The sequence below is a fragment of the Crinia signifera genome, chromosome 5, assembly GCF_055691185.1.
Source record: "Crinia signifera chromosome 5, ASM5569118v1, whole genome shotgun sequence".
NCBI classification, from domain to species: domain Eukaryota; kingdom Metazoa; phylum Chordata; class Amphibia; order Anura; family Myobatrachidae; genus Crinia; species Crinia signifera.
In genome coordinates, this window is record NC_139221.1 from 56,812,413 (window position 1) to 56,956,591 (window position 144,179).

Genomic DNA, 144,179 nt, shown 5'->3' on the forward strand with positions numbered 1-144,179 from the left:
TGGTCTACAGAACCCGACCTAATCACACATTGGGCCTGATTCAGAGCGGTTCGCTAGGTAAACACCACCCGGCCAAACGCACACTGGGAGTGGGAGACAGGTGGCAAAAAGTGCAAGCGAGGTGGCCTGATGGTAGGACGTAAGGAGAGCGGCCTCCAGACTACGTTATACGAATGGTTACGCTTTGGTTAACAGGTGGGGTTTCAGTTCCTCTTTGAAGCTTTGCAAAATTGTGCAGAGTCTAATAGAAGGAAGGAGCGCGATCCACTGAAGGGCGGCAGCAAGACACCACAATTGGATTGCTGCGGCACACATTAGAACAGGGCTGGGCAATTGCGGCCCTCCAGATGTTGATGAACTACACATCCCAGCATGCCTTGCATCAGTTTCAGCATGGCCACATAGCAAAACGAATGCAAAGCATCCTGGGATGTGTAGTTCATCAACATCTGGAGGGCCGCAATTGCCCAGCCCTGCATTAGAACAATACAGGGTACACAGAACTTAACATCACAGTAACTGAAAACTAACACAGAGCACAGGTAACGATTAGCAGCACATTTCTCAGTACACAATACAGCTGAGATGTATGGAAGCAAAGGAGTTGTCCACATACTAATAAGGGCGGGCATTGAAAGAAATGAACAAGTGGAAAGAGATCCGGGTGTAGATGGTGGCTGATTAGGAAAAAGCTGTAACTGAAGTTCCAAAGAAGAGGGCCCTTCTCCAAAGAGCTTACAATCTAAAGGGGAAAGCGACCAGTGACATAAGGTTCCTTACATACAGTATACCCAATCACAGGTTCAAACAATGGCATACAGGGGTGTCCTCATATATCTAGCCTCAATACGCCATGCAGCGTGAGAAGACTGGTGTGAGGGAGCCACTAGGTCCTGTTCAACTCTCCTAAAGTCGGGCATATTTATTTGTTTTTGACTGAAAATACAGCTACGGTGCAACGTGGCCTGAAACATGGCACTGAGGAGCAGATTGGGTGGTAGTATGTATAGGAAGGGGTGGGGCCACGTGTGTAACGTGGCCTGTAACATAGCACTGAGGAGCAGATTGGGTGGTAGTATGTATAGGAAGGGGTGGGGCCACGTGTGCAACGTGGCCTGTAACATGGCACTGAGGAGCAGATTGGGTGGTAGTATGTATAGGAAGGGGTGGGGCCACATGTGTAACGTGGCCTGTAACAGGGCACTGAGGAGCAGATTGGGTGGTAGTATGTATAGGAAGGGGTGGGGCCACATGTGTAACATGGCCTGTAACATGGCACCGAGGAGCAGATTGGGTAGGTAGTATGTATAGGAAGGGGTGGGGCCACATGCGTACAATACAGCTGTGCTGTGGGTGCTGTGTAACTATAATTACCTGCACGCTACCTCACTATTTCAATTCAAAGCTCTCAACACAAGTTCCCTTCAGATTTACAAATGGTGCGCATTTGCCACCTTCAAACCTAATGGAGACGGCTCAGAATCAAAGTGCTGCTGCTTTCTCCATTGGAAGTAAAACATTAAAGTGCCTGTGCAAACCCCCCAAGTCCACCTATGTATTTAGTATACAGTACATGAATAGGTAAATATGTGACCAAGGGCAGGATGTGTTGAGGCCTTGGTTCAGCCGCCGGGTGGGATGCCAGCTGAACCCCGGCGTTTTGGTCGGGGCAGTCATTTAGAAGGCATGGTTTTGCACTATAGATAATCCCCCCTTTAAAAAACTGTTTTGTTTGGTTGGAATCCTGCACGATGGCCGAACTTGGACGTAAATACATCCCACCCTAAATTGGTGTTTTATGGAAGAATATTAAGGCTAGTGGTTGGGGGAGGAATAATTATTTGAAGCTTTAACATAAAGCTGGTGTTACCATTACTATGCTAATATCTAAGTTGCGATAATAGCAAGTACGTAAATAAGTGGCTGCTTTAAATGAAACCACATCCAAGTTGAGAAGTATAGCTTTCATGACACATGGGAGACTGTAATCAGGTGACTAGTGTGCAAATAAGGCTTAGGGGTGGCAATTGTTGCCATTGCAATGCAACCGAGCCACCCATCCATGGCAATCGATGGGTGGCTAGGTTGCATTGCTTTGCCTAGAGCCTAAAATTCTGTTAAGGCGGCCCTGCTGACCAGTGACATAACTTGAAATATTGCGCCCCCCCCGCCAAAAGTTTCTGGTGCCCCCCCCCCGCCACATATATACTTACATACTCGCAGGAGCTGGGCTGTCAGCACTGCGGGCGGGAACCAGGATGTCTGTGCTGCGGGTAGGAGCCAGGCAGGATGTCAGTGCTGCGGGCGGGAGCCGGGATGTCATCGATGCGGGTGGGATGTCAGTGCTGCGGGGTGGGTGCTGGGCTGCCTGTCAGCAATGCGGGTGGGAGCCACACGGGATGTCAGTGCTGCAGGCGGGAGCTGGGATGTCATCGCTGTGGGTGGGAGCCGGGCAGGATGTCAGTGCTGCGGGCGGGAGCTGGGATGCCTGTCAGCTCTGCGGGGGGAAGCCTCTGCCTCCCCTTTGACTGAGCTGCTCATCACTATATGGCAGCTTGTGTATTTTACACTGCGCCCTGCAGACCCTGCTCCTCCAAGCCACGGCAGGGTCTGCGACACCATTGTTATGCCACTGCTGCTGACAAAGATATCTATGCAATGCATTATATTTATGTAGCTAGCTTTAAGAATTGATGAGTTCTCCCTCCTCATACACAGGTGATGATTACAGCTGATAAACTAGTTTGACATTAAAGGAGTCCATTAATCTATTAATATGGTACCGTATAAATGGTACATACTGTAGATCAACTTAATTTGCTCTGGACTATTGAAAAAAGAAAGTCACTTTCTTAGTATATTGATCTCTTGGCAAAGTATTATTATTATTACTATTATTATTATAATTTTATTTATAAGGCGCCACAAGTGTTTCGCAGCGCCGTACAAAGGAACAGTACAGGGAGTCAAAACTTGGCATAACATAGAATAAATAACAAAAATAGAGCGCCACAGATCAATACACATTACAGCTTGGATATAAGTAGTGAGGACTCAATCAACATACAACTAGAGGCTAGATGCCAATGAAGGAGAGAAGTATGTGGACAAAGATGGTCACTGAGTGTTGGAGTATAGGAGAGCTGTGAGTGACATGTGAAGAGAAGAGGGCTTTGACAACAGGAGGGAAGAGGGCCCTGCTCGGAGGAGCTTACAATCTAGTAGGAAGGGGAGACAGACAGATTACAGGAGGTGCAAGCGAGTGGGTGGTGGTTAGATAGCAGGATGTAAACAGGCACGGGGTCGGAGAACCAGCTGGTTTATGCAGTGGAATGGTACGCTTTGATGAAAAGTATATGTTTAAGTTTAATTTGGGTTTGTAAAGGCTTAGTTGGACACCCGATTGAACAGAGCACAATTCCCAAATAAAATTTTCCTTTGAAATTATGTCTAGCTACTGTGTGGATCAGTTGGTCACCAGCAAGTTGTTAGACAGTCATTAGGTCGACACCATTAGGTTGACATGCATTTAGGTCGACATATGTCTAGGTCAACATGGGTTAGGTTGACCAGTTCATAAAGTCAACAGGGTCATTAGTTTGAAATGGGTTAGGTTGACAGTCAAAAGGTCGACATGGGTTTTTTCACCGGAATGGGGACCCAGTCGACATGGACACAGGTTAAAGTGCACCATGTCCCCTTGCATGGCTCGATGCTCTCACCATGCTTCGGGCTCGGTGCCACGCTGCGTCGGGTACACTATTTTATTCTCCCACCACACCATAGTGGATGGTAGGGCATGAAATACCACTTGTTGGCACATGTCGGCTCAAAAACAGTGAAAAACCCCATGTCGACCTTTTGACTGTCGACCTAGCCCTTGTCGACCTAATGACCCTTTTGACCTAACCCATGTCGATCTAGATTCATGTCAACCTTCCTGCATGTCGACCTACACACATGTTGACCTAAATGCATGTCGACCTAATGGTGTTGACCTAATGACTGTCTAACCCTGGGGTAGCCAACCCGAGTCCTTGAGAGCTACCAACAGTGCATGTTTTGCAGGTGTCCTCACAGAATCACAAGTGAGCTAATTAGCTCCATCTGTGTATCTTTTAAAATGTTGAAATGTAAAGGAAAGGGGAAGTGGAAGGTGGATCAGAGCACAGGTAATGATTGGTAAATACAGTAGGTATGGGTGTGTATCGATGAATCCACAATTCAAAATGATATAGGAGGCCTGTTTAGAGGGATCTCACTTCAGGTAGATAGCGTGGAGGTGCACCCTAGAGAGTAATTATATATGCAAAGGAAGGAAGAGAAAGACTCTCTCTTTGTTGGGGCACTCTTTAACAATGATTACAATTCAGTAATCAGAAACTTGTAGAAATATATCATAAGATATTGTCAGTGAGTCATGAGTAGCAACACAGGTTTGAGTGGGATGATATAGGTAGATATATCACGGAGCCAGTGTCACTGGGGTAGAGTAGACTAGTTAAGGATGCTAGTAACACTTAAAGGAGTGGGTTAGATTGGTCCAACCCCGAATATGGTGTAGGCTAAAAATTAACTTTTATTTGATTATGTTAAAATAAACACTAGACAAGAACGTTTTTTAGGCGCTCACACACAAACATATAACATATAAATATATATCTACAAAAATTGAGTGATTCACACTAACTTGTGTGTGCCCTGTGGGCATAACATCCCCTGGTTCTGCAACACCATGTGACTCGGCTCAAAAAGATACGTATGAGTCTAAAAATATAAGGACTCTTTGAAAAAAGTCTCAAAGATGAGCCTATGAGGTTGGACTAAATTAATGTAGCCCAGCCCCCGGTCCAGGTGGTAATGTTCCCCAACACAGGTAGTGGGTTAGAGGGGGTCACCTGCGTGTTGCTAAAAGCGGGATGTTATCTATTAACACTTACTAGGATTCACTTAGTCAGAACCATAAACTATCAATTAGAGAGTGGAGGTATAATGGATAGGTCAATACATGAAATTTCACCACAGTAAATAAAATGTTTCAAGTTTCAATGTTTCTTTTAAAATGTGTCAGTGATTAATGAGTGCAGGTGTGCAGCAGCTAGGTTGTCTGGAAAATGTGAACTTGATAGCTCTCGAGGGCTAGGGTTGGCTACCACTGGTCTAACCCACTTGCTGATGACCCAATGACCGTATCCCCTAGCTACAATGTGATTATGCTTATTAGGATCGATATATTGTTAGTGGGAATAGTCATTTATAATTTTCGGTACTTGTGTACTAGCACGGCGCCCCGATAATTACTGGTTCAAAGGTGGATGCTTAGTGAATGGCAGTAATTGCATTGACAAATATATATATATATATATATATATATATATATATATATATATATACACAAGGGCTCGACAAACAGGGACAGTGCACTTGCTGAAGGATCGCACCAAAAATTGACACCGTAATGCCTATTACACGTCACACACCCATTACATATTATTCCACATGCCATAATGTCCGTTACACGTTATGTCACACACTGTATTGCCCAGTACACATTGTGCCATACACCATAATACCTATTACATAAGTTTGCGCTGCATTGGGAGGTAGTGCCGGAGCTAGGGTAGATGCTCCCTCTGCACTAGCACGAACGCTCACTCCTGAGGCAGCATAAGCTGTTGGGTCCGCTACGTGCACTGCGTACCTGCTCCCCCCGTGATCTTATCTCAGACAGGCAGCTAGTAATAAACAATAACATACCTCCCAACAGTCCCGATTTTATCGGGACAGTCCCGATTTTATCGGGACAGTCCCGATTGTCAGGGCCTGTCCCGATGTCCCACCCGCGGGCGGCAGTGTCCCGCGGTGTGGGGGGGCTGTTGTCCCGCGGTGTGGGGGGGCTGTCAGCTGCTAAGCAGCGGGGAATAAACGCTGTGCGCATGCGCACAGCGTCTATTCCCGCAGCCTGGGGGCTGGGGGCATGGCTAGAGGCTCACAGAGCCTCTGGGTCATGCCCCCATAGCGGCAAAATGGGGGCGTGGCCTCGTGGAAGAGCCGAGAGTATAGGCCACGCCCCCAAATTAGGCCACGCCCCCGACAATTTCGACCCGCCTGCAGAGCTTCAAAAGTTGGGAGGTATGCAATAATAATAATAATAATAAAGTTGATCCTAGACAGGCGGCCGCTGTCAGTGCAGCTCGCACACCTGAGCTGACCTTAGGCTGCATCAGTATGGATCGTGGAACTGTCTCTAAACTGCAGGGCCGTAACTAGGGGGGGGCTAGGGGGTCACGCGCAACAGTGCGCTGGAGGGGGGGGGGGCGCAATACTGTCACTGTTAAAAATTGTGTAGAGACTTGGCTGCCCTGCCCCTACAGTATATATGCATTGTGGGCCAGCTCACAGCAACAAATATGGCAGCGGCAGGGGACGGACAGACTGCTGAGCATGCCCTCATGCAGCAGCATGTCCTCCCATGAACCTTTTGGAAGTCCAACTCTGCCAGACACCATTCTCTTTCTTCCCCTAATTCAGGGGTGGGGAACCTCAGGCCCTGGGGCCGTATGCGGCCCCCGTAGCTGATGTGAGTGGCCCTCCCACCCTTTGCCAGGAGTCAAGTACAGGGGAATTCTCGCAAGAAGTTGGTAGTTCTTGCGAGATTCCTTTTAATTAACAGCAGCCAGAGACTGTCAGTCCTATTCAGTGGCAGCCGCCAGAGCGTGAAACGGCTGCAGCAGGACAATTTGTAAGAGAAATTTTTACATATGGCCCCCGAAGGATTTTTTCCCCATACAGACGGCCCTTGGCACAAAAAAGGTTCCTCACCCCTGCCCTAATTCAAAGCAATTCAAAGCAGCAAATACATGGGCGGACTGACAGAGTCCAGAATAGACGTGGAAGTGTATATAACATAGGCAGCACTCTGAGGTCTTATAATGCATTTAAAAAGAAATCATGCAGGTCGGTTGTTAAACGTATTATAAGACCTGAGTGCTGCCTGTGTTATATACACTTCAACCTGCATACCTGTATGAGGAGGGCACCGGAGGAGTTGTGACATATACCAGGAGTGCTGGACACAGCTACCGTTTGTTTTTTGTGTGTGTGTGACCTTTATCTGCCCCCCAGAAGCCGGTTACCTGGTGGTAGGAGAACATAGAGAAGGCTGTCAGCAGAAGCCAGAGGCAGGTGCTGGGTGAATACGAAAGGCAGAGGGACCTGGGATAGAAAAGGGAGGAGCTGGGCACAGGAGAGGAGAGGAAGGGCCAGCCTGGAGTGGATCCCAACTGATTGGCAGCTGGTCCCAGAGGCGGGGCCAGCTACTGTACACAGTAATAAAGAATGGGGCTGTGTTGCTGTGCTGGAGCTCAGTACAGCTCAGTAGTGTGATTACTATAACACTGTGAGTGTCAGCAGCACTGAGGAGGGAGAGGCTACAGGATTCCGCAGCCCATACTAGCCGCAGCTGCCTAGCCAACAGCAGCAGTGGCATAACCCATAAGAGATTTAACAGTGACCCGTGTAGCTCCGCCCCCTCCCGAAGCCCCGTCCCCATGCACGCTGCCTGCCCTGCTGTGCTGTGTCAGTGTGGACAGTGTCTCGTCATCAGGGTTGGAGAGCAGAGCAGCCGCCAGCCGGGCATGTGGCAGTGCACCTAGGCACCCTGCCCCATGGCTCAGCCCGCCACTGCAGTGAGCTCAGGCTCCCTGACCCTGCACAGCACGCCACTATCCTCTCTCGTGTGCAGGCTGCAGCATCCGGTCCGGCTGCTGCTGCAGACTACAGAGAGTCACACAGTCCCCGCAGCGGTGGAAGCCTCTGTCACTGCCTGCACACAGTGACAGGCTGACGCTGCACTACTAACCCGGTCTCCAGTCCCTAATTTCCCTGCGCCCCCGCCCGCGCTCCGTCCCGCTGCACAGGTGACCAGGGCGGCACACCCGCTGCCTTTTTTAAAAAGTGTGTGTGTCCTCAGACTCGGGCCCCCATGACAGGCCCGGGCCCAGGTAAAATGTTCCCGACCCCCTGCCTCTTGGCGGCCCTGCCCACGCCACCTTCCCCCCAGTATAAACGTGAACCCGAAGCCTGGCGAGCGCCGCAAGCCCGCGAGGGGCGGCGGTACGCGTCCTACGACCTTTTCATACCCCCACTATCCATGTCGGCGTGGAGTTGATTTTATAAAGTGTGGCGAACGCAGCGAGCCCCGCGAGGGATGGCGGATACCTGTGAAGCCCGCGAGGGGACGCGCACCACGCTTTGCCACGCTCGCCACGCTTCGGGCTCGGTTGCTCGCTGCGCTCGCCACACTTTATAAAATCAACTCCACGCCGACGTGGATAGTGGGGGTATGAAAAGGTCGTAGGACGCGTACCGCCGCCGCTCGCCACGCTTCGGGTTCACGTTTATACTGGGGGGGGGGGTGGTGTGGGGGTGCATTTAAGCATACAATACAATTTATAATCGCATCCCATCGCATTGTATGCCATTGTACAACATCGGCCGATTCATTCATGCGATATGGTCTGCGATGCGATGGGCGCCGTGATAGTACACAAGTACCTAATTTGGCTCTTTCCAAAGGTAGAGGAATTGGTCTGATCAGCTTTGCTATTTGTGTTAAGCTGTGTACATTCAGGGGCTGAAATCGCTGGAAATATGGTTGCTGGCGACCATATTGCCAGTGATGGGAGTGTGCCCTGGCGATAGATCGCCGGGTGCGCGCTCCCGTTTTTAGCCCCATTCTAATCGCTGGTCGCAGGAGCTTGCTCCTATGACCAGCTGATTACCCCTGCGGCACCGCTGGCAGAGGTTCCCTTTCATCAGCGACCATCTCTGGTCGCTGATGAAAAGGAGACACTGAGCAATATATCTCCCCGTGTGTACGGGGCTTTACACTTGCCTTTATTTCAGAAACTGAGTCCCCGGTGGCAAATTTAGAGTAAAATCTATAGCGCGTTTTTTTTTTGCAAACTCTGCCTTAAGGGTGCTATCATAAGGGTCCATGCTATTTCTGTTGTTTTCATGAATTGTTATATGTCGTTGGTAAGCTTATGTCTTTCTGAATAGAACACACTAAATAGACTCCCTTAAATGAAAGACATTTTTACTTTATAAAACCTTTGACAAATTTAAAATTAAATTTAGTGGTCTGTGAATCAAACACTGATCTCTTTATTGTTTTCTTATTCATTGAGGGTGTTTGGGATCTTCTGTACCTGCTGCAGCAGCTTCTGTCCTGCTGTGGTTGGCAAGGATAGGTGAAAGGTTAGAGACTTGCTCTGGCTGCTGCAGCAACTTCTGCTCTGCTGTGGCTGGCAAGGATAGGTGGATAGACTTGCTCTGGCTGTTTCTTTTTTTAAATATTCCATGAAATGTTCATAGGATCTGTTCTGCAGTTTAATAAATATGTGATTTTACTAATCCAACACTAATTTTTGCATTGACAATTTTTTTTCTGGCACAACGTTAGCAACGCTATAATCATGATCAAGAATTGCATAAACTAATATTTGGAGGGGCCTAAGTGTACTAGTCCCCAATATTTCTATAAGCATTCTGTTATATAATTTTAATGATCATTGTGTGACTGCCCTATGTAGGAATTCTATTTCTTCATTGACTGATAATCAGGGAAAGTCAGAGTAGAGAAGGAAAATAAACCGGATTCATGAGAATTCTCATACAGACATTTATCACCTAACACTACACAGGAAATATAAGTTCAGTAATGACATGTTTGATTTAGGTTACACATTCGACACCATCCCAATGGTTCTCATCCTACGGCACCCAGTGTTAAGGACAGTGGTATAGGGTCTATTAATATTTATATTTTATTAAACTTTGTTATATTACCATACCTCCCAACATGACCCATTCCAGGAGGGACAAAATGCTCTATTTCTGGACTTGCATGTCAGTGGCAGTTGCAGAGTTCAGATAGGGGAGCCCCACCAACTGCCACCCTAAACAGCACAGTCCAGACTCACTGGCAGGTGTAGCTCCCCTACTTGAATTTGCCACAGTGGTGCAGTCCCACCTCTGCAACTGACAAGGATTCCCTCCTGGAATGGGTCATGTTGGGAGGTATGTATTACATAGACTCTAAGTAACAGGCAGTGATGATGTCACAAAGGTCCCTTGTGATGTCATAATCTGTCTGCTGGCTCAAGGGGGCACACCAGCATAATTGTCATTGAGCATCTTCAACTGATCCAGTGTGGAGGTGTTTTTCTGTGTGCTTTGCGAATTTGTGTTATTGTTTTTAATAACATGAAAGGTAAAAAGAAAAAGCGACCAAAGAACAACAGGTGCGCTAAAAAGGAGGTAGAGGCTACTAGCAACAAGAAGGAAGGTTTACCTGAGGGGAAAAGCAATATTCCCAACATCACAAAGGTAGAAGACATTTATGTGAGCAAGGGCAACCAAACATCTGAGAAGATTTCAAAGGCTCTTTCAAAGAAGAGAATTAGGGAGCCATCAGATGAGGTCCCAAATAAGAGGAGAAAGGTAGAAAACAGCTGCAGACAAACTGAAGATGGAGCATGCGGAATGTGGCTTAAACAACAAATCTCCAATTTATGGGGTGGTTTAACTGAGGCTTTCAGATCTGTTGCCTCACTGGGCTTAAATATCTTTGCCAAACCCCCATCAGCCAATAATAGGCTTAAGAGAGCGGCCACCAAGAGACCAACAAGCATGCCCATTGATACCATGATTGAGGTGTCACATCAGAGGGGCATAAAGAGATGTTGCACAAGTGAGGAAACACCCTGCAATAAGAAGAGATCTGCAGCTGTAAGTGAGATCCCACCAGCCAGCCCCCTGGAGACATCTGCTGACTCTCACCTGGCAATATTGACCTTCCACAGAAACATCGGTGAGGGCAGCTACGGGAAGGTGTTGCTAGCTTCCCATTCAATCACCAGGCGGCAACTGGCTGTAAAAATAGTGGAAAAGAGGAAATTATTGGACGAATGTGAGGACTGTGAGGAAATGTTTGTAGAAAAAGAGATCCTGAAAATAACTAGGGAGAATGCGTTCCTCACTCACGGATATGCAGCATTCCAGACACCGAGCCATCTATGTCTGGTTATGGAATACCTAAGAGGGGGAGATCTGTCCGAATTAATACACAGCAGAGCCCCATTTGATATCACTACTACCAGATTTATAGCAGCAGAAATACTGTGTGGGCTGCAGTTTCTGCATGCGAGAGGTATTATCCACAGGGACATCAAGCCAGACAATATTCTTCTGGATGCAGCTGGCCATGTGAAGATCGCCGATTTTGGCCTCTCAGTGATGAATGTCCATGGCAATGAGACAGTATCAGAGTATGGTATCGGAACTAATGGTTATATGGCCCCAGAAATTCTGAGCAACATCCCATACAACGCTGCGGTAGACATGTTTGCACTTGGGGTAGTAATTTATAAAATGGCTACCGGATCACGCCCCTTTTATGCTGGCAAGGATTCCAACAAGGTGTATCGTTCCGCGGTCTATGGCAAACCTAGGTATCCACGCAAACTCCATCCAGATATCAGGGACATCCTTGAAAGACTATTATGCAAGAACCCAATGGAGAGACAGGAACACTGTAGGCAGATAAGAGATCACCCGTTCTTCTCGTCTATCAACTGGGAGGAACTAGAGGCCGGCAGTGCAACGCCACCATTCAACATGGAGCCCACTCCAGATACAGTGGATGAATTTATGTCTGTGGATGACCTGCTTTCACCTCCAGAATCCACATTATCTGCAGAGGAGGAACGCCTGTTCCTTGGGTACTCATTTACCAGTGACAAGTGGTAGAGGGGCCCATACACGTTACAATTATTGTATACAATATTGTACACAATATCGCAACTCATCGCATCTCAGTTTTGCGATGAGATTAGATGAGATGAGATCTAGTACAAAAAGTATGTGCTGCACAGGAAGATTGAATGTGCTGCACATAATTTTTGTACTAGATCTTATCTCATCTCATCTCATCGCAAAACTGAGATGCGATAAGATGCGATATTGTGTACAATATTTTATACGATAATTGTATGGGCACCTTAACAGCCTACTGCACATCATCACGTCAGTACTATCATCTACGGCGTCCTCCTCATGTCATTATTAATGTTATACAAAATAAAATTATTTTGCCATCATTTTTTGTGTACTACTGTTACTTTTCTCTCTGTTGTTATATGGTTGTGTGTAACGTAAGAAATAGTGTATCATTTGCAACATCAATGAGCAGTATGGAATGGGACAAATTGAATCTGCTTTTGTGATAGACTGCAGAATCCAGTTATACCTGAGCGGTCCAATGGTGGAGACCCGTCTCAAGCATCTGATCTATAAATACATCAATATAAAGGTTATGGGTTTTATATACAGAATATATATATATATATATATATATATATATATATATATATATATATACACATCCATTCGCAGGGTAGCGTAGAGGGCCGAAATCATTCGATGGTCGCAGAGCATTGATTGATTTTTTTTCTGACCCTGCTCGCAAATTTACGTCATTCTTGACTGACTTATATATGCGCCGTCCAGGTATGAGAACGAGGCAGGTGGCTGACATCCTGTGACGTCAGCCGCCCACCCCCAGCAGGCAGCTGCCAGCCTGCATTTGCATGGGGATATTGTGCATTTTCTTTTCTTGTATGCTTAGATCTAAAATTTGCTCCCATTTGTCCGAACATGGACTAAACTGGTTTTTACATGATTCTTATATAAGACAAATCGAACCAGTTTGAATGAGCAGTTTGTTCATTTTCCAGTGTCTGATAGCAAGTGGTCACGTGCTCCCATACATTGTCAGGTGATTGGTAAAGAGATGCTTCACAGGTGGAAGGTGAAAGTCGATTGGATACTGCTCTGATGACGGGTGGAATGCACATGTGCACAACGGGTCCTGTTGCAGACGTTCAGTGGTAGGTAGGGGCTGCAACTGGGACTGGTCTACAGAACCCGATCTAATCACACATTGGGCCTGATTCAGAGCGGTTCGCTAGGTAAACACCACCCGGCCAAATGCACACTGGGAGTGGGAGACAGGTGGCAAAAAGTGCAAGCGAGGTGGCCTGATGGTAGGACGTAAGGAGAGCGGCCTCCAGACTACGTTATACGAATGGTTACGCTTTGGTTAACAGGTGGGGTTTCAGTTCCTCTTTGAAGCTTTGCAAGCTTGTGCAGAGTCTAATAGAAGGAAGGAGCACGATCCACTGAAGGGGGGCAGCAAGACACCACAGTTGGATTGCTGCGGCACACATTAGAACAGGGCTGGGCAATTGCAGGCCTCCAGATGTTGATGAACTACACATCCCAGCATGCCTTGCATCAGTTTCAGCATGGCCACATAGCAAAACTAATGCAAAGCATCCTGGGATGTGTAGTTCATCAACATCTGGAGGGCCACAATTGCCCAGCCCTGCATTAGAACAATACAGGGTACACAGAACTTAACATCACAGTAACTGAAAACTAACACAGAGCACAGGTAACGATTAGCAGCACATTTCTCAGTACACAATACAGCTGAGATGGTGGGAAGCAAAGGAGTTGTCCACATACTAATAAGGGCGGGCGCTGAAATAAATGAACAAGTGGAAAGAGATGCGGGTGTAGATGGTGGCTTTGTAGGAGAAAGCTGTAACTGAAGTTCCAGAGAAGAGGGCCCTTCTCCAAAGAGCTTAAAATTTAAAAAGGGAAACCGACCAGTGACATAAGGTTCCTTACATATACCCAATCACAGGTACAAATAATGGTATACAGGGATGTCCTCATATATCTAGCCTCAATACGCCATGCAGCATGAGAAGACTGGTGTGAGGGAGCCGCTAGGTCCTGTTCAACTCTCCTAAAGTCGGGCGTATTTATTTGTTTTGACTGAAAATACAGCTACGGTGCAACGTGGCCTGTAACATGCCACTGAGGAGCAGATTGGGTGGTAGTATGTATAGGAAGGGGTGGGGCCACGTGTGTAACGTGGCCTGTAACATGGCACTGAGGAGCAGATTGGGTGGTAGTATGTATAGGAAGGGGTGGGGTCACATGTGTAACGGGGCCTGTAACATGGCACTGAGGAGCAGATTGGGTGGTAATATGTATAGGAAGGGGTGGGGCCACATGTGTAACGTGGCCTGTAACATGGCACTGAGGAGGAGATTGGGTGGTAGTATGTATAGGAAGGGGTGGGGCCACATGTGTAACGTGGCCAGCAACATGGCACTGAGGAGCAGATTGGGTGGTAGTATGTATAGGAAGGGGTGGGGCCACATGTGTAACGTGGCCTGTAACATGGCACTGAGGAGCAGATTGGTTGGTAGTATGTATAGGAAGGAGTGGGGCCACATGTGTAACGTGGCCTGTAACATGGCACTGAGGAGCAGATTGGGTGGTAGTATGTATAGGAAGGGGTGGGGCCACATGTGTAACGAGGCCTGTAACATGGCACTGAGGAGCAGGTTGGGTGGTAGTATGTATAGAAAAGGGTGGGGTCACATGTGTAACGTGGCCTGTAACAGGGCACTGAGGAGCAGATTGGGTGGTAGTATGTATAGGAAGGGGTGGGGCCACATGTGTAACGTGGCCTGTAACATGGCACTGAGGAGCAGATTGGGTGGTAGTATATATATAGGAAAGGGTGGGGCCAAATGTGTAACGTGGGCTGTAACATGGCACTGAGGAGCAGATTGGGTGGTAGTATGTATAGGAAGGGATGGGGTCACATGTGTAACGTGGCCTGTAACATGGCACTGAGGAGCAGATTGGGTGGTAGTATGTATAGGAAGGGGTGGGGCCACATGTGTAACGTGGCCTGTAACATGGCACTGAGGAGCAGATTGGGTGGTAGTATATATATAGGAAAGGGTGGGGCCAAATGTGTAACGTGGGCTGTAACATGGCACTGAGGAGCAGATTGGGTGGTAGTATGTATAGGAAGGGGTGGGGCCACATGTGTAACGTGGCCTGTAACATGGCACTGAGGAGCAGATTGGTTGGTAGTATGTATAGGAAGGAGTGGGGCCACATGTGTAACGTGGCCTGTAACATGGCACTGAGGAGCAGATTGGGTGGTAGTATGTATAGGAAGGGGTGGGGCCACATGTGTAACGAGGCCTGTAACATGGCACTGAGGAGCAGGTTGGGTGGTAGTATGTATAGAAAAGGGTGGGGTCACATGTGTAACGTGGCCTGTAACAGGGCACTGAGGAGCAGATTGGGTGGTAGTATGTATAGGAAGGGGTGGGGCCACATGTGTAACGTGGCCTGTAACATGGCACTGAGGAGCAGATTGGGTGGTAGTATATATATAGGAAAGGGTGGGGCCAAATGTGTAACGTGGGCTGTAACATGGCACTGAGGAGCAGATTGGGTGGTAGTATGTATAGGAAGGGGTGGGGCCACATGCGTACAATACAGCTGTTCTGTGGGTGCTGTGTAACTATAATTACCTGCACGCTACCTCACTATTTCAATTCAAAGCTCTCAACACAAGTTTCCTTCAGATTCACAAATGGCGAGCATTTGGCACCTTCAAACCTAATGGAGACGGCTCAGAATCAAAGTGCTGCTGCTTTCTCCATTGGAAGTAAAACATTAAAGTGCCTGTGCAACCCCCTAAGTCCACCTATGTATTTAGTATGCAGTACATGAATAGGTAAATATGTGACTAAAATTAAACTACAGAAAAGGGTTTTTAAAACCAAGGGCAGGATGTGTTGAGGTCTCGGTTCAGCCGCTGGGTGGGATGCCGGCTGAACTCCGGCGTTTTGGTCGGGGCAATCATTTAGAAGGCATGGTTTTGCACTGTAAATGATCACCACTTTAAAAAACCGGTTTAGTTTGGTTGGAATCCCGCACGATGGCCGAACTTGGACGTAAATACATCCTACCCTAAATTTAACATAAAGCTGGGGTTACCATTACTATGCTAATATCTAAGTTGCGATAATAGCAACTACGTAAATAAGTGGCTGCTTTAAATGAAACCACATCCAAGTTGAGAAGTACAGCTTTCATGACACATGGGAGACTGTAATCAGGTGAATAAAATGTATTAATTAGAAAAAAAACAAAAACAAAATTGATACTTGCAATATTGCAAAAATATTTTTTATATAGTGTATAAATAAACAATAAAGGAATATATTCTTTATAAAAAAATAAATAAATCAGGTGACTAGTGTGAAAATAATCCGTTCTGTGCTTAAACAGCACACATCTTATCGGATCGCATCCCTTGTGTCCGATACAATGTTTACCTAGTACAAAAAGTATGTGCCGCACATGTACAGACATGGGGTTTTTCACTGTTTTTTTTACCCGAATGTCGACCCAGTCAACATGGACACAGGTTAAAGTGCACCGTGTCCCCTTGCATGGCTCGATGCTCTCACCATGCTTCGGCCTCGGTGCCACGTTGCGTTCGGCACACTATTTTATTCTCCCACCACACCATAGTGGATGGTAGGGCATGAAATATCACTTATTGGCACATGTCGGCTCAAAAAACACTGAAAAACCCCATGTCGACCTAACCCACGTCGACCTAATGACCCTGTCAACCTAACCCATGTTGACCTAGACTCATGTCAACCTTCCTGCATGTCGACCTACACACATGTTGACCTAAATGCATGTCGACTTAATGGTGTTGACCTAATGACTGTCTAACAACTTGCTGGTGACCCAATGACCGTATCCCCTAGCTACAATGTGATTATGCTTATTAGGATCAATATATTGTTAGTGGGAATAGTCATTTATAATTTTCTATGTATGTAATAATCTATCAAATAAATGATTATTTTTTACACACTGGCTGAATAATTTCAGGTTCATCAGTACAGTTAATTTGGCTCTTTCCAAAGGTAGAGGAATTGTTCTGATCAGCTTTGCTATTTGTGTTACACTTGCCTTTATTTTTCTGGTTTCAGTCTATGGGGGGTATTCAATCCCACCAGTAACAGTCCGAATTGTCGAGCATTTGTTTTTCTCGTTTTGCTTGACATGAAAATTTAGCTCGACAAGTCGAGTTCTCCCCTACTCGACAAGTCGAGTTCTCCCCTACTATACAAGCGTTCTCCCCTACTCGACAAGTTAAGTTCTCCCCTAGAGAAGAAAGTGGCAGTTGTGTCAGAGATAGGTTCCATTTTTGTTGTCAATGATATGAAAGTAGATATTTGTTAAAAACGCAAATGCTCCTATAAAAAACATTTCCAAATCAGCAGACTGCACAATGCTGGTATCTCCCTGAAGTCTCAGTACAGGAGTGAGAGCGCTGAGGTAAACAGAGTGCATTGTGGGAGAAGTAAACAAAAGTATGGCAACAATAAACATTGAATCCTGGGTAATTCTACCTCAGCATGGACACAAGGGACCTAAACATAGGTGTTTGGTCAAACCAGAAGTAGACATAACATTTAATAGAGTCTAATTTTGTGTTTTTGGCGATAATTAGGAAACAAAATGGCGTTATCGCATTTTTTCCTCAAATCGTCCATTTAATAGGGTGCGCAGAGTCCCGTAAATCGCATTTTTTTTCCGAAAACTCACACTTTCTCAATGTGCGGGAAAAATTCCCATTTTTATCGCATCCAGATGTTTTTGCACAGAAAAGAATACAAAACACATATTTAATGGAATGCGCAAACGGAAATCGCACTTTTGAGGTGTCTATAAATCGCACTTTTTTCAGACCAGGTTCTGATGTGCGAATTGGTCAGAGACATGCACAGATCATTGTGATCTGTGCATATTTCTGGTGTAAAAATAGAGTTAAATAAAAAATTGGAAAAAAGAACGGCGTGGGGTCCCCCCTCCTGAGCATAACCAGCCCCGGGCTCAAAGAGCCGGTCCTTGTTTCATAAAATCATGGGGCAAACCAAATAGATGAAAAACTATTTTCTTTTACAGTCGAACTATGAGTCCCAGCAAGCCTCCCCCGCATGCTGGGACTTGGAGAACCACAAGAATTAAAGGGCCCGCTGGCACTTGTAGTTCCACAGTAAAAGAAATAGTTAAATAAACAAACTGACACCCATTAAAAATAAAACTTTAATACATCCAAAGCCCACACATACTGATACTTACCTATCTTGAGCCCGTAGGTAGGTCCCTGGGTCCGAGGTCCGGTGCTCCGGGGTCCGGGGCTGTAGAGTCCGGGGTCCGGGGCTGGTCCGGGGCTCCAGGGCTGAAGAGTCCGTGGTCCAGGATCCGAAGAAATCCATAGGGGTCCTGTGGAAGAAAATCCTACTCACCAAGGTCCTCAGGCAAAGATCTGTCCTCTTGATCCGACATAGCCCAGGTCTTCTTTAAAAAAAAAATACGTCTACTCCCGCTGCTACCCGTCTGACGAACTAGCCGGAGAGACTCTGATGCTCCGTCTTCAGCGTCTCTCCTCCGAATGATTCTATTGGCCGCCTAGCAGCCAATCAGGAGCCGAGTTTGGTGGCCAATAGAATCATTCGGAGGAGAGACGCTGAAGATGGAGCATCAGCGTCTCTCCGGCTAGTTCGTCAGACAGGTAGCAGCGGGAGTAAACGCATTTTATTTTTTTAAAGAAGACCTGGACTACGTCGTATCAAGACGTATAAAAGTCTCCCCTTGGCTGTGGCATTACCCTGCTGGCTGGTTGGACCCGGTGCTGGTTCTTGAAATACAGGGGACCCCTACTCATTTTGTCCCCCGCATTTTGGGAAAAATCCAGGGGACCCCTATTTGGTTTGCCATGTGATTTTATGAAACCAGAACTGGCTCTTTGAGCCCGGGGCTGGTTATGCTCAGGAGGGGGGACCCTACGCTGTTTTTTTTAAACCAAAAATCGCATGTTTTGAAATGTGCACATTTTCATGACTGAAAATCGCCACAAATCGCACCATATCGCAATTTTTCCCCGCAAATTCGCATTTCATTAAATATGCGGATTTACAAGGGAAAAATGCGAGTTCTAAAAGTGCGATTTGTGGCGATATGGTGCGATTTCTAAAAATGCAATAAAATCGCATTCTATTAAATGTCACCCAAATAGAGATGTATACAGAAGACTTTCAATGGGCAAAATCTAGCACAGTGAACATAAGTGAGCAGAAAAAAGTGAATCAGGTACTCTTTACTTAGAAGGGCGCCCACGATTTTGATCGTGGGCATCGTTAGTAAAAAATCTCGGGCATCTCGGGGATTGAATGCACTAAAAAATCGTGTGCGATCAACCGACGAGATGCCCGAGATTTCCCATAGGGAACAATGTTAAATGTCTCAATTGACCCAATTTTCCTGTTCAATGCCTCAATTGACCCGATTTTTCCATAGGAAACAATGTTAAATGGGCCACAGAGGCCAAATAGGCACCCTGAAGTGTATAATGGCCACCCGAATTGTTAACGCCACCCCACGATCAACGTCAACCCGATGCGTGGCGAGCGCAGCGAGCCCGCGAGGGGCGGCGGTACGCGTCCTACGACCTTTTCATACCCCCACTATCCACGTCGGCGTGGAGTTGAGAATAGAAAGTGTGGCGAGCGCAGCGAGCCACCGAGCCCGAAGCGTGGCGAGCGCAGCGAGCCCCGCGAGGGTACGCGGACAGCTGTGAAGCCCGCGAGGGGACGCGGATACCTGTGAAGGTATCCGCGTCCCCTCGCGGGGCTCGCTGCGCTCGCCACGCTTCGGGCTCGGTGGCTCGCTGCGCTCGCTACACTTTCTATTCTCAACTCCACGCCGACGTGGATAGTGGGGGTATGAAAAGGTCGTAGGACGCGTACCGCCGCCCCTCGCGGGCTCGCTGCGCTCGCCACGCTTCGGGTTGACGTTGATCGTGGGGTGGCGTTAACAATTCGGGTGGCCATTATTCACTTCAGGGTGCCTATTTGGCCTCTGTGGCCCATTTAACATTGTTTCCTATGGAAAAATTGGGTCAATTGAGGCATTGAACAGGAAAATCGGGTCAATTGAGACATTTAACATTGTTCCCTATGGGAAATCTCGGGCATCTCGTCGGTTGATCGCACCCGATTTTTTAGTGCATTCAATCCCCGAGATGCCCGAGATGGGCGCCCTTCTAAGTAAAGAGTACCGTGAATCATTTTTATATGGCAAATGGAATAATTTAAGCAAATGCATAATAATACAAGCTAAAAACTGATGCTGACAATGGAATAATGGAATAAAGCATATCATATAAACATGCAGCAAATGGAAAATGAAACAAAAGAGGAATACAGGTATTTAGCAAAATATCACAAAGACGCCAAGATAAGCACTACAAACATTTGGGAATCCTGCATATAGAAAGAGAAACTCCCTTGTCACGACAGAAATAATTGTCGGGTAAATGTTGAGGGAAGAGTGATTTCAAACAGTCGAGGTCAGGTGTACTCTTTGACATTGAATAGGATGCAGGAATTATCTCGACAGATTTTACCCTGCTGGGGCAGGTATAAAGTTCACTTATTGCCACGCTTCGGGCTCCTATTCCGCGTCCCCTCACGGGGTTCGCTGCGCTCACCACGCTTCGGGCTCGGTAGCTCGCTGCGCTCGCCACACTATCTGAAATCAACTCCACGCCGGCGTGGATAGTGGTGGTATAAAAAGGTCGGAGGACGCATACCGCTTCGGGTTGGCGTTGATAGTGGGGGTGGCATTGACAATGGGGGTGCATTTAACATTGTAAGCACCCATCAGGGTGCTTGTACAATTTAAAATCGCATTGCATGCCATTTGCTGGCATGCAATGCTATGCGATATTTCATTGTACAAGCACTCCTGTTAATTTAATGGGAATATCGCACCACTAAGTACGGTATGTGATGGGCGCCGTGCTAGGAAACAAGTACCTGCAACTGCTATGGGGCTTGGCCGTTTGAGGGGCCAGAGGTCCCAGCAGGCTATCCCCTGCACCCTCTTTAATTCATTTTTTATTTTAATACACGTTGCAGCGCAATCATGGTGGCGCTGTTGTCCTGTAGCCGCCTCCCTTCAGTGACTGCCAGCAACATGTAAGAGAGTGCACAGCAGAAGCAGGACACACAGGAGCCACTGCAGAGCCTCCACTGCTAGAGGCGCCGCACAGCACAATCCCCCGATGCCGGGGCACAGCCAGGAGACCCTCCACTGACAGAGCCGACGCACAGCACTACACGACAATGCCGTGGCACAGGAGACCCTCCACTGGCAGAGCCGGCGCACAGCACAACCCAGCGCCGATGAGACCTGCTGACCTCTGCAGAGGAAGAGGAGAAGGCAGATGAGAACGAAACCTGCACAGCGCGTATTGTGGGGTGGTGTGGGGTGGGGGGGAATATGCACTGCAAAACCACAAAACTCACATGGCCTTCCTCACAACAAACTTGTGATCTCCCTCCCTCCTCTCCTCTCCCCTCTACCCCCTCAGACACCTCCTCTATCCCCTTGCATCTTTATCACTACTCCCTTGGCTCCACCCACCCCCCCCCCTGCCTTTCTTTCTTTCTTTCTTTCTTTTTCACTCCCACCCCTTTTGCCTCCCCTCTCGCCCCACACTCGCTCTCACACCACCCATACCACCACCCATGGTGGATATAGGGAACTGGGAGGAGAGAGAGAGAGTCTAATGCCCGGCATTAAACTGCGCATGGCCGGCATTTTGGGGGCCAAATCCCAGTATCCAGCCAATCCCGACATTGGCCACTCTACTTGGGATTATATGGTGCCCTCTGGAGAGGGCCACGATGGACTCTGCCATTACGAAGAATACAGATGTATCAACCTTGGAGACGGATACAATGGTGAGAGATAAAGTAGCAACCAATCAGCTCCTGCCATTTTTCTAACATAGCCTGCAAATGGCAGTTAGGAGCTCATTGGCTGGTTATTTCTTTCTATCCACTTTAGCTCTCTCTCCAAGCTTTGATTAATAGCCAGCACAGTCTTACCAAAGTATTCATAGTCCAATTCTGATCCCTCATGCCTGAATAATATGAACTGTTAACCCAACCATCAAAACCACAAACCATTCAGGTAGTAACAGCCTTGTTCTTACTCGCAGCTTCACACTCTGTGGTTGTAGGGCAAGTGCCAGAGCCAGGTACGGGAACAGAAGTTTACAGGACCTGTGTAGTACTAGGATTTACAATCTACACTAGTGACATTGTAATCTGAGAGGTGGAATGATTAATTGTTTTATTATGTACTCAGCTATATCTGAACCTTGCAAGTGTATATATAGCTATGAATAATTTTCCTATATTTGTATTATTCCGATGAACTTTGAGACTTTATTAAAAATAACTAATGATACAAAAAAGGAAACATTAAGTGTTCGGAACAATGTTCCTTCCACACAGTAGATGACTACCTGTCCATTCAGCTGCTTTGAATAATCCTATGTGTTCCACGCTCGTCTGTACAGAGGAAATTATCAACAAGTAGAGGATATCCTGTACTAGTATTGAATGGCCTTTAGCTGAAAGGTTCTCCTCTTCGTGTGGGAATTTTATGTAATCAGGATCAAACTACACGGCGCAAGAATGATTTCATCGAGTTAGACTTGGAGACTTTATAAACATGTCTGCTCCATTGTACCCAAGTGAAAGCCCATTGTTACTATAGAAAACACTTCCTTTTTTTAACCTCAGAACTTTGAGGGAAACGTTGAACTCGATTCTCACAAAATACTTCTATTTTATTCAAATCCGTTCGGGATTTCCCACCACTGCTGGGTGCAGGGCAACATGGGGATAGAGGCTGATTTAGATCAAGCACCTAATTCCTGGGGATTCGGGGGCTTAGTGGGAAATGGATCCGTCAACAATTGTTTTCGTCAACAAGGATATTGCTGCAATGTATTTAAAAGCAATGGGGCAGATGTATTAAGCTTTAAAGAGATAAATGCAAGGGTGATAAGGAGAGATAAACGTCCAGTCAATCACCTGCTAACTGACTTGTTACAGGCTGTGTTTGAAAAAAGTCAGTAAGGAGCTGATTGGCTGGATGTTTATCTCTCCTTATCACCCTTGCATTTATCTCTTGTTAAGGCTTAATACATCTGCCCCATTATTCCTAGATGAGCTGAATGATACTCACCTGCCCAAGTGTAAACTTGCCTAGTGCTGTAAGGGTTAACTTACCGAATTGCCCCCTTCAAACGATATCTGCACAATCATGAATTAGGGCAAGAGGCCTGGAAATATCTCATCCATACACACAGTACTACAGGCCACATCTATTCCCACAGTGTCAGGAAAACATTGGGGGTTATTCTGGTTCACTCGCAAAGGCACATTCCTTCTCAAATGGACAAAACCATGTGCACTGCAGGGGAGGGGGGGGGGGGCAGATGTAACATGTGCAGAGAGATTAAGGTGGCCATACATCAGAAAGATATTGTACCCAATCATACAATCTCAATTGATTGTAAAATGGATTGTATGCAGATTGTGCGCACATCTTGTGTACACAAATCATACAATCAATCATCAGATGGATTGTATGACTGATTGTATGATCGATTGTATGCAGATTGTGTGCACATCTTGTATACACAATCATACAGCAGATGGATTGTATGACTGATTGTAAGATGGATTGTGTGTAGATTGTGTGTCCAAAAACCACCAAGGACTGCCGGGGATTTCAAGGGAAATTGTACACAATCATGAGCGCAATCGATCTTAAGATCGATCTTTCTGATGTATGGCCAGCTTTAGATTCGGGTGAATTCTGTTGACTGCTTTATTTTTACATTGCAATATAGATCTCACTTTGAAGTAAAATCCCACCCAAATCTAACTATCTGCACAAGTTACATCTGCCCCAACTGCAGTGCTCATGGTTTTGTCCATTTGAGAAGGAACTTGCTTTTGCGAGTGAACCAGAATAAGGGCCCTAATACTGTCAGTAATGTTGCCCACACATGGTGCGTTTTGGCATTATGATGCGATGCGCTCTCATGCATACATCACATCGTAATGTACAAAACTAATGTGCAGCATGTACTTTTTGGACTAGTTCGCATTGCATCTAGTTCACAATGCACACTACTTTAGCATATTGCATGCATTGTGAACTAGATGCGACCTCAACTGTATTGATTATATGCTTTTTAGTGGACTTTGCGCCATCCACTAGAATTAGCTATGCTGAGTTCCAGCAACATCCAGGGCAACAACAAAGCCCCCAATGGGTGAACTTTATACAGTCCAAGAGCCCACAAAACAGATCAGTGCAAAACTGTGAAAGAGTCAGATCTTCATTATGTAGGTGGTGGCCTCAAGCAAGCAGTGATAGGTCCACGTGATGGGAACACTTCTCCATGCATCAGAATGGAAATAACAACATTATTAGCCTAAAGGGAGAGGCAGGAGGCCAGTTCTGCTGCAGCAGACGCATATACAGCATGCTCCCAGGGAGGTGATAAAGGCTAATAAAAAGATCATGTACTGAGAATTTCTGAATACATAATAATGGAAACAAGTCCAGCTGCTGAATTGTAAGGAGAAGAAAAGAGGGGAGGGAGGAGGAGAGGGTTAGTGAGAAGACACAATGATATGGGTTACAGCCAAGGGTGCGACTATACAGAACAATTAGTCAGGGGGACAAAGCTACTTTCCGTTCCCATATTGCTCATAACATATTAACCTCTTCATATCTAGTGGAAGTGCAACTTCCTCCGCCTCTGGCGACTGCCCATTCAGACACTCGTGCAGGCTCAAATGACATCATTACATTAATAGGTATTATGCTACATAACTGGTGTTTGCAGAGCCTGAATTATACTGGTCACAATGGCTGATAAGACACACTGAGCGTACTCACTGCCAGACTGAGATGTTCACATCCGTGAAGCCACTATAGATTGTAAGCGTGTGAGCAGGGCCCTCATACCTTTGCCTGTAAATACCCAATTTGTTTTATCATTGTCTCCTATTGTAAAGCGCAATGGAATATGCTGGGATTTCACTCACTCTGGTCAGAGGAATAATGTCCTAGCATTTCCAGCACCTGTCCTAGCTTTTCCACTGTACCCCTATTTGCTCTCTCCTTCCCAAATGTGCAGTGTGGCCCTGTGAGGATCATGTTAATATATGTAGTTGTCTTTATTCAGGCTCTCCCAGTAACTGGTGAGCACACATTACTACCATATCTGCTCACAAATATAAATTGAGACTCCTGGCTCTCAGGCAACTCTCAAACGCTTAAAATATTTTTTTTTTTAAATACATGCCAACCACAGGGGGCCCCTAGCTAGAGGGGGGCCCAGGGGTACTGACCCCTTTTGCTTTAATCCGGCCCTGCACTGGTCGCCACCACTTCTTAGATGAAGTGACTGGGCAAAGGACCATGGGGCTAAATGCACTTAGCTTTAAAAAGTGATAAAATGGAGAGTGATAAACAACCAACCAATCAGCTGCTGCTTGACAGTTTTCAAACACAGTCTGTGACATGGCAGATAGGAGCTGATTGGCTGGCTGTTTATCACTCTCCATATTATCACTTTTGAAGCTTAGTGCATCTGACCCCAAGATGATGTAATAACAGCATCTTTCCACCCTCCCTAGGTGTAAAGAGCGAGGAGTAGACATCATGGAGGTGGCTCAGGATGACTCAGGTTTGATTAGTTCTCAAGCCATTGACGTGGTACCCAGACCATTATTTGGTGCCTGAGCATTATGGGGCCTACACACAGGGTGATATCAGGGCATTTTCTAAGCGATCTGACTTAATTTGACTAGATCACTTAGAAAATGACCCTACATCACTCTGTGTGTAGGGAGAGGACATAGCAATAGCAACATCCTGGGATTAAGATCCAGCATACTGGATAAATCTAGTTAATGGCCCCATACATCAGCAATTAATTGTGACATTTTTCAGATATGGAGATAATTGCCACAATTAATTTTAGATGTGTGGGCTCCCCCTTTTGGCAATCCCAATCAAAATCGCCAATCGATTGCTTAAACAGGTTTTTAAACATGTTTAATAATCTGGTATTATCTGCAGATCTTTTTTATATGTGTGGGCATTCCCAATTCGTCTTCTTCATCTATTTACATTATGAACAGCTGAAATGACAATCGATTGGGGCAAGTTCCAGATATGAAGATGCAATCTTTAGATGGAAAAATCTGCCGATCACTGAAATAAATCTGTAATGTGTGGGCAAAGTCAGATAGATTGTAAAATCCATTTATCTGGCCAAAAAATCCCTGTATCTGGAAATCCATAAATTGTGATTGCTGATGTATGGGGCCCATTATTAGATCGCCAGTCAGGGCCAGGGTTCTCTCCGGCTCTGACAGATTGCTCAGGACTCATCTCTGTGCAATGCTATATGCTGAGTGAGCTTGCTGAGTGATCTGAGCAATCTAGCATCGCTCAGCAAATCTCCCCATGTGTAGGCCCCATTAGATTGCATTGCATTTCTTCTATGTAACCATGACTGTCTGACCTACTGATACTACTCATATTTTCTTCTCAATCTTCTTATATAATAATTATATAGAACAATCCCAATCAATGACCCAGGTTTTTCAGTTGTGAAGTCTAAAAAGAGAGCTGGGGGAAAAGAAAATGGGGGAAAGAAATTTGGCGAGAGGAAGAGAGTGGTCAGAAAATAAAAAAATTAACCAGAGCAATGAAAAGATTAAGGGCTGTATTCAATGTGAGGGGGTTAAATAGCGTGAATCGCCGAAAACAAGCGACCCTCACCATTTAACCCCTGCATCGGCCGCTGACCCTATTCTACGTTCCGGGGGAATCCTCGATGTCAAAGGACGGCGAGGATTCCCCCAAATAGCAAGGCTTGCGACTAATGCAGGGAGCCTGCTGCATTTAGCCAGGAACCTTGCTGTTTTAGCGGCCACACACACAGTTTCCCAGCCTCACTGCCACAGCGAGTTTCCCTGCCTCGCTGCCACAGCGAGTTTCCCTGCCTCGCTGCCACAGCGAGTTTCCCTGCCTCAGCTTGCAAAAGTCACTGAATACACCCCGAAGGGCGTGATGTCCTAAGCCTTGAAAAGTGATAAAATGGAGAATGATAAACCACCAGCCAATCAGCTCCTACCTGATATTTTTCAAACACAGCCTGTGACATGGCAGGTAAGAGCTGATTGGCTGAATGTTTATCACTCTCCATTTTATCACTTTTCAATCTTAGTACATCTGACCCTAAGAAGAAAACAGCAGGTGAACGCCATTGCATGCAGCCCATGGCCTCCAGGTTTTAGAAAATGATTTTCCTGAGTTATTTAATATGGTCATCATATATTCCATGCAGTTGGGCTTGGATATTTCAGCGCTAGACAGGTGGCAGCTAATGAAATATGGTGTGTTTGTATAGAATGGCCTTTAGTTACATCTGGGGGTTTTAGTGGAGCAATATACTGTATATACAATATACTGGACTATATATGTGTTTTTTTAAGTACTATGCAGGAAATGTGGCAAATCTGTCATGGGGTCTGAGATGGGGAGGCAATCAGTGCAGCAGCCTCCCAGGACAATCTGCAGCCCAGCACACAGCAGTGTGATACGCAACTAACCAGGACCCCTTCAAGCCCAGGCCGGGTTCATTTTTCTTCCTTTCCTCACAAATGCCACTGTAGGCAGGACAGAATGAAGCCTCTGGAAGCCTGGGAAATTAAAACAATGGGGCCTCCCCACCTTCCTCTGGCACTCCACATCTTGTCAGCACAGCTCCCACTTGCAGCAGTGCGATATGGGAGACTAGGTATTATATTACATTTAAACTAATAATAGTTTTGTACCTCAGTACTACTGTTTATGGTTCCACATAATTGACAGATAACTATTTTATAAGTTTCTTTCAGTAGAACAAAGACAACTTAAACAACCTAAAAATGCACATAGAAAAATAAATGTTGGCCCTTATTCAGGTTGATTCACTCCCCGGCGCAAGGAAGCGATGTTTTGCGACTGCCATAGTCAGATATGTGCATGTGCAGCTAGGGCCGCCAAGAGAAATCCTGGACCCCGGTACAACAACTTCCTGGGGCCCCCACAGACGGAGCTCCCCGCACACTCTGTTGACCCTTGTTACGCCACTGCTTCCAAGGTGGATACAGGGACAAAAATGTACACCTTAATGCCTATTACACATGTCACACACCCATTACATATTATACCACATGCCATAATGCTCATTACACGTTATGCCACACCGTAGTGGCTAGTGCACATTATACCATACACTGTATTACCTATTACATATTTTACCACATGCCATAATGCCCATTACACATTATTCCACACACCGTAATTCTCATTGCCGATTATGCCACACACTGTAATGTCTATTACATATAATACCACACATATGATGCCACATACTGTAAATTCCACTTACCTAAATGCTCATTGCTATGGTCTTCATGCTTGATTCCTTGGGTTAACATTCTCTACCAGGGGTTAACATGTTCTTTGCCATGGGATTAACCTGTTCTGCCAGGGGTTACATGCTCTGCCCAGAGTTACATGCTCTGCCAGGGGTTAACATGCTCTGCCAGGAGTAAACTCCCTAATCACGTGGTGGGCTCTCAGCAGGCCCTGGATTCAGAGAGCGGAAGGACCTCTGTGATGCTGCTGCCCCCATGCCGGCCCACGTCCGCCCACATCCGCACTCCCAATACCGCCGCTGAAAAGTTGACTGCGGCGCACTCAGACCCAGCGCAAACTCTACTCTACCTGCTCCTCCCCCCTCTTGGCAACCCTGTGTGCAGCTGCTGTGTGCGAGCGGCCAGGGCGGATAGATTATTAGCGGGAGCTCACACACATCAGGGGCTGTGGTTGACTTCCAACAGTGTCCATGTTGACTGTGTCGACATTCGGGTAAAAAAACTGTGAAAAAACCCATGTCGACCTCGCGACCTGTCGATCGAACACATTTGTCGACCTAAACCCATGTTGACCTTGTCCCATGTCGACCTAGACACCTGTCAACCTTCACCCATGTCGACCTAGAACCCTGTCGACCTAGTTGCCTGTCGACCCAACAGTGTCGACCTAATGACTGTCAACCTAAGTTGGGTCGACAATACGATCCACACCCGTTTAAAATGGGGAGTTTTGATTGGAAACATGATGTGGGTGTGTTTTGTGATCTAAGCCCTATACAGGCCAGGATTCACCTCCATATTCAAGGCCTACAGTATGTGTCTTTATCTGCATATAGGCCTTATACCTTCTACGCAATGCACATATTCTGTTGCATGTTAATAGCCTTCATAACACCCATGGCAGCCATTGAGACCCCCAATGGTAGAATACTACTCTGGTAGCAATGAGGCCCTGGTTGGGAGGTAAAATGTCAGCCTAGTGTCTACATGACTGTTGGTCAGTTAGGCTGAAGCTCAACTGAGACCAAAGGTCAGGCCTTCTGGGGGACTCCCTGGTGGGCTAATGGTTGCCGAGGAAACCTGCTCAGGGAGAGAGAGGGCAGGCTACCACTGCAGCTGCCTCTCTACCCCACTCAGCACATGCTGCGTCCTGGGCTAGGGAGAGAGGCTGTGCTGCAGCAGTAGCCTGACCTCTCTACTACACTGCCCAGCTAGCTGTAGTGGGACCCGGTATCCTCCATCTGACTCAGGCCGAGTAAAAAGTACCCGCTCCCCCCTTTTGGCTCCACTGCCTATCCAAGAGAATGAAAGCTGATGTTCTTTGCAACCTTACTATTACAGTCTCCAATGCCGGCTGCTTCCTAACTGCAAGGTCTCTCAGTTTTTACCTCGCCTCCTGGCCTCCTCCCCCTGAGCATAGCTTTACAAATACTCATACATATACTTCCTAATTTCCCAAGCACCTCATTAACAAACTTCCAAACCCGACAGCCAAACATCCATTGTCATGTGCAGTCTCTGATGCTGCGGCAATAGAGATGAGGACAGCGCACCCTCACACACTGCCGCAGTCACCGCATATAGGGCTTAATTCAACATGACAAAGAATGACAATTCCAAGCGGCAGGCTGCAGAAGGTTGCCCTGCAACCCCTGCCCTACAATGTGCTAGCCAAATTTACCGGGCACATTGCTATTGTGTGATCTCGCAAATTACGGACTGCCCCCTGGCTGCACAACCCAGCTCCGTAGCCAGACACAGGCCAGACATATTTGGGGTCACAACAGCACGTGATAACATAGGCGAATCTAGGGGTGGTCCGGGGGTGCACAGGACCACTTATTAGCACATTTTGTAGCTGAGGGACAGGGCTTTCCAACGAGCCAAGCCCCGTGTCTCTAGCCCCCTGGGAACGGGAGATACTGCCAGGCAAAGCTGGAACGTTTTCCCTATAGGATAACATGGGACCCGCTAATTCCGACCCCCACCCAGTTCAACGGCTGCCAGTTCCCCCTTCGGCATCACTGAAGCTCGGGGTTGATTTCAGTCGAACACAAATCGCTGGACCTTCAATCTGATACCAGGCTGGATCCATATGGGTTAATTAGTTCCAGGGATATTGAGGTTAAACCATTTTTTTTTTATTTCTTAAATGTAATTTCATGACTGTTTATGTTCTTTGAGGGCAGATTTATCTGGAACCAAATAGCCCAGTTTCACGGGACCAAAATCATTCGAAGCCAACTCAAAAGTTCTTCAATATGATACTGGTCTCATGTAAATGGGTCAGTTGTTTCCAAATATATAGCTGGTTGGTTAAAGGGGGGTAGGGAGAGGGGAGTGGTTGTCTCTCCCCCTCACACCAGAAAATGCAGGGACTAGGCTGGTGTATAAGGGGTCAGCCTGGGAATGTCCCTGCATGATCCTGGGACCATATTCCCAGGTAAATCCCTGCATTTTCTGTTGTGAAAGGGGTATTATTTCAAACAGCCGTGACCTGCAGTGCTCTGAATACAGCCGGGCAGCCCCCTGCTCTCTGCCCAGCTGTCAATGACTGTCACCCCTGTAGCTTCCGCTCCAATTCTTCTCCCCGCTTTCACCTCAGCCCGCCCCCCCCTTTAATCATGTGGTGCCGGCGCCCGGCGTGCTCCCCCGACGTCACGCACAACAACAGTGCGCACAATATTTCAAATGTCCACTCGGCTAGAGGGGACACCAGGAAGGGAGTGGGAGCATGTTCTGCGCTGCGCTCTGCTCCTCTCCCCATAGAAGCAGCTGCACCGCTCTCCATCTCTCCCTGCAGTAGCAGCGAAGGCTCATATAAAAATTTACAGTAAGTGACACTTTTGGGGGCATTGCTTAAGGGACGCTACAAGTGGCAGTATGTGGGGGCATTACGCATAATGTGTGGCTTAATGTGTAAGGGGCATTAAGGTGTGCAGCATCATGTGTAAGCGGCATTATGTGTGCAGCATCATGTGTAATGGGTACTATGGTGCGCGGCATCATGTGTAATGGATACTATGGTGCGCAGCATCATGTGTAATGGGTACTATGGTGCGCGGCATCATGTGTAATGGGTACTATGGTGCGCGGCATCATGTGTAATGGGTACTATGGTGTGCGGCATCATGTGTAATGGGTACTATGGTGTGCAACATCATATGTAATGGGTACTATGGTGCCATCAAGCAAGAACCCCCTAGCAATGAGCACGTAGGTAAGCAGCACTTATGTGGCAATTATGTAATGGGCATTACGGTTTGTTATATAGTATGTAATGGGCATCATGATGTTTGGCACAATGTGTAATGGGCATTATGGTGTGTGGCCTTATGTGTATTTGGCATTACAGCGTGTGGCTTTATGTGTAATGGGTATTACGGAGTTTGCTAAAATGTGCAATGGGCATTACTGTGTATGGTCTAAAGTGTAATACCACACCCCTTTTTGTGATGCCACGCCTCCTTCCCATGAGGCCACGCCCCCTTTTGCCACGTGGCTGCGCCACACAAAGGTCCCCCTACTATCGTGTCTAGATCTGGGACCACCCATTACCATAATTCTAGATTCGCCTATGCGTGATAACTGTGTTTTTGGGCCATGCCATGAAAACGCCTGCGTACTTGTGACCCTGCAACGGTCCGTCCCCACCCCCATTGAGTCATTGCTGCCTCCATCGATACTTAAACTGCGCTCCCAAGTGCTCGCGCATGTGTAGTTTCCTGAGAATCGCGATCGGGAAACTGCAGGAATTACTGATTTAGGGGTACATTTATTAAGCTCAGTGAAGTGATAAAGTGTCTAGTATTTTATCACCGGCCAATCAGCTCCTACCTGTCATATTTCAAACCAAGCCTGTAACTTCACAGTTAGGAGCTGATCGGCCTGGGATAAAAACCAGACACTTTATCACTTCACCAAGCTTAATAAATCTACCCCTTAGTCCCATAGGCAAGAGCTGCACTTTAATCTTCTATTATCAATATAAAATCTAGCCAGCTGTAATTACTTAAGAAACACTTTTATTTATGATTCAATTAAAAGGAATGGCGGTACTTGTTTCCTAGAACGGCCACAACGATTTAGATCGTTGTGGTCGTAAGATAAAAAATCGGATCGATCGCATCGCATGCGATTTGGTCGCATACGATGCGACCGATCCGATCGACCGATTTTTCACCCGATTTATTTTTTTTTTTCACCAGATTTGTTTAAATTGCCCCCCCAAATGTTAATAAGTGTGCTAGACCCCACGATAGACGTGAACCCGAAGCGTGGCGAGCGCAGCGAGCCCGCGAGGGGCGGCGGTGCGCGTCCTCCGACCTTTTCATTCCCCTACTATCCACTAGGGCGTGGAGTGAGAATATAATAGTGTGGCGAGCGCAGCGAGCCACCGAGCCCGAAGCGTGGCGAGCGCAGCGAGCCCCGCGAGGGGACGCGTCTAACTTCACAAGTATACGCGTCCCCTCGTGGGGCTCGCTGCGCTCGCCACGCTTCGGGCTCGGTGGCTCGCTGCGCTCGCCACACTATTATATTCTCACTCCACGCCCTAGTGGATAGTAGGGGAATGAAAAGGTCGGAGGACGCGCACCGCCGCCCCTCGCGGGCTCGCTGCGCTCGCCACGCTTCGGGTTCACGTCTATCGTGGGGTCATGGCGGGCACATAAAAAATGTGAAATGGGTCATATTGGCCCATTTCACCTTTTTTATCATTTTTCCCTATGTGAGATGGACTTAATCAAGTCCATCTCATCTTGTGCCATTATAATGGCACAAGACCGACCGATTTCAATGTTAAAAGATTTTTTAACATTGAAGTCTATGGAAAAATCGGGTCAATCGGTCGGTCGCATCGCGGCCGATTTTAATTGGTCGCGACCGACCGATTGACCCGATTTCTGTCAATCAAAGTGAAAAAATTGTAAAAAATCGGCCACATCGTGAGGATCGTGTCCCTTAATTAAGAGCCACGATCACTCACGATTGTGGCCGTTCTAGGAAACAAGTACCGGAATGGCTAAAAAATATCTGTCATACAGCACAGAGTACATGTTTCACAGAAGCCATCAGCTATTTTTTTTCCATCCATTGCGCTATTCTTAACTCTCCTTTTTCTGTATCGGTTCTCAAAATCCAAGTTGTTTTTCTGATGATGAAAAGGAGAAAGAGAAGGCAGAGGATATTACTGGTTAGAGAGCAAACATTGCTTTGCATTTGCCAGCTGAGCAAGATCACAGCACAGTGATGGATGGTTATGCCCGAGGGAAGTTGTAATCACAGCTAGCCATTGATGGCTAATATGGCTGTGATTTATTGTACCAGAACCCCTGAGCCAAAGGGATGCATTCTTGAACTTGCCACTTGCCAATATGAGAAATGCCATATCTGTACAGAGTGCGTAGCAGAATATTGTTGTAGCCCAGGTGCTGCCTGCAATAGAGTTACATACAGTATACAAGAATACAATACAGGACATAAGGGTCAAATAACAATGCAAGGGTCAATGCAACCCATACAAAACAATTTGTTTACTAATTGTGTCTGCCACAATGCTGTTTCTATAAAGGAAATATAAACCTCTAAAGGGAAACAAGAGTGGAGACCCGTTATACGGGGTGTTAGGAAATACTGAAGTAGTTCTTCCTTTGAAAGTTGATAATATTAGTCTTGTAACTTGAGAAAAATAAATCTATATAATAAAATCAAGTGCTGATAAAAGGTCATAATTATGTATGCATGTCCAATCTGAGGTGTCGGAAGACTCGGAGTGGTCTGAAACGCGGTAAATGCGGCTCACCATTGTTACTCCCCTGGGCCTCTTTGGATTTGGGTGGACATTCTGTGTGGCGGGATCAGAGATCATATTTTGGAGGAGAATACGTCTGTTACAGGATGCAAGAAGATTACAGCTTCCACACTGTTTTCACAGATCTGAGCTTAGTACAAATTTGGGTACTTGTTTCCTAGCACGGCGCCAGCAATTTTAATTGCATGCGTCGGGACCTAAAAAATCGCAATAGATCGCAATTTTTACATTGGAAGCAATGTATTTATATTATAATGGTATGCAATGGACGAGATCAACGCGATTTTGTCATTGATGGCTAATTTAACATTGCTCCCTATGTAAAATCACGTTGATCGCGTCGGTCGCATTGCATGCCATTATAATGGCATGCGATGGACGCGATCAACACAATTTTTTCATTGACGGGAAAAAAAGGCTAAAAATAGCCAAATATCGGGTCGGTCGCGTCAATCACATACCTTAAGTTACCTTAAGGTATGCGATTACCCACGACGGGCGCCATGCTAGGAAACAAGTACCCAAATTTTTTGGGAAAATGGGCAAAACCATGTGCACTTCAGGCGGGGCAGATGTAACCTGTATAGAGTTAAATTTGGGTGGGGTGTGCTGAAACTGAAATCTAAATGGCAGTGTAAAAATAATGCAGCCAGTATTTACCCTGCACGGAAACAAAATAACTCACACAAATCTAACTCTCTCTATACATGTTACATCTGCCCCACCTGCAGTGCACATGGTTTTGCCAACTTTCCAAACAAATTTGTACTGAGCTCAGATCTGAATACGGCCCATTGTGAGGAAATTGCAAGTAAGAAGTTGAATTATTGCACTGCCTAAAATGTAAGGGTGATTATCCGATAATTGTGTTGGAGAATTCATCTTCACTTTTGTGCTAATTGGTGTGCAAGTGTACGAACAGGGGAACGCTGTAATGTCTGTATATAGGACCTTATTCAGGTTTGTTTGCTCGCTTGCGTGCTCAATGTTTCGTGCATGCGCAGCCGCATTTCTGTGCATGTGCATACACCGGGTGCTTGAGACTGTTTTCCGTGTGCACGCACCAAACATTGCGGGCGGTGGGTGGGGGGCGTGGGGCCCATGGTACTCGCCAATGGGAACGCCCAGCATGGTAATCGCCTGGTGACGTGGGCGCCAAAAGTGCACGCATATATTAGTGAGCTGAGAGTTACTTTACATATGCGTTCATGCACCACATCTTTCGATGGTCGGCGACCATCGAAAGATGTGTGTTTTTCCCTGCAGCCTTGGAATGGATGTTTATGTTAAGCATCCATTCGCAGCCATTGCGTGCGAACACACACTCCGAGGGGGGGTGGGCGTCCCGGCGGGGTTTGGTGGACTCAAAAGGCTGTGAATTTGTAGCCTTGCGAATCAACCAGAATAACTTCCAGGGGCCGATTCTGACCTGTACACAGAGATCCGAATTTGGCGCTGCCCCTGGGGTCTGCGCATGTCAACCTCGTTTATGTCAACCATAAGCTTATGTTGACCTTTTGTCAATGTCGACTTGTTAGTGATTGTCTATCTAGACATTGTCTACCCAGTGACCGCATTCCGGTTTTAAAGACTTTTCCCTGAATTGTGGTGCAGTCTATCCAGTTGTAATATCATTTTTTTTTACTGAGATCTACTGTATATTCTACTGTATATTCATCTAGTATGCCAGAAGAATTAAAGAGTTATATTGACTTTTGATGTTACGGCAGGGTGGGCAACCCTCCCGGATTCAGGGGGGACCCCAGCTGTCCCCTGGATCGCGGCATTAAAATGCCGCAATCCTCGGGTCTCAGAGGAGGGGGCGGAGCTAAAACGGCACAATCGCGTCATTTTAGCCCCGCCCCCTCCACGGAGATCCGTGAATCCCCGGCTTTACTAGTATGGGGGCGGGGCTTAGTGATGTCACTCGTAAGCCACGCCCCCTGAGCGTCTGCTGAAACTCTCCTCTCCGGGCTTCTCCCGGAGAGGAGAATCTTAAAGTCGGCAACCCTGTGTTACGGATAACACATATAAATGCAGGCTAAAATACCGCACGCGTCATCATTTGGACTTCCCAGGTGTTACCTTCCATGGCTGTTGTGTATAATGAATGTGATTTAGATACTCTCCTAAACTGAAAAACATTAAATCTGGACTATCTTCTATTGAATTATCTGCGAGTAATCTACAAATTGCTTAACATAGGATAGGAAGTGTCCCAGGCGGCTCGCGGGTGCCGGACGTGGTCCCGACAGTCGGGATCCCGACAGTCATTTACCCGACGTCGGGATCCCGACTGTCAAAACGCCGACAGACAGGTGCCCGACGGCCACCTGCTATTTTCCCTCGTGAAGGTCCACGACCCCCGTAGAGGGAGAATAGAATAGGTGGCGAGCGCAGCGAGCCACCGTGCCCGCAGCGTGGCGAGCGCAGCGAGCCCTCAAGGGGCCTTGTTGCGTTCACCATGCTGTCTGAGTCCGGGCAGCCAGGCTCCCGACGTCGGGCTAATGACTGTCGGAACCCTATACCACACCCGCGGCTCGCAGTGTATCGGGTGTCCGTACACTGCTGAGAGACATTGCAGCAGTGTATGGGCACCTTTACACTATATACTTACATTTGGTCTCATACTGCAGCGTTAAGGTGCAACATTGGCGCAGCGCTGTTTCTACCTGAATTACAGGCTAATTGAAAGTGCGCATCAGGAAAATATCCAGTTAGATTGTGCGTTACATGCATGGCCTTACTGTTTGGTGCTCGCAGCTAACTTAATCCAAGGGTGCGAAAGGAAGGGCTGCAATGATATTACAGCAATTTCTTACATGCAGACACAGGGCAGGAATCTGGGAAATGAAGGGGCCAGTTTATTATAGCATTTAGGGCCAGATGTACTAAGCTTAAGAAGTGATAAAATGGAGAGTGAAAAACCACCAGCTAATCAGCTTTTAACTGCCATGTCACAGGTTGTGTTTAAAAAATACTGGCAGGAGCTGATTGGTTGGTGGTTTATCACTCTCCATTTTTTCACTTTTCAAGGTTTAGTACATCTCACCCTATAAGAGAGAAATCCAGAGAAAAAAGATAATTTCTCAGCAGAATGCCTGTCACTGCATTTTGTGCAATTTATACGAGGGAGATTCATCTAGCTATGATTTCAGTATACACTCAGCACTTCTTCCTTTTGCTGTCAGCGAATAGGAAATAATCCTCGCTGGGGAATAAGGGTAGTACTCCCAGCTATGATATGCGAAGGGTGCCGGACGGGGTCCCGACAGTCGGACCCCTGTACCACACCCATATACGACAACACATGATAGCGGCTGCTGATAAGACAGACCCTGTAGTGTAACCTTTTGTCTAAAAGAAAACAGAAAACAGCTACAACTTGTTTTTAATCATTCTTATAAGGTTTAATGACCGTGATTTATATCATATTTATCTGGATATTATAAGGTTGTTTACACAATATTGTGACTACATTTTGTGTGACATGTTTGCAAGAAATGATATTCAGTATACACATAATACAGACACTAGCATGAAGTTTCATGCACTCCACTATTGTATTGTACTGGATGGAATTAGATTACTTTCATTACGCTGCAATATATATATATTTCTAGTTATTGGACGCCACCTAGTGGACCAGACTTTGAACTGAAGTATAATAAACTGATTTCTAATGGATGGTATTTGTGTTTGAGGAAGAATCTGTTGCTAAGGATTCAGATAACATACCTCCCAACTGTCCCGCTTTTTGTGGGAAGGGGGGGGGGAGGGGGGGGGAGCAGTTGGGAGTCCACCTTGCCACCCCCTGTCACTATCTCCCCAGCTCCTCAGGGACACAGCGTCTATTCTGCAGCCTGAGTCCCTTTTCATGTTGGGTGGTATGAGATAATGTAAAAGATAAACTAAATAAAATACATTTTAGAGAGAGAGGGAGGGCAAGAGGGGGCAAGAGAGAGGAAACAGAGAGGGTAGGGAGAGATAAAAGGGGTATATTCAATACGGGTGGTAAGGGGGGTTTTTATGGCGAGGATGGCTTGTTTTCGGTACGGATTGCCTAAAACAAGCTATTCTCGCCATTTAACCCCCTCACTAGCCGCTCTCCCTATTTTATGTTCCCCCGAATGGTGAGGTTCACCACTAATGCAGTGAGTTTGCTGCATGTAGCCATGAGCCTTTTAGTTTTGATGGCCGCACTCACCGTTTCCACCTCGCTTTGTAGAAAAGAGCAAGGTGGAAACACTGAGTGCAGGGGGTGGGTTGCATACTGAGGGCGGGCTATGATGGCGAGCAATAGGCACTGCTCGCCGGCTTAGCTCGCCAAAATGGCATTGAATATACCCCATAGGGAGGGGGGGGTCATTAACTCCAACAGTGGCAGTCAGGATGATAGTAGTTTAACCATTCAATGGTGGCATTTCGATGTTTGCCGCCATCAAATGGTAAACATTAGATTGTGTTCCGATGGTTCCACTCACCAGCCAGCCACGGTGCAGCACTCCTTATAATGTGACTGAAATTGAACAACAAAGTTGGTATACAGGTGCAATTACCAGTACATGGGATCCCTATGCCACATCTATAGAAAAGATTTTTTTTTAAACTAAATTGAGGATTTATTGTAGAGCATTAGGATTTGTGCTTGGGGAGGAATAATTATTTTAAGCTTTAACATAAAGCTAGGGTTAAAGTGCCTATGATAATGTAGTATAGTGCCCCGGTGCTGGGACAGCTTCCCTGCTCCTAGCACCGAAGCAGCAGTGGCAGGGGGAGATGGAGCTGTGTCCCCAGCGGGACACAGCTCCAGATAGCGCTGGGATCAAAGAACCGATTCCAGCGCTGACAGTGCGATGGGGATCGGTGCGGCTGTGGCAGCTGTTTAAAATTGCCGCCATTGTGGCCGCCAATGGAAAACTCCGCCCACGGCATTTAAACACTGGCACCATTTGGGAGCGGCTCCTGAATCGGCAGCCAATAGGAAATGTACAGGCAAGCCAATGAGCACTCACCATGCCGTACTCTGTCCCGTCCCTGGCGCCTGATGTCAGACGCCGCCGGGGAGAGGCTGAAGAGATTTGGACAGCAGAGAGGGAGCACAGGAGTCTGAGGCGACGGAGACAAGATCTCCGGCGCCCTCTGCAGGAGGAGTGGAAGCGGCGCTGCCACTGCCCAGGACGGGCCAGCGGCAGAAGAAAGAAAATGGCGGCTCCTGGAGAGGCCAGCGGGGGTGGAAAGCAACAGGGTTAATGAGGCTCCCCCCCCACGGCCTCTTCCAACATCAGGTAGGCCGGCCCCCGGGCCACCTAACCCCTCTCTAGACCAGCGGGTGATCGGGCACTAGGCCCGTGGGCCTAGTAGGGCCCTCTCAGCCTGTGGGCACCTCAGTCAGGCCCTCTCGGCCCGTGCAGTGGCAAACGCAGGATTCCTAGAGGGGTGGTTTCCACATGGCATATACAATCTCCCACTCTGCAGAACATTAGAGGAAGTACAGGAGTCGTAGAGTCGTATTCAATATAGTATCATTATCTAAAACTATAAATGGTCTATGGCTGTAGCAAACATATTTAATATACATAAGTGGTCATGAAAAGGTTAAACATACTAAATACTGTACACAAACATAATACAGTATAACAAGTACTGCACTCAACAGACATTCTCCCAGCTCATAGAAAGGCTCCTGTCTCTTCTTCCTGGCTGCTGCTCTTTGGTCCTGTGCACTGACTGAGGACTCAGAACCACGCACAAAGCAAACTTGATAGAAGAAACTGCTACCACATGTGCCACAAGTCTGACATTTTACTTAAAATGCATGATGTGGCGGCATCTCTAGTATTATATAGAATTGTTATTTTTGTCATAATTTGAACCACTTGCTAAGAGAAGGGGGGTTTCCAGAAAATCAAAAAACCCCTTTGCGTTTGCCTATGCTGTGGGCATAATTATCGGGCCCCTTATCGGGCATGGTTAGTCGGGCCCTCCGGGCCGTGGTCCCCTCCCCCTGAGCCCCCCTGATAGGTCAGCATTAAGCCTGGGGTAATTTAGGTGGGCTCTCCTGGCCCAAGGCCCCTGTAGGTCAGACACTATGACTGTGGGCTTAATAAACCAGACATTAAGCCTGAGACCCCAGTAGTCAGGCTCAGTGCCTGTGGGCTATATTATCAAGCACTAGGCCTGTGCGCTTTGGAAGGCATTAGGCCTTGGAGCAGATAGGAGGATTGTAAGTGACTCTGGCACTAGGCCAGTCACTGGTGTAATTTATCAGCAGGCACTCTAGGCCTGAGGTCGTAGAACAAGCATTAGGCCTGTGAAGTGTTTCGGGCCTGCAATTGTTTTAGGCCCACATAGGCCTGCGTCTCCTCCTTGGTAAGGGCTTATTTTCACCCTGAAGGGTACTGTCTCTGGGAACAGTGGGCTTTGCGGCAGCTTTTCCTGGGGCCAGGATTGAGTAGGGAAAAGGGAACAGTTGTTCCCTTCACATCGCCGCAAATGGCTGTTTGTGAGCAGGACCGGTTCTAGGTAAGGGGAAGGTTGGTAAGCAAACTCAAACTGAGCGTGTTCTGTCACCAAATGTTAATGTTGGTATGTTTTGACATGTTTAGTGCTTTGGCAGAGTAGTCAAAAAATGTTTGAGATAATAGTTGCATAGGTAACTAGGTAGTCTTAGGTAGGTGTGTGCAGGTTAGTTAGCACTGTGTTAGGAACTGTTGTAGGATAGGGAAGTTGTGTTTTCCCTATAGGTGCAGTGGAGCACCCTGTCAAGGTGACAAGAGTTCTGGTGTAAGTACTCTTTGTGTTGTCTGTCTTTTTTACCCCCCTTGAGCACCGGCTTGGGGACTGCACACGGACGTGTGAGCCCCTTGACTAAACACCTAGATGCGCGAGTGACAATAGGGGAAACTGGTGAAGGTCGTGGCCACGCGTAATCCCCCCACACTCAACCCTCTGTGCGTTGAACTGTGGAGCCGCCTTAATCCCATTTGTTTCTGACAGCACAGGCAAAGAATACCTGGAGAGGAATCCATCGGGAGGGAAGTTCATCGTGTCTGGGTGCCGGAGTTTACCAGGACCGTGGTTCATCGTGGCCTGATGGTGGGAGGGTGTGGAGCAGGTAAGTGGTCCGGAGACACTCGCATGGCAGCAGGCACCACACTGCACCGCCACAACACTGGTCTCACAATAATATCTATGTTGCAATTATAGCACCTATATGCAAATAACTGGCTGCTTTAAATAAAAACCATCTCTGAGATTGAAATATAACACATAAGAGAATGTATAGAAGAAAATAACCCTTTCACTGCGCTAGTAATATATATATATATATATATATATATAAAGACAAAGGAACAGAGTGCGCTTATAAGTGAAGGTACAAAGCTTATTCCTCACATTTGTTTAAAACATTTATTCAATAAAAGCCTTAACAATTCGGCTCATATAAAATACACAAATACATATAGTCTTTTTGAAGATGACATAGTGTACAATTTTTCCAATATATCAACTGGCCCAACGCGTTTCGTCACCTGCGTGACTTCCTCAGGGGCACTTGGCAACTTGGTTGAAAAAGGTACAATTGCACTGTAAATAGTAATAAAATATGTCAAGGAAAATATGTATCACATTTCACAGGATGATGAAAAGTAGAAAAAGAATGGAGAGGACAAGAGAGAGATGGGATCCAATAATCATTAAAACAAACATCGGTATTATCCATAAATCGATGAGCATAAAATAATCATGATAAAAATTCAAACCTCACTATGATATAGCGGGTTCCTCACTATGATATAGCGGGTTACCAGTATGACAGAGATAAGGAAAACCCTTATTTTTTCTAAAGCATCATTAAGAAAAACAAACAAAGAACCTCAATGTACTTAAATACAATTTTTTACAAGGTATACAGAGTGATTATCATTAAAGTATTTTACATACTGTCCTCTCAAATAGCATTTAATACCATATACATATACCTTTACAATAAAAAGAAAAAAGGGGAAAATGATAATAAAGAGGGTACCTTTATGCAGTATCTCAAAAATGAGTGGGTACAGAAAAATGGTTTTTTTTGCTGGAATATATCTAGATGGAAAAATTCATAAGGTCTGGGGGTTAGAATCCAAAATTCCCCTTTCAATCCTACATACCACCACCGACACCAAATATGAGTGGGTTGTAAAAAAATGGTACATTTAGGACTTACATTTTACCAGTTAACAGCGCTCTTGTTAAGACTGGCCCATACAAATAAACAAAGTTTCTTTGTCCCAGTTTCACTGAGTACACCCTCTCAGTGGCAGATATCCACATCCAAATCAACTTCAAATACAAACATAAAAGTCTAATTAGTTAAATTACATAGTGGGGGAACCTATATAGGACAGTGATTACAAGCAGGAACACAATTGGCCCAAAAAAAAAAAAAAAAAAAAAACAACAATACTTACACAATGCTGTGTGACCAGGAAGTAACCTCCAGTGTATTCAATGGCAGAATGAAAGCCCATACCTAGATGGGGCTATATATAGGTCAAGACCAAAAACGTCACTTCCTGTGTGACATTAATAGAGGGCTAATCCCTTTAGAATTTAATAAAATCCTACAGCAAAATATAATGTGCCCAGCTACTCATAGCTAATCTCTAGTGTGCCGCTTACTATGGGGGAATATTATAATACCTATAACCCCAGCTATAGTCACTAAACAGCCGAGCGACGGACGCGCTGTGCGTTCCAAATCGCCGCCATCTTGGCTGCAATGGAACGCACAGTCGCGCCCGACTTCCGCTCAGCGGGGTCTCCTGTGTTCAATCTGAACACTCTCATAGCGAGGCGTGGAGCGCAAGCTGTTACCAGCGCTCCCGCCTCTCCTAAGCAGGGGGAATCTCCGCTTTTACACTCTATTGAGCAGCATTAGCTGCGTTCCAAACGGGCGCCATTTAAACTTTTAAAAGTGCCCGCCTCCCCTCTTATTTAAGTAGATAATCAAACCTATAAACCCCAATGATGATCTACCCTACAGCACCTTACTAAGACCATAAATGCATACATATACTGTTATAAACTACATAAACTATAATGGCTTCTTATTAGTAAAAAAACTATACTATAAAATTGCATGAGTGCTACCTTAAAGAGATATGCCACCTGTATATAAATTGGCATAAGTGCTACCTTAAATAGATGTCACATGTATCTAGGTGTACTACATGTACATCCTGACATAATATATATTAATCAATTTAATTTTATAAGTGAAAATAGATGAACTTAATATTTATTTTATGTTTAAGTGAGTGTATACCAATATTTATATATTAATCTACAAATTTTTGCCTTTTATGATGAGTGAATATACTAAATAATTAATTAGAGTGCTCTTAATTCATATATTATTTAAACTACAATATGTGAGTGTGTGAATATTTATAATATACTGCGGGATTTTACCCTCAATTCTCAAAAAATCCATAATGGGACGCCCCGAACTTGTATCCAAATTACACAAAAATTCATTTATCAAGCCATTGATACCATATCCTGGTTGACCTTGAAGGTCATTACAGCCATAAAGTGCCATTCTTGTCAAGGCGACCACTAATATTTCAAAAATATCTAAATTGGGCATAATAATAAAATATGCTCCTGCTAGCATATCACCGGCCTATTTCCATCAAGATAGTATCTACAGAAAAAATAATATAATAAACAAATACAAGTAATTGATAAAAAAAAAAAAAAAAAAGGAAAAAGAGAGAAACAAACAGAATGAGGAGGGAAAAAGGCTACAGGAATGCCACTATATCCACGCCTTCATTTAATCCACTTGGTGTTAAGGAATTTAGGGAGTAGATCCAGAAGCTCTCCTTCTTAATAAGTTCTTGGCCCCTATTCCCTCCTCTAGGGTTTGCTGGTACTCGCTCTAAAATAGTAAACTTAAAATTCTCTCTCGTGACAGAGGAATTATGCTTCTCCAAATAGTGTCTAGGGAGGCTATGTACCTTGACTTTATTTCTAATATTGCGCATATGCTCCTGTATCCTCAACTTAATCTGTCGGATAGTCTTCCCGACATAAATTAAGTTACAACTGCAAGTAATCTTGTAGACCACATAATCGGAGTTGCAGGTCACTGCGTCTTTAATTTTGTACTCCCTACCATTCTCCATCATGTGGTGAAAGGGAGCCTTCTCCAAAAAGGGGCAACAAATGCACTTGTTGCATGGTAGAGTGCCCGGTTTTTTAGTCAAAAAATGGACTCCCTTTGAGGTGGACAAAGGTTGAGGCTTCATTCTACTTGGTGCCAGGATCGATTTTAAGTTCTTGGCCCGGCGAAAGACCAGATTTGGCCTCGGTGGTAGATGTTGACCGAGAATAGGGTCTCGTAAAAGAATAGACCAGTGCTTTTCAAGCACTTTTCTGATTTGGTAATTTTCACAATTAAATTGTGTTACAAACGGTCTGCTTTTGAATTCTTTTGGAGTCTTCTCGGATTTAGAAAGTAGCTCATCCCTTCCATGTGAGAAGGCTTTCAATTTGGCTTCTTCTATAAACTCCACTTTGTAGCCCCTTTCTACAAAACGGTCAAACAAGAGTTGTGATTGAGATTGAAGTTCACTGTCATCACTGCAATTACGCCTTATTCTCAAAAATTGTGCGTATGGCACACTGTTCTTCCAAGCTGGAAAATGACAGCTCGTTGCTGGAATGAAGCTGTTAGCGTCCACAGACTTAAAATGCGTGCGGGTAGTTATTTCCTTACCGGGTGTCCCCTCTAACTCCAAATCCAAAAATTCGATCTTGGTTGGATTGGACTTGAAAGTAAATTTAAGATTGAGGTCGTTGTTATGGATGTGTGACATGAAGTCAGCAATGCTGGACTCATCTCCATGCCAAATCAGGAGCAGGTCGTCTATGTATCTCCTATATAGAATTATATTGGCTTCAAACCGAGAACCATAGACGAACTGCTCCTCCCAGGCCCGCATGTGGAGATTCGCATATGCTGGGGCGAACTTCGTCCCCATAGCTGTGCCTTGTTGTTGAATGTAGAATTCATCATTAAATTCAAACAGGTTATGGGACAGGATGAATTTCATGCTATTAACAAGAAAAGCAATCTCTGAATCCGACTTCTCTGGATCATTTCGGAGAATTCTCTCCACTGACTCAACCCCCTTATTATGAGGGATTGAGGAGTAGAGGCCCTGCACGTCGACAGTTAGCCAACAGTAGTCCACGGACCAGATTTTTCCTTTAAGTAACTGTAGGACCGAGGAGCTGTCCTTCAGGTGAGAGATATTTTGTATGACATATGGTTGCAGCTTTAAATCAAGGAAATGGGAGAGGTTAGCGGTCAATGAATTCACCCCTGCAATAATGGGGCGCCCTGGCGGTAGGTCCTTGTCCTTATGGACCTTAGGAATGTGATAAAAGATGGGGAGGACCGGAAACCTTACATTGATATAATCATATTCCTCCTTGCAGATCACTCCATCTTTTAGGCCTGAAAGCAAGAGTAACTCCAACTCGCCTTGAAACACCAAGGTCGGATCTTCTGGGATCTTCTTATAAGTGGACTCGTCGCTCAAGATTTTATTCGCCTCCATGAGGTAATAGGATTTATCCTGAAGAACGACGGCCCCTCCTTTATCCGCACACTTTATGATCGTATTCTCATCTTTCTTTAGTGTTTTCAGTGCTCTACTTTCCTGTGGGTTTAAATTCCTAACCTGATGTTGTTTGGGTTTGATAGTCCTAAAATCTTCACGAACCGTTTCGTAAAAAATATTAAGATGACTACCCCTAGACTCTACCGGATAGAAATGGGAGACTGGGGCTACCAAGGGTTTATCCTTGATGGTCTTATTTTCATTAGTCTGATTTTTCAAAAAATGACGTTGGACTGTGAGGTTCCTGATATATTTATTCAGGTCAATAAACAGATTGAAGTGATTTACATGGCTGTCTGGCGCAAATTTAAGGCCTTTATCTAATAACGTGTTCTCTTCAGTAGATAGTTCTTTCGCTGAGTTGTTGATGATTGCGGTCCCTGAAGAGGTAGTGATGGTAGGCCTTTCTTCTTTTTTGGGGAACCGCTTACCCCCTCTGCACCCTCTGGATCTCCATTTAATCTGCGCTTGAGGCCATGTGGGGAATCGAGACGGGTGTGAAGTTCTTCCCTTACGGTACGGTGAGGGGGACCTGAATCCTGTTCTACATCTAAAAAATGTATTTGGTTACGATGAGGGGAAGGTGATCTGTATCTTTCATTCCGATGTTGTGGGTAATTCTCTTGATAGGATGGTATTCTATCTCTGAATCTTCTTCTTTGATGGTAATCATCCCTCTGTTCTCTATAATCGTGCCTTCTAGGTCTATCAAAAGGTCTCTCAGTTTGTCTATAACCGTAATTATTGGTGTACTGATGATTAGAAGATCTATACACATTCTCATCATGATCTCGAAAGGGACCACGTCTCTGTCTTTCCCAATTTGGATTGGTATTTGTAGGGCGGAATCTTCTAGAGGAGATATCCGGGTTACGATTTTCATTTGGCCAAATATGTATATGGCCATTAATGTAATCCCTCTTATCTCTGATGAATTTCTTTTGCTTCCGCTGGATGATTTCTTTCTCCAATGTATCCAATTTTGACTGCAAATCTGCTATATCTCTTTTAAATTCCTCACTTGAGTCAAATCTTGCTAAAAGACCTTCAATTCTACCCATTTCTGTTTCTAGAGTAATTAATTCAGCTTTTCTCTCATTTACCAAGGCCGTCATGAGTTTCGCTGAACACTCATCCAGGATTGTATTCCAGGTTTTCAGAAAAGCTGGGTTATCACTGCCGTATGTCGGCGTCTTTTGAAGGCGTAGGCCCCTTGGGATTCGATTTACCTCAAGGTATTTTTCAAGTGTGGCAATATCATACCACCTTGTTTTAAACAAATGTGAGGAATAAGCTTTGTACCTTCACTTATAAGCGCACTCTGTTCTGGGACTTTCAGAGTTGCTGCTAGCCATCTTTAAGGCGCGGACGGTTAGGTATTCCCCATTTTTTTATTTTTTTTTTTATTTTTTATATATATATATATATATATATATATATATATATATATATATATGTGGCTGCAACTCTATAAGTCCCCCCTGTTAGTGGAGGAGAAGAAACAAAATGCGCAAAGAAAGTATACAGAGTGCGCCCTATAATGTATCACCACCACCACCTCAAATTTTCAATGGTACATAATGGTCATATAATCAATTATTGTAAAATTGTACAGACATTTTATTAAAATCTCTTTAAGAGTGAATAGTCAGCAGCATAAAATGATCCAGTATTATGGCGAGTCATAAAGTATTCAACATAATAAAATCCTGTATGAGTGGTTTATATACTCACCACTACATCATTAACCCCTATATACCCTAGACTACACTACTGACCCCTCTAGACCTGCCACTACACTACTGATCCCACTACATCCTACGCTACATTACCAACCCCTCTACACACGGCATTATATTACTTACCCCACTACATCAATGGAAAAAAATAAAACAAACTTTAAAGTAGGTAACAGACACGATGCACAATGCATAGGATAGTCTTGACAACAGTAACAGTAAGCACTCACTCACACACTGATAAAATGACATACAGCTCTCCCTTATCAAACATCTGGACAAATGTAAAAGCCTCGGAGTTCAGAGGCTGTGCGGGATTTCGGATGAACTTGCAGGGTTTTGTAAAGGGGGAATCACAAACAAGGCATGGTTTCGCCTTGTAAGAAATTGCACCTTTTAATTAAAAGTTCAGCCGACATCCTGCAAGGTCGCCGAACTCAGAGATTTTTACATTTGGCTGCTAATCTTTAAAGCAATATGTTGGGAAACACTTTTGGGCCCTACACACGGAGCAATATTCTGGCATTTTCTGAGCAATTTTACATTATTTCACTAATTCGCCCAGAAAATGCCTGAAAAATCGATGTGTGCATAAACCACGCCCACAGTGATTTTAATACGTGGCCCCGTGGGTCTCCTATTAATAACCCGCATGCAGGTTATTAATCGGTCGGGGTCAGTGTTCTCAACGGATAACACTGCCCCGGACACCTTGCTCAGCACTTTTCCTGGAGGCCCCCCTTTGCCATCCACAAGAGGAAGCCTCAAAGGAGAGTATGGAGGTGAGGTCTTAGAAGTTCCACAGCCGCCACCTGCATTAAGTACAACAAAGATCCTCATAGGCATCCTTGATTTTTTGATAGGTAGACTTGGTGTTGCCTCCCCAGATCCTGGCACCCTAGACAGCTGCCTAAAGCTGCCTAATGGTAGAGCCGGCCCTTAGTAGAGTTACGCTAAGCCTAGGGATTTATATATAGATCTGAGAGCCATGAAAGGCTGGGGTAGCCCCGCATCTCCCTGCCAAGGGAAGCCGGTCACCGTAGCTGCAGCACATGAAGGGAAGTGCGCAGACATCGCTGATGTGCTGCTGCCCACAGGGCAGCATGCTGCTATACAGGGATGAGGGGGCCACAGGGTGTCCTCTTACCTCTGTGACTTCTGGCGCACAGGCATCTGCTCCACCTTGGGCGCTCCCTCCCACCGCAAGTTTAACTGTGGGGCTCTGCTCTGCCTGTGAGCAGTTGGCAGCTCATGCAACTGCCTGCAGCATCCTGGACCTGACCCTCCCCGCAGACCCCACCGGCTCTGGCTCCCCCAAGCCGGTCTGTGGATGCATTGTTACGCATACACAACTCCCCTACTTCACACTTAAAACTGGCCTCACCATGGTCTCAGTTGACAGCAAACGGTCCATGGCACAAGCCGCACAAGTATTTACACATACTATTTTACCTAAAAATGAGATTTCTGATGCCAATTCTTAGCTAAACAATCATGTATGGAACCCTTGCTGAAAAATCCCTTTTCTGGAATTGGTGAAGCCAGTGGCTGCATATTTGGGCGCTGATTTTCTGTCCTCTGCAGCATGAACAGCCTGCTTACACTGCATAACTGGAAGGTTACTTAGATGACTGATGTTCATGCAAGTAATCCTATGCTGCGCCGTCACACAGGTAGCAGCGGATCACGCATGCAGCCAGGAGGCGTTTATTTGTGCGGAATCACTCTGGATAGTCGCCTAGCATAATATTTATGTGATTTTGCTGTACCGATACCAGCTATCCCTGATTGTCAGGGAGACATCCCAAAATAGTTGCAATATCCCTGAAGAGTCTAGCACTCTCAATGATTGCACCTGGGTAAGGTGCAATCATTGAGAGTGCTAGACTCTTCAGGGAGATTGCAACTATTTTGGGGTGTCTCCCTGACAATCAGGAATAGCTGGTATCAGTTATGTAGTTATATTCTTGGGGGAAAAAAAGGAATACATTGAAATGGGATCATCAGTGCCTTTTACTTACATTGGTTATAAGGCACAATGTATTTTTAAACAAAGTTTACTATGACCACCACTTACAGTATATGGAACCTCATATAAAACACATTACACAAGCAAGCCCTGAAAAGAATCAGTGTCTACATCAACACATACTGTAGATCTTACGTTCTGCTTTGGGGACCATTTACATTTGGATGCAGAGGCGGAACTACCATTGGTGCAGCAGATGCATTGTATCAGGCCCCTAAGGACTAAGGGGCCCACTTCTGCCCAGGCCAGCAATAAGTTATCCCCTGGGTCCCCCGCAGGCCATTGTAGGCAATATCAGATAATTGGCCCAGTGCAGAAGGCAAGGTGGACCCCATTGCCCGAGAAACCTGCCCCTTACCTTATGGCTGCAAGGCTGACGTTTTTCTGTGCCAGCTGATGGAAGAATCCTGCCACCTATAAGCACTATTAATCACAGCTGTATACTGCCTCAGTTAACCCCTTCCTGACAGAGCCAGTTTTTGCGTTCCTGACAGAGCCCTTTTTTTCAAATCTGACATGTCTCACTTAAGTGGGGATAACTTTTTTTTGCTTTTACTTATCCCAGTGATTTTGAGATTGTTTTTTCGTGACACATTGTACTTCAAATTAGTGGTAAATTTGGGTCGATACAGTCTGTGTTTTTTTGTGAAAAATACCAAAATATCGTGAAAAAATGGAAAATTTAGCGATTTGCAAAATGTTAAATTTTCTGCTTGTGAGACAAATAATCTTACCACTCAAAATAGTGAATAACTAACATAGACCATATGTCTACTTTATGTTGACATCATTATTTCAACTTCCTTTTAATTTTTTGGGACACTAGGAGGCTTACAATATGAATAGCAAATTCTCAAATTTTCAAGAAAATTTCAAACACTGATTTTTTTAGGGACCAGTTCAGTTCTGATGTGACTTTGAGGGACTTGTATGTGAGACACCCCCATAAATGATGCCATTTCAAAAACTGCACCCCTCACAGTATTCAAAACAGCATTTTGGAAGTTTGTTAACCCTTTAGGTGTTTCACAGGAATTAAAACAAAGTGTAGGTGAAATTTCAAAATTTCTTTTTTTTTGCAGATTTGCAATTTTAATACATTTTTCTAAGGAACACAGTACATTTTACTAGAGAAATGTGACTGAAAATTGATTCCCCCAATTCTTTTGTTTTCATAAATATCCTATATGTGGCCCTAGTGTGCACGGTGACCAAACCACAGGCTTCATAATAGAAGGAGCACCTACTTGATTTTGGAGCCTCCTTTTTATGAGATTATTTTTTAGGCACCATGTAGGTTTCTAGGCACCATAAGATGCTAAAAGTTAGGAACCCCCCCACAAGTGACCCCATTTTGCAAACTACACCCCTCAGGGAATTCATCTAGGGGTATAGTGTACATTTCAAACCCCCAGGGGTTTCACCAATTGTGGTACAACTGGGCAGTGAAAATGAAAAATTATTTTTTTTACACAAAAATACAGTTCTGGCTCCTAATTTGTCATTTTCAGAAGGTATGAAGGAGACAAAGCACCCCAAAATCTGTGCCCCAATTTCTCCCGAGTACGGCAATGCCTCACATGTGACCAAAAAATACCAGTTGGGTGCATGGCAGGACTCAGAAGGGAAGGAGTGATTTTTGGATTTTGCAGCTCAGATTCTGGTGGAATTTTGGTGGGTGCTATGTCGCATTAGCAAGACCCCCAAAGCACCAATACAGTGGAACCCCCCCACAAGTGACCCCATTTTGCAAAGTACACCCCTCAGGGAATTCATCTAGGGGTATAGTGTACATTTCAAACCCCCAGGGGTTTCACCAATTTTGATACAAGTGGGCAGTGAAAATGAAAAATTACATTTTTTTACACAAAAATGCAGTTCTGGCTCAAAATTTTTCATTTTCAGAAGGTATGAAGGAGAAAAAGCACCCCAAAATCTGTGCCCCAATTTCTCCCGAGTACGGCAATGCCTCACATGTGACCAAAAAATACCAGTTGGGTGCATGGCAGGACTCAGAAGGGAAGGAGTGATTTTTGGATTTTGCAGCACAGATTCTGGTGGAATGAATGGTGGGTGCTATGTTGCACCAATACAGTGGAACCCCCCCACAAGTCACCCCATTTTGCAAAGTACACCCCTCAGGGAATTCATCTAGGGGTATAGTGTACATTTCAAACCCCCAGGGGTTTCACCAATTTTGATACAAGTGGGCAGTGAAAATGAAAAATTACATTTTTTTACACAAAAATGCAGTTCTGGCTCAAAATTTTTCATTTTCAGAAGGTATGAAGGAGAAAAAGCACCCCAAAATATGTGCCCCAATTTCTCCCGAGTACGGAAATGCCTCACATGTGACCAAAAAATACCAGTTGGGTGCATGGCAGGACTCAGAACGGAAGGAGTGATTTTTGGATTTTGCGGCTCAGATTCTGGTGGAATTTTGGTGGGTGCTATGTCGCATTAGCAAGACCCCCCAAGCACCAATACAGTGGAACCCCCCCACAAGTCACCCCATTTTGCAAACTACACCCCTCAGGGAATTCATCTATGGGTATAGTGTACATTTCAAACCCCCAGGGGTTTCACCAATTTTGATACAAGTGGGCAGTGAAAATGAAAAATTACATTTTTTACACAAAAATGCAGTTCTGGCTCGAAATTTTTCATTTTCAGAAGGTATGAAGGAGAAAAAGCACCCCAAAATCTGTGCCCCAATTTCTCCCGAGTACGGCAATGCCTCACATGTGACCAAAAAATACCAGTTGGGTGCATGGCAGGACTCAGAACGGAAGGAGTGATTTTTGGATTTTGCAGCTCAGATTCTGGTGGAATTTTGGTGGGTGCTATGTCGCATTAGCAAGACCCCCCAAGCACCAATACAGTGGAACCCCCCCACAAGTCACCCCATTTTGAAAACTACACCCCTCAGGGAATTCATCTAGGGGTATAGTGTACATTTCAAACCCCCAGGGGTTTCACCAATTTTGATACAAGTGGGCAGTGAAAATGAAAAATTACATTTTTTTACACAAAAATGCAGTTCTGGCTCAAAATTTTTCATTTTCAGAAGGTATGAAGGAGAAAAAGCACCCCAAAATCTGTGCCCCAATTTCTCCCGAGTACGGAAATGCCTCACATGTGACCAAAAAATACCAGTTGGGTGCATGGCAGGACTCAGAACGGAAGGAGTGATTTTTGGATTTTGCAGCACAGATTTTGGTGGAATGAATGGTGGGTGCTATGTTGCACCAATACAGTGGAACCCCCCCACAAGTCACCCCATTTTGCAAAGTACACCCCTCAGGGAATTCATCTAGGGGTATAGTGTACATTTCAAACCCCCAGGGGTTTCACCAATTTTGATACAAGTGGGCAGTGAAAATGAAAAATTACATTTTTTTACACAAAAATGCAGTTCTGGCTCAAAATTTTTCATTTTCAGAAGGTATGAAGGAGAAAAAGCACCCCAAAATCTGTGCCCCAATTTCTCCCGAGTACGGCAATGCCTCACATGTGACCAAAAAATACCAGTTGGGTGCATGGCAGGACTCAGAAGGGAAGGAGTGATTTTTGGATTTTGCAGCTCAGATTCTGGTGGAATTTTGGTGGGTGCTATGTCGCATTAGCAAGACCCCCCAAGCACCAATACAGTGGAACCCCCCCACAAGTGACCCCATTTTGCAAACTACACCCCTCAGGGAATTCATCTAGGGGTATAGTGTACATTTCAAACCCCCAGGGGTTTCACCAATTTTGATACAAGTGGGCAGTGAACATGAAAAATTACATTTTTTACACAAAAATGCAGTTCTGGCTCAAAATTTTTCATTTTCAGAAGGTATGAAGGAGAAAAAGCACCCCAAAATCTGTGCCCCAATTTCTCCCGAGTACGGCAATGCCTCACATGTGACCAAAAAATACCAGTTGGGTGCATGGCAGGACTCAAAAGGGAAGGAGTGATTTTTGGATTTTGCAGCTCAGATTCTGGTGGAATTTTGGTGGGTGCTATGTCGCATTAGCAAGACCCCCCAAGCACCAATACAGTGGAACCCCCCCACAAGTGACCCCATTTTGCAAACTACACCCCTCAGGGAATTCATCTAGGGGTATAGTGTACATTTAAAACCCCCAGGGGTTTCACCAATTTTGATACAAGTGGGCAGTGAAAATGAAAAATTACATTTTTTACACAAAAATGCAGTTCTGGCTCAAAATTTTTCATTTTCAGAAGGTATGAAGGAGAAAAAGCACCCCAAAATCTGTGCCCCAATTTCTCCCGAGTACGGCAATGCCTCACATGTGACCAAAAAATACCAGTTGGGTGCATGGCAGGACTCAGAAGGGAAGGAGTGATTTTTGGATTTTGCAGCTCAGATTCTGGTGGAATGAATGGTGGGTGCTATGTTGCACCAATACAGTGGAACCCCCCCACAAGTCACCCCATTTTGCAAACTACACCCCTCAGGGAATTCATCTAGGGGTATAGTGTACATTTCAAACCCCCAGGGGTTTCACCAATTTTGATACAAGTGGGCAGTGAAAATGAAAAATTACATTTTTTTACACAAAAATGCAGTTCTGGCTCAAAATTTTTCATTTTCAGAAGGAATGAAGGAGACAAAGCACCCCAAAATCTGTGCCCCAATTTCTCCCGAGTACGGCAATGCCTCATGTGTGACCAAAAAGTGGCAGGACTCAGAAGGGAAGGAGTGATATTTGGATTTTGCAGCACAAATTCTGGTGGAATGATGGTGGGTGCTATGTCGCATTAGCAAGACCCCCAAAGCACCAATACAGTGGAACCCCCCCACAAGTGACCCCATTTTGCAAACTACACCCCTCAGGGAATTCATCTAGGGGTATAGTGTACATTTCAAACCCCCAGGGGTTTCACCAATTTTGATAAAACTGGGCAGTGAACATGAAAAATTACATTTTTTTACACAAAAATGCAGTTCTGGCTCAAAATTTTTCATTTTCACAAGGGATGAAGGAGACAAAGCACCCCAAAATCTGTGCCCCAATTTCTCCCGAGTATGGCAATGCCTCACATGTGACCAAAAAATACCAGTTGGGTGCATGGCAGGACTCAGAAGGGAAGGAGTGATTTTTGGATTTTGCGGCTCAGATTCTGGTGGAATGAATGGTGGGTGCTATGTGGCATTAGCAAGACCCCCGAAGCACGGTGAAATTATGAACCTAATATTCCATAGATGTGTGGTATATTTTAAAACACTCCTTTATACATAGGCCGGGTTTGTCGGGGCAAGTGTCACACTGGAAAATAGTTTGCTTTCTTATTCCCTTTTTATAGCAAACTTTGCACCTTTTTTGTGTCCTGCCCTTTTTTCCAGTGGAGGGGATTTCATCAGGAAAATGCTGCCCTGGTACAATACGGGGGCCAGTACTAGAAGTACTGGGGCCCTCTGCCTGCTGGTTCCCAAATATTAGGCCCTTTATGACTTCCTCTTGAAAGTGCATAAATGTCCCCCTCTGGCCGGTAGAACGGAATAGCACGTAAGCGTTATACAGTGCCATCTGGATGATATACACGGCCACCTTCTTGTACCAGATTTTTGTTTTCCGCAGGGCACTGTACGGCTTCAGTACCTGATCTGAAAGATCCACTCCGCCCATGTACCTATTGTAATCCAGGATACAATTAGGTTTTGAGGTGTGGGTACTGGTACCTCGTACAGGGACGGAGGTGGTACTGTCTCCGTGAATTGTTGTCAGTATAAGGACATCCCTCTTGTCCTTATATTTGACCAACAACATATTTTCGTTGCATATTCCCCTGCTTTCACCCCTTCTCATTACTTGGGCAATGTGCGTTTTTGGGAGGCCTCTTTGGTTCTTGCGCACAGTACCGCAAGCTGCTGTACCTCTTGAACCAAGGGCCTTAAACAGGGGGATGCTAGTGTAAAAGTTATCCACATAGAGGTGATAACCTTTATCCAGGAAGGGGTGCACTAAATCCCAGACAATTTTCCCACTAACACCTACGAGGGAGGGGGGGCATTCTGGCGGTTGAATTCTTGAATCCTTCCCTTCATAAACCCTAAACCTGTGGGTGTACCCTGAGGTGCTTTCACACAGTTTATACATTTTTATGCCATACCTTGCCCTCTTACTGGGAAGGTACTGGCGGAATTTAACCCTTCCTTTAAAATGTATAAGGGACTCGTCGATACAAATAAATTTTTCAGGGATGTACACCTCTTCAAATTTGGCACTGAAATGATCAATGACCGGCCTGACTTTGAATAGCCGGTCAAAGGTGGGATCATCTCTGGGTGGGCACTGTGCATTATCGGTGTAATGTATAAATTTAAGAATTGTCTCAAATCGAGTCCGGGGCATGGCCATACGGTAAAATGGAGTACTGTACAGAACATCTGTACTCCAATATTGCCTAATTTCTGGCTTTTTTACTATGCCCATATGAAACACCAGACCCCAAAACGTCATCATCTCTACTGCATCTACAGGGGTCCACCTAGCAAATGATGACGTGGGGTTTTGAGCAATAAACTGCTGGGCATATAAATTAGTTTGGTCCACCATTAAATTTATAAAATCATCAGAGAAAAATAATTTGAAAAAGTCAATTTCTCTGAGACCTGTGGAATCAAATTGGATTCCTGGCATGGCCAAAAACTCAGGAACCTGGGGCTCAAAATTGTCTGGTGGTGGGGTCCATACTAGATCAATTATTGGGGGGGGAATCTCAGCTGATCTACGGGGGCGTCTTTGAGGGGGTCCCTCATCACCAGAGGAGGAAGAGGAGCTTAAGACAAATCCTTCAAATTCCCCGCTTGCATCACTGCCTGTGTCAGAGTCAGAGGCAAGCATGGCATATGCCTCCTCCACTGAATACATTCTCCTGGATGACTGGGAGGACATTTGGGAGGACATTTGGGAGGACATTTGGGATGCCATTTTTATTTTTGTGTTACTGGTAGTGAAATGTTTCAACACGTGTATAGTGTAGGGGGGGGTACAAACTTTATTTCAATCCGGGGGGTATGTAGTGTGTAGTGTGTATGTGGTGCAGAAAAAAAAAATACTTTATACCAATAAAAAAAAAAAAAAATGAAGGGGTTAAAAATAAAAAATTGAAGGGGTTAAAAAAAAAAAAAAAGGTCCTGCGCCAAAAATTGAGCACAGATGTTGGTCAGTAACGTCTGTCACTGAACAGCGCTCAAAGGCAACAGGAATCTGATCAAAAAAAAATAAAAAATAGATCAACCCTGTGCCGAAAAAGCTGATCAGTGATGTACGTCACTGATCGGCGCACAGTGGCCACAGGACACCCACAAAATCAGTGTGTGTAAAAAAAAAATTAAAAAAAGACCCCACAGCACTCACAAAAAAAAAAAAAGGTGATCAGTGATGCGACACTGATTACCAGTGAGGGACAGCAGGTGCACAACCTTTGGTGCAACTGACAGTGCAACTGGCAGCAACTGACAGGTATATATATAAAAAAAAAACCTCTGCGCCCCCAAAAAGTTGCTGATCAGCACAGATATACTGATCAGCACAAAAGGGGGGGTAGCAGACACAAAATATACACTCTCTATCACTCTCTGTCACTATCTCTCTCTATCTCTCTATCTCTCACTATCTCTCACTATCTATCACTCTAGGACACTGCAGCAGCAGCACTGACAGTTATATGTATAAAAAAAAACTGCACCCCCAAAAAGGGGGGGTAGCAGACACAAAATATACACTCTCTATCACTCTCTGTCACTATCTCTCTCTATCTCTCTATCTCTCACTATCTATCACTATCTATCACTCTATGACACTGCAGCAGCAGCACTGACAGTTATATATATAAAATAAAACCCCTGCACCCCCAAAAAGGGGGGGTAGCAGACACAAATCTCTCTATCTCTCTACCTCTCTCTATCTATCACTATCTATCACTATCTATCACTGTATGACACTGCAGCAGCAGCACTGACAGTTATTTATATATAGAAAACCCCTGCACCCCCAAAAAGGGGGGGTAGCAGACACAAAATATAGCTCTCTCTGTCACTATCTCTCTATCTCTCTCTATCTCTCTCTCTATCTCTCTATCTCTCTATCACACTGCAGCAGCAGCAGGAAGTCTCAGGAAGTCAGATCCAGGAAGCGTCCAGCACGCTACAAGCAGTGATAAGGTGATCAGGTAAGGTATTTGCAAGGATCAGGTAAGTATTAGCAAGGATCAGGTCGGTATTCACGGCAGGCAGGCACGGTGACCGTTCTGCACGCTATTCCAGACCGGAATGGCGTCTGCAGCGCAGTCACCGTCAGTTTAAATGTCGCGCCTTGGCTGTGATTGGTCCGTGGGTCCCACGGACCAATCACAGCCTTGGGGGCAGGTGGGGTGAGGGTGGGGTGAGGTGTCATCGTCACCGATGACCCCCTCATGCCCCCTGACGCCCGGCGGTGATTGACACCTGTGTTACCGAGCGTCCGATTCGCTGGTAACACAGGAAAACGCTGTGAATGGCTGTTCACACTGAACAGCCAATCACAGCGATCGCCGACGGGGGGGCGGCATCGCAGCCCCCCCTGGGCATGCAGGGACATGTCTGCTGTCAGGGACAGCAGACATCGTCCCTCTGTCACTGCGTCTCGAGACGCAGTGACAGTTTAAACTCATGACGTACATTTATGCCATGTGTCGGGAAGTACCTCCCGGCCATGACGTAAATGTACGTCAAATGTCGGGAAGGGGTTAATAGACCACTCTATATGTTTTCCCATTCACTACTGTCAGTGAATTATAGGCAGCTCACACCTGGAAAGCACAAAGGGCAGGGGCACGTGTCACAGACAGAGTAGAGACCACTGAGTTCCTGCCTCCATCAAGGTACATGCCCCTGTTCTCTGCTCCATGCAGTACATTGTGCTTGTACCTCTGCCACCCATTGCCTCCCCCTGTCATCCTTTCCCTGTCACCCACTGCTCCCCATCACCGTCTGCCTGCCACTGTTACCCTCTGCCTTCCTTTGCCTTTGGTTGTCACTGACTTCCTCTATATGTCAAAATTTCCATGCAATGTACTGTCACCCTCTGCCTCTACCTGTTACCCCCTGCTGTGTAGCATATTGTGAACTAAGGTTGGAGTTGAGTCAAAATTTTATTTTTGCCCCTAGGCCGACCACTCACAAGTTCTGCCACTGTTTGGATGTAAGCTATTTTTACGACACACCTCAGATGTAGCGGTATACAACCGCACTTATAGGTGTTACTTCACAGTTTTTAAAAAATGATTTTTCAAAAGTAGATGAGTACAACTGATACTCTATGGGGCACATTTACTAGAGCTTCGAAAAATAAAAAGCAGTGATGTAGCCCATAGCCACCAAACAGATCTGATCATTTTCTAGGCTGCAATAGAGAAATGGCAGACAGAATGTGATATGTTGCTAATGGCAACGTGACCTTTTTTCATGTTTAGAAGCTTTAGTATATTTTAACCCTTTGGGGCGCATTTATCATTAGAGAGCGATGCCGGCGCGGTGACATCGCCGGACATCGCATTGCGGTATCGTGCAATACTGCCGGTATTTATCAATGTTAGGGCTCAGGGACAGAGCTCCGAAAGGAGCCCGTCCCTGCGAAGCCCTGACCCGGAAGCCGTAGGGTCTGCGCATGTGCAGTAATGCGTCACCCCCCCCGCGCGCGCGCGCGTGCGACCCCGCTGACAGCACTGCTGCTCGGGCAGTGCGATGTGTAGCCATAGGCTACAATGGGCTATCGCCATATCAGAATGGCGATAGCCCAGGGGTGCGGAGCCGGGCTGCCCGATGTTGATACATCGGGCAGCTTTGCATCCCCCATAGAAACCTATGGGGGATGCGGATGGCGGCGCTGCAGTGGAGATCGCAGCAGGGATCGGAGATTCCTGCTGCAGTCCCCCTCTAATACATTTAGGTGATACTTAATATTTGCGGTTAACCCCTGAAAACGAGTGTTTTCGGGGATTTAGCCGCAAATATTACTTGATAAATGTGCCCCTTAGTGTGTTCAGTCTGGAAGTGATACTGACCACTCATTATTAAACCTATTTAGACAACAATAGAAAGGATCTGAGCTTTATGACAATTAAATAACACTTAATAAAGAAGACATTTAAGCATAAATTGAAAAACAAAAATAAGAAACAGCCAGAGCATGTATAAGTTCTCAGAACTCCAGTTGTTTATTAACCACAGCTTGCTCACAATGACATACAGGAAATAGCACTAATGAAGAGTAGAATACGCAGGAAGCAACTTCCTTAGGGTAGGAACAATTTCAAAATCGCAACTATGTTTGACACTTGGTGGCATTTAGGCAATTCCACACTTGGCACGTGCACCCTGTCTATTGATCCCTGTAGTTGTACCAACAACCCATTCAGGTTTGTATTTTTTGCTAATAAAAGGTAAACCTCACAACTGTTGAACAAATGTCAAAGTTCTACCAGTTCAGTAATAATCTTAAATACTTGATCTTTTGCGGTGGCGTACAGTATATGCATACAAAATAATCCTTAATGGCAAAATTCCTAATTCATTTTTGCAATACAGCAGAGATAGCGGACAGGGAGCTATTGCTAGAGATAGAGCCATGTTTATTTGTTGTCGGGCCCTTGTGCAATGGCGTTGCTTAATTGTCTTGTACTATTTCTACTAGTGTTTGCAATAGATACGGTATTATACACCAGATCCTATGTGCCTCTTTCTTGTATTTTATTCACTGACCAAAGAACAGAGACATCTATTCCCCAGATATTACAGACTATCAAACTAATGGAATAGCAGTTTAGCCTACACCGGAAATCACTGCAATTGTCTTACCATGACACCCAAGGACAGAGTTTTTGTTTTTCTGACAATACGTAAGAACCTCTCTGGACACTGACATGTAATAACATCATTGTACTTGGGATATAAAGACTGAATTAACAAAGTTGAAAGCTTACAAAATATATGGTGTAGTGACGGCTGTTCTCACCACCACCGACCTTGTGATTACTTGTAAGTTATGTACCAAAGAAAGACAGCAGGGAATGAGATTAGACATGGGTAACTGGAAAGTTTCAGCAAATTCAATTTAGAAGAAACAGACAACACCTAAAGCCTGTTACAGGACATGTAAGATTATGAAATAACTTGCATAATGCAATACTTGTAATTTTTTAACAAAAATGTAAATATTTACAAAATAAGACCCAAATTTTTTTTTTTTCGTTTTCTTTTTTAAACATGAAGCAAATCATTCTGCAAAGAGACCACATTTTTTTAGGTTTTTTTTTTTTTTTTAAGTTTTTGTTATTTTTTTTTTTGTTTGGAATGAGTTCTTGTCGTTTTTTTTTTCTTTGATTTGTTATTGTGATGTCATACATTTTCCATATTGTTATCGCATGATCCGTAAATATAGGCAAATAAGGGACTAATGGTGGTATATTCTCAGCCTGACAGTTCCTCCTGAAGCTCCTTGTTCCTGCGGACCTCTGCAGCATGTCTCTCCTGAAACACAACAGAAAGCTACTTTAGTATGGAAAGTATTTTGGACACTCTGCTCGGGATTGATATCAGACTTATATCCCTTTAACATCACACCTCAAACCCAGGTTATTGCCCGGTTTGAGTTGTGGTGTGAAAACACAAAACCTTATATCCCATGTTGATCAACCCGGCAATTCGACTCGGGATAAAAGAAGGGTTAAACCCGGTCACTCTGTGTGCAATGGATGACCTGGATTTAATGTGAAAGTGCTGGACCCGGGAGATCCCGACTCCCTCCCGGGATGGAGATCCCAGCTCCGATCCGGCAATGCGATCTGAAAACAATATTAGGTATCTCATGGCTCTCCATATGTTGTAGTCATTGGATCATAGCAGTACTCAAAGTAACACAGTAGCTGTTGAGCTCTAGGTTGCCAGATTTGAATGAATATAAATTTAGTTTTTCTCTCTTTGGGTCAGATGCACTAAGCTTCAAAAGTGATAAAATGGAGAGTGATAAACCACCAGCCAATCAGCTCCTACCTGCAATGTCACAGACTGTGTTTAAAAAATGTCAGGAAGGAGCTGATTGGCTGCTTGTTCATCATCTCCATTTTATCACTTTTGAAGCCTAGTGCATCTTGACCTTTGTCTTTAGTTCTGTGGAAATACACATAACAACCAGAGGAGATAAAAGAGAGTAAGGGGCACGTGCGTAGACTCCCTCCGCTCTTGCTGTGCAGTAGGCTATGACATTGTGCCAGAGTCTACTGCACTTTCACAGGTCTCTGGGAACATGGCGCATCTGCCATATTCTCAGTGACTTCTCTACTGTGCAAATCTCTGGGAAAATGGGCGCTACAACATTTTCCTGGACAGATTTTATGTCACCTCTCCCCAGCCTCTGCCATCGGCAGTAGCAGAGCGGAGGCTGGAAATTGCCTGCTGCCCTAGAGGAGGGGACTGAGGTCCTGCACAGTGACATGAGTGACAGCCTACCCCCCCCCCCATCCCAATGGCTGGGAGTCTTCTCTCTGATGAGTGGGGCCCTCCCCCTGATGGTTTCCAATGCAGGCTGGGCTGTTGCTGCTTGCTGCTTTGTGTGTGGTGAGTGCAACAGTGCCAGGGGTGATTGGGGGGGGGGGGGGTTGCAAAGGGCTTAATCTGGGTCTGCCAATAGGGTATGCCCTAAACATGATACATAGCATCGCACAGATAAAGGAACATTTATATTTTGTAAAGTAAAATTTTGCTTAGACAAGGATAACAACATTACAATTTTATGTAAGTGGATTCTGGGTAATATATGTTGCTGCGCTCTTACCTTTTCCTGAAGACGTTCCAAAAGGGAAGCTAAATAGGCTTCACGGTTTTCTTTAATCTGTTCCATTTTAAGGATCAGTTTCTCCTCTGCCATTTTGCTAAAATTATTATTTTCCTCCAGAGCCTTTTGGAGAACCTCCCTCTCGTGCTCTCGCTTCTCTGCCAGCTGCCTCAGGATCTGGGCTTCCTGAGACTGTGGAGCACAGTGGGAAGTAGCAATCAGTATTTATTCATTACAAGAATTCTAGGTCTGGTAAATTGTTATAAAAACAAACACCCAAAAACCATATATTAAAGCTTAGGATAAATTAAGTTATCAAATGTGATTATACATTTTATTATTAGGGTGGACATACTAGAACATATCTCATCCACGCCAAAGAATAATACATAAAGGGGGAAATTTACTAAGATGTGTATTATACTTCACATGTGGTGTTGCTATGGGCAACCAATCTTCTAGAGGGTGCTAAATAAAAAGGAAGTAGATTCTGATTGGTGGCCCATAGCAACATCACATGTGAAGCAGAATACACATCTTAGTAAATTCCCCCCACAATGTTTTCTAGTTTATAATATACTGTGTTTAATAATCACTCACAGCTTCTCTGCTCATCACTCACAGCTTCTCTGCTTCATTTACCTTTCTTTACCTCAGCCAGACATTTACCTCACCCAGACATTACACTGGTCCCACCAGACCCAGCATAACACCTGCACCTGACTCCCCAGGTACCGTCATGTAGAAGTCTAGAACAGGATCATAATGGTGTGATAGTAACACAGTTTCCTTTCTCTTATTATAATAATTACACATAGGCATAGGCGAATCTAGGGGGTGGTCCGGGGGTGCACCACCCATTAGCCATTTTGTAGCTGAGGGATGGGACTTTCCAACGAGCCCAGCCCCGTGTCTCTAGCCCCCTGGGAACCAGAGATACTGCCAGGCAAAGCTGGAAAGTTTTCCCTATAGGATAACATGGGACCCGCTAATTCCGACCCCCACCCAAATCAACTGCTGCCAGTTCCCCCTTCGGCATCACTGAAGCTTGAGGTTGATCTCAGTCGAACCCAAATCGCTGGGCCTTCAATCTGATACCAGGCTGGATCCATATGGGTTAATTGGTTCCAGGGATATTGAGGTTAAACCATTTTTTGAATTTCTTAAATATAATTTCATTACTGTTTATGTTCTTTGAGGGCAAATTTCTCTGGAACCAAACAGCCCAGTTTCACGGGACAAAAATCATTCGAAGCCAACTCAAAAGTTCTTCAATATGATACTGGTCTCATGTAAATGGGTCAGTTGGTTCCGAAAATATAGCTGGTTGGTTAAAGGGGGGTAGGGAGAGGCGAGTGGTTGTCTCTCCCCCTCACACCAGAAAATGCAGGGACTAGGCTGGTGTATAAGGGGTCAGCCTGGGAATGTCCCTGCATGATCCTGGGACCATATTCCCGGGTAAATCCCTGCATTTTCTGTTGTGAAAGGGGTATTATTTCAAACAGCCGTGACTTGCAGTGCTCTGAATACAGCCAGGCAGCCCCCTGCTCTCTGCCCAGCTGTCAATGACTGTCACCCCTGCAGCTTCCGCTCCAATTCTTCTCACGGCTTTCACCTCAGCCCGCCCCCCCCTTTAATCATGTGGTGCCGGCGCCCGGCGTGCTCCCCCGACGTCACGCACAACAACAGCGCGCACAATATTTCAAATGTCCACTCGGCTAGAGGGGACACCAGGAGGGGTGTGGGAGCGTGCTCTGCTCCTTTCCCCATAGAGGCAGCTGCACCACTCTCCATCTCTCCCTGCAGCAGCAGCGAAGGCTCATATAAATATTACAGTAAGTGGCACTTTTGGGGGCATTGCTTAAGGGACGCTACAAGTGGCGGTATGTGGGGGCATTACGCATAATGTGTGGCTTAATGTGTAAGGGGCATTACGGTGTGCAGCATCATGTGTAAGTGGCATTATGTGTGCAGCATCATGTGTAATGGGTACTATGGTGTGCGGCATCATGTGTAATGGGTACTATGGTGTGCGGCATCATGTGTAATGGGTACTATGGTGTGCGGCATCATGTGTAATGGGTACTATGGTGCCATCAAGCAAGAACCCCCTAGCAATGAGCACGTAGGTAAGCAGCACTTATGTGGCAAATATGTAATGGGCATTACGGTTTGTTATATTGTATGTAATGGGCATCATGATGTGTGGCACAATGTGTAATGGGCATTATGGTGTGTGGCCTTATGTGTAATTGGCATTACGGTGTGTGTCTTTATGTGTAATGGGTATTACGGAGTTTGCTAAAATGTGTAATGGGCATTACTGTGTATGGTCTAAAGTGTAATACCACACCCCTTTTGTGATGCCACACCTCCTTCCCATGAGGCCATGCCCCCTTTTTGCCGCGCGGCTGCGCCGCACAAAGGTCCCCTTGCTTTTATGTCTAGATCTGGGACCACCCATTACCATAATTCTACATTCGCCTATGCACATTGGGGATTATTCTGATTCACTCAGAAAGGCACAATTACTCTCTAATGGACAAAACCATGTGCACTGCAGGGGGCCGCAGATGTAACATGTGCAGAGAAAGTTAGATTTGGTTGATTTATTGTTTCTGTGCAGGGTAAATACTGGCTCCTTTATTTTTACACTGCAATATAGATATCAGTTTAAAGTACACCCCCACCCAAATCTAACTCTCTCTGCACAAGTTACATCAACCCCACCTGCAGTGCACATGGTTTTGTCCATTATAGAGTGACTGTGCCTTTCCGAGTGAATCAGAATAACCCCCTAAATGTAAAAAAAGTACATTGACGCGTAATTAAAATGTATACTATAATTAGTTTTTTGCAACATAGCGAACTTATCAATATGGTTATTTTCAAATGCACCAAAATGAGCTGAGCAGTGTTTAGTCCGAGTTCTTTACTGCTCTTGTTAATAACTACAAAACCCAGACAACGGGACATAAACTGTTCCTGATACACCATCAAAAGGTGCCCATACATGGTGTGATGATTGCACCCGTTATGGGCTGGATCGCATTGCATGCGTTTTGCATGCGATTTGCGTGCGATGCGATGGGATCAGAAGGCATGTATGGGGACCTTAACATAGACCCATTATCAACTGATATAAAAACTGATGTTAAGATCTGATTATATTTCAAATAAACTGATAGAAAAGTTTTTGGCGTCAGTTGTCTGTCAGAGCCTCTCTCTGCCGGTCAAATACCAGCACACCTTGTTCTTTGTGAAGGGGCGGGGCTAAAATGATGCAAATTGCATCATCTAGTACCACCCTCTCCCCAAACAGCCACGAATTGCAGCATTTACAGGAATGGGGGCTTCTCACAGAGAGGAGAAACTTAAGGTAGGCAAGTATGGAGTGGTTTGCAGACCACCCATACACTTGCTGCAGAGGCCATCAGTGACTGGCTTCACAACTGGGTGGGCGCATGTAAATGCCTGCCCAGATCAGGCACAACACATCGTGTTGATCATAGCTAATGTGCATGCACTTACCGAGCGGCATATTTGTCGGCAGATGGGTTGAAAGATTGGCCGGGCAACAGTTTATTAGTCTAGTATGTACCCAGCACCTGATAAGAAATGTATATATTTTAGCGAGTTACCTTTCTTCTCTCCTCTGCAGCTTCCAGTTTGGCCTGAATCTCTTCTAGGGAGAGATCCTTCTTCTTTGGAGAGGCCAAAGTCCTTGGAGCCTCAGAGACTGGAGATGGAGGCTTTAGTATCAGCTCAAAAGCCTGACCAGATGCACGCTTGTTAAGTTGTACCACTTCCATATCTAAAATGCATGGATTGAAAACAGAATTAGGACAATGCGAATATTCTGTCCTTTCTACATGATCACGAACACAGGTGACATTACGCTTTAACACATTTTAATATCAGAACCAAGTTACACACATACATAATAAATGCATCCAAATAAAAATATCCTCCAACTGAGCAGGTCATGGGGATAAACGTAAGACACAACGCGTTTTGTCTCAGCAAAAAATGGTCATGTGACTTCATCAGGGATGTGTTACACCACATTTATTCTGTTATTTCTCATTTATAACGTATACTGGAGAATATGTGGTTTGAAGAGTTTCTCAAGTAATAGCATATAACCCCAATAAATATGGTTGTGGTACTGGTTGTATTCACTCATGTTAGCTGCTACTTCACTGGGTGTCTTATTATTGTTCTAGAGGTGCCTTTATCTCTTTTGTATATATATATATATATATATATATATATATATATATATATATATATATATATATATATATATATATATATATATATATATATATATATATATATATATATATATATATATATATATATATATATATATATATATATTGTGCAGCGAGGTACCGTGCCGGAAGTATGGCGAGTGCAGCGAGCCATGTGATGGGACACGGTACACTTTGATGGAGTCCATACCGACTGTGTCGACTTTTGGGACAAACCAAAAAAAAAAAATCTTTACCTTCCCATTGTCATCTTAATGCTTGTATCAACCTGCCAACCCTGCCGACCTTAGCCTTGTCGACCTATTTCAACCTACGCCCTGTCGACCTTCAGAGGTCAACCCAATGCAGGTCGACCTAAATTTGGTCGACCCAATGACCCATGTCCACTGCCAATCCCAGATATACTGTACTGCCAGTACATATATTACATACATCTTCAAATGTATATTTGTACATACGCTTAGAACTGATTCTCACTGTCTATGTACCTATGTATCTATCTGTGTACCATATACCATAATCCCACCCTATAGTGAGAAGCATGGGCATATACATACTGTACGTATTGTTTATTGCATGTAAACTATGATAAATTGCTATCTGCCAGCTCCAGAACAACCTAGTTACTGAATATCCTGACTCCCAGGTTCATAGACCGCTGTGATGCTGGAAAACAGATTCTGGAGCATTATTCTCTGTGTGTAGCTGTTGTTGGTTTGAGACTTAACCCTTGGGAAGAAATGATTCAGAACAGCAGGATAAGTTACACCATATTCAGAGATGCTCCCAATTATTTTGCCACTTTGAAATTTGAATGAATTATATAATATATAATGAATTGTTATCGATTTCACCAACAGAAATGAAAATCGTGTTATAACAAGTGACTGGTTTCTGCTAACTACATATACAGGTCCACGTTAGTAGGATTTATTTAATTGATACAGTTTTTGATTAATATTAAATTTGTTGAACTCTTTTATAAATGTCTAGTTTTTAGGGTTAATTCATATACATTTATATTTTGTTTTCATTTCTAAAGTTTTTTATTTTGCGTGCTGCTGTATTTTAATAGCTAGATGGATACATACAGGCTGAGTTTCAGTTTTAAAACCTTGTTTCATGCACAAATAAAATATATTTGTGTGTATTTCATGTGTGTGATGTGCTTATACAACATAACTGCAAGATACCTCACTAAAAATATAAAAATATTCCAAAATACGGAATAATCTATTATTCAAATACTTCTGGTGATACCTTTGGGTGGCGATACCCTAGAGAAGCCTATGGGCTTCTTTTCGCTGCCCGCCGCCACCGCCGCAACCCCGCCGCCTCGCTGACCCCCTTCTCCCGATCTCTTCAGCTTACCTTCTTGCAGGTCCTCCTGGACCCCGGAAGGTAAACCCCTCCTCCCCCTAGCAAGGCAGCCGGACATCCTTCCGGCTGCAGCCTGCTTAGCTGTCCCCGTCGTGAGGGGAGCAGTAGAGGGCTGGGAGGTGAAGGAGACCCCCCGCACACCACAGTACAGGTATTGCGGGGGCCTCCGTCACCGCACCGCGATGCCAGCCGCATATGTTAGTACATATGCGCTGGCATCGCAGTGGGTAATATAACTAAATGGTTATATTATGTTGTTAGTGCGATTTCTGGTGGAAATCAGTTCCTGAAGAGCAAATTGCACTCTTCACATTTAATATGATTGACCCCTATATTCAAATTTGATCTAGTATAATAACTAGAAAACTGAATAACAGGGGTCTCTAGGCATCAAGGACATCTTCCTACCATAACCCATGTAATCAACTTTTCCATGAGCAAGAACTAAAGCTAGAGTACGTACCATCATACGTATATGCAGTGATGTTTCGGGGCTCCGGATGGAAACAGGAACAGATCAGAGACAGCATAGACAGCTCCTTCATTTTTTCCTTGTAGGCTGAAAACAAACAAACAAAAATCATGAAAAATAAGCTTTGAAAACAGAGACACTTTCTTCTACACTGTGCTGTTGTCAGCAAATCTAACTAAACCATTTGTGGGAAACAAAAAAACAGATATATATATATATATATATATAAATATATAAATACACACACACACACACACACACACACACACACACACACACACACACACACACACACACACACACACACACACACACACACACACACACACACACACATATATGTCTCTTATGAAATATATATCTATTTATATATGGAGAGAGAAAGAACACATATATTTCAGAACTCAGCCACAGATTCTATTTCAATGGCTTTAAATTAATGGATTTAAAATTGCAGGGGAGGAGAGGTGCCCCCTTGAGAGCAGGAGCCCAGCTGCAGATGACTCCATTGCCTCCCAGAGTTCTGACACTGCATGAAAGAGATGCAAAGGAATGACATAGTTATGAGTTTATAAAACATTACTGATTGGTTCTTATTTGTACTGTTTAATTAGAAATCCCATGGGTGGGCATTCTGCATAGAACCTCATGCTTGTACATATTATCAGTAATTGTTTTGTGATTCAAACTTTACCAGACTGTTCTATCTGTTCACCAGGAACCAGTGACACAGAGGAGGAGCTTAAAGGCTTGTCTACATCATTAGGTCAATTATAGCACATTTTACAAATGTCAACCAATTTCAGTTGTCAACCTAAGGCCTGTCGACCTTTAATGGTCAACCTAAATGCATGTGGGTTGACCCAATGACAGCACATTGCATTGGACCTGCTCTTAATCATATTCAGTTGGGCGCTTTTCATACTGTTTGCCGCAATTGCATGAAATGATCCCAAAATGCATGTAAATCGCCCTAGTGTATGGGGGCCGTAAGACACCAGCTTTTAGAACCACTCGGCATGGCTCTGTCATTTTATTATGACTAACGACACTATAACTGTGTCTTCATTTTCTTTGTCGACATTATGATTTGTCTAGATTTTAAATGTCTACCTTTCAACTTGCCTATATATTAACTGCCTAAAATTTGAGCTTGTCTACATATTGGAGGTTATTCTGGTTGGTGTGCTCCCATGTTAATTTGCATGGGAGCGCAATGTGTGCGAGAAGCAACAGCGAACAGAGTGTTCGCTGGGCGCACGCACACAGCAGTGCGGGTGAGATGCATGGGGCGGTGGGCCGGGGGATGCACCCATGGGAACAACCATCGTTTCACGGGCATTCCCAATAGATTATTCAGTCAATAAAGCCACTGAATACCCTGGAGGTGGTCTTAAAATATTGTTTGCAACTAAAGGGGTGATTCAGGTTGGTTTGCAATAGCAAACTCTTTCTTTAATGGACAACACCATGTGCAGTGCAGGTGGGGCCGATGTAACATGTGCATAGAGTTACATATGGGTGGGGTGTGTTCAAACAAATCTAAATTGCAGTGTAAAAATAAAACAGCCAGCATTTACTCTGCACAGAAACAAAATAATTCACACAAATCTAACTCTCTCTATACATGCTACATCTGCCCCACCTGCAGTGCACATGGTTTTGTCCATTACAGAAGAAGTTTGCTTTTGCATATCAACATGAATCCCCCCTATATTTGGTACAATTGGCATCTGTAATACAAATAAATATTAGCAAGTTCTAAAACAATAATGTAGCTAGTTTCCTATAGCAGCTGTGTTAGAACTAGGGTGGCCAATCCCGGGATCGGGATCCCGGGATTTGGCCTCAAAAAGTCCAGGATTTCAATCCCGGGATTGGAGTATCCAATCCCGGGCAGCATCTAAGCACTCGCTGCTCCCGAATCCCGACCCCGGCGTGCGGCCTGCATAACGTGACAGTAGAGGTCACGCTGCGCACACCGTCACCATTCTCCGCCCACTCTTCTACTCCGCCCGCCCACCTGCCTCTTCTCCTCCTCTCCTCCATCCGCCCACCTGCCTGCCTCCGTCTGCTGAGGAGGTGCACTTGCCGGGAGGCACCGTGCACCTCCAAACCCACTCCGGTGTGGGGATGTCCATGGGATCTATAGGGATGCTAATCCCGGGATTCCCGGGATTGAGCATTTGAAAAAATGCCCCGGGATTGGCATCCCTAGTTAGAACACATTGCACTTTCAGTCACAGAGATTTGTTCTATTTAAATTGTTAAAAGGAATGTTGAGTCTGTATTCTCATTCAATAGCCTGCCATTGGCAGTAGGGAGCAACTGCAAGTATTAGGAAGGAGAGATAGGATACATATTAAATAATGGAAAAAAATCCCTAAAACAAATTGCACTATATAGTTTTCAATTTGCTATTGAGTCAGTAAATGACATTCTGGCAGGAGCGTATTGTCAGAATGACATCCTTACAGTATTTTCTAGAAACATGGGTAAAGTAATGAAATTAGAAAACTTGGGATCTCTGTAGTTAGAAATATGCAGCAGAAAAAGATATTATTCCCATAATATTAAACTAAAATTAGCCAGGCGAGAAGACAGGAATAGCGGCATATTCATGACTATATGGATTAGTGTACTTGCTGTTATGATTCTAAGCCTTCAGCAGTAGACAGATGGAACACACACTGGTGCACAGTTTGGCATAGAACATCTTTTTTTTAAATATATATAATTACAGATCCAAAACTACATTACGTGGGCTGAGGGCTCCATGTGTATGACTATGCCTGCTTACATGTTATATACTGACAGATTGTTTCATCACTAATTAATCATTTCCCATCAGTCTTCTTCTCTTCTGTACGTTCAGTTAAAAATAGGATATTATAAACAAGATTTTAAAGATGTGAAATTAATTTCAACGTTAGGCATAAAGTTCAGGGGTGTAAAAAATCCAGCATGGTTAGCAGGGCCGCCACTAGAAATGTTGGGGCCCAGGACTGACCTACAGTCAGCGCCCACGGTGGCAAAGCTATATACCTCCGGCCGCCCCCCCCCCCCCACGCTTGCCCGCTCACCCCCGCATGACAGCACCCTGCCTCCCCCTACCCCGTCCCCATTACTTACCATCACCCGTGTCGCGCATCATCCTCCGGCACGCACACTGCACAGTGCAGCCTGCAGAGCGCTGAGCCCCTCTGTTTCCTAGGCTCGGCGTTCTGCAGGCTGCACTGCATGGCTGCCGGCGATGGGTAGGGGAGGCTGGGTGCGGGGGGGGGGGGGGGGGGGGGGGGGGGTTAGGGGGCTGTGGGAAGCTTCCCGGCCCCTCCAGAGCCGGGACAGCTGTACCCAGGGCACCCCCCTGTCGGCAGCCCTGATGGTTAGTGCCACTAGGATTTTCAGGGCTCTGGTGCATAATGGTCCTGACTCAGTCAGACACATCTGTGCCCATTTTGCGCCCTGCTATGGAAGCCTTATGCTAAAGAATCTAACTTGTCTATTCTAAGTGTCCACCCGCCTTCATTGAAATGGCCGGCCCGCCCACTGTTATTCTGTCTGCAAGTACCGATATGTACACAAACTCCATGCTGGGTGTAAAAGATCAGTCAAAAACCCATCTGCATCTGCACACTCTGAAAGTTCATGGAAGTCTGGCTACATGTCCACGGCACTCTCGCATCGTGGATCAGTTCCAGGTGATTTTACAGGCACCACCCAGCTGCTGCCCAGAAAGTATGGTGCGCCAATAGATAGATCAATCATCGGTTCACACTTTCAATTACATGCATCTGTGTATAAGCAAGGTTCAGCACATGCATTGTCTGCCAAAGCTTATGAAACACGCATAGTGTATTCTGCAGATAACCATGGGCTGCATCTTCATTTGGACTGGCTTAGTATTAGGCCTACTGTACTTACAGGTGTCTCATTTAAAAAAAAAATAATAATAATAATTATAATAAAAAAATGTGATTGACCATGGGTGAAGAACTGGTATCACCCAAAAAGCAGTCTATAATGGTATCACTGCCTACGGTATCCTGCAGCTATGATGGTCAATGCACTTGTAATATACGCACGCTATGTTTAGCAGTATTACCAATTCTTTCAGCCTGGGCTGGTTTGTAGCATCTGAACTTATCCTGCTGTAAAGAGGTAAATGCTCACGAAAGTCCATATTTTATTCTACAATTCATGAACTTAGATAGCACATTTATTTTACTCTCCATTTCAATATCTGACCTTACAGAAAACATAGGGCCTTATTCTGGTTCACTTGCAAAAGCAAATTCATCTCTCTAATGGACAAAACCATGTGCACTGCAGGTGGGGCAGATGTAACATGTGCAGAGAGTTAGATGTGGGTGGGGTTTGTACTTCAAACTGATATCTATATTGCAGTGTAAAAATAAAGCAGTCAGTATTTACCCTGCACAGAAACAAAATAATCAATAATAACAAAATAATCATTTGTCCATTGGAGAGAGAATTTGCTATTGCAAGTGAACCAGAATCAGGCCCATTGTTACACTTCAGCAGGTATATACAACAATGAGATTATGATGGTGCTCCTTGTTATGCACAAGAAGAGATATTGTGCAAAAATGGGAAGACCTACACATTCACAGGAACCTTTACTGTCCATGGCTTTGCGAGAGAATATATCCTAACTTATACCCCTTTCACACCGCACTTGTTAAATGGTATATTACGTTTAGGGCTGCAGTGGGAAAGCCAAAAGATAAATATAGATATACTATATTAAAAAGGCGCTTGGTATGAGTGTGTTTGGCCAGAAGCAGCAATCCAATAAAAGGAGGAGTCACCTCCAATACAGTATACACACAAGAAAAAGAGGGGGTAGGATGCGCTAGCAGGTATTTATACCATTAATTATGTAAGAACGGAAAATTATGGTCAGGTGTAAAAGGAATGTACAATTTATTAAACAACACAATAAAACAGTGTAATACACAATATTAAATTTTAAAAGAAATTCATTTAGGACCGAGGTTAATAGTCACCCATTTAGATGTCCTTGTGCCAGTCCCTGCGAAGAACCAAACCCACGGGGGTATCTCTTGTATATTTGTCCAAGGGACATATGATTTGTAATCCAAGTGGTAAACACTCTTAGGAGCGATGGAGATGGTTGGAAAATTCACACAAAAATGCCGGGCCTTTTAGGAGGTGGCGTGCCTCCAGGAAACTTTTGTGTGCCACGGATGGTATTAGTATGGAAAGTGGAGATATTCTGGTATTTTTCAACAGCGGAGTGCCGGGCTTTTAGGAGGTGGCGTACCTCCAAGATATTTGATATGCCACGGATAAGGATGGTACAACCAGTCCACTATGGTATTCCAATAAGGTTTAGATGATAAGCCACTTACAAGTGAGGTTCCTTGGATTTTAGTGGATGTAGACACTGGCAAGGATAGTTGCTGGTGGGGGTGAGATTGGCCTGGGTCCTATAGAGGTAGTCACCAACGCGTTTCGCTGGCTACAGCAGCTTTTTCAAGGTGGTTTATTCTAGTAAATAATGGGGTTTAAATACCCTCCTTAATTAATCATGTTATACACCTGACCAGGATAATTGACATGAAATAGATAAAATTACAATGAAAAATACATATCAAATTAAATACAAAGAATCGTGGGAGACAGACTTACTTCCATACATAATTGGCAATCAGAAATTATAAACAAAAACACCCGTTTTTGACCAAAATAGGATGCCGGGTATGTACGAGTATACCGGAAGTGTACGAATTCCGTCACTTCCGGGCGGTGGAACGCACGTTATGGGGCGTTGGTTTCCCGCTATTACTATCGATAGAAAGCGCTGATTAAAATGTTAGGCGCTGTAAGGTGACGTCTGCCAGCGTGTTCTGTCGGGCAAGACGTCACAGAGAGACGTAGGCTCTCACGGAGATCTCGCGTGGCTTAGATTATGTTAAGCCGCCGGATATCCTGCTTGTGAATGGAACGCAAGCGGCGCTATCTGGAGCGCATATCTTAGAATGCCAACACTCGGCATCCCATTGGTCAAACAACAGGTTTACAATATTTTGTCCACAGTATATATATTTAGTCACTGTGTACATATATATAAATAGATAAATACGGAGATATTTCTTATTTTTTGTTTTCTATTTTTTCCTCATTCCATGAATATGTTTTATGAGCAGTGAGTATTTTACATGGAACTAGTAATTTGGTAAGGGATTTAGACAATGGAGCAATCATTAAAAATAAAAAAATAGTCAATAAAATACATGATAAAACAAAAAGTGAGAAATAACACTAATTAATAATGAAATTACTAATGATAAATATATAAAGGAAAAAGAGGAAAATTGCATAATGAAATTAAAATCTAGGGGGTTGTTATAAAAATTTTTTTTCCTTATATATATTATTTAATTGTCCATTTGGATAAATGCATAGGATGGTATTGACAAAAACATCGGCAAAAGGAATATTTTCTGATCTTCCAACTGGTTTTGACCCTTGTCAAAATGTATTAATTGTATGGGTCAGAAAGAATACACGGAATCTTAGCGAGAAAGGGGGAGGGGGGGGAAGGGGGAGGGGGGGGAAGGAGGGTGGAGGGGCGGGGGACAGTACATCTCATTCATTTCAGAGGTGACAGAAAAAATCTTTTATTTTTGCTTATTCATTACTGTTCGTTTTCCTATAGACTCCCATATATATCCATTTAGTTTTTAACAATACATATTCATAAGGAGTAAAGATGTAGTGTATATTCAAGATAGCAGATGATATGTATATAAATATCTTGTACGGACGTTAAGGGATTCTAAAGAGCGCAGGATGAAGATGCAAAGAATTTTTATAAGATTGAATTTAGTTCAATGGCTTCGTTTAAACCGTCTGGATGGATAGATTGCATTCTAAACATCCAGTAAACTTCTTGTTTACATAATTTTTTGTAACGATCTCCTCCTCTTATAGTTTGAGGAATATGTTCAATACCAATTATAGTTAAACCCTTAGAGCTGCCCTGGTGTCTCTCTAGAAAGTGTCGAGAGACACTATGGTTGAGTATTGTTTTTTCCACATTCCGTCTATGTTCACAAAAGCGGATTTTTAATTTTCTGGTGGTACGTCCGATGTTTTCGGACGTACCACCAGAAAATTAAAAATCCGCTTTTGTGAACATAGACGGAATGTGGAAAAAACAATACTCAACCATAGTGTCTCTCGACACTTTCTAGAGAGACACCAGGGCAGCTCTAAGGGTTTAACTATAATTGGTATTGAACATATTCCACAAACTATAAGAGGAGGAGATCGTTACAAAAAATTATGTAAACAAGAAGTTTACTGGATGTTTAGAATGCAATCTATCCATCCAGACGGTTTAAACGAAGCCATTGAACTAAATTCAATCTTATAAAAATTCTTTGCATCTTCATCCTGCGCTCTTTAGAATCCCTTAACGTCCGTACAAGATATTTATATACATATCATCTGCTATCTTGAATATACACTACATCTTTACTCCTTATGAATATGTATTGTTAAAAACTAAATGGATATATATGGGAGTCTATAGGAAAACGAACAGTAATGAATAAGCAAAAATAAAAGATTTTTTCTGTCACCTCTGAAATGAATGAGATGTACTGTCCCCCGCCCCTCCACCCTCCTTCCCCCCCCTCCCCCTTTCTCGCTAAGATTCCGTGTATTCTTTCTGACCCATACAATTAATACATTTTGACAAGGGTCAAAACCAGTTGGAAGATCAGAAAATATTCCTTTTGCCGATGTTTTTGTCAATACCATCCTATGCATTTATCCAAATGGACAATTAAATAATATATATAAGGAAAAAAATTTTTTATAACAACCCCCTAGATTTTAATTTCATTATGCAATTTTCCTCTTTTTCCTTTATATATTTATCATTAGTAATTTCATTATTAATTAGTGTTATTTCTCACTTTTTGTTTTATCATGTATTTTATTGACTATTTTTTTATTTTTAATGATTGCTCCATTGTCTAAATCCCTTACCAAATTACTAGTTCCATGTAAAATACTCACTGCTCATAAAACATATTCATGGAATGAGGAAAAAATAGAAAACAAAAAATAAGAAATATCTCCGTATTTATCTATTTATATATATGTACACAGTGACTAAATATATATACTGTGGACAAAATATTGTAAACCTGTTGTTTGACCAATGGGATGCCGAGTGTTGGCATTCTAAGATATGCGCTCCAGATAGCGCCGCTTGCGTTCCATTCACAAGCAGGATATCCGGCGGCTTAACATAATCTAAGCCACGCGAGATCTCCGTGAGAGCCTACGTCTCTCTGTGACGTCTTGCCCGACAGAACACGCTGGCAGACGTCACCTTACAGCGCCTAACATTTTAATCAGCGCTTTCTATCGATAGTAATAGCGGGAAACCAACGCCCCATAACGTGCGTTCCACCGCCCGGAAGTGACGGAATTCGTACACTTCCGGTATACTCGTACATACCCGGCATCCTATTTTGGTCAAAAACGGGTGTTTTTGTTTATAATTTCTGATTGCCAATTATGTATGGAAGTAAGTCTGTCTCCCACGATTCTTTGTATTTAATTTGATATGTATTTTTCATTGTAATTTTATCTATTTCATGTCAATTATCCTGGTCAGGTGTATAACATGATTAATTAAGGAGGGTATTTAAACCCCATTATTTACTAGAATAAACCACCTTGAAAAAGCTGCTGTAGCCAGCGAAACGCGTTGGTGACTACCTCTATAGGACCCAGGCCAATCTCACCCCCACCAGCAACTATCCTTGCCAGTGTCTACATCCACTAAAATCCAAGGAACCTCACTTGTAAGTGGCTTATCATCTAAACCTTATTGGAATACCATAGTGGACTGGTTGTACCATCCTTATCCGTGGCATATCAAATATCTTGGAGGTACGCCACCTCCTAAAAGCCCGGCACTCCGCTGTTGAAAAATACCAGAATATCTCCACTTTCCATACTAATACCATCCGTGGCACACAAAAGTTTCCTGGAGGCACGCCACCTCCTAAAAGGCCCGGCATTTTTGTGTGAATTTTCCAACCATCTCCATCGCTCCTAAGAGTGTTTACCACTTGGATTACAAATCATATGTCCCTTGGACAAATATACAAGAGATACCCCCGTGGGTTTGGTTCTTCGCAGGGACTGGCACAAGGACATCTAAATGGGTGACTATTAACCTCGGTCCTAAATGAATTTCTTTTAAAATTTAATATTGTGTATTACACTGTTTTATTGTGTTGTTTAATAAATTGTACATTCCTTTTACACCTGACCATAATTTTCCGTTCTTACATAATTAATGGTATAAATACCTGCTAGCGCATCCTACCCCCTCTTTTTCTTGTGTGCAGTGGGAAAGCGCCAGAGTTCATTTACCAGTTAAGGATAACGGTATTTCAAAATATTTAAAAAGCAGAGTCCTACACGTTTCAGAGCCGTTTTTTATGGAGTGAGAATGGCTCTGAAACGGTATTTAGTAAAAACATCAGACTACAGACCTGTGATAGGCTGGCCCCTGCGTTCTGCCTTGAAACGTGTTCAGGGGATTAAACGAGTTGACTGATGTGAATGGTACTTAAACGGTATTTAAACCGGTAATCTACTGCGATGTGAAGGCTCAGACCTGTTTTAAATACTGTTTAAAAATACCGGTTTTTCAAACGTTTTGGCAGTGTGAAAGCGGTATGAGTGATTATTATTAGTAATCAACATAAATAAAGAATTAATTGGATCAAATGGTGCTTGATCAAAGGTGGTCGTTACTTGGTTCTTCGACCACTCCCCCAGACTACCGCATTGCTCCAATGTTGCACATGAGTGCGAGATTGTGGAGTGGATTTGGAAACCCCCCTCTAGAAATCCTGCGTTTGCCACTGCTGCCAGTTTCTTCTCAGAAGAAGACATGTTCCTCAGATGGGGTTGGGCATGGGAGATCAAATGTGGACACTCACAATGTTGACAGATGTATTAAGCCTTAAAAAGAATTAAGCACAAGGATGATAAATGTCCAACCAATCAGGTCATAACTCTCACGTTACAGGCTGTGTTTGAAAATGGCAGTCAGAAGCTGATTGGTTGGACATTTATCGCTCTTTATCACCTTCACATTTAACTCTTTTTAAGGCTTAATATATCTACCCCAGTGTGATTTGCAGCATTTATATCAGTGTCAGTTTTGCAACTTCAAACACAAAGCTTCTGATTACCACACTATCCATGATGTTGCAGCAATATTCATTAGAGAGAAAACATCAATGTTCTATTATTATTTGTTCTCCATTTTTAAGCATAAAATAGCTGCCCACTACAAGGGCATGATTTCATCTTCTGAGTTTACACAATTATCCAAATGGAGTAATAGTGGTTCTTGTAGTTTAGGAATGCATTCTTCCAATGGGACACCGTTTCCCTTATACATATTTGATTTATCCTAAGATCTACACATTTATACTTGTTTCCACTTTTCTATGTTCTTCTGTGCTCTTGCCCTGGATACTAATTTACAAAGATGGGAGTTCCCTTTCAGATGGGATTTTGCTATGGGCAACCCGATACTATCTATTATCTTCTAATACGGCCCCCGTAGCCGGTCTGAGTGGCCCTCCCACCCGCCTGGCAGCTTTGCCGGGAGTCAAGTACAGGGGAATTCTCGCGAGATTCCTCTTAAATCAACAGCAGCCGGACACTGTCAGTCCTAGTCAGCGGCAAGACGGCAGAGCGTGGGACGGCTGCAGCAGGATAATTTGTAAGATACATTTTAAATATGATTTTTTCCCCATACAAAGGGCCCTCAGCACAAAAAAGGTTCCCGACCCCTGTTCTAGAAGGTGGTAAATAAATAAAAAGTAGATTCTAATTGGTTGCCCATAGCAATATCTCATGTGCAATGGAACGCCCATTATAGTAAATTCCCCCATTATTTTACAGTGCATGTCTGCACGGTTCTCTTTATTAGTTGCATTGAGCATCTGTAACAGGGTAGTATCACATTGTGGTTCCACTTCTACAGATGGAGCCATTCTCAGATGGAGCCATCCTCATCTAGCCATCTCTGGATAGCCATGGCTCACCAATGCCTATTGTTCTCAGCTGCAATACAATACATAGAACACTACAGTAGGGGATTAGCAGAGTAATCCTATTACTCACTTAATTCTATTAAAGGGCTAGATGAGGATGGCTCCATCTGTACTTCATTGTCTGCAGAAAATGGCTATCCTTATCTATCTGATAATTATGACAGCATCAGGTATCACTGGTCTGACCTGCTACCAACCTGTGAATGAAGAGTCATCCTTTTTTTGCCATAAATCATATAGGAAGAAATGTATCAAACCTTCTGGCAAGAATAGTCTATGGGCTGGATGCACTAAAGTGAAAATGCGGTCATACAGTAAGCCCATTTTTGGGGTTTTGACCACGTTTCCGAAAGCACCAAAGCCCCTCGGCCGGTGCTCCAATGTGGAGGGTAATGCCAGCCAAAGCCTGCAGGCCCAGAAGTCCAGCGACAGAGCCGCATCGTAACGGGCAGCTTCTATCAGTAAAGCTGTCCTTTGCATTAATAATCACATATGTTAGTGCATATGTGATTATTAAATGTCGGGATGCACAGGCGAACTTTGGTGCATCCTGCCCTTTAAAATGATAGGTAGAAGTCAGCTGATTGTTATGGGGAGTCTATCCACTATTAGGAGGTTTAATACATCTCTACCATGGTCACCTATATTGTACTCTGAAGTCTCTTTTGGGGGCTGAGATCATTGATAGAGAAACAGGGTCCTAATGTGATACAGAAAGAGAGAGAGAGAGAGAGGTAGAGAGAGAGAGAGTGAGAGAGAGAGGGAGAGAGAGAAGAGAGAGTGACTAGTGGTACACTAAGACCCTGTGTACATTGGCTGGGGGAGGTTCCTGTCTCTCTGCCGTAGTGTGGAGGATCTGAAGAGATGGTAAGATCCACAATGACACACAGCAGCACCACCAGTGGTGTTACACTTATAGTACCTCTTTGGTACTGTATAAGTAGTGCATTGAATGTAGAGAGAACTTTTTTCTAATCATTGTGTGGCTTTCTCTGGGTAGTTGATGAAGGATTTTTAGAGATAATTTGATCTCTTTGCACATAACATAAAGAAATTACTGTAGCTCAGTGACACTCATTCTTTCTGATGTACTACTTAGTATAGAGGCAGAAACGGACACATTTGTCGTTCCATTATGACCGCACAGCAGGATTATGAAAGGTACAATATACAGGCACTGAACGCTGTGTCTCTCTGGTTTGTTTGGTTCAGTGTCTATAACAAGTGTAATTGTGTGATAACAAGAAGCGTGAATGTTTTTCATTTAGGCAGATAGGGTTAGTTGTGTAAACTTGTGAACATATGTAAAGGCTCCTATCCAATAGTGTGATATGGCCACTTTCCATCCTATTTTGAGCTTTCAGAACAAGGAATCGGATGAAAAGTGGCCATATTGCATGCATTTTCCTCCGATTCTGATCTGGGTGCGTTCCCTTGCTCCTCGATTCACAGATTATGGATTCAGAGATCTTCATGGCTGCCACAAGGATTTGCAGGACTGGGATCATGTGATGTCAGCTGCCCGTCCCCAGCAGACATCAGTCCATCTGTGTTCCCATGGGAACACCCAGCATTTTCATGGGGGGGGATAATAAAACACTGGGCGTTCCCCTGCTCTATCATCACAGTAGCTGCTTAAATTCCCTTATCACATCACAAATCTGCCATGTCATATATGTGCTCTGTCCTGACGTAGGTGCCTCTCAAGATCAACAGTTTTATTGATATAAATATGCTGTGCTCTGGTAGTATTGTTATAATATCCCTTTAATCAGAGACACACATGAATTACATAGGTTCTTAGGCTGATTCAGACAGGTAAAATACAGCCCTGAAATTTGCCTCAAAACCTGTGTCATTCAGATATGTCCCTGATTAAAGGGGAATTCTAACACCTCTAGCTGTTGGGAACAGTATATTAATCTGGCTACATCTTGTCCTGACATGTGGATGGACAGGAGGTAAGAAATAACAACAAAAAGGGACCTAGATCTTAGGGTACTTGTTTCCTAGCACGACGCCCATGATATTCAGTCGCATGGCATTTTTTCCATCGCATTGCATGCCATATGCCTGTATGCAACGCGATGCAATTTTAAATTGTATAAGCCCCCTAATGGGTTTATTCAGTGTTAAATGTCCCCCAAATATGATTTTAAATGGTATAAGCACCCTAATGGGTGCTTACAATGTTAAATGCACCCCCACGCCACACCCACTACGAACGCCAACCCAAAGCGTGGCGAGCGTAGCGAGCCCGTGAGGGGCGGTGGTACGCGTCCTCCGACCTTTTCATACCCCCACTATCCACGTCGGCGTGGAGTTGATATTATATAGTGTGGGACGCGTATTACTTTGCATGTATTCCGCGTCCCCTCGCAGTGCTCGCTGCGCTCACCGCACTTTCTAAAATCAACTCCACGCCGACGTGGATGGTGGGGGTATGAAAAGGTCGGAGGACACGTACCGCCGCCCCTCGCGGGCTCAACGCTTCGGGTTGTCGTGGGGGTGCTTTTGTAAGCACCCATTACGGTGATTATACAATTAATAATCTTATAGGGGGGCATTTAACATTGTAAGCACCCATTAGGGTGCTTATACAATTTAAAATCGCATCGCATCGCATTGTATGGCATTGTATGCCATATACAATGGTATACAATTTCAAATTGCCCATAGCGTCTCATCGCATACCATTGTATGGCTTATGGTATGCAATGCGATGGGCGCTGTGCTAGGAAACAAGTACCGATCTTAGATAAACTCACCTAAAACAATTTGAAAACAAAACAAAAATGGAATTGCTAAATAAAATGTTTACCACCTCCTTAATAATGGAAGGAGGTACAAAAAAGTCTTCACTTTCCAGCTAAAATACACAATGGGGAGCACTGAGTGACAGAAGGTACATACTAATCCATCGAAGTACTTATCACAGTGGGACTGAACACCTAGAGACATCCATATGCCGCATGCCAATTACAATATACATCACATCCCGGTAAAACTAATTATACAGTACCATGCAATACAGTTCAGCTAGTGACAATAAATTAACGAGTGAAATATTTTTACCACACCAACATCTTTGCTACACAGAAGCATAGTGTGACGTCCAATCAGGATAGATTTCCATGAACCACCCCAGCCCCACAGCAGCATGCAGCCTACTACATACAAAATAATTACAAAAACTACTATTTTCTTGGTGATTTACAGTAGAGCGTTTCCTGGGAACATGGTGCAGTGTCCAATTTCCTGGAGACCAATGCATGAGCAGTTGACTTTGGCAATGCCAGAGAAGAGATGGCCAACTCAGTTTCCGGATATGGGCCCTCTCTTCCCTTAAGCCACCCTACTTGGGGCACAGTGACCCCAACAAAAGTACTAGTTAGAGTGAATGCAAATGATTTAGATTGATCTAAAAATATTTTAAAAAAGAGACAAATAACCTTCATAAAAGTGTAAATTATCGGTATTGGTGATAACTTTATTAAATGTAAATAGTTTTATTTTATGTATAGATATAGATTATAGATTTTGTATAGTGATGCTAGAACATATGTACATTTCTAAACACAAATAGGTTTCAGGATTAATCAATGCTGCCATGATATAGATTATAATTATATGGTCATTTAGAGGTAGTCCGGCTGGAATATATACAGGTTGAGTATCCCTTATCCAAATATCTGTTATCCAAATTATTCCAAAAACTATACATTCCAGAAAGTGAATTTTTGTTGTTGTTGTTGCTAAAAGCACTAGTGGGGACATCTGTAACAGCCCTACTGAGGACATGATATGTAACTGGCACTACTGAGGACATGATATGTAACTGGCACTACTGGGGATATGATATGTAACTGGCACTACTGGGGACATGATATGTACCTGGCACTACTGAGGACATGATATGTAACTGGCACTACTGGGGACATGATATGTAACTGGCACTACTGAGGACATGATATGTAACTGGCACTACTGGGGACATGATATGTAACTGGCACTACTGAGGACATGATATGTAACTGGCACTACTGAGGACATGATATGTAACTGGTACTACTGGGGACATGATATGTAACTGGCACTACTCAGGACATGATATGTAACTGGCACTACTGGGGACATGATATGTAACTGGCACTACTGAGGACATGATATGTAACTGGCACTACTGAGGACATGATATGTAACTGGCACTACTGGGGACATGATATGTAACTGGCACTACTGGGGACATGATATGTAACTGGCACTACTGGGGGCATGATATGTAACTGGCACTACTGGGGACATGATATGTAACTGGCACTACTAGGGACATGATACTGTATGTAACTGGCACTACTCGGGACATCTGTAACAGCACTACTGAGGACATGATATGTAACTGGCACTACTGAGGACATGATATGTAACTGGCACTACTGAGGACATGATATGTAACTGGCACTACTGAGGACATGATATTTAACTGGCACTACTGAGGACATGATATGTAACTGCCACTACTGGGGACATGATATGTAACTGGCACTAAATATGTGCAAGAAAATTATTGCTTGGCATTTACATTCAGTATCTGAGATAGGACACAAACTTTGTTTCATATTTTTAAACCTTGTTGTATGCACAAATAAAATATATTTGTGTGTATTTCATGTGTTTGATGAGTTTATACTACATAAATGCAAGATAACTCCAGATACATCACTGAAATATAAAAATATTCTGAAATACAGAATAATCCGTTATCAAAAATTCTTCCGGTCCCGAGCATTTTGGATAAGGGATACTCAACCTGTACAATATTTACATAAATAATGTTACAGCTGGATGTTTCTTATCCATCCTGTACTGGATCCATTAGTTCAGTGGTTCTCAACCTCTGTCCTCAAGTACCCCCAACAGTTCACGGTTTCTCGGTCACCCAGCAGGTGCACAGGTGCACTCATTACTCACTGACACATTTTAAAAGATCCAAAGGTGGAGCTAATTATTTCACTTGTGATTCTGTGTGGAGACATGGAAAACGTGAACTGTTGGGGGTACTTAAGGACCGAGGTTGAGAACCACTGCATTAGATGGTCTGCAATTATAAGTCTCCCTACTAATACATACATACTGCGCTAATATAAATGTAGTCTGATTTAGAACACATTTGCCCTTCACTTGCATGCCCCTTTATTGCAGTTCTCAACTCAGAATTACCCAGGGAATCTATTGCAGGGCACAAACACTGAGTAGAAGCTTTTGCAAGCAATCCCTCAGGTTAACCTAGATATGTCACTGACAAAGCCTCATGTTTTATAAAATCTTAAGAAAAAAGTGTAGATGGAATTGCAGAATCTCATTATTTTCTCAAAGTGCTCTTGGTGATACAACATAAATCTGATTATTAAACCATTACCAGCCTGAATGAGACAGACATCGTTTACCAGTGAGATCTCTGCTCCAGGTTTTACTAAATAATGAACTTGCTGCCAGAGAAATAGATTAAGTTCAGAACAGCCTATCAGCAAATGGAATTAAACCTGCAACTGAATGATGCATTTTGTGTATTCACAATCATGTTCAGAAACATCTACAGTATAATAATATGGATATTCGGAGAACTTTAATAGGATTAAAGATCACTTTATAGGTTTTAGGAGGACTGAGTATCCAAATAATATTTCCAATTTCCAGTTACAGTATATTGATGACATATCATGTACAAAACCCGCAAAAATCAATATTCTGTCAGAAAAACAATCAAAGTACTTTATATATATGTTTAACAAGATAGGTGGGTGCTCAGCATTACATCAATATGTCAGTGACTGGATTTAAATGACAAATCCAAAGATTAGTGTTCATATAAGAAGTATGAAAGCAAAAAAAAAATTAGTATTACCCAAACTTTGTTCTGAAGTTAAAAACCTATTAAGACTTATTAGCTTATTATAAGTGAGAATACTATACTCAGACCTGCTTGTTGGGCAGGTAGCCTCCGCCCCACCGAACGTCCGACCCCACCCCCGCCCGATCCGCATGCAAAATCATTCACCAGCTTGCGGCGCTGAGTGAGCCGTGACTCACTCAGGGGCAGATTTATTAAGCTTGGAGAAGAGATAAACTGGAGATAAAGTGGAGAAAAGGTAAAAGGAGATAAAGCACCAGCCAACAACAGTCTTTTTCAAACACAGCTGATTGGCTGTGCTTTATCTCCTTTTACCTTTTCTCCACTTTATCTCCAGTTTATCTCTTCTCCAAGCTTAATAAATCTGCCCCTCAGTGCTGCGAAGACCGTGGGGAGAAGGAGGCCCGCCCCCAAAAGGCTGCTTGCTGTCAATCAAACAGGAGGTGGTGTGTGAGAATATGCGTTCAGAGCCTGTGCTTGCAACAGAGGGCTTGGGTATGTACCCTGGGAAGGGTGTCTGAATTGGCCCCAGTAAATCAACAGACAAAAAGAGAACATTTACAGCCATGTCACTGAATTACACAACAGGATATATAGCAGTGAAAAATGTCAATTGCAAAATGTGGTGAGCAAATATTAATTCATTGGAAAAGAAAAGCAAAAAAATGTGAGCCTTGTTTGTTTTAAATAGAAATTAAATACAATTAAATAGTAGATTAGGATAACAGGAAAGTAGGGGAAAAAAAGAGGAAGATGGGACCTTCTGGTAATGTGTTCCACAAGAAATTGGGAATAAAGCAGATCAATAATAATAATAATAAACCACATTGATAACCGGAACACTGATTAGAACAGAAGGGGCAAAATAACAAAAGGGAGCAAATAAAGATTCCATTTCCAGTGTGATACACAACTATAGGCATCCGGTGGCTTTTAGAATTATACCACTAGTTATGCAGAAGTTTTATCCAACGTTGCGCTTGGCTTGGGAGTCCCAAAGAAGAAAGGCCAAGGTCCTTTAACAATGAGGACATTCACCACTGTACTAATGTAGTTTGCAATCTTGTCCCAGTAAAGAGTTATCTTAGGGCAGGACCATTTCGCCACAGCTCTAAAACACTGAGGGGAGATGGAATTAAACATTTTGTGTAGTCTAATGGGAAAAAATACCATCGATAATATATCTTATAAGCATTATACTTCACCAACATCTATAAAGAAGTCCTGGAAACACTCTCAAAGGCTAGAAAAAAGGATTCTTGTGTACATCTGTTAGCAAGGCTACAATTTTTGCAGGTGGACAAAACCATGCTGTGCTAAAGGTGGGGCAGATGTAACATGTGCAGAGAGAGTTAGATGTGAGTGATTTATTTTGTTTCTGTGCAGTTTAAATACTGGCTGCTTTATTCTTACACTGCAATTTAGATTTCATTTTGAACACACCTCTCCCAAATCTAACTCTCTGCACATGTTACATCTGCCCCACCTGCAGTGCAGCATGGTTTTGTCCACCTGCAAAAACTGCAGCCTTGCTAACAGGTCTGAATAAGGCCCAGAGTAAATATAATATCCTGAATCAGGGGCCAGTGGAAAACAGAGAGATCCAAAGGTAGACAAAGTGCAAAGGGACACACAACATGCAGGAAAGTTCACAAAATGCCTCAACTGGAAATACACAAATGGGTTCCCTCCAGAAAGGTAAAATACAAATGAATATCAGGTAAATACAAACAGATGCCACCCGCCAATATGTGTAATACAAAGCCTTTATTTATGCTGAGCCTAGGTTGGGACCATGTGGAGGATTGACCCTGATGAAAATTAGGGTTATCCCACAAAGGGTTAATGGGGGAAGGAGAGGAGGTTAAAGTGGCGAGTACAGTATTACCAGGTTTGGGAAGTAAAAGTAAGTACTGAGTGTGAGCAAAGCAAAGGGGGTCTATACTTTGAAGATATTTAAAGCAATGTGGCGGTGTGGCTCAATTCGGTTTCCAAGGTAAGTCAATAAGGTGGGGGCAAACCGGCAACAGGCTGACAGGTGGGAAGCATAATAATTTTAAGCCCCTACCAGCAGGGCCGGACTGGCCATCTGGCAATTCTGGCAAATGCCAGAGGGGCCAATGGCCAGGTGGGCTGATTTTTTTGTGAAAGGTGGAGGCTCCGCCTCCTGATCAACACACAGAGAGAGAGCCGCTTGACTCGCGGTGGATCCGGAGATTCTCTATGCGCTACTGAGGTCCAGGGGAGAGGGGGGGCATCACACGCCACTATTTCCCTCTCTCCTGCAAGCCGGGAGAGGCAGCACACATGCCACAAAGGTCGTGCGTGTACACAAATGCCAGGGCCGATTCGGCGCCGCAGTCTGTCGCTGCCTACCAGTGCTAGGCACCTTGCCCTGTCACAATAAGCAAATACTCCAATAATGTATCTGCAATATTGTATACTACAATATTGTATTTTAATAAAACTTATCATATTCAGGCTGATAAAGGAAGTATGCAATATATATTTTATTTCCAATGATCTGCCACCGTCACAGAGCAATTCTGTTACCTCAGAGATTTGTAGTCAATCACCAAAACACTGGCATTAACTTCTCAGAGTGATGCAAGACAGAGAAATACCATATCTTAATCACAGCCTGCAGCTACTAAAAGTAGACAACAGCCTGGGCAGATTTATCAAGGTATGAGCACATCAAATTACAGTATTTCAAGGATTTATGTAGTACATGGGATAGAAACTTTCCACATTCATTATATCAATGTAAAAAAAACATCTTTACTTCTGTCCTGCATCCATTATAGTAACATTCTGTAGCACAACATCTAGTTAATATGAATACAGATTGTGTATCACTTATCCGAAATGCTTGGGACCACGAGCATTCCGGATAAGGGATTTTTTTCGGTTTTTGAAATAATATATTTTGTTTAAAACATACTTACCTGTCCCCTGGTGGTGCCCTGATGGTCCACGGTGTCCCCTGGCATCCACGGCAGGCCTTCAGCATTGTCTCCGGCGTCTCCAGCGGTCCCAGGAGTACTTTGTGCGAGTTTACAGACACGCCGGTGATGTCACCGTCGCGGGCGCGCACTTGCGCAATGTACTCCTGGTACCGCTGGAGACGCCGGAGACACTGCTGAAGGCCTGCCGTGGACGCCGGGGGACTTGGTAGCTATAAAAAAGGGTCGGGGGGGGGACAGGACAAAAACAAAGAAATTCAAATTGTTCCAAAAAAAACATGTTTTTTGGAAAAATTCGGATAATGAATCTCCGGATACAGGATACTCAACCTGTACATAAAAAATAAACATCCAGAAACCTCTTCATTCCATTACCCAGCACTCTAGCACTGCTGGCTAATAGTTATATGGTATATACACGTGCAGCTAGTGAGACACCATTGGTTTTGAAGGTATATGAAGACACAGAGGGCCAAATGTAATAGGGTGTGAGAATCAGAAAGTGAGAGATCATTTTGTTTAAAGTGGCAATCATTTACACTGCAAAACCAGGTTGATTTTGCCATGTAATTGATTGCCCCTTTAAAAAAATGTGAAAACTCTCCCAATATCTCCCACTTTTTGACAGGGCCCTTGACGGGGACGGGGTGTGTTTGCTATGGGTACAACTGTCCCGGTCACTTCCACTCTGACAGAGGGTAGGGCCCAGGCAGCAGCACACCAGCACCCCCTTTCACTGGAGCAGCCCCTCGCCCACAGGTCAGCTGGCCGCTGTCCCCCACTTCACAGCAGCCCTATGCACATACACAGCAGTCCCCAGGCCCGGCCAGATCCTCCTGCTGCCAGCTTCCCAGAGACAGAAACAGTGGGCAGCAGGAATGTGACATCATCGCGAGGCTTACAGTATGGGTGCCCAGCATGCCAGACGAGCCCGAGAAGCTGCTGCCACCATCACGGCCGTAGGTATAATATTAATACACGACAGAGGGCGAGGGGGCGGGGGCATAGGATTTGTCAGTCCCGGCCCCACAATTTTTGACTGCAGCCCTGCTTTTTGATTCTCACACCCTAGTACATTTGACCCACATATTTTATTGCATAGATGATAGAGACATACACATTATATCACTAGATACTGCATTTTTGTATATACTATCCGTAAAAGTGGATCCATTTTATATAATTTTAGGAAGCTCTCTGCAAGTCATTGAATTGGCACCAGTGCGCCTTAGTATTCCATCCAGTGTACTTCAAATGTGCACCTACATCTTTGTAGTCACCTAGCAAAATATACTGTAAATGCGCCTTAGTGCACTGTGCAAAAGTTTTAATAGGTTAAAACACCTATTTAAAACATCTTACACTAGTATATATTAGAGATGTGCAGACTCGGATTCCAGAGATCCGAGCCTCCACGAACGTCATCATTCCGAGCCCGGTTCCGAGCAGCTCTCCTAGATTCCCGCCTGACTCGGGTCCGTCCGCGTGGTCAGAACGTCATCTCCTGGTGCCGGATTTCGCAAGGCTTTAAATTGCGGCTGCTGCGCCCGCCATCTTCACTCCAGTGTAGTAGTGGGTTGGGCTGTTGGTGCTGCTGCTGGGGCTCAAACTTGAGCTTGAACGCAATATTTTGTATTCGCTGGGGCTGTCTCTCAGTGCTGCTGTGTAGTCTAACTGTGTACTTGTAGTACTACTGTCTCCTCTGTGCGGTCTACCTCTGGTGTGCTGTGCTGTAATTATTTTATTCGCTGGGTCTGTCTCCCTCAGTGCTGCTGTGTACTCTGTTCTCCTCTCTGCTTAGGGTGGGCTCTCCCTAGCAAGGAGGACAGTCTAACTGTGTACCTGTAGTACTACTGTCTCCTCTGTGCTGGGGCCTACCCATACCTCCCAACTTTCGATGCCCTGGAAGCGGGACGATGATCCAGCGTCGAAATTTTCGGGGGCGTGGCCTAATTTGGGGGCGTGGCCTATACTCACGGCTCTTCCGCTAGGCCACGCCCCCATTTTGCCGCTATGGGGGCATGACCCAGAGGCTCTGTGAGCCTCTAGCCATGCCCCCAGTCCCCTGGCTGCGGGAATAGACGCTGTGCGCAAGCGCACAGCGTTTTTTCCCCGCTGCTTAGCAGCTGACAGGGGGGACTCCCAACAGCCCCCCCACACCGCGGGACACTGCCGCCCGCGGGTGGGACATCGGGACAGGCCCTGACAATCGGGACTGTCCCGATAAAATCGGGACTGTTGGGAGGTATGGCCTACCTCTGGTGCTGTGCTGTAATATATATTATATGAATAATTAATTATATTATATATTGTCCACTGGTGCTGCCTGCACTGAATCTGCCAGTATTTAGTTACTCAGTCCACTGTTGCCACTGGCAGTGCTACTGCCTACCTAGTGTACCTACCTAGTACATACTAGGCTGCTATATCTAATTTAATTAAAAAAGAATACTTGTGCTGTGTGGGACTATAAAAAATAATTCCATGCTGCTGGTGCACTGATGTGTGCCACTGAGTGCCACTGTCAAGCAGTACCTAATAATAAAATAAATTAGGTACTTGTTTCCTAGCACGGCCACAATCGTGAGTAATCGTGTCCCTTACTTAAGGGACACGATTACCCACGATGGACCCGATTTCTTTTGAAATCAGGTCCATTTTGCCGGCTAGGATAAAATATCGGGGGCATCGCGTCGGTCGGACCGACGCGATGCCCCCGATATTTCCATAGACTTCAATGTTAAAAAATATTTTAACATTGAAATCTTGTCGGGAAAGGTAAAATATCGGGGGCATCGCGTCGGTCGGGACCATTAACATTGGTCCCGACGCGATGCGACGCGATGCCCCCGATTTTTGCATAGGATTCAATGTTAAAAAATTTTTTAACATTGAAATGGTGTAAAAATGTCAAAAAATGTGAAATGGGTCCATATGACCCATTTCACATTATAGATGTCCCCGTCGTCGCCCCACGATAGACGCCAACCCGAACCGTGGCGAGCGCAGCGAGCCCGCGAGGGGCGGCGGTACGCGTCCTCCGACCTTTTCATGCCCTACTATCCACTAGGGCGTGGAGTGAGAATAGAATAGTGTGGCGAGCCCGAAGCGTGGCGAGCGCAGCGAGCCCCGCGAGGGGACGCGGATACCTTCACAGTTATACGCGTCCCCTTGCGGGCTTCACAGGTGTCCGTGGCGACGCGGACACCTGTGAAGCCCGCGAAGGGACGCGTTTACCTGTGAAGGTATCCGCATCCCCTCGCGGGGCTCGCTGCGCTCGCCACGCTTCGGGCTCGGTGGCTCGCTGCGCTCGCCACACTATTCTATTCTCACTCCACGCCCTAGTGGATAGTAGGGCATGAAAAGGTCGGAGGACGCGTACCGCCGCCCCTCGCGGGCTCGCTGCGCTCGCCACGCTTCGGGTATGCGTCTATCGTGGGCTGCTGTTTACGCGCTTCAATTTGGGGGGGTTGGGAATTTTTTTCATTGAATACAATGTAAAATTGGGTCCCAGGGACCCAATTTACATTGGATTCAATGAAAAAAATCGGGTCAAAAATCGGTCGGTCGCGTCGATCGCATCGCATGCGACCAAATCACATGCGATGCGATCGACCGATTTTTTTCAGCACGATCACCCCGATCTTAATCGGTGTGGCCGTGCTAGGAAACAAGTACCATAAATTATTATAAATTCTGCTGGTGCACTGCATAAAGCTACTGGTGGTGTGTAATATAACTACCTTTTGTGGTGACCACTGGCAGTGCTACTGCCTGCCTGCCTGCCTGCCTACCTACCTAGTAGTTTATTTTCTCTACCTACTAGGCTGCTATATTATTAATAATTAATTTAATTATATATAGTCCACTGGTGCTGCCTGCACTGAATACTGTGAATAGAGGTTGCCAGTATTATTTACTCAGTCCACTGTTGCCACTGGCAGTGTTACTGCCTAAGTGTACCTATTTTTTAATTAAATTATATATAGCAGCCTAGCATGTACTAGACATGCTAGGCTGCTATATATAATTTAATTAAAAAATAATACTTGTGCTACGTGGGACTGTAAAAAATAATTCCATGCTGCTGGTGCACTGACGTGTGCCACTGAGTGCCACTGCCAAACAGTACCTAATAATAAAATTAATTATTATAAATTCTGCTGGTATACTAGTATTGCTGACGTATCTACCTGTCTTGTGCATAGTTATCCAGCTACCTCGGTGCAACCTTTTGCCCTAAAAACAATATTGTGAGTTGTGAGGTGTTCAGAATAGACTGGAAATGAGCGGAAATGAATGTTCTTGAGGTTAATATCGCGGAGGAGCAAAAAAAAAAAAAAAAAAAATTCTGCGATTTTAGCAGTTTTTATGCTTTTTTTTACAAAAAAATCAGAACCCAAAACCCAAAAAATCCAAACACAAAACACTTAGGAGGTGTTTTGCCAAAACCCATTAGAACCCAAAACCTCAAGGTAATCAGAACCCAAAACCCGAAAAGTGGCCGGTGCACATCCCTAGTATATATTTTAAACTTTTAAAATATTCTTATTTCCCTCTCTGCAGCCACCACGTATAGACTGGGAGACTAGGGTTGATTCATCAACTGTACATTTCCCAGCAACTGCTCCTCCCTGCCTGTGATTGGCTGCACTTTAGGAACTGGGAGGGGTGCAAGTAAGCAGATGGGCCTAGAGGTCTCTTGGAGATTGGAGGCAGTTAGAAGCTTATTTCCCAGTGTGCCTTTCTGACTGATCACATTAGTTGCAACCATGTCACGGAAAGCCCAGACTTGTATGGTCAAAACTGATGCTACCACACGAACGACATGGTTAAACCAGGAATCACAATAAGATATCAGGTGTCTTTTAATAACAGATATCACTGTGTCAGGCTAAAAGGAGTTAAATGAGAACCTTGATATTAACCTGTTTTCTTTGTTTGTTTCTTCAGACTTCTATTTATGATTTCAAATTCTGCACAGTGTCATGTGACTACTATTGAAACAACAATCGGTACTTATGTATTATCTGGGCTCCCATGTTAAATGCACCCCATTTTTTCATACCCCTACTATCCAACTATGCATGGAGTTGATTTTATATAGTGTGGCGAGCGCAGCGAGCCACCGTGCCCGAAGCGTGGCGAGCGCAGCGAGCCCCGCGAGGGGATGCGGTCTCATAAGAAAAACGGGAGCCCAGATATTACATAAGTACCCAACAATCACATGACATATGATGTATTTAGCAGATAGGTTTATTTATTTAGTATCTATTATTTCTGTATTTATATACCCTGCCCTTTAAAAAATAATTATATTTGCATAAAAAATAATTTGTAATGATGATTCAGGCCCGTCTCTGATGGTGGGAGCCTGTGCATGCACATAATCGATAAAGCTCATGTGCAGACCCCTGCCTTTGGCGAGATTTTCACTTGCCGGGGCATTTGCATAGTGATTGGCAGTAAGGGGTGTTCCGGGGTGGTCACCCTGCGTTTCATGGGCGTGCCTTCAAAAAACGGTGGGTGCGCTCATAGAAATGTTAGGCGGGCCCCAGGGAATGCAGGCGTTCCCTGGCCTCCTCGGGGCAGGCAGATGATGTCACATGACATAAGCACCTGCTCCCAATTCGGAGAAACCCCTGCAGCAGAAAAGTCCTGGGATACTTGTCTGCTGTAAACAGAGAAGTCATTCGATGGTGTTACATCAATTATTATTTGTTGTTGGAAATCACTGGCGGGGGGGCGCTGTGCATATGTGGGCGCCGGGGGCTGCGGTGCTATAGTTACACCTCCCCCCAATCCCCCGCAGGCTTACCTATTTCGCTGGTCCCAGCGGCTCCGTTCTTCTGCTGAGGACCACCACAAAATGGCCGCCCCCATATAGCACACAGTTCTCTGAAACTGTCTGCTGTATGGGGGCGGCCATTTTGTGGTGGTCCTCAGCAGAAGAACAGAGCCACCGGGACCAGCGTGAAAGGTAAGGCTGCAGGGGATTGGGGGGGTTTGAATGGGCGGCGGGGGGCGCCCCCCCCCCTAACGGCGGGGGGCGCCCAAAACGTAGCTACGCCGCTGTTGGAAATTTGACACTTCTGAAAATGTTTCTGATAGACTGAATATGGAATGAGAATATACAGTAACTCCATGTTTATTAATCTAAATTAATAAAGTGTATAACCATGTACTGTATACTACGTTATATTTTAAAAACCACATTTTCAGGGACTTTTAGATATATTATACAATTGGGGCAAATTGCCATTGGAACAGCATAGAAATGCCGGCAAGTTCGGCAACAGCTCATCAGCTTTCCCCCATCATGCCCTAGACTCGCGATTCAGTGCTACTGTAAATGAGACATATGGTCGCCCTTACTCGTGGGGTAAACTCACTTATTGAGTTGACCCCATTGCATCAAACAGTATACAACACTACAACAAGCCATGATATGCATTTTCCTGCTTCACCACATTATATTATTGCCTGGCTCCCCACACGTAAGTACTGCATATTACAGTACTGTCTGCCTAAGCATTGAGGCCACTGTTTACCTCACCCAGGCGTGGATGCATCAAGCCTTATAGAGAGATAAAATGGAGACGTTCATAAAAAAAAACAAATCAGCATTTGTCATCTTAAAAACTGTGCTAGATAAATAAGTTAGAGGCCAATTCTCCCTCTATGCCCACTGGAATGGTATGATCAAAATGGTTTAAATAAAAACTCATGTCGACCATTTTCATTTTGTTGGACTGTTGACCAATTGTAGACACTGCCGACCTAATGACTGCATCCCGCTGAGTATATGTCATGGTCTATGCATATTACTGCATTTCCTTTATTACCTAATACTATTTACACCTGACGTTATTCATTATTTTCTATTTATGTCCTGTTACTTTCATTTATATGTCTTTCGACTTTATAAAACTTTTCCCTAGTAGTAAAAACGGTACTTGTGTAGTTTCACGGCACCCGATATATCGGATGCGATATCGGCCGATATATTGATGCGATCTGAAGCGATTTTTGACCTGATCATAACCTCACTATCCTCTACGCATGGAGTTGACTTTATATAATGTGGCGAGGGCAGCGAGCCACCGAGCCCAATGCATGGCGAGTGGACACGGATTACTGAGCTCGCCACACTATATAAAATCAACTCCATGCGTAGTGGATAGTGGGGTTATGAACAGATCAAGAATCGGTTTGGATCGAATCGATATATCGTCCGATACCGCATCTGATATATCGGCCGATATCACATCCGATATATTGGGTGCCGTGAAACTACACAAGTACCGTAAAAACTATTCCCTAGTAGTAAAATGGATGAACAAGTCATAGAGTGACCAGTGTAGACAAAAACTATGGTCAATTTATTTTGGCAACCCTCCTATAGCTAGTGTTTGAGCTACGGAACCCCTTAAAGACCAATATGGACAGTACTTTGTGTATATTTGGTATAGTATTTTGATATACTGTATTATTGTGCTCAATCCAACGCAAAATGTTCAGTCTTAAAAAATAAAAACATTGGTGGAATTGGCAGTTTAATATAATTTTGCAGACAACATTTGAAAGGCTGTTCCCACTGCTGTTTATTATTTGTAGATAATATATTAAGAGCGAAGATCTGAAGCTTACGTGTAACAAACTGATGCCAGTCTGATCCGCATCAATAATAGGATAATTAATACAGCAGATTAAATTAAACTCTCATCTACCGCTGGTTCATGAGTCAAAAACAAAATGATAGAGTTAGCAAGTTGTGGAAGAAGCCAACCTACGCTCCCTGAATACTTATGCTCAGAGTAATCGGTACTAGGGGAATATCCCCGAAGGCCTAAACCAGCTCAACATACACAGGATTTCAATAACTAGCTACATTTCATTGAATTGGCTGTGATTTGTTCTGCGATTTATGCGTTTAAAATATCCTTTTGAAAGGTCACAAAACATTGATTTTTTTTAGTCATTTGACTAGAGAATCAATATGGGATTCTGGGGATTTTTATTAAATTCCTTTTTGCAACATTTAATTTATTTCTAAAGCACTGTGTGAAGTTAAAGTGAGGAACTTGTACATTGCCTGGTCATGTCTACTCGGCTATATTACATTTATATGTTCGACAATGGTGTTTTAGGAAACAAATGAACAAGCACAATTCTTTTAATTCATTATACTGTATTGAGTTACCGCTGACCCTCAATTAAACATCTGCACTGATAGCAGTGCAGTGATGAAAATTAAAGCAAAACATTTTAGACCATTAACAAAAAATATATGATTTCCCTCCAAAACGATACATTATAAAAATGACATCAAAGCCTACCATCCTTCCATTGTGTCCCTGTCTCTCCCAGCACTATCATTATTTCCTCATCTCTCTCAGTGACTCTATCCCTTTGTCCTTGCCCTAGGTGGGTCTAGGTACATTGAGTGCTTCACTGACTCCACCTTCCAATGACTCATCTTCATTTGCCTGTCAAGAAAACATTGAGTTGCCAATCTTTGTTCTCTAGTCAATGACCTACCTACTGTCCAAGGATATGTCATACTGTATGTACATTGCAACTTTATCATGTTTTACATAACATGACAATAACTGTACCTAGCTACGTTCTCTGCTATGTATGGTAATGCATTTAATGGGTAAACAAGGACGATTTAATCAAACATGGAAGCTGAGTGCTCATGTGACAGAGACATACAGTAGTTGTGCCTTTCTCATCAGAACATATTCAGCCACAATTGTGCACAACCTGAGAATCAAACCCTCTGTTATCCCAGGCTTCTGCTTGACATCACATTATGCTTTGTTTTAGTAGTAAAACTTGTAATAAATTGATCCAAGTTGAGTTGGTCACAGTTGCCTGGAGGCAAGATAAATATTGGTGCCCCCCCCCCACACACACACACACCATATTATATGAATATATGCATACATGTGTGTGTGATTGTATGTATGTATGTATTATGTATTTATGTTATGTTTCAAAAAAGAGAATGTGACATCTATGGTCCTGCTAGGAGGGGTAGTCAGCCATAGAAGTGATATTGATGGCTTTCACTAATGTTCAGGGGAGGAGAGGTGCCCCCTTGAGAGCAGGAGCCCAGCGGCAGATGACTCCATTGCCTCCCAGAGTTCCACCTCTAGATTTGACTGTTTACTATTAATTACAATGTACTTGCACTATATACTGTATACCATATGAGTAAATAAGCATGATTGCTAGCAATACTTTTGCGTCTAGTTTTCTACTGTATTTCTTTTTTTTTTTTAAACACTCTTTATTGAATGAATCACATACAATTGACAAGTATAACAAAGTACTTTGGCATTCACAAATCAGCGGTGAATTGGTTTACATTAAAGTGATTAAAAAATAAAAACATTTTGAAATACAAGAAAGAACCTCGCGATGGCGGTGTGGCGGGCCGCCTTCTACTGAATTTCTTAACGTTCCTACAGATTTTCTTGCGGCTCACGTAGGAAGGCTAATAACGGCGTTACAGAAGCTGATGTCAAATGTGTCACAAAGGGAGGAAAGTATTGATCCCTGTTGTGATAGTTTACAAGCAGAGGTGAAAATGTACAGTAACTCATAGCAACCCATGAGACTTTGGCTTTCATTATCCTAATTGCTCTGGACTGGTCAAAGTAACTGGCTGGTTGTTATAGGTTACGTCCCTTGTGTACTTTTACACGTCAGCAAGTAACCCATTGCTAGAATACAAACATTGTCTATAAAGTATAACTACTGTAAGATTCAAAAAGTGTCACACATTATTTCACAGCAATAGAATATAATAGAATATTTCTTTTTGCCACTATGATTTTTAAAGTCTGACCAGTTACATACACTGGTTTTTTGTTTTCAGTATATTCTCTTTATTATTATTACTGTAACTGAATATTTAAATGCAGTATAATATTTATTATAATGATTCTGTTCAGTGTCCAGGTCATGAGGATGAATATGACCGGTGGCAAAGGGTAGCCAGTAAGTTTAATTATATTTTCATTTGTGTAGTATTTAACTGGTATATTCACATACGGGCTATGTTCTACTAATCTATTGTGCTCCACACGGTCATGCCCAACTGCGTGACTGTGTCCAAAACTGGCACCACTAAGCATGGCCTGCTAATACATTTCCTAATACATTTTGCTCCATAATTGAAAGTTGAAGTTTTCCACTTTGAAGGACCAGGATTAAAATGACAGACTTCCACCACTTCCAAGGTGCTGGACGATTCTGGACCTTTTCTGCAGGCCCAGAAGAAGCTATAGCCTCTCATTATAAGTATTAAAAATGGAGATAAAGTGGAAGGTGATAACACACCAGCCAATCAGCTGTGCTTGAAATATGACAGTTGGGAGGTGATTGGCTGGTGCGTTACCTCCTACCACTTTATCTCCAGTTTATCTCTTCGCCATACATCTGCCCCAATGTGAGAAACTGGTTCTGTATAGCAGCCCTGTATATTAATGCCAGTTGCCTTTCCCCAGCATAATAGCTCTTTATGCTGGATTATTGGTGTGATGTTTGGCGCGTGCATCTCTGGACTTGCACCAAATAATAATACATTGTCATTGTTAGGCACATTCATAAAAAATTACAGGGACATTTATCAAGCCCTCTCATAAGGACAGCAACAGCATTGCCCATAGTAACCAATCAAATTCTAGCTATCTATTTGTATAATGTACTAGATACATGATATCTAGGAATTGGTTGCCGGTTGCTATGAGCAACGCATGCTCTTTTTCTGTTTACAAGGTGTCTCCACCCTTATATTTATTCATGACTAACGTGGCCACTTAGTTATCTTGATAATTCCTTCAACATCAGTCCCAACAGATGCTGTAGGGGCGTAGGCCCTATAGCTGAAGATTCCACACAGATCCTTCCTGCTCCAGTCCCACTCTGACTAGGTTCAATCCTACATATGGATTATATAAATATGATCATCATCAAAGCTAAGCATCATGGGATACTGAAAGTACTTCAGTAATATGAGCTGTTCAACACCTGGTCCATAGAAAAGGACATACAGTAAGCAGGTGGAGATACAGGGCAGGGTCTAACAAAGTACCTACTGTACCTACTGCGTCCACAGAAAATAATAGTATTAATCACTGTGCAGCAGTATATGCTGAATGAGTAATCCTGCCTATTAATGTATATGTACATAGGACCTAATTCACATTGATTTGATCCTCCGTGCATCTGTACGGAGGACCGATGTTTTGGGTCTGTGCATGCGCAGGTGCGTTTCTGCACATGTGCAGACACAGGGTGCGTGCACCTACGGCAAACTTTCAGTTCGCCGGGTGCATGCACCCTACACGCCGAGCGGGGGGGAGAAGGACGGGGGGCTCTGGCCAGCACCATTAGCATATGGGAACTCCCAGCATTCCATGGGCGTTCCCATGAGAACACTGGGCGTTCTCAGGCTAATGACACCATGATGGGCATGTGGATGGGTTGGCAGCTGACATCACAGAATGTCAGCAGCCCGCCCTGACCTCGCACAGGGCGCCCCTAGTTTAGAGTGACTATATAGCTCTCTCTGAACTTCGTGCGCGGGAGAAATCATTCGGTGTCGGCGAATATCGAATGACTTCTCCCCGCCTGCGAATGGATGATTATGTAAATCATCCATTTGCAGCCGTGCGGAGGGTACTGTGTGCGCGAGGGGCAGCCGGCACTGCGGGCTGAGGGCAGCGTCTAATGGACTCGCAAGGCTGAGAATTTCGAATCAATCAGAACAAGGCCCATAGTGTAAACTACAACTGTTCCAGATGACAATGTTTTAAGTAACATTCTCATCTGGAACAGAAAAACTGCATCAAAAGGATATCACATATTTCATTTTTTATTTATTGTGTAAGTAGCGCCTGAAGTTTGAACTATATGAGGGAAATTTACTAAGATGGGTTTTCTATTTCACATGGGATGTTGCTATGGGCAACCAAACAGATTCTACTTACCTATTTAGCACCTTCTAGAAGATAATAGATAGTATCTGGTTGGTTGCCCGTAGCAACATCCCATGTTAAATAGAACTCCCATCTTAGTAAATATATTTGTGTTTTGGAAATCCTATTTTCCTGAGATTTCATGTTGGGCCGCTTCCAATAGCGCCATTTACAAGGTTCCCATCAAACCTTGTTCGACCTTTTAGTGTAGTTACAGTATGTAGTTATGCAGTATGTAGTTACTATGGGCCATATTGCCAGTGGCGTAACTAGCTTTTGGGTGCCCCCCCCCCGCCGTTAAAGGGAGGGCGCCCACCCACGCACCCCGCCGCACCAACCCCCGCCCGCCTGCCCCGCCGCTCCAACCCTCGCCCGCCCCGCCGCACCAACCCTCGCCCGCCCCGCCGCACCAACCCCCGCCTCGCCACCCATGCAATCCCCCCCATCCCCCGCAGTCTTACCTACGCTCAGTATGCGCTGGTCCCGGCTCCCTTCTTCTGCTATGAGGACCACCACAAAATGTCCGCCCCCATGCAGCAGACAGTTTCAGAGAACTGTCTGCTAAATGGGGGCGCACATTTTGTTGTGGTCCTCATAGCAGAAGAAGGGAGCCGGGACCAGCGCGTACTGAAGAAGACACTGACAGGTAAAGACTGCGGGGGATGGCGGCGGGCTGTAACTATAGCACTGCAGCCCCCGGTGCCCGCACATGCACAGCGCCCCCCCCTGCGGTCGCGGGGGCTGCGGTGCTATAGTTACGCCCCTGCATATTGCACAGTTCTTGCTGTGTGGTTGTTCATCACGCGCCTGGGCCCAAGCTGTGCAGCCAACCAATGACCAGACAAGTTATTGCTGCAATCTTCACTCTACATTTACCATTGTGGCATATACCAGTCTAGGTGATGGCAACAGAATAAGATGCACACTGAACAACCTAACCCAACGATGGCTAACCTTGACACTCCAGCTGTTGAACTACACATCCCAGCATGCCCTGCATCAGTTTTAGCATGGCCAAATAGTAAAACTGTAGCCAGACATGCTGGGATGTGTAGTTCAACCACAACTGGAGTGTCAAGGTTAGACATCACTGACCTAACCTAAGGCCAGATGCACTAAGCTTCAAAAGTGATAAAATGGAGTGTGGTAAACAGCCAGCCAATCAGATCCTCCCTGCCAAGTCACAGACTGTGTTTGAAAAACATCAGGCAGGAGCTGATTGGCTGGCTGTTTATCACTCTCCATTTGATCACTTTTGAAGCTTAGTGCATCTGGCCCCTAATCTCTTCATGTGTGGGGAAAGGGTACATTTACTAAGATTGGAGTTCTATTGAAGTGGGAATGTTGCCCAGGGCAGTCAGAACTTACTTCTTATTTATTTAGCTTCTTCTAGAAGATAAAAGACAGAATCTGACCAGTTGCCCATAACAACATCTCATCTTCAATACAACTCTCATTTTAGTAAATAAGTATCCAGTTTGCTATAGTAAGATTTAAAGAGACTCATAAGCAAAGCATTTATCTGGATACTTGAATCACTTATGTTGCTATTTTTATTATTAGGCATTTATTATTTATTATTATTTTTATTATTAGAGATGCATTTTAAGGAAATGCCTTTGTGGTGTCTATGAGTGGCCCTGGAAGACTGGGCGTGGTTATCCTTTATGTCACAGATTTTCAGCTGCTTATCTTAAAAAGTGATTGGCAAGTTAAAAGTCCATGGCAATAAATAAGCTACTCTGCTGATGAGTAGCCTGGATAGCCTTGCTAACATAAGCATAAAACACTGTGACGTCCTGTTGAAGCCCTTGGGTGAGAGAACTCAATAAAATTCGCTTCATAAATCACAATGTCGGAAAACACCCCAAAACTCATTTAATTGATCTCCCTCTCTTTAAGCCTTCGAGAAATCAATAACCAATATATATGCAACTTTAATAATAGTTGGGGTAGCATTATATTACTGCATCAATGATTTGCTTAAAACACCTGATAGCTGATTGTTGGCACGGCATGCTGGGAAATGTATTCTCACAACACCTGAAAAACCTCAGATTGCACAGGCCTGCACTAGAAGGGGATTATGTATATGCATATTCCATTGCATAATATATTCCCGAACATACAGAATGATTTATTATCTTACAGACTGCTTTATAAATGCAGCAAATCACTAGGAACCAGCAACTCAAGGGTGTTGGTGATGAGATCATCAGACCATGATGTCATTTGCTCCTAGCGAATGTAAAGGCTGCATTCTCATAAATAATGTTAAGTACTCAATATTGCTGTTTCCACTATGTGTTGGCAACTTGTGCTCCGATAAAGTCATTTGGGTATGTCATTCTACTCATGAATTATACAGGCTCTGTGGCTGATTGCAACCAGGTGAAATGCCGGCTTGAAGAACCTGTGTCATTCATGAGTGTCCCGATTGAAAAGGGATAGCATGGAAAGCTGAAGTAGAGATGTTGTTCTAGAATATCTTTTCCTAACAAAATGATATCTAATGGAGGGAACAAAATGGTGCAAAAAATAAAACGAAGGAAAAAAATATTTTCATCCATTTGAATTAACTGGAAAAAAAAATCATATTCCTTTCTCGTTTAATGTTTCTTCAGTTGTGTAACGGGCTTCAATACGGTTTCCTATAAATGGCAAACCAGTGATTTTAATCTTTTGAAATGACTTGCTGTTTTCTTGTCACTCACCAGGTGGCAGCAGTTTGTTCAGATCTTCCCCTGTCAGGCTTATAAGTATCATACAGAAACACTCCCAGAAACAGGGATGCAAAATCCATTGTTTTATCCTTTTTGTAACATCAATAGATAAAGCACTATGTGCACATGATATAAGCCACTGATTATCAGCCGCAATCCCCTTATGCTGTGTCATTTGAGAACCATAATGTGCAGTTTGTTCTGTAGATCAACATATTTGTTATTGTATACAGTATACTCTGTGTGTGTATATGTGTGTATATATATACACACACACACACACACACACACACACACACACACACACACACACACACACACACACACACACACACACACACACACACACACACATTTCTTCATAAGTCTTCTCATATAATGCACACACATGGCTACATAAGGATTGAAAGAAATACAATTACCCTAATGCACAAATACCTTTTTGTTACTGTTATACTATATTTATTGTTGTTATATGTGGATTCTAAGTTACTATATTCTACAACATAAAAGTACTGCATGTCAGGCTGTATCCAATTAGCATCCACACTTAAATAATCAAATGATTAAGTCTGGTGAGCAATTTTGATGATGGGAAACACCTTCTTCATGCCCAGAGACACATTTCTAAGTGATGAGACGTGAATCCATACATCAAACAATGACAGCTGTACACAGCCACAGAATTCATAAAGTGGCCTTCTGCAGTGATCAGTCTTCCACTGACTACAAATTATCAATACTGATTACTATATTGCTGCAACAGGGAGGGGTGCATGTTTAGCACTGCAGGACTGGCCAGACTCCCATAACTCCTCCATATATATATATATATATATATATATATATATATATATATACACTGTATATATATATATAGCTTCCACAGTGGCCCTTCCCCCCTGGAAACCACTGTAGGGGTGCTGGAGAGTCATAATTGCTTGTTAACTGGCAGGTGGGGGTCCCTGACAACGCATTAGCAAAATAATATTTGTGCTCCTGATAATGACCATTTATACATATGGAGCATGCTCTAGAAAATAAATCCCTAAAATTAATTTCAGTATTAAGCTATACACTTAAAGTACAATCACATCCAGTCCTCTACATGTCAGTTTCCTTTATGGGCATTCAATGTTGCTATACTTCAATGTATAAATCATATCTATATTAATGGGAACCTATAATGGACCCTGTTCTACAAAAGTCAAACTACAAAATGACCAGATATCTGGTTGTCAGCCTTCAGCAAACAAGAAAAACTTCATTCATTTATTTTCCATTCTTGCTATATATTAATTACATTTACAAAGGTGGATGGACAGAATGATGAGTTTGCTTATAAGGATTCAACATGTATTAAAATGAAATGCAGATCATAGTCATCGCCTATTAAAAACCAATCATACTGGGAATATGCACTGAAATGGCGTGTGCAGAACTGCAATTATGTGTTGGTTTCACTCCAGAAAGACAAATGAAATGCTTGCTAGGTGCTCCCCTGTCTCATACAATAGTCAGAGGGCAGCAGAAGAGATGGGAAAGTGCTGTGTGTGTGAACAAGAAAGGAGGCATATGGGTGGGGTCTGTCTGCATTGTGCCATAATGCTTGCAATATAGAAGTGCAGGTACTGTATATAATATATACCCATTGTATATCATTGTCTTAACCCACAGTCTGGGATAATCACTGACACAGCAAAATGCTCATTTAACATTACCAGCTTTATCGAAAATTCAGTTCTAAAATATTAAGTTTCATTACATTTCAGGAATACAGTAAATGCATCAGGGAATTGGGCGTGCCCTGTTCCCAGGTCTGACGCCCTAGTCTGCACTTAATGAATACAGAACATACAAGTAAAATTGTAATAGGAAAAAGAAATCATTTGATAATTCTGTGATGGCTCAAGGAACAAATAATAAATAAAAAATATTACAATAAGAATATAATATGGATATGTCCCAAAATAAACCTGTAAATATTCATCCTTAAAATACAGGATAAAGCAATACCAATCTTAAAACCTTACATTATAGGAATCCTTTATTAGCAAGGATACTAATACTGCAAAATGTAACAGAATACATCCATATAGGTGTACACAGTGCTGGAAGTGAATGGATAATATATTGAAGATCTTACCTATTGCTGTTTTAGCCATAGCGTTGTATAGAGATGCTCAGAGGGATGAGAATGCAAGAGATCCAGCAGCTACAGCAGTGGAGAAGGAGAAAAGACTGAATAAGGCACTGAGTCAGCACTGTGGGGCTGTGCAGGAGAATGAGCACAGAGGCAGGAGTCCATGAATAATTAGCAGGTCTAGGCTGAAGCAGATTGGCTCCAATAGTCCCCTGATATGATTCATTTGAAGTTTCAATCTCTAAGCATTAAATATTGATCCGCCAATAGGGCTGAAAGGGACATGAAATAATGCAGCTTGTCTTGGAAATCTTGGAAGAACCCCCCCTTTTATTTCAATAGTACATTCCAGATAAATGCGTTACATAAAAATTGGAATGGAATTTGGTTGCTGCTGGCAAGTCGACATCATGTACAATGTACCATAATAACAGTGCTGATAATGGTAATAATGGATGTATATATTACACTAAAAGGAATATATATTGCTGCTGTATATATACTGTATGTATGTATATATATATATATATATATATATATATATATATATATATATATATATATATATATATTTAGATATACTGTAGATATAAATAATGGTGTGTGCTGAGCTCTGTGATTTTTTTGTAGTCTGTAATTACATACCACTTGCACCCCAATCATACGATTGTATCTATCTATCTATCTATCTATCTATCTATCTATCTATCTATCTATCTATCTATCTGATGTATGTAGAAACACACACACACACACACACACACACACACACACATATTTATTTGTTTATTAATAGTTTCTTATATAGCACAGCATATTCCATTGCACTTTACAATAGGAGACAGGGATACAACAAACTGGGTATTTACAGACAGTCAAAGGTATGAGGGCCCTGCTCACAAGCTTACAATATATATATATATATATATATATATATATATATATATATATATATATATATATATATATATAGGTTGGTGCAGGACCGGCACTCCCAATGCATGTAGGTGATTTCCACAGGTGCCCCCACAGCTTGAAGTAAGCACAATCAAGGTGCGGCACTCGGTTCTCTCATAAATCTAAAAAAGACGACAGGACATGTCGACGTGTCAACGTTTCAGTGCTTTATTCGGCACTATCTTCAGGATACCGAATAAAGCACTGAAACGTTGACACGTCGACATGCCCTGTCGTCTTTTTTTATTTATGAGAGAACCGAGTGCCGCACCTTCTTACCCTATATATATATATATATATATATAAACATACACATGAACATTTACACCTATATATCTATCTATCTACACACACAAACACATATATATCTATATCATACCCCTAAATACACACACACACACACACACACACACACACACACACACACACACACACACACACACACACATATATACACAAGCACATACACACACACATGCATATATTGGGTAGGGGTCATACACCTGCATGTATTGGGTAGTGGTGTTCATACGTGGTCATCTAGTCATACTTGGTCTTATTTTTACAAATGTAGAGTACATACTGTATATTTCAAAGGGGGTAGTGTACAATTAATTCACCTGTTGTTTACAGTGAAGTGGTAGCACATCCCATTCGTTGCAATGTAACCCCAGATATCAGTGCACCAGGCACTGACCTTAATGTCTGAGCAGAGCTGTCCTTGGTGCTGAGGGGCTGCACTCAGCCAGGATCTGCTGTCTCAGTACTGTAGCTGGAGCTGACACCAGAACACCAGGTGACACAGTAACTTTAATATAAGACATTGCATTTATCAGTATCCTGTTATATACCTGCATCAATGCAAATGTGGCTTAAAAGTGAAAACCCCATGATTAGACCAGAAACGCCCCAAACATGACATTAGTAGTGCCAGAGGAAGAGAACAGCACCTCTTTGGTTTGCAGCAGTGGCATAACCCACTCCCAGCAGGGCGCCACTTACAGTGCATTTGGCAATGCCCACATGCTGGTATGAAAAATGAGAGGGTACCCCTTACTCTGCTTACGTCCCCAGAAGAAAAAAAAAAGGATAGGAGCTGAACTGCAGTGTAATGAGACCATCGAAGCATTTATAATACGGATAAGCTTTAGGAGGGGACAAAGGCAAAGAGCAGCTGTACCACCATACAACAGCATTGTGTGACTGCCCGGACTGTCAGCTCTCTGGCATCTCCAGGTCCTGACCACACCCGGGCGCATGCGCACCGCTCCCCCACTGAGCCCTGTGCTGCTTCTCACACTGGTACATAGTACAGTACAAGAACCAGAGGATGTTCTGTAGATGTGAAATGCTCTGTTCTTCTAAAGAACCAAAATGACTCTTCCGACTCTGGCAATGAGAAATTCCGTCTGTACAGGAAGCAATACATAATACTCCTAAACAGGTGTAATTGCTGTGATGCATTATGGGAATAATGCTGATTTCCTCTTGTTTAGCCTGATTTGTATAGTGGAATAGCACTGACATGTGTAAGGCAAGAAAGAAGAGACAGCCACCCCCTCCCTCCCCCCTTGGGATGGTGCTTGTGACAGATCTGGATGCTTTGAATCTGCACTGATCCCTGTTCTATGTTCCTCAAAGGAATGTTGCCCATATTAACAGGATATGTAAAATAAAGGTATAGCATAACTTATATAACTGAGAATGTCTACATTCCAGTGGCTACATCTATCAGTAACACATATACATTATCTGACTCAGCTCATTCAGTTCAGGGCACATGGTTAATTTATATAATAGCATTTCACTAATTGCCTTGTCCAGTTCAGTTTGCAGAGGATACAGGATGAGCAGGAAGCAGTTCCTCACTAGCCGCTACTTACTGGCTGGCTGCTGCATACTAGGCCAGCTCCCCCAGTGCATTTACTTCTGTGTATTGATTTATGGAAAGTAGGGGCTGTAGATGGTTCAAATTACATGTCCTCCAGTCGGATACCCTCTGCTGAAACGGATGGAGGGTGGAAACAGAGACATGCAAGGCATTTTCTGTGCAGGATTATTTTACATTAATTTGTTTATTTCAGGTGTTTTTTTTTATTGGCAACTAAAACGATAAGGCCCCCTCTGAGACGTACGCTAATGCAATGGCAGCTGCGTCTTTGTACGCACTGACTGCACCATAAAATGCAAATATCACAGCTGCCTGGATTTGCATGGAGACACCCGCCAGTGGCTTTGTGAGTCCCAGTAGCTGCATATCAAGATGCAGTGTCATTCACAGATCAGATTTGTTTTCAGAAAATTCTTGAAGGATTGGTGACTGGAGGAGAGTCTAATTCCCTTTTACACCAAAAACACCGGATCGCACCTGGGTTTTTGATCCCCGCTTCAAGCCAGGTGCGACCCGGCGGTTGCTCCCTTTTACACCGCTGCATCCCCCAGCCGCCGCTTGGAGATGACATCCTCTCCAAGCGCCAATCGCCGCCGCCGGGACCCGGACCGCTGCGCTGGGGGCAAGCCCAGCACTAAGGCCCCCAGCCCCCGTGCACCCCCCCAGCCGTTGTCCTGGAGGTGAATGGATGCCACACACAAGCATCCATTCACCTCCTCCACTGCCGCCGCTGCTGTCAGCAGAGTATAGCAGACCGCAGCGCAGGCTGTGTGTGCCCCCCATCCAACCGTGTCAACCTGTTTGCAACGTCCTCAACCAAGGTCCTAGCCGATCAGGACCTCGGTAGAAGTCCTGTGTAAAGGGACATGGCGTGACCCATTGACACCGCCACTGACCCGGGTCTGACACGCCGATGACCTGGGTTTTTGCGGCGGTGTAAAAGGGTTATTACTGAGTGTGGGAGGACATTTGACAGAGTACGTCCAGCCCAAATAAAGGCCTACAATTGTGAATGGGAACAAGTAAGGTATATGGTCGTTGAGTTGATACACCGAAGGTCGACATGCATTGGGTCAAGCACTGAAGGTCAACATGGCGTAGGCCTACACTTCAAATAGGTTGACATGCTTAAGGTTGACTTGGATGGAAGGTCGACACAAGCATTAGGGCGACAGTAAAAACATTGACATGGGTTTTTCACTTTTGTGCCGACAGGTGATATTTCATGCCCTACCATCCACTAGGGCTCGGAGTGAGAATAAAATAGTGTGCCGAGCATAGCATGGGGAGCACAGCGAGCGCCAATATGGTGTCCATGTCGCAGTGCGCCAATATGGTGTCCATGTCGCAGTGCGGGAATATGGTGTCCATGTCGCAGTGCGCCAATATGGTGTCCATGTCGCAGTGCGCCAATATGGTGTCCATGTCGCAGTGCGGGAATATGGTGTCTATGTCGCAGTGTGCCAATATGGTGTCTATGTCGCAGTGTGCCAATATGGTGTCTATGTCGCAGTGCGCCAATATGGTGTCCATGTCGCAGTGCGCCAATATGGTGTCTATGTCGCAGTGTGCCAATATGGTGTCTATGTCGCAGTGCGCCAATATGGTGTCCATGTCGCAGTGCGCCAATATGGTGTCTATGTCGCAGTGCGCCAATATGGTGTCTATGTCGCAGTGTGCCAATATGGTGTCTATGTCGCAGTGTGCCAATATGGTGTCCATGTCGCAGTGCGGGAATATGGTGTCCATGTCGCAGTGCGGGAATATGGTGTCCATGTCACAGTGTGCCATATATGGTGTCCATGTCGCAGTGCGGGAATATGGTGTCCATGTCGCAGTGCGGGAATATGGTGTCCATGTCGCAGTGTGCCAATATGGTGTCTATGTCGCAGTGTGCCAATATGGTGTCTATGTCGCAGTGCGCCAATATGGTGTCTATGTCGCAGTGTGCCAATATGGTGTCTATGTCGCAGTGTGCCAATATGGTGTCCATGTCGCAGTGCGGGAATATGGTGTCCATGTCGCAGTGCGGGAATATGGTGTTCATGTCGCAGTGTGCCAATATGGTGTCCATGTCGCAGTGCGGGAATATGGTGTCCATGTCGCAGTGCGGGAATATGGTGTCCATGTCGCAGTGCGGGAATATGGTGTCCATGTCGCAGTGCGGTAATATGGTGTCCATGTCGCAGTGTGCCAATATGGTGTCTATGTCGCAGTGTGCCAATATGGTGTCCATGTCGCAGTGCGGGAATATGGTGTCCATGTCGCAGTGCGGGAATATGGTGTCTATGTCGCAGTGCGCCAATATGGTGTCTATATCAAACATGTTGACATTCGGACAAAAAAGAAGTGAAAAAGCCCATGTTGACTTTTTGACTGTTGACCCAGACACTGTCGACCTAATGCTTGTGTCGGCCTTCCATTCATGTCAACCTTAAGCATGTCGCCCTATTTGAGGTGTCAACCTAAGCCATGTCCATGTCGACCTTCAGTGGTTGACCTAATGCATGTCGACGCAATGACCCATATCCACATGTAATGCAGATCTGGTTGGGTGATGAGCGGAGAGATGCTGTACGCCGGTGTCGTTTGGGTAATGGCCTTGGTTGTAAGTAAACGTGTTTTATATTGCCAGTCAATAAATACATTCTGCAAGCGCAAAACCATCGCAGCACATGCACATTACACGCAGATGTCTATGCGAAGTGCACCGCTAATTACTGAATATATTATTGCGATGAAACTGATACAAGTTGGTTAGTTAAAGTGTAATGCAAACAACATAACACAATAATCATCCATGAACATGATATGCAAATATAGCAGAAAAAGAGCACATTTTATTTAAAAATGTCAGTATTTCATAATAAAATCAATCAAAAACAGTAAGCAATAATAAAAAAAATTCAATCTTGAACTAAAGAGTAACTCTAGACTCTAAGGAACTGGCATGATATAATTACAATTCTAACAAGACATTTATGACATTCTGCATATTAATGTTCCATTGCACTTCTCGCATTAATCTACTGATTCCACCAATTCCTCATGTGTCATCGTCTACTCAGAAATTGTATTACATGAATTCCTTATTATTGTGACTCAGCTCTAACTAGTTCTTTGTCCTATACTGTTAGAAACAGTTCTTTGTATACATTCATATATATGGCATTCAGTATATGACTTATTGCAATAATATGTAAGGCTACAGATGCACGGACATGAATTACAATGTTAAAATACAGAGAAAACGCATCTAAGCAAATGTTGTTTTTTTTAAATACATTTTATACATTTATTATGCCTCTGTGCAGTAAGACATTAAGATGTCATTATGTTCAGGAACCCATGTAGAATAGAATGGGACATCAGCCATTAATGGGAGACAATCATCCATCATCAATGGTTAACATGTAAATGATGGTTTTGTCATTGATTTTGGAGATCTGATTGTTCTCGGCAATCAATGGCGATGAGGCAGTGATATTTTTTTGCTCATCACAGGGGGCACAGAACTTAAGCCCTGTCTCCTGATGGCCCACTGAGTACAGCTACCCTTCCCATTTGGCCCACCGCCTACCGATTCTCATAGCATCAGTGTCCATTGATGGTTCCATGTCAGTGCCAAATAATGGGGCAGATGTATGATGTGTCGTTATGGGGGAGAAGGGTATCAGCGCACGTTATGTGCACTGATACAGCTTCTCCCCCATGTATGAAGCGGCCGGGATGCGGTAATGGACAGGGGCGCTATGCGCCCCTGTCCATATCGGCGCTGCTATCAAAATGATAGCAGGCCGAATGTATGAACGGTCAGCATCGCTGACCGTTCCGCACGAAGCCGGTTTGGCTTCGCCAGCATCAGGCTGGCGAAGCCCTATCTAAACAGCAGGGACAGCGCTGTCCCTGCTGTTAGGTCTGGGCTGCGCTGGGGATCTTGCGTGAACAGCGAGATCCCGCGCATGCCCAGTGCGGCCGGCCAGGGGACAGGAGATAGCGCATCAGTATTAACTGATGCGCTATCTCCAGAAAGGGACATCGCCGGAGGGGGGCGTTAACGCTCCCCCGCTTCGGCAGACAAGATGTTAATACATCTTGTCGATGTCCCTTCCTGCTTCGCCTCACTATTGAGGCGAAGCAGGAAGTATCATAGCGGCGCGATAAGCGCTGCTATAATACATCTGCCCCAATGTTAGCCAGTAAAGGCATTGGTACTCTTTACTTAGTGCGGCGCCCGTCGCGGGCATCGCGGGTACATTAATGTATGGCCGCGACGCGACCGACGCGATGCCCGCGATTTCCCATTGAAACCAATGTTAAACAGGGAAATCGTGTCGGTCGCGTCGCGGCCGCACATAAATGCACCCGCGATGCCCGCGACGCGATGCTCACGATTTCCCATAGGGAACAATGTTAAAAGTCGCGATGGACCCGATTTTAGTGTTAAATGGCTCAATCAACCCGATTTGGCCATAGGAATCAATGTTAAATGGGCCACAGAGCCCATTAACCCTTAAATGTCCCCCCAAATTTTTAACGCCACCCCACGATCCACGCCAACCCGAAGCGTGGCGAGCGCAGCGAGCCCGCGAGGGGCGGCGGTACGCGTCCTCCGACCTTTTCATGCCCTACTATCCACGTCGGCGTGGTGTGAGAATATAATAGTGTGGCGAGCGCAGCGAGCCACCGAGCCCGAAGCGTGGCGAGCGCAGCGCGCCCCGCGAGGGGACGCGGATACCTTCACAGGTAGACGCGTCCCCTCGCGGGCTTCACAGGTGTCCGGGTCGCTACGTGGCTATTTGTGGCTTGGAAAAAGTTGGTCTTGGAATCAGAGGTGGCGACCTCACGCAAGCCCTCCTAAAAAAGGAAAGCCAGTGGACATTCGAACTGGGTACAGTAAGCCCTGCTGGGATGAATGAATACATCAATTATGGTGTGTTCTTGTCATGACCAGAATAGGCCTGTAACATATCCAGTTGTATATCTTTGCTAATCTCCACAATATCAATATCATTGATATTTCATTTAACATCTAAATGATCCCACATTCAGCATATAATTAAACAGAGGTTATTTTAACCTCTTATCATGATACCCTCTTCTCCATTAAAATATCCATGCCCTATTCTAACTGGCCCCTATTAGTGTATTAGTTTATACACATTATACTTAATGATAGACATTATAGGTAACAGCAAAATCCCCCTTAATATTTTCCCCGCCACCCAATCCCTGCGCTGACCCCATGATACACTGCTTAAATTCACTTACTTTATGTATTGATTCCATTATATATATTTTTTCATCGTTCCTTCATATTCACTGTTTGGTTTGGCACAATGTTTTCATTTTTTATTCACTCATGCTTTCATCACACTATCCTTTCTATTTTGTGCCGGTGGGCACTTTATTATTATTATTATTATTATTCTCTCACACATTTATTATGACAACATCAGTGTTTGTCTCCTAATACTCACTTTATTGTAAGACACATTTAATCAAAAGGGTTGCAGCTTTGGGGTGGACGAAGCGGTATTAATAGATTAGGTTTAGTCCTTTCAGGATATATTTTTGACATTAGATAGCAATAGTGTATGAACAATTATTTCATCTGTAAAAAACTTATCCATGTGGCATCATACATGGGCAGATATATTGGCATATATCGGCTATAATAACAAAATCCAGACTATTTATTTAAAACAATAAATAAATAAAAAATTAAAAAATTTGAAAAAAATTTAAAATTATAAAAAAAGTCAAAAGGTTTTAGTCTTACACGAATTTAGGGGCACTATATGGGCAGCAATTTTAGTGTGCAAACTAAAAACAACACCATTAAAATCCTTAGAAAAATAGATAATAAAAACTTACAATATTTTTCACGGTTTTTTTAGGGTGATGTACCTTTAAGTGATAACGGCAGGAAAACCGGTAACTATTTAATCACATGTAGACACATCATCATGAGGTACCATGCAGGTAGAAATCTTATTATGAGTGCAAATCATGCAAACTTAAAAATTATAAAATTAAAAAACTTAAAAAATCTCATTAATAAAAAAATAAAAAAATAAAAAATAATAAATAATAAAATCAAAAAATATTTTTCACGGGCTTTTAGGGTGTTATACTTTTAAAACAGCTCATTGACTCAAAATAGATAAATGGCAGTTAAAATTAATTTTATTTACATCTAGATTTTTCAAAGGCACACTTCTTGAATAAGTAATGAAGCAAAAGTAGCGTTAGATTAGAAGTAATCACCGATTGGTTGTGCCCCAGCATAAAGACTCACAACAGGACAGCTGCAATACGCTGCCTGTGTGATCAAGCTCCGGCGAAACGCGCGTCCAAGCAGAAGCCGCTCACGTGTGCACACGTGACCGGCAGAGCGCTCTCCTGCACGAAATTGAAAATTACCTAAGTGCGACTACAGGAGACATCGCTGCCTTCTACAGGACTGGTAACGAGGGTCCCCCTCCCTGTGGAGCTTCACTGTCTTGGCCGCTTGGCCTGGCTCCTGATACAGGGTAGCGGTTCCCCTCGCTTTTTTTACCTAATCATTTCACTGTGCGGTAGTTTGTTTCTCTCCCCGCATCTGCTCTATACAGCACTTGCCTCTGTGTCCACATTAACGGGGTGGTAATATACACATCAATACACCTGTAAAATAACTGCTTTGTTATATGGTCACCCCAGCTCCATATTTTGATTGACACAGACAGGCTTGTCAAACATATTTTGATTTATATGCACTGTCGGCTGTGGCATGCGACGGACTGTTGTGTAATGGGTTTGGCTGCTGGTTATGCCAGTAGCAACTCTGTTTATTCTCTGTGTTAAAAAAGCGTAATTATCTTTGCTCTATCAATGAACCGGCACCTTAATTAAAAGGGAACCAATTGATGTACTTTCCAGTTGCTATTGCCAAAGGTTCAGCATATGGCGTGTTCCAGATTTTTTACTATCTGTTGAAGATAGGTGATTCAATCAGGTACCAGCCATCCTAGAATATCAATGAGCCCTTTTGAGCAGTAATAAATTTGTAACCGTTTGGAGGGTTGTAGCTATTGGAGGTATATGGAGCAGTTCTGCTGCTTTTTGGTCTCAGTGCTGTTCATCTTGCCTAGTTAGATCAATGTGCAAATTGCAGGTGTTGTGTGTCTGAATATATTTGCAGGCACCTGTGTCATTGGTGGCCGCTGCATGATACATACACCTGTGACTGTTTCGAATTTTGTGCTAGGAGAACTTGTATTGTAGACAGGGTCCTTCAAACTGACAATTGTTTTCCTTTCACAAATAAAGGTTTATTGCTACAATGTATGCTAGCGGTTATACTACGATACAGTTTTGTTGCTAGTCTGGACCACAGTGCAAGTATATTAATTGTTTGTATAGTAAGCAGGGGCGAGAATCCAACTAAAAATAAGATAATTTAAAATCTAAAATTATAGAAATTAAGATATACTGCACAATAAGTGAATGATTTTTTTATGCGTATTTAAAATTACTATTATGTTTTTTTCTCCTTAGAATTATGAGTTATGCTGATCTATGATTATAATCCTTATCTCAATATCAAATTGAGACTAAACTGAGACTGCCTTTTGGATAAAGGCAATAAGGATATATGATGATCAGCTTTCTCAGTGTATATTTACGCATAATAAAATCCTGATAAGAACTTAAAAAAATCGCCAGGACAAATTTATTGGTTATTATTTAGTAACAAATTAATCAATAATTAACTGAAAAAATACTAAAAAAATGTTTTTCTAATTTTCTTGGTTCTAATATTATTTAGTTATTTTGGTTATACACTCAGCAATAAAAAAACACACAATAAAAATTCTTTATTAAAATTTATAGAGTATCTTTTGAACAACTTTATGATTGGATTAATAAGAGTGCACCCCACCCGAGTTTCTTTCTTCTTTTTAGTTTTCATGTTAAACTTCCAATAAACTCGGGGGTGCACCACTGACCATTGCACCTATCAGGCTTTAAGTTACATAACAGCAGCTTGTTTGTAATGTTAACCGTGGAGGATATTCCCTAAATTATAGTCAGTTATATTTCCAATCAATTATCCGTTTCCATTATTACAAAATTAATTACCCCATCTAGTGCAGATTTCCCTCACCAACCCCTCTTTTTTTCAAGATGTTAATACATCTTGTCGATGTCCCTTCCTGCTTCGCCTCACTATTGAGGCGAAGCAGGAAGTATCATAGCGGCGCGATAAGCGCTGCTATAATACATCTGCCCCAATGTTAGCCAGTAAAGGCATTGGTACTCTTTACTTAGTGCGGCGCCCGTCGCGGGCATCGCGGGTACATTAATGTATGGCCGCGACGCGACCGACGCGATGCCCGCGATTTCCCATTGAAACCAATGTTAAACAGGGAAATCGTGTCGGTCGCGTCGCGGCCGCACATAAATGCACCCGCGATGCCCGCGACGCGATGCTCACGATTTCCCATAGGGAACAATGTTAAAAGTCGCGATGGACCCGATTTTAGTGTTAAATGGCTCAATCAACCCGATTTGGCCATAGGAATCAATGTTAAATGGGCCACAGAGCCCATTAACCCTTAAATGTCCCCCCAAATTTTTAACGCCACCCCACGATCCACGCCAACCCGAAGCGTGGCGAGCGCAGCGAGCCCGCGAGGGGCGGCGGTACGCGTCCTCCGACCTTTTCATGCCCTACTATCCACGTCGGCGTGGTGTGAGAATATAATAGTGTGGCGAGCGCAGCGAGCCACCGAGCCCGAAGCGTGGCGAGCGCAGCGCGCCCCGCGAGGGGACGCGGATACCTTCACAGGTAGACGCGTCCCCTCGCGGGCTTCACAGGTGTCCGGGTCGCTACGGACACCTGTGAAGCCCGCGAGGGGACGCGTCTACCTGTGAAGGTATCCGCGTCCCCTCGCGGGGCGCGCTGCGCTCGCCACGCTTCGGGCTCGGTGGCTCGCTGCGCTCGCCACACTATTATATTCTCACACCACGCCGACGTGGATAGTAGGGCATGAAAAGGTCGGAGGACGCGTACCGCCGCCCCTCGCGGGCTCGCTGCGCTCGCCACGCTTCGGGTTGGCGTGGATCGTGGGGTGGCGTTAAAAATTTGGGGGGACATTTAACGGTTCATTGGCCCTATTTGGGCTGTGTGGCCCATTTTACATTGATTTATATGCCAAAATCGGGTCCATTGAGGCATTTAAGTGTCAAATCGCGGTCAATCAGGCTTTTTAACATTGTTTCCTATGGGAAAATCGCGGTGATCGCGGTCATCGCGGGCATCGCGACCATCCAATTTTACCCGCGATGCCCGCGATTACCGCGATCACCGCGATTTTTACCCGCGATGACCACGATTTTGATCGGCGGCGCCGTTCTAGGTAAAGAGTACCAAGGCATTATTATCCCACTGATTCCATTCCTATTGTATAAACAAACACAGAACTTAGAGGTAGATTTATTAAGCTCGGTGAAGTGATAAAGTGTCTGGTTTTTATCACTGGCCAATCAGCTTCTACCTTTCATTTTTCAATCCAAGCCTGTAACTTCACAAGTAGGAGCTGATTGGCCAGTGACAAAAACCAGACAGCTTATCACTTCACGAGCTTAATAAATCTACCCCTGAGTGTTTTATGCATCGTTTTTCATTTTCTATGTGCATAGGTGGGAATTTTACAGCTCATTTTTTCCACTATCCTTCCTGGTAATGACTGAATTTCCTACAGTGTATTTGTCACCTGTTTATAATGCAAGTAGACCGCTAATTCTTTGTACTTGTATAATTTAAAAAAATGAATTCACTTATTTTGGTACATACCTTTTTTGGCTGGTCCAGACCTTCAGCACTGAAGATGAGATTTATTACATTGTCTATGCTATAACTGTTTTAGTAGAGTGATTGGATATGAAAAATCTCCCCTCTGACTCTGATACTGAAAACTCACAAAGCATCATGGCTGCCCAGCAGACTTATATGTGCAACACTGTCATATCACAGGGTGGGGGTGGGGGGTTTACTAAGATGGGAGTTCTATTTCACATAGGATGTTGCTATGCGCAAACAGTCAGAAACCTTCTACAGTATTATGTTCTAGGTGCTAAATAAATAACAAGTAGATTCTGATTGGTTGCCCAACATCTCATGTGAAATAGAACTCCCATCTTAGTAAATGTTGGCCAGAGTTTCTGAATACAGTATCTGATTTGGATTGGCTCATCAGATATGGGGGAGATGTATGAAGCCCTGCAGAGAGCTTGGTGCTGGTTGCAAAAATACGGGGACCCCTACTGCTTTTGTCCACCGTTTTTTTGGAACAAGGACCGGTCCAAGAGCCTGGTTTTGAAAAAAAAATGGAACCCCAGTAACCCCCCATATTTCTGCATCCAGGACCGTCTCAAAAAGCCCGGGAGTTGGTATACTTGGTATAAAAAAAAAAAACGCACATTCCTGCTACTGAAAGAATCACACCTTACCTTAAATAATTGTGTAGTTATCAGTGGTCCCAGGCAGTGGTGGAGCATGCGAGTTGCGGTTCCAGGTGCAAAAATATAATTTAGGCACCCCTCTTCCACCTCAACCCTAGTCACAATATGCAACACAGCAGTGGGTGACAGGGATTGTAAGCCAGGGGGTGGCAGAGTGTGATAGGAAGAAAGTGTGGGTAACAGGGAGAGAGTGACGGAAAGAGAGTGGGTGACGGATAAAAGCACCTCCCACACTTAGGCCACACCCCCAAAATGTTTAGAGGAGGGTGAAAGAAAACTCTAATCTGTAAAAAAAACTGTAATCTCAGCAGCAGCACACACCTACAGCATGTGCTGTGCTGACAGCAGGCTCAGCATGACCTCTCATGCTGTCAGTGAGACACTCATGCTGAGCCTGCTGTCAGCACAGCACATGCTGTAGAAGTGTGTGTGTTGCTATTGATACCCAGGAGGGACGGAGGGGGAAGGGAGGGGCCGGACCAGGGCCCCTGCGGGGCCCCACCAGCAAGCCTTGGCCCCGGTAATTAGTACCCGCTCCCCCTCCCGGCTGCCCTGCTCCCTGCACTAGGCCATTCATTCATCATTGCTCAAAATGGTCTGTGGGAGATCCAGGGGATAACTCATTGCTAACACAGGGGCCCCAGTGCAGTATACCTGCTGCACCAATCGTAGTTCCGTCTCTGGTCCAGGACAGAGAGTGACCCTGGAAGAAACCAGTTGCACTAATGCTTTGCCAGATGTCTCACCAGGTAACATTTGTATTTGCAATGATTGATTTCCTGCAGTGTGTAAGCACAGGAAAGGCTATGCTAAGCAAGCCTGTAAAAGACAAAATCTTCTAATAGTCCCAGTAGGAGAAATTTTACAAGACCAATGAATCCCTTAGTCAGAAAATCAAGTCTGTCTGTAACAGGAACAACTATGACATCACTTACAGTAATTGCCACAGTAATGTATGCGTACATAGAAGCCCTGTGTACTGTATACAAGGAGGGTGGCACTGATACATGCATATTTTGAAAGGCTGTCTGCATTTTATATCACTTTGTTAGTATCGCATCCAAATTGTACTTGCAAATACTTTCATGTCTGTTCCGCTTAATAATTCATGCTTGTTAATAATCGTGTTTGTATGATTATGAGTGTAATATTTTTATGTCCTTTTTCTGCATATTTTGGAGCTGTTCTGAGTCTATAATGATGCCAATAGTCAGTGGTAACGCTACAGTAGGTGCAGCTGCTATACTGTAGGTTGTGAAAGTGAGGGGAATCTCAGATGCCAGATGACCACCTTCTAAGGTCCAGTCATTGCCCAGACACTCCTCAGTACCATGTGATGTTCTGAAAAGAGCAGAGGGGAATCTTCCAATGTGGGGTAATGTGCTGCACAGAAGGGGCCCTTTTTCATTTTCTGGAGCAGAACATGGAGTCTGGGAGGTTTTAGTGCCATCACCGGACCCTTATAAGGGTCCCCACCCCTGCCAATAGCGTACCTCATTTAGGAATAGCACTGACTGCCTAGGATTTACACAGGTGTAGAGAGATAAATGCCTAGAGAAGTTCTTCTGTTTTAGGGGTACTCCTTGCTGGATTGAAGTTTTGCAGCCATTTAGATTCCTCCAGAACACACTGATCCCACACCATCTCTGAGCTGAATGGCAGCTACATAGAACAGCACATTTATAAGCAAAATTTGCCCAATGTATAACAAAGCTTCAAATACACAACATGCTGCATGACATAAAATGATCCCACTTCTGGGCACTTTCCCACCCACAGGTTACCAATGTCCAGCAGTCAGGGAAGGGAAGGTTGGGGCTGTGGTGTGGTGTATATGCAGTGGAGAGAGAGACTGGGGACATGCCCAGCAGCTCCCAGCTCACGGGAATATAACTTCTCATGAGGCCATGCCCCCTTGCCACGCACAAAAGTTGTGAGGTATTCTATATCACGCCTTTGCTCTCATAATTAATTTAATTTAAGTCATATGTATGGTTTATCCAAAAAGTATTGATTGAAACAAAAAGAAAAGCACATCAAACATCTTGACATGTTCATGCTTTAAAAAAATTGCAAAAAAAGATATTGGGTTCATTCAAAGTTCAATCCAATTAGCATCCGTTTCCGACATTATTAGGTTGAATGTCAATCGACCTATTCAACCTATCGTCCGTTCTTCCGACTGGCGGAATATTTTCCAACAGTCGTAAAGTCCCGGCATCAGTTTCCGATAAAACATATTCACCTCCATAGGGAGATTAACATGTTGCAGGAGAGTCCCGGCCTGGCAGAAATAGTGGCTGGAATTGAATACCACCTATTGTATTAATAATAGGAAAACTTTTGTTTTTTGCATCATTCTGGTAAGCAAGTGAATGGAAACAACAATTTTATACAGTTCCATGATGTCCTCCATTATGTATGTCAGGTTCCGAGGAATACTTTTGGGAGAGCTACAGTAGGTTAAATATACAGGGCTAATTCTGGACTGCATGTGACTCAGTTTTATAGATGCAGCTTTGCACATTGTTCCTGCATCCTAGCAGAGCCAAAAAGCAACTTTGAGCAGCTGTTTCAGGGTTTTTATTGCTACAGTTGGCCGATGGTTGTGGATTCATACATGTAATGTTTCTTTCAGTGCATCAAAAGTCACACCATGCTTGACATGCTGCTGGCATTTGGTGGCTGTGACAGGGAGCATTCCAGAAAATGGGGGTGGGTACACCCAGGACCGGTGCCAGCCCTGTCTGCGCCCCAGGCGACCCCCCGCTCGCCAGCCCCCCCCCTTCTCCCCTCCGCTCACCCACTTCGAGGGCGGGGATGCGTCTCTGCAACACCAGGAGGGGGGAGGGGTTCAGCGGGCCCCTGCCACGGATGGGGTAGCTGGGAGGGGACTCCAGGGTCGGTGCCATTGATGACCAGCACGGGGGGGGGGAGCAGGTTTAGTGCTGATCCGGGGGGCATACGGCTCATTGGACTCACCTGCTGGGATGAATTCCATCCTGCCGGGACCTGGTAGCCTGCTGCAGCTTTCTTCCTGCTCTCCTCGGTGGCTCAGTACCGCCCTCCAGTGGCCGGCGCCCTAGGCAAATGCCTAAAGCTGCATAGTGGTGTTGCCGGCCCTGGGTACACCCCATTTTTTTGGCAGGCTGAAGCCGGTGGTTGCGTTCTTTAATGAAGCTTCACTGGCCTGGCAGAGTGATTTTGGTCGGACATACTGAGAATTCTGTGGGTTCACACAATTGATCCGATGCTGTGTCCTTCGAAGTGTCAGTGGATCAAAGAAGCTGGTAGTTGGTGTCTTTGTTCTTAAGATGTCTTCTGCAGCTTTAGTGTAATTATGTACAGCAGCTGCTGTGCTGTGTCCATCTCCGAATAAGCCCATGGGCATATCTTTGCAGAGCTTAATGCAAATTATGTATATAGCGCACACACATATTCCAGAGCGCTTTACAGAGAATATTTTGAACATTCATATCAGTCCCTGCCCCAGTGGAGCTTACAATCTATATTCCCTCCCACATGCACACACACACATATTCATTGTAGGGTTAAATTGTTGGATGCCAGTTAACCTACCTACCAGTATATTTTTTTGATTGTGGGAGGAAAACGGAGTACCCGGAGAAAACCCACATAGCAGAATATACAAACTCCACACATTTAGGGCCATGGTGGAATTTGAACCCATGACCTCAGTGCCGAGAGACAGTAAGGCTTACCAGTACTGCCCCATGCTAGGGCATGCTAGGAGTTTTAGTTCCACAACAGCTGGTGTGTCATGGGTTGCCTATTCCTGAAGAAACTATCCTTTTTGATTTTTTTTGTTCTCATTTTATAAATAATGTCTGCAAATAAACTGTAGCACTAATGTCATCAGTTTCCTTTATATAATATGTCGTTCTCATCTGTTTTACACATGACTAATGAATATTTATAATCTGACACTGGATTTCTAGAGGGGTAATGCTTGAAGTAATCTTCCTAAGCAGTATAGGCTGGTGTTCTGATTAAAATAATTGGTCTTTGGCAACTTCTCCAAATACAGTTTCTGCACAGTAGAATAATTACAATATTCCAAGTTTATAGCCTGCCATCGGTACTGTTGCCAACTCACACATGCTGCTAAATATCTTTTTGCTATATATACGTTGCTATATTTTTATGTCTATTAATGTATATATAATGTATTTAAAACGGCAGCATGGTTGCACAGTGGTTACCACTGACAGGGCCACCCTATGTAGTCACATGGGGGGGCAGATTCTAAAAGGTGCAGCGCACATGCTTTGGCGACCGGAACACCGTTTGATGTATCACAGTGTGTTCTACTCCCACCAGGGCACTCTCTGGGTGAAGTGTGTATTTTCTTCCAACATGTACATTTAATTTATCTATAGGAACACTGATGGCTGATTAAGCTGGAGGTGACATAAATCACCAAAGGGGGATCATGCTGAAAAGAGCTAGCAGTGTTAGACAGATAGGGCTGCAGCTGGCAGCCAATGGGTGTTGATGGAGGAGTTTAACAGGGCAGAAGGGTCTTGTGACCAGAGATCAGCTTCCTCTCTGGAAGTTTTTCCCACCCTCCCATCCCTATTTTCTGTCTCTATTTTCTTCACTTGGGCGGCGGTAAAGAACGGTCAATTGTGTAGATGGAATGTGTGTAGGTTAGTGGGTGAGCTCTCCAGGCATCGATTGTCACGAGCCATACTTCTATGCACGGAAGATGGCTGCCACCACCGACCCAGGTGGTTGGCTGGGAGAGTTGGTCACCAGCGGTGTGTGAATGGTATGGTGATCCTACCCCACCCCTTTTCTTTAATCTGACCGTTCTTTAGTGCCGCCACCAATATATATATATAGTTTAGTCTGTTGTCAAAATAAATTTGACATTCATTATTTTGAAACGCCAGCACTTGTGTCCGTGTCGTTATTTTTAGATAAGTTAGAAAGTTAATTGTTAAGGTCTGTTAAGCATGAGAGTACCGATGGTAAATTTATAGCTATTAGCTGAATTTTATCCCATAGTACTACAATATACCACGTGCTCAAGTTTGTAAGTCCCCAGAGCAGTGAATGATTAATATAACATTTTATTTATTTATTTACAGTTTCTTATATAGCGCAGCAGATTCCGTTGCACTTTACAATAGTAGATAATAGTGATAAAACAAACTGGGTAACAACAGACAGACTTGGAGTTAGAGGGCCCTGCTGCAAGTTTACAATCTATAGAGATTTCCATAAAGGCATTGCATAATATTTTAGGCTTATATAAGTTAACTATAATAGATAATAAATTGGAATAAGTATTCGAGAAGATATTTGATAATATCAGTGTTTCATTTAAAATTTGGTTTTAAAAAACGATTTAGAAATAAACCACAAAGCATCATAACTTCATTGGCCCATGTGCCTACAGTATGCTCGATGCTACTTGTACTGGGCTCATCGAGTATATATATTACAAAAGTTAATGTATAAAATTAATTCTCATGAAACATATGTCTTTATAGAAACCACAATTACATTCAAATGGGGATAACCCAAAAAAATAGTGTGATTAGGGAAAGGACGGGAATTCTCTGACTAAAGGTTACAATACCCTTCCCCGAAATTATGCTTGCTACAGTATCTGGAGGACCTGGAATGGCCAGGCAAGAACCAGGTTATTATCATACCATGGACACATTGGTGCATAGAGGAGGGGGTTAAGATGGGGGTGAGAACTGCAAGCAGGAGGGGCAGTTGGCTGATGGTCCCTTAGTGTACACTTCTGGGCAGCGTCAGGGTTTTGCTATGGAACCAATTATTGAGCCAGGAGTGCAGTGGGATGGGAATCTGCACTGGATATGCTGAATAGTATAAATATCCTCTGGAGGTCTCACAGAATCACACAGCTAAACTGTAGATAATATTGCACTGGCTGCTTGGGAGTGTCCATAAAGCTCCCTTTATACCCCTGGCATTAGTTGAGTGTCATCTGATTGCAGGCTCTCTTCTGGTTGGTGATGGGCCAATCACCTGATCAAGACTGTCATGGCTGCACCAATGACTGATTCAGGAAGGAACTCTGGCATAGTGCATACTCTAGGGAGTATAGCAATACCTCCACATGATCTCTGCAGCTCAGGTCCAGATGGACTGAAAACACTGCTGTAATTAGGAATCTGCAGACAGAGAAACTCTCAGATGCATAATCAGCTTGGAAAGACATCCAACAATTAGTAACAGAGACACATGTACCGAATGTACCGGTTTTTAAAGAATTAAGCCGGGCAGAGAGTGCTGTCTGTGCGCTGCTCGGCTGGATCTAGTCTATACCATATAGTCAAAACAGCGGCAACAGCCTGGTCTGTCGCTTTTATCAATTCTCCCTAGTCTGGATGGCCACGAGCCAATAGGAGCTCGTGGTCCGGCAGCCACTCCTGATTCGGACCGCGAGCTCCTATTGACTCGCGGACGTCCAGCGGGAGAATTGAACATAGTGACGGACCAAGCTGCTGCTGCTGCTTTGACTATACAGCAGGGCAGCGCACAGACAGCACTCTCTGCCCGGCTGTCATTTCTTTCAATTGTGTGCGTCCGTCGGCTCCCCCTTGGCAACAAACAATTCCCTCCCCCTTTGTAATGAGCATTTAACTCCCCCTTGGCAAAGAGCAATTTCTCCTCCTTTGCAATGAGCATTTAACTCCCCCTTGGCAACGAGCAATTTCTCCCCCCCCCCCATGTGGCAACGATCAATCCCCCCCCCCCCTTTGCAATAAGCATTTAATTCCCCCTTGGCAATGAGCAATTACTCCCCCCTTGGCAACGAACAATCCCCCCTTTACAATGAGCATTTAACTCCCCCTTGGCAATGCACAATGCACTCCCTCTTGGCGTTAAGCCCTTGGCAATGAGCATGAAGCCCTCTTGGCATTAAACATGAAGCCCCTGGCATCAAGAAAGAACCCCTAGCAATGAGCATGTAGGTAAGCAGCATTTATGTGTCAAATATGTCTTGGGCATTATGGTTTGTTATATAGTATGTAATAGGCATCATGATGTGTGGCACAATGTGTAATGGGCATTACGGTGTGTGGTCTTATGTGTAATTGGCATTACAGCGTTTACTAAAATGTGTAATGGGCATTACGATGTGTGGTATAATGTGTAATACCATGCCCCTTTTTGTGATGCCACATCTCCTTTCCATGAGGCCACACCCCCTTTCTGAATGTGTACCGATATCTGCCCTTCAAATGTTGGAGGGTATGACATGCTGCAGCTTGTATGGTGAACAGATGTCTCAGGCAAATCTGGATTTCCAAGCCTTCAAGACAGATGGCGGGGAAGACACAACTAACTTCTAGATTATGTGAGAAATATGTCAGGATTGGCACACTATGCATTTCAGTCTCAGGATTCTTCATAATTAAATAGAACAGTACTGTAACTAGGGGTAGCGCTGTTGCCCAGGGACATAGGGGGTGACTCTGTAACTCTCATGCAGTACCAGCAATTAGCTACACAATGCAAGGAAAGTCAGAGGGCCAGATACACTAAGCTTTAAAAGTGATAAAATGGAAAGTGATAACCAGCCAGCCAATCAGCTCCTACCTGCCATTTCTCAGACTGTATTTAAAAAATATCAGCCGGGAGCTGATTGGTTGGGTGTTTATCACTCTCCATTTCATCACTTTTGAAGCTTAGCGCATGTGGCCCTCTGACTGTTGCGACTGAACTGATTGCCCCCCCCCCCCCTGGATTTGTCCTTGGCGTTGCGGTTCGCAGGACCCCCCCCCATTCATCGCTTTGCACTAAAAATACTATTTTGCTTTTTCATTTTTGCATTGGGGATATGCTGATGTTTGTTTGAACACAGTGTCCTTCTTTTTTTTTTATTAAAATGGGAGAATCAACATGTGTTCTGTAGGGAGTGGAGAACAATTTAATAGCAAGAATTAAAGCAGCATGTTTTTTTTCTGCAATACTAAATACACTAAAAATAACTGCTTCTTTAAATTTTAATATTACATCATCAAAATCTCAGAACTGTGCGGTATATCGACATCGGGATCCCAACTGACAGGCTCTATTCTCTCTCATGGGGGTCCACGATCTCCAAAGATTGAGAATAGAACCTGTGCATAGAATAAAACATGGTCCCCTGTCGGAGTACCCGCGGTCGGGATTCCGATGTTGGTATACTGACCGGCGGAATCCCGACATACCACACCCATTATATTTTGGCCATGGAGTCAGATGAGTAATATATATTTCAAAATATATCACAAATCACCTATATAATGGAAACATGGTCATCACAAATACAGGTTGAGTATCCTTTATTCGACATGCTCGAGACTACTAGCATATCGGATAAGGGATTTTTCCGGTTTTTGGATTTTTTTAACATACTTACCTGGTCCCCTGGTGGTGCTCCGATGGTACCCAGGTGTTCACGGTGTCCCCCGGCGTCCATGGCGGCCTTCAGGATCCTCTTCAGCGGTCCCAGGGGTGCATTGTGCGAGTTTGCAGGTGCATCCATGACACTCGCGCAATGCACTCCTGGGACCGGAGGTGCCGCTGAAGAGGATCCTGAAGCCCGCCATGGACGCCGGAGGATGTGGTAAGTAAGAAATTTTGTTTTTTGGATATTTGGATATGGGATACTCAACCTGTAAATAGAACTACTGTATATTTGGTGGTTTCATAACTAGTTAGGAAAATGTTGCAGGTAAATGGGATCTATGGCAACCGTGTCTTATTCTTGCTACAATTTTGCCGTCTTTGTGATTATATCACTGGCCACATATAATAATTCAGTAGCTAGACTCCGGTTAGATTGTCTAGATGCATGGCATACAATTACCTCATGGGATTCTCTTTCCGATTGCAGGAATGACCTTTCTATGCACAGCAGAATTTCCTGTGTCATCTTCTCAATTACTGAAATCTATTGCTTGTGTTCATTGCTGTGCTCTTATCTGCTGCCGGTGTGTGAGTCAGTTGCTAGTTATGGGAATCGTGCATCACTTAGAGCACGGCTATATGATGTATCACACATAACAGGTGGCTGCAAGACAGCATGTCATATAGCAATGCTCATGAGACTATTTCCCAGAAGACAGAGTGCTACTAAATAGCTGCTCCTTACATTAACGATGATGGCACTCTGTAGTATCGGCATGCGGCTTGTACACATTTGCCAGCTGAAAGTCAGGTGTGATCTATTGGAAGAGAACTGTACTGGAAATGGATGTATCTTAGCAATAATGTTTGTTTGTTTAGTTACTTCATTAACCTTAATTTATCAAATTAAATGGGAAAATAATAAAATGAGAAACAATTCTGGATAATCCGTTCCATGGTTACATAAACCAACAAAGTAAAAAAATATGACATAAAAAATAAATCATAAAGAGTATATTCTATACGTTGCTTTAGTGCTACATTATATGATCTGTTATGTACTGTAGTATATACATTATAATCAGAATGCCACAGTACAATGTTTTACAATGGGTGTGCGAGCAGAGCAACTCACCCATGGCCGACGCACCTGGTTAACGTGGTACAGATGGAGCCGCTCTCTTCCAGCCGGGGTCTGGCGGTCAGTTCACCAACCACCAGCCCCTACTAGGGGACGCGTGTGCGTCCCCTTCTAACGGAGCTCCCGCCGATCGCCCCCACCTCCCCGCACCCCCTCTAACCCAGCCCATCTCCCTGAAGCAGAGATGGGCAGGGTTTGCGTCCCCCGCCGCCCGAAAACTGGGACGCGTGTGCGTGAGGGACGCTCGTGCGTCCCAGTGAGATGGAGCGCCGGCTCATCAGCGGGGGCATTCTGGCGAGCCACGGCACTGGCTGAGAGGTGATCCATCTGTACATGCGTCAGCACCCTGCAGCCAGAACTGCAGTGCTGGAGGGACATAGGCCGTTCCTGATTTAAGCCGGTCTGCAAGCTCCAATTGGCTTGTGGTCTGCACTATGGACCTTATTCAGGTCCATTCGCAAGGCCGCGTTCGTTTACATGGGGCCGATGTTTGTTGTCTGCGCATGCGAATTTCTGCGCATGTGCTGGGTGTGTGCGGCCAGGGCAAACTAACTATTCGCTGGGTGCACGCACAGATCCTTGCGAGTTGCGAGGTGGCCCATTAGATATGGGCCAATGACGTGGGGGCGGGCAGCTGACATAACTGGATGTCGGCTGCCCACCCACTTCCCTCAGAGTGCACACACACACACAACCATTCGCATGTCGTGCTAGCATACGTGACCGGCATACCACCATTCGCAAGGTGGGATCTGGTTGACACTGTTTGTTCCTGCATGGTTGTCTGATATTCCCTACTGTTACCCAGACCTCCTTTCAATGCATGGACCCACTGAAATGTCCTCCAGCCTGAACAATGGTAAGCCTGAAATTTTGCGCCTTCTGCCCCCCCCCCCCCCCCATACATGTATTAGAATGTATTTTTTACCTAAATGCTCATTACCAGAGTTTTGATGCTGATTGCTAGGAGTCACATGCTCATTGCAAGGGGTTTCATGTTTGTTGCCAGGGGTTACATGCTCATTGCAAGGGATTATATGCTCGTAGCCAGGGGTTTCATATTCATTGCCATATATATGCTACCCAGTAGGACCTCTAGCATCTGCCACTTGCAAGGGGACAGACATTGCTGAAGGGATATTTTCAGCAGATTCCATCCGAATGACCAGACCCACTGTAATCTATAGAGACCATGATCTACCGCAGCATTGTTATGCCACCGGCTGTGATGGCTGCAGGGGGGAGTGAAAGGTAATGATGGAGATGCAATATGTGTAGAGCTATGGAACAGTGGACCTTATTGTGGTCCACGCACAATGCTGCGAAATTCACAACGTTGCATGCGCACTAAATGCCACCACCCGTGCCTCCCCCCTCCTCACGCGCTGCGACTATCAAATTACTTCTCCAGCGCTCTGCAAGCGCCCTGTGCGGGAAACAGGCGGGCAGCTGACATCCACTGTCTTCAGGTGCCCGCCCCCCGCACTCGCGTCACCAGGTGAGTACCATCGGAACACCCAGCATTTTCATGGGAATGCCCATGAAACGATGGGCGTTCCCATTGGCTATGCCCCCCGTCGCAGCCCCATGCCCCAACATGTAGTTCGCCATGGCCACTCACAGACACAAAACATCGGTGTGCGTAACTGTGGGGCAGTGTGCATCGCTATGGGGTCACATGTGTGGCGATTTTGCCACTCCCGGACCTCATTCTTTCTGATGGCAGAGCTGTAATTCCTGATGCTAGTGATCGTGCCCTCTTTGTATGACGTCATGGCATCATTGGGTGTTGTGTGCACAGGGCACAGAAAAACCTCAAGGTCCAAACGATTCACCTGCTGTATGGGAGAATTGGTAAGATTTGAGCATTGTAGATTTTCTTAAAACAAATTGTCACTATCTAGCACCTGTATCACTAAAGTCTTGCCACTGCCTGTAGATTGCCGGCTCTTACGCTTGGTACAAAATCTTTATTTTACTTTAAAAGCCTATCCAATACAATAACAATCTTGCCATAGCTGACGGTAATACTGAGGGGATAAAGCAATGTAGGTATTGAGTCAGCAAATATGACAGAACTGTCAAAATAACAGATTGTTGTTCGTAGTACAGATACAACCAGGAATAAATATCTATTATGTAAACGTCTTATCAATGTATTCATCAAGGGAAAATAGAAAACAGTAGAAACAATCAGGGAAAAACACCTAAATAAATTATTTTAAATCATATTAAATTTAGTAAGATTAAGTTAAAATGCAAATCTCCCCATGGGATATTAACTGCTACAATATTGCATTCCAGACTAGCTGATTGTCTCTCACACATACAATGGGTAATGATCTCACAATGCACAACCCTATTCCGGAATGGGAAACTACCGGATCAAAGATGTAAAAAGCATGTCAGAAATTCTATTTACGCACAAGTAACATGACCTACATTATATTGCCTGCATAAAAGTAATGAACGCCCTTTCTTCAAAATTACGTTAAATCATTTCAATCCCCAGAAGAGACCCTCTGGTTCTCCTCAATGTTAGAGAAAACGTGTCTCGTGCAGAGAACAGAGCATATTCCTTGTATCATTTCTGGCTTTTCAGGAAGATTTTTAGATATTTGGTCTATCTGGTTCAGTCATTATTGTATCCCTCCAACACTAATCCTTTGGTTTATAACTACTGTATGGGCCTGACTCTGATTTTTATGCAAACCTCATTCTTTACATACAAATTTGATGTTTGGGTGGAGAGGGATGTAACATATACATACATAATAACGTAGTAGTTGAGGTTGAATGAAGTTCACTTTTTACAGGACCTGTTACAGTGTATGATCTAGATGCAATATCCCCATTTGAATTTTTTTTTTTTTACTTTGGGCTAATGATAATGGGTTGTACCCCTGAATGTTTTTTTTTCCAATAAATGTTTATCCAACCTTATTTTAAATGTATTCATTGTTTCTGCCTACACCATCTCTTCTGGAACGGAGTTCCATACCTTTACTGCCTGACCATAAAAAGCCTTTCCTTCTAAGGGTACAGAATTGTCTCTCTTCTAGTCTGAGAGCATGCCAATACATCCCTGCCACATAATAAACTATGACCAACAGAGCTGTGCCATTTATGTGGAGAGTGTGGCACACACATTCAACTTGGGGCTGTGTGTGTGAGTAAATCATTGACCTTTACTCTTATCATACAGTGACCACCTGGACTCCAGTCCATGGAGTAATACCATTTCCAGCTGGAACTGCTTATAAAAGTTACACCAATTGGTCTGCAATTTTTTTCAGCTATTTTTAGGTATTATGCATGCAATTTTCATTTCATTTTTTAATGTTTGTTGCATTATGTATTGTCTTAGATATCTGTGATTTGGTTTTAATAAATACATTTTTTTAATTGTTTCCTAGTATATACATAAGCGCCCAACAGTATTTTTTCTTTATATTTCTTTATTGGAGGGCGGCATCTCTCCACCGTAGTGGCTGCTGGTGTGTATCGCGCACAGTGAAGAAATTGCCCACTGACGCGTTTCACTGCCAACTGCAGCTTTATCAAAGGTGATACATTTGATAAAGCTGCAGTTGGCAATGAAATGCGTCTGGTGGACAGTCATTTCTTTATGCCCAGGACCCATCAGTATGGACCACGTACTTATTGTGGACTTTTGTGGCCTCAGATACTACCAACCACAGCTCCCTCCATTGCTCCTTCTTTGGCGGACACCACTACCTGGACCCCTCCAGTGGCCTAACCATCCATCTAGCCACCAGTGTGTGAGGAAGCCATTTCAAGTGTGCAGAAGCCCTACTCCCCCCCACGCAATTCAACTTGGTGGACACCACTCTCTGGACCCCCTTGGTGGCTTATCCACATTACTGGCCACCAAAGTGAGAAGATACCAGTTACTGCGGAAGCCTTTGTTCTCCTCCAGTGGCAGTTTACAGCTCCTTATCAAATAGTGAGGATTACCATCATACATAAAGAGGAGCCCACTGTACAACAAGTTTGCCTATGAACCGGTAAAGTGCCTGTGACTCTAATTCTTTTCTGGGCCACTTTCCACACTCCCGACTCCCATCCTGTGGCGTGATTCATGTATTTTACTGTGTTTTTCATTGTATTCTTTTTTATGTGGTCTTATATATAGTGAAAGTAAAATCTTTACATTGTGCCAAACAGGTGTGGTATAGGGGTCTGACAGTCGGGATCCCGACAGTCATTATCCCGACGTCGGGATCCTGACTGGTCGGACCCAGACAGCATGGCGAGCGCAACAAAGCCCCTTGCGGGCTCGCTGCACTTGCTACGCGAGCCAACTATTCTATTCTCCCTCTATGGGGGTCGTGGACCCCCACTAGGGAAAATAGCCGACGGCCGCTGGGAACCCGGCTGTCAGTGTTTTGACAGTCGGGATCCTGACGTCGGGTGAATGCCTGTCGGGATCCCGACTGTCGGGACCCCGGCCGGCACCCGTGCCAAACACTTTCCATTTGTATTTTATGGTTTAGAACTGCTCACATGCCTTGTGCGTGATTGTTGCTGTGTTTTTCTTGGTGGGGACTGACTACCCCTCCGCTTTGAGCAGCTGGTTTATTTAGACCCCATCTACTGTCATAGCGCCTGATTATTCCTTGTGAATTTTTCCTTGTATATGCAATATGTTCCTGGAGAAATGATAGTTCATATTTAACAATTCAAAATTCTAAGGTAACTCTCCATTCCAATTCATATTGAATATGACACTCTCATAATATATATTTTTGTGTTATTTCAGTGTAAACATTTTTTTTTTCAGATTGTTTTCTATGCTTCATAATATTGAATTGCTAATTGCATCTCATTTTATTTTATCTTGAATATGCACCATTTGTTATATTTGTGACTAATATTACTTTTTGTTTCATTTTGCATCTTCCCTTCCCTTTTCCTCCATTTTCCTTCATTTTCCATACACCTTAAAAATTGTTTAAAATTGTAATAAAAAATAGAACATGATTTTCTTCTATAATTGTGTAAAGTCAGTTTTCTGTGGTGTAAGCAAGCAAACAGTATAAGAAAAAGCAAACGAAGAGGAGATAAAAAAAAAAACATTTTATAAAAAATAAAATAATAAAAGACAAAAATAAAAACATTGAAAATCATACATTTTCTAAAAACCACATTAAATATCTAAAGTATAACAAATGTTTCAATGTCAGTAAATTTATTTTTTGCTAAGATGATGATGATGATGATGGGGAAGAGGGAGAGAGAGAGAGAGCGAGAGAGAGAGAGAATTTTAATTTCCCAGTTGGTTTCTAGGTGAAGGTTACAAAATCCTTGGATTGGGGGGTTATGAGGACAGGTTTTATAACCACTGATTTCCAGGGTTAGTAGACTGGTAGTTTAAAAAGTGTAATATCATCAGTATGTGTATGTGTATGTGTATCAGTATGTGTATGTGTATGTGTGTGTGTGTGTGTGTGTGTGTGTGTGTGAGTGTGAGAGAGAGAGAGAGAGCTGAGCTGTTCAAGAAAAGTAATGTGCATGATTAATCATCAGATGTCTTAACAGATCAAGACATATATGTCACAAACCGTGGGTCTCAGCCCCGTCTGAGACCACGTCCATTACCTTCCCGGTGGTCAGCGGTGAGAGTAAGGCCTCTGGTAGCTGTCAGCGCCTGGCGAGATGTCCCATGTTTGGCTGGTGTTGACCCGTGCAATCGACATGCCGGCACGCTGGAGCCCGCGCGTCATGGGCGCCGCCATGACACATGCGCTCAGCTGACCAGAGGGTCCAATCCCGCGGTCCAGCCAGGGTGACCTCTGACCCACACACCTGCACACCTCTCAGGTGTACTCACTCTTTCCCTGGACTGATTGGTGCTGCTGACGCTAACCAATCAGTGCGCAGCAAGGGGGATATATTCCGGCTTCTAACTCACAGTCATCGCCTTGAATATGTGTTCATCTGACCTCAGTCCCTCCTGTGTTCAGCTGTTTCCAAAGGCTCCTGGTTATCTGGTCTCCCCGTGTACCTCTCGCAGTTTCCTGCATACTACCTGGTTTGTCATCTCCAGAAGACTCCTGCCATTCCACTCTGCAGTCGAGTATTACTCCTGTTACCATCTTTACCTGGCATACCATCTCCAGAAGCCTCCTGCAAAATAACCATCGTGCAGTTGAGTGATCTCATCGACCCTGCTGTCGACATCAGTGTTGACACTTTCACACTGTGCCCTCCAGAGACTATTCCAATTCCCAGTGTCTCCAATATCACTACCACTCTCCGCCTACGTCCAGAGGACCAGGGCAGAGGGCCGCGACCTGCCTGTCAGACGCAGCGAAGTCCATATCCCCTTGCGGGGGTCTCTGGTGAATACCGCTGGCAGGTTAGACTCCGCGCCTCTGGTTCTGGTTTCAGCCAACACTCTGGTACGCAAGGCAGTGCCTCTGTGCATGTCATTCATCAGGCCTCCGGCCTTCCGCTACACAGCGCCCTCCACTGGTCCACCACGGTCAGGGTCGGGAACACAGCAGACCCAGAACCTGACAGTATATTCAAGGCCGATGGACTCGGCCCAAGACCCAAGTGTGGGACCAGCGGTTCTTCAAAATGTTGCTGCCAGAATGGAGACCCAAGAAGCTACTCAGCAGCAGGTGATTAAATTCTTACAAGATGTATCCAGTCGGTTGGACACCCTGCAACAGTCCCTGTCGACTTCTGTGTCAACCACTACCGTAAGATCAGCAACACCAGCTTTATCATCCCGTCTCCACCTGCCAGCACCCACCCAGTACGATGGTGACCCCAAGACCTGCAGAGGGTTTATCAACCAGTGCCAAATTCAGTTCGAATTGGTTCCTCATAACTTTCCTACGGCCAGAATTAAAATCGCATACATGGTGTCATTATTAACTGGCTCGGCCCTGAAGTGGGTATCACCCTTATGGGAAAAAGCAGATCCTCTGCTGACAGACTATGACCAATTCCTCCTGACCTTCCGCCGCATATTCGACTTGCCAGGTCGACCCGTGTCAGCAGCTACCGACATCCTCCAGGTTAAGCAAGGGTCCCGCCCCATGGGGCAGTATGTAATCCACTTTCAAACTCTCGCGTCTGAATTACAGTGGAACAATGAAGCCCTGACAGCTGCCTTCTGGTTAGGAGTTTCTGACCGGATCAAAGATGAGCTGGCATCTCGCGACCTTCCTACCCCCTTGGAAGATCTCATATCTCTATGTGTCAAGATTGATCTACGTCTTCGTGAGAGAGGACTAGAAAAACACAAGAAGTTTATTCCCAAAGTTTCTCCCAAGATTCGTTCTGAGTCTCCTACGCGTGAAGAACCAATGCAAGTGGGTAGATCACGACTGACTCCCGAAGAACGCACCCGTAGGCAGCGCAATCGCCTGTGCATATATTGTGCTGCTCCTAGCCATTTCATTAACAATTGTCCCGAGCGTTCGGGAAACGACCGGGCCTAACCTGCAAGGGAGGAGTCAGGTTGGGTCAAGTGGCAAAATCTCCTCCAGAATATGACTTTGTCTTACCCGTATCTTTGGATACCCCTACTGGTACCCATTCCAGTACCGCCCTGGCAGACTCCGGCTCGGCCGGGAACTTTATTTCTCAAGACCTGGTTACTAAACTGAAGATTCCAATGGAACCATTAGTTCCACACCTAGCTGTGACAGCAGTTGACGGCAGCAGAATCCCAGGCAGTGAGGTTCGCTTCTGTACCAGTCTCCTCACCCTCAGAGTCGGCATGCTGCACCAGGAACAGATCAAATTTCTCGTTATTCCCAAATCTTCTTATGAAATCGTCCTTAGTCTTCCCTGGTTTCGTCTTCATAACCCCAACATCAATTGGAAGACGCTACAGATCGAGCAATGGAGTTCTCATTGCCAACAGCAGTGTATCAACTCAGTGGTGCCCACTCGTTCAGCCAATGTAAAAGTTCTTCCTGGTCTCCCTGAAGTCTATAGTGAATTCGCTGATGTGTTCTGCGAGCAGTCCGCTGATACTCTTCCTCCTCATCGTGATTGGGACTGTAAAATTGACCTTCTCTCAGAGAAATTCCCCCCTAAAGGTCGAACTTACCCATTGTCCGTTCCTGAGACACAAGCCATGTCGGCATACATACAAGAGAATCTTCAGAAAGGCTTCATCCGGCGCTCAAGTTCACCAGCAGGCGCAGGTTTCTTTTTTGTAAAGAAAAAAGATGGAGGCCTCCGCCCGTGCATCGATTACCGGGGTTTAAACAGTATCACAGTCAAGAACAGTTACCCGCTTCCTCTTATTACAGAACTTTTTGACCGAGTGCGAGGTGCCCAAGTCTTCACCAAATTGGATCTCCGTGGGGCATACAACTTAATAAGAATCCGTGAAGGTGACGAGTGGAAGACCGCATTTAACACCCGGGATGGTCATTACGAGTACCTGGTAATGCCTTTCGGTCTTTGTAATGCCCCAGCAGTATTCCAGCAATTTGTAAACGAGGTCTTTAGGGACATGCTCTACGTTTGCCTTGTGGTATACCTCGATGACATCCTCATTTTTTCAAAAGACTTATCCTCTCATCGAACTCAGGTCAAGGAAGTATTGTCTCGTCTTCGCAGAAATAAACTGTATGGCAAAATTTCCAAATGTACTTTCGAAGTCCCTTCTGTGCCCTTCCTCGGATACATCATTTCTGGGTTTGACCTACGTATGGATCCAGAGAAGTTAGAGGCTATTAATGGGTGGTCACAACCCACTTCCCTCAAAGCAGTCCAACGCTTTATAGGGTTTTCCAACTACTACAGGAAATTCATTCGAGGCTTCTCCACGCTGATAGCACCCATCACCGCACTCACAAAAAAAGGGGCTAATCCAGCCAACTGGCCCTCAGAAGCCATCGCAGCCTTCCAGTTTTTAAAACAAGCTTTTGTCACTGCTCCCATCCTGTCCCAGCCTGATGTCGACAAACCCTTTTTTCTTGAGGTAGATGCCTCTCACATAGGAGTCGGTGCTGTACTATCTCAAAAGAACAGTGATGAAAAACTCCACCCCTGTGGGTTCTTCTCTCGCAAGTTTCTTCCAGCAGAAAGAAATTACTCCATTGGAGACCAAGAATTACTGGCCATCAAATTAGCTCTCGAAGAATGGAGATATCTTTTAGAAGGTGCTAAGTTTCCCGTGACGATCTTCACAGATCATAAAAACCTCCTGTACCTCCAGTCTGCCCAGTGTATGAACCCCCGACAGGCTCGTTGGTCCTTGTTTTTCTCTCGTTTCTCTTTCAAGTTGTTATACCGTCCAGGCACTCAGAATGTGAAAGCAGATGCCTTATCACGTTCCATGCAAGAAGATTCTGACCTGCAGGAAAATCGGCCCATTCTGGACCCCATCGCCTTTGCTCCCACTCAGGTGTCGCCTGTGCCTCCTCCTGGTAAAATCTTCGTTCCCACTGAATTACGTCAGAAGCTTCTTTCCTGGGCTCACAAGTCATTATTCTCTGGGCATCCTGGCGCTCAAGGGACATTAAAAATTCTTCAGAGATCCTATTGGTGGCCGCAGATGGGCAAAGAAGTAAAAGAGTTCGTGGCATCATGTCCAGAATGTGCACAGCACAAAGTATCCCGACAAGCCCCAGCCGGCCAGCTCCATCCTCTGTCCGTTCCATCTCGTCCCTGGACTCACATCTCAATGGACTTTATCTGTGACTTACCCAAATCCCAAGAGTACAACACCATATGGGTAATAGTTGACAGGTTTTCCAAGATGGCCCGATTCATCCCATTACCCGGGCTACCGTCTGCTCCCACTCTGGCTCAGCTGTTTGTACAACATATCTTTAGAAGTCATGGCTTGCCTAGCGAAATTGTGTCCGATCGGGGGGTACAATTTGTGGCACGGTTCTGGAGAGCTTTGTCTAATGCATTCCAAATCAAATTAAAGTTTTCGTCAGGCTATCATCCTCAGTCCAACGGTCAGACAGAAAGGGTGAACCAAGATCTGGAGACCTTCCTTCGTCTTTATATATCATCCTCGCAAGATGACTGGTCGAGACTCCTCCCGTGGGCAGAATTTGCTCATAATTTCCGGTACCACACAACCACTGGTCATTCCCCTTTCTTTATAGTCTATGGACAAAACCCCCGGGCCCCCAATTTTGAAATGTTACCAGCGATAGAGGTACCTGCAGCCGCAGCAGCCATTAACCATTTCTCTCAAATCTGGCGAGAGGTTCATTCCAACATCACGAAAGCCTCAACAAGGTATAAATTCTTTGCAGATCGCAAGAGAAGAGCTGTTCCTGAGTTGCACCCAGGAGATAGAGTGTGGCTTTCCACACGGAATCTCAGACTGAGAGTTCCCTCTATGAAATTTGCTCCCAGATTCATCGGTCCCTATACGGTTCTACAAAGGATCAATCCTGTCGCATACAAACTGAAGTTGCCCAAATCTTTACGCATCCCCAACTCATTTCACATCTCTTTGTTACGTCCTCTCATCCTGAATCGCTTCCATACTTCCTCACCCTCACTACCCAAAGTTCAAACCAGCAGGGGAGTAGAATTCGAGATTAACAAAATTGTTGATTCTCGTCGGAGGTATGGGCATCTCCAATATCTCGTTGATTGGAGAGGATATGGTCCTGAGGAGAGGAGTTGGGCAGATGCAGAAGATGTACATGCCCCCCGACTAATCAAAGTATTTCACGAAGAGAACCCGTCCAAGCCTAAAGGGTGTTCGGTGCCCACCCTAAAAGGGGGGGGGTACTGTCACAAACCGTGGGTCTCAGCCCCGTCTGAGACCACGTCCATTACCTTCCCGGTGGTCAGCGGTGAGAGTAAGGCCTCTGGTAGCTGTCAGCGCCTGGCGAGATGTCCCATGTTTGGCTGGTGTTGACCCGTGCAATCGACATGCCGGCACGCTGGAGCCCGCGCGTCATGGGCGCCGCCATGACACATGCGCTCAGCAGACCAGAGGGTCCAATCCCGCGGTCCAGCCAGGGTGACCTCTGACCCACACACCTGCACTTCTCTCAGGTGTACTCACTCTTTCCCTGGACTGATTGGTGCTGCTGACGCTAACCAATCAGTGCGCAGCAAGGGGGATATATTCCGGCTTCTAACTCACAGTCATCGCCTTGAATATGTGTTCATCTGACCTCAGTCCCTCCTGTGTTCAGCTGTTTCCAAAGGCTCCTGGTTATCCGGTCTCCCCGTGTACCTCTCGCAGTTTCCTGCATACTACCTGGTTTGTCATCTCCAGAAGACTCCTGCCATTCCACTCTGCAGTCGAGTATTACTCCTGTTACCATCTTTACCTGGCATACCATCTCCAGAAGCCTCCTGCAAAATAACCATCGTGCAGTTGAGTGATCTCATCGACCCTGCTGTCGACATCAGTGTTGACACTTTCACACTGTGCCCTCCAGAGACTATTCCAATTCCCAGTGTCTCCAATATCACTACCACTCTCCGCCTACGTCCAGAGGACCAGGGCAGAGGGCCGCGACCTGCCTGTCAGACGCAGCGAAGTCCATATCCCCTTGCGGGGGTCTCTGGTGAATACCGCTGGCAGGTTAGACTCCGCGCCTCTGGTTCTGGTTTCAGCCAACACTCTGGTACGCAAGGCAGTGCCTCTGTGCATGTCATTCATCAGGCCTCCGGCCTTCCGCTACACAGCGCCCTCCACTGGTCCACCACGGTCAGGGTCGGGAACACAGCAGACCCAGAACCTGACAATATATTACCAAGTCAAATCACTGCTTTGAAAGGGACACTATCACCCAAAAGTGATTATAAATTACATTATTAATGGAAATTTATAATGATAGACCTGCAATACAAATATTAGGAATGTTATATTTTGACAATAAATCTATATTAACACATTTCCCCTTTCATGAATCCTATTTGTCTCGTATCATCATGCTTTCAATTGATTTAAATTAAGATATTAAGGTAAATAAAATTATGAGAAATAGATGGAAAAGGTGACTCAAGCTTAGAAGAAAATAAATATTATTGAAACAGTGCATATTTCTACAGAAATGTTTGCTATAATTATGATCCTTTAGAAATATGGTTCTGACATATTAAGCACCCCAGACAACTAATGTTTGTCATTGCAGGAGTACTTTCACTATTCGTGTTTATATACCAAATCCCCTCAACACATAGGGGCATCAAGAGGAAGGTGGGGGGGGGGGGGGTACTGATTGGAGATGCCTGGTGGGAACCCACGTTGGCTGCTAAGGGGGACATGGTGGTGGCCCGGATTTGACCATGATCCCCCAGGACATGGGCAATATCCAGTGATTCCTCTAAAACAAGTGCTATGGAAAGTATTGGGGACATCACTCTGAAGGACTGTCGACACAATCTGCACCACATTGTTTACAAGTTAAATTTTGACCCCTATAGTTACAATATTGCTAAAACTTAATTTTCGCCATTTCTGTATAGTATTTTACTCTTGTCTGTGGACCTAGATAATATCCACAAGTCCTATGCATTGGCAGGCCAGCTAGATGGATTAAAATTTCTAAAAACTTTGCTTGGTTCTCTTCGGTTTGGTAGAAATCCTTACCATAGCCAACAGATTGTGTGAATATTACTGTATAACCCTATCCCTATCCGTAACCCTCCCCTCATACAGCCTAATCCTACCTCTAATACTCACCGTTGGGATGCATCAGCACTGTGACCATTGGGATGCCACTGTCAAAATTCTGAACACTGGGATCTGTGAGTGTTCGTCGCCCAGTGACTAGGTAGCCAAACACACTCCCTCCTAAGGACCCTGCTGTTACTGTACAGTGCCTGCACGACCATATCTACACTTTATTTCCTATAATATTTGCCGGTGTAAAGTGAGTATAATATATTTTTATGGTACTTATGTATTATCTGGGCTCCCATGTTAAATGCACCCCATTTTTTCATACCCCTACTATCCAACTACGCATGGAGTTGATTTTATATAGTGTGGCGAGCGCAGCGAGCCACCGCGCCCGAAGCGTGGTGAGAGCAGCGAGCCCTGCGAGGGGACGCGGTCTCATAAGAAAAACGGGAGCCCAGATATTACATAAGTACCATTTTTATTTTATTATTACAGTTTGGTTTTTCTAAAGTCATATTTTGCTGAATTTTACTACATTTTACCAACTTTTAATTATTATTTTGCATCTCATTTATTGAAGCAATTTGTACCCAATCAGATCATTGGTATTTTTACAGAAGTGATGAAACACGACATTACCATTTTCTGAAGATATACAGTATAATATAGCATATACATGCATAATATACAGTATAAATGTTTATTTTCCTATTCAGTTTTTTTATTCCTTTCATTCTAATAACTTAGTTCCAATATAATATATTAGAAAACAAGGAGAATTCTATGTAACTTGCATAAAGTGTTTCCTATGCAATTTGTCCAACTCATGGCAATATTAATATTTAACTAATGTGTTTCTTATTCTCCTTCCTTCCCTACAGCCTGTGCCCAGGAAATCATACATGTGCATATCCCCGCAGCCGTGCATTGTGGGCTTTCTGCTCTGAAATCTCCCAAGAATAATAAAACGGCATCCTGCTCTTGTTATTTGCTGTGCATAAGTGAGGTCAGTCCCAGCAGCTGATCTATCGACTCCTCTCAAAGAGGTTGATTACACATAAGAGAGAACAGCGTTTTACATTGCAATTACTAAGCTACTTAGAAAAGACTGATTAGCATGTTGTGTCTCATTATGTGCTATGTGCTCTAATACTAATTCTATACAAGAAAGGTAAGATACCTGCATGCAGCTGGCTGCAATGCCACCGCACTACATAGTCCATTGCATATGAGGTTATGGTGAAGGCTGCATTCATCTAATTCATTCTGCTTATTAACTGCTGTTTTATTGCTGGCTGAGTGCACTAGACATAGAAATGATCAAGTCTATTCTTCTAGAGAAAGAGCTTCAGGAATTCCTGGGGGATGGGAGGAGCATTACTGCCCCATTTCATGCCCCTGTCCCATTTATATTACACCATGCCATGCTGTGTAATGAAATTATTTTGCCCAATGTTATCTCTGTACTGTTACGTGTTTTCTCCCCCTGGAGGTGCTAATCAGGGGTCACTAGCACTTCCATTGTGAAGCTGCTTTTGCTGCTGGAACGCCGGCGTTACCTGGCTTTTAGGGACTGCAGCATTTATTTCTTCCCAGGATAGGGTTTTTGCAACAGCTACTTATGGAATAAGGAGCAGTGCTGACCTGACCTACAGGCCAGTGAAGCCCCAGGACTTAAAATAGTAGGAGCTGCCAACGTTGAGAATTGATTTAGCTGTTACGAGCGTAACCTGCTTCTTCTAGTTTGTAAGGTTAAGTATTTGCCTAGATTCAAATTGAGCCATTGAACCATTTTATGATCCCCCTCCCCCACCTTGTCTCCCACATTGCTAAGATTGAGGTAATTGGAAATGTAGGATTCATTCATTGGGATGGCCTCTATAAGACACAATTTATTACCAGTTATTTATATACTGTAGTGCACACATATTCTGCAGCGCTTTACAGAGAATATTTGAATATTCACATCAGTCCCTGCCCCAGTGGAGCTTACAATCTATGTTCCCTACCACATGTACACACACACAGACATACTAGGGCTCATTTTTGTTGGGAGCCAATTAGCCTTCCAGTATATTTTTTGATTGTGGGAGGAAACCGGAGTACCCGGAGGAGACCCACGCAAGCACTGGGAGAATATAGGAACACAGTTAGCCATATTCCCAGCAAAGGATGCCCCCCACCTTTCCCAGAAAACTTAGTTGCAGAATTCTTCCCATAGGAGTCCATATCCAGATAGATAATCTGCACCTACCCTAAGCAAAGCCAGATTAAGGGGGACGATGCAGGGCATACTGTACAGATACTGGACATCACTAGCTGTCCCTCTTATGCAGCAGCAGGACCAGGTAGTCAGACTTCAAGCAGAAGTCTTCCCTCCTGACCCATTCCATGTCAGGTTTCATGACCTAGACCTGGAATTGGGGGGGGAGATATGCATTACTTGCACCACCCTCCAATGGGGCCCCCCTGTCTTAAGTGCCCCAGGCACCCCCAAGGCATAATCCGGCCCTGCCCTAAGGCTGGTTAAAGTTTCAACGATAAGACCAATGATGTAACAAATTATGTGTCTGTAGATGTACTAAGTAGTGTTTCGGCATCTGCTCAGAGGCCCTTATTCTGATCGGTGCGGATATTCCCGCATTCTTACGGAGCGGTCCGCACGCCACGGTGTTTTGCCGCGTGCGGCCATCGTCCGTAGAAACGCCCACGTGTCCTCCGCATTCGGACGGACTCACTCTTTAAGAACAGGGCGTGTTTACGGACGACATACAAACCATGCGTGTGCGGGAGAAACACTCCGATTCTGCACGGTATTACAGAGTATTACAGAGTATGCTCGGAAATACCGCATCCGAACGGGAGCCAAGCGGTGCTACCGCCCGTAAGCGGAGTATTTACGCCAAACAACCCACTATTATGTATCTTCTGCAATACATCACATGACCCACTTATTCAATTACCTATCCTCATAAAAAACTGCTTATTTTGAATTGGAATCAATTAGATGCCAATATATCCTTACAAGCATGCCTAACACATGCATTGCACACATTAACCCTTACAGCAATTGAAGTGCAATGGTTTGTATTAGACCCTGTGTAAAAGATTATAAACAATCTACACATATACTGTTTAATGTGCAAATAAAACCAACAACTGTGAACTTGCATAAACCATTTATTATAATACAAAATTAACATTTAAAT

At 44.3% G+C, this 144,179-nt stretch overlaps 1 protein-coding gene across 1 annotated transcript; it reads right to left on the reverse strand.

Moving 5' to 3' along the window:
- Window positions 1-59,803: 59,803 nt before the first annotated feature.
- On the reverse strand, window positions 59,804-105,696 carry STMN2 (stathmin 2). Its single transcript, XM_083187275.1, has 5 exons — window positions 105,463-105,696; window positions 68,562-68,657; window positions 66,083-66,255; window positions 62,442-62,633; window positions 59,804-61,138 (listed from the first exon to the last, which is right to left on the reverse strand). Exons 1-5 carry the CDS (start codon window positions 105,479-105,481, stop codon window positions 61,079-61,081), a joined length of 540 nt encoding a protein of 179 aa, XP_083043401.1. The 5' UTR covers window positions 105,482-105,696; the 3' UTR covers window positions 59,804-61,078.
- Between the last annotated feature and the right edge of the window lie 38,483 nt (window positions 105,697-144,179).

Excerpts from the sequence above, each read along its gene's own strand:
- STMN2 (XM_083187275.1), bottom strand. Across the intron at positions 66,256-68,561 it reads CACTGCATATACGTATGATG|ATATGGAAGTGGTACAACTT; the intron begins GTACGTACTCTA and ends CATGCATTTTAG. Across the intron at positions 62,634-66,082 it reads CTGCAGAGGAGAGAAGAAAG|TCTCAGGAAGCCCAGATCCT; the intron begins GTAACTCGCTAA and ends TGTGCTCCACAG.